The following is a 107,016-nucleotide window of genomic DNA, read 5'->3' as shown; positions in this document are numbered from 1 at the left end:
TTTTTCTCACCCTACCCGGATCAAGAATGAGAAGGCTACTTTGCAGAATATTCTACCATTCCCCTCTCCCCACACAAGGCACCAGATAATCAGGACATTGTACGGGATGCGAAATGGGGGCCACTGCTTCTGCTGTTGCTATTTGAGAGGTGGCAGTTACAAATAAAAACAACTTAGGGGGAAAGGAAGAAGCTGCCTCACTGCTTTTGGTGAACCCTGTCTGAGGGTTAGGGTTATAAGGTAGGGTCAGGGTCAGGGGTAGGGTTGGGGTTGGAGTTGGAGTTGGGGTTAGGGTCAGGGGTAGGGGTAGGGGTAGGGGTAGGGGTAGGGTCAGGGTTTGAGGTAGAGTTAAAGTCAAGTAGGGGTAGGATTTGGGTTGGGGTTGGGGTTAGGGTCAGGGTCGGTGTTGGGGTTGGAGGTAGGGTTAGTTATTTTTTATTTTATTTTTATTCTAAATTTTATTCTAGGTCACCCTTTAACCTTGTAGAATCGAGGGCAGCACATTCCCCTGATATTTTATGAGAAAGCAGTGCTTGCTTGCTTGGTTAAATAAATAAACAAACAAACAAATGAATAAATAAAGGTAAAGGGTACCACCACATAAAGACCCTCTCACTTCACCAACTGTTGTTTACTTAGAGGAGGGCCCCATTAGATCATGCATCTGTCAGGTGCTGCCAGATTCATTCCCAAGTGCAAGGAAACAACACCTCTCTTGCAACAGCTTCTAAAATACAGTCAAACCTTGGTTGTCAAATGTAATCCATTCTGGAAGCCCGTTCAGCTTACAAAACGTTCAGCAACCATGGCATGGCTTCCAACCGGCTTCAAGAGCTTCTTGCACTCAAGTGGAAGCCACGTCGGATGTTTGGCTTCCAAAAAATGTTTGAAAACTGGAACACTTACTTTCGGGTTTTCTGTGTTCGGGGAGCTGAAACGTACGATAACGGAGGCGTTTGGGAACCAAGGTTTGGCTGTACATCATCAGGCACCAATTCATTTTTCCTCAGAGAGTAAGGATCTAATGCTGTTGCCAAGATTACAGCACAGCAGCAAAGCCAACCTCATTGGGCGTTTCTCTTGGGATGTCATTTAATATAGGGTCATTTTCCTTTAATTTGCAGAGGTTGTCTTGGATGCTTGAGTTGAGATTCCTGAGTTACAGTGGGTTGGGCTAGATGCCCCTCAGGGTATAGAGCCCTGCCTGAGACTCTAGGGATGCTGTTGAGTTACCATCAACCCAACTGCTTTGATGTTGCCAGTGGGCAGCCAACAGGGAATGGTATTTTTGCCACTGCAGCAGCAGAGGGAGAGGGGAAGCAAGTCTGTGTGTTTGTGGCCATGGGGCAGGAGGTTTTGACAGCAACGTTCCCAGGGCCCCGGAATAAATCTGACACTTGTTTGTCCACACTCCACTCCCTGGACTGCAACTGCCGCCAAGTTCCCTCTTGGCCCCTTTCTGTTTAGTGCCATGGTCTGATTCGACACAGCTGACTCCTGGTGTGGTCAGAAAGCTCAACCCACTTGTGTTTGGCTAATGCAACTCTTTGAGATAAGCATGTAGTATTAGGGTGGCTTCCCTCCTGGACTTTTGATCCCTTTCTCTTTGCACAGTGCTCCATGCTCTATTTCGCTGGGAGGAAACTGGCTTATATACATGGTCAGTCCGTTGGTTCATCTAGGTCACCATTGTCTCCAGTCGGAAGAAGCAAAGGGGAGACCTCCGGACGACCTTGGACCACAACTTCTACCCTTCCTGACTTTGGGCCATGCAGCTGTGTTTGGACTTTCACTGTTGTTTCATATTTTCTTACGTTTCCTTCTTATAGGTTTGTCACGGCTACAAGAGGTATTCTGCAAGGGCTCTTTTCAAAATCAGCATGCAGCCAGTCCCCTTTACTTCCACACACTCTTTCTCGCACACAAATTTGCCAGTTTTCTTTCGTTAGGCCTTTTGGCTGTCCTTTTATTCACTATTTGCTCTGCAACAATTAGCAGCTGATCTCTCTCTTTTTCCCCCTGGCCGATAATCCTACCTACACACAGACACACACACTTGCATTTCCTTGCTCAGATTGAGAAATACTTCTACTACGAAGGTAAACAGGTGCTGTTATAGCCAAAATGAAATTGGTGGCTATAACCTAGCACCTAGGTTATAGGTTAAAAACCTAGTCTTGGTTGTTGTTGTTTAATTTGTTTAATCATTTTTTCAATACAAACATCAACCGCAAAAGACACATACAACAAAAACCACAATAATAACAATAATAACACAGTTACAGATAGGTAGCCGTGTTGGTCTGCCATAGTCAAAACAAAAAATTCCTTCCAGTAGCACCTTAAAGACCAACTACCGTATTTTTCCTTCTATAACACGCAGATTTTTTCTTCTAAAAAGGAAGGGGAAATGTCTGTGCGTGTTATAGAGCGAATGTGTGGTCCCTGGAGCCGAAAAAGCATGCAAAAATCAAATCGCGGCGCTGCACGCTGCACGCTGCACGCTGCACGGAGAAGCGAAACCTGAAAAGAGGAAGCGGCTGCTTTCCTGCATTCTGCCTCAGGGTCTTACTGCCCACCCTCCTCTGTTTCGTTGCTGTGTTTGCTGAAACGGAACAAAGAGCAGGGAAAGCCCCTCCCCTCCAGGCAAGCTCCGGTGCTGCTGGAGGGGAGGGAGAGAGAGGGGGGAAGGGAGAGAGAGAGGGGGGAGGGAGAGAGAGAGGGGGGAGGGAGAGAGAGAGAGAGAGAGAGAGAGAGAGAGAGAGAGAGAGAGAGATGGCTGGCTTGGGTGGGGGGAAACTTTTGCCTTTCTTTCCTCCCTCCCGTTAAATCCCTCTCCTGCATTCTTAGCCAGCTGCTTCTCTGCACACCCCTCTAATGTCCCTTCTTTGTTTTTCCTTCGCTCCCCACTTAAAATGTGGTTACAAAGCATGGATCCTCAGGATCTTTGCATTGGGTCACCCCAAATTCACCATCAGATCACATAGCATGCCCATGGCTACAGCCTGCCCCCCAAAAATCACGCACCCACTGTTGCCTGGGGCTGCAATGGTGCAAAAACGTGGTTACAAACCATGGATGCACAGGGATTCTCAGGATTTTTGCATTGGGTCAGCCCAAATTCACCATCAGATCACATGTCTGTAGCCACAGCATGAAGCACAAAAATTATACATCCACTGTTTCATTCAGAATGTTTTTTCCCTTGTTTTCCTCCTCTAAAAACGATGTGCGTGTTATGGTCAGGTGCGTGTTATAGAGCGAAAAATACGGTAAGTTAGTTCTAGGTATGAGCTTTCGTGTGCATGCACACTTCTTCAGATACCTGAAGAAGTGTGCATGCACACGAAAGCTCATACCTAGAACTAACTTAGTTGGTCTTTAAGGTGCTACTGGAAGGAAATTTTTGTTTTAATAATAACACAATTTGACGATTCAGATTTGAATACACTGATATACCTACGACTACACCTTTTTAAACAATATTTTCCCATCTCTCTCTCCTCCCCCTACTTCCCACCACTATCCGCCTTATCGCTTAAATATTCGTTCCAGATTTCTTGGATTCAGTCTTGGTTTTTAATCATCCAACAGATGTTTTCTATTTAAAAAAATCTAGAGTTGGGAGATCATATCACAGGTCCGAAAGGCCTTTCCTTGCTGACCTCTGCCAAGGGTTTGCGCTGGTAATTTCTGTGTGTCGGACTATTTTACATTTTTAGTACACAAAACCTGTTCTGTCTGATAACTAGTTCCTGATAGAAAACGCGGTCGAGAGAAATGGAGCATGAAGGGAAATTTGATGGACAATAACAACAAGCACTGCCGGGAACCTAAGAAGAGCCTACTGGATCAGGCCAATGGCCCATATAGTCCAGCATCCTGTTTTTGCCAACCAAATGTCTATGGGAACCCACCCCAACCCCAAGAAGGACCTGCGTGTGACAGCCACTCCACCCACGTGTGATTCCCAGCCACTGGTACACCAGAGACTCACAGCCTCAAGGAGGTAGAAATGCGCATCATGGCTCCTAGCCACAGATAGCCTTATCCCTTCCATGAATTTCTCTAATCCCCTTTTAAAGCCATCCAAGTTGATGTCCAATCACTGCTTCTTGTGTGAGAGAATTCCATAGCTTAACTAGTTATGTGCAGAGTGAAGACAGGCTTTGTTTTTTCTATCCTGAACCTTCCAACCATCAGCATCACTGTTGTTGTTTAGTCGTTTAGTCGTGTCTGACTCTTCGTGACCCCATGGACCAGAGCACGCCAGACACTCCTGTCTTCCACTGCCTCCCGCAGTTTGGTCAAACTCATGTTTGTAGCTTTGAGAACACTGTCCAACCATCTTGTCCTCTGTCGCCCCCTTCTCCTTGTGCCCTCCATCTTTCCCAACATCAGGGTCTTTTCCAGGGAGTCTTCTCTTCTCATGAGGTGGCCAAAGTATTGGAGCCTCAGCTTCACGATCTGTCCTTCCAGTGAGCACTCAGGGCTGATTTCCTTCAGAATGGAATCTTAAGAATGGAATCCAGTGATTCCTTAAGAATGGAATCCAGTGATCAGCATCTCTGGACGCCTATAAATTCTAGCTTTATGAGAGAGAGAGAAAACCTCTATCCAGCTTTCTTCAAGCTACCCATAATTCTACACATTTCTACCCTGTCTCCTCTCACTCACCTTTTCTCTACGCTAAAAAGCCCCAAATGATACAACTTTTCCTCACAGGAAAAGAGTTGCCGCATCCCTTGTAACCGGAACCAGGTATGAAATCTTAAATAACGTAAGCGTATTCTCTCCTCTCTCTTCAAATGGAAAAATCTGTTGTTCACAATGTGCTTTTCTTTCACCTGAAACCGGTTTTCTTCCTTCAAGCTGATTTCTTTCATCTTTCTTTTTTAATTGTTTTCATTAAAGATTTTTGGGTTGCAAAAGTACATGCATCACCTCTGTTTTCAGATCATAAAGTCCTTTCTACAGATCACAAATATTTGATGTGATACAATGATGTTGTAATCAGGTTGGGATATTTCAAAAAGTGAAAATCCGGACACAAAAGTTTTTTTGTCCAAGTTGTTGAGCTTCTGCTGCTGCTTCTTTTGCAAAATTACTACTACAACAACTAATAATAATAATAATAATAATAATAATAATAATAAAGTTTTAAAGCTATTTTAAAGGAATTTTTCCAAAATTGACACTTCCGACATGGGTTGCCATATGTCCAGATTTTCCTGGACATTTCGACAATTTCTGCCCCGCCCAGACTCTGTTTCCAACTGCTGAATCCCACCTATCTCTGGGAAATTCCAGATGTATGGCAACCTTAGGAGAGAAGAGAGGTGGGCAGGGAGAGGATGGAATAGAAAGAGAACCTACCCACGTGACGGTGACACAAAAACCTTGCACATACACTATGTAAGAAACTGAAAAAGATCTTTAATCTTTATTGAGACTCGGGCCCCGCCTTCCTCCGCTAAACTGCCCTTCCAGTAAATAGCTGTCCCTTCCAGGTGCTTTAGTCTCTATCGCTGCCATCTGCATAGTTTTAAGTCCTAGACTGGACCAACCACATTCCCCAGGACAGAAGGGGAGAGGCTCAGTCTCTGGCTGCATCAAGTGATAGAGTTCCCAAATGCCTGGAAAAGAAAATTCCAGCCTAGCCTCCTCCTGGCGTGGATCACCTGCTATTAAAGGTAAAGGGACCCCTGACCATTTGGTCCAGTCATGACCGACTCTGGGGTTGCGGCACTCATCTCACTTTATTGGGCGAGGGAGCTGGTGTACAGCTTCCGGGTCATGTGGCCAGCATGACTAAGCAGCTTCTGGCGAACCAGAGCAGTGCACGGAAATGCCATTTACCTTCCCCTCAGAGCAGTACCTATTTATCTACTTGCACTTTGACATGCTTTCGAACTGCTAGGTTGGCAGGAGCAGGGACTGAGCAACGGGAGCTCACCCCATCGCGGGGATTCAAACTGCCGACCTTCTGATCGGCAAGACCTAGGCTCTGTGGTTTAACCCACAGCGCCACCTGCATCAAAATCCTGAACGTTCAGGGAATGATTCAAAGGTTGTCAGCCTAATTCCCAAGCAGATGGCATTCTGTCATTGTTCCTTTCCTTGATGCCTGTCTCTTGGCCAGCCTGTTAGCTAAGCACCAGTATTGCAAATATTAGTGAATTATGTAAACCTTTTGATATTTTGAGATATCTTGAGCATGGCTTGTTATGGAAAGGTGGCATGTAAATGATGGCGGTGGTGATGGTGAAACTAGTTCAAGAGTGGGGGAGCCTTTGGCCCTTCAAGATGCTGCTGAACTACAACTCCCATCAGTTGCAGCAAGCATGGCCAATGGCCAGGGAAGATGGGAGTTGTAGTTCAACAGCACCTGGAGGGCCAAAGGTCCTCCCAGTCATGGGAAAGCATATTGGATCAGGTGTACAGTTGGTCAAGGAGGGACGAGGGTGGTGCTGTGGGTTAAACCACAGAGCCTAGGACTTGCCAATCAGAAGGTCAGCGGTTTGAATCCCCGCGATGGGTTGAGCTCCCGTTGCTCGGTCCCTGCTCCTGCCAACCTAGCAGTTCGAAAGCACACCAAAGTGCAAGTAGATAAATAGGTACCGCTGCAGCAGGAAGGTAAACGGCGTTTCCGTGCGCTGCTCTGGTTCGCCAGAAGCAGCTTAGTCATGCTGGCCACATGACCCAGAAGCTGTACGCTGGCTCCCTCGGCCAATAAAGCTAGATGAGCGTGCAACCCCAGAGTCGGCCACGACTGGACCTAATGGTCAGGGGGCCCTTTACCTTTACCCTTTACAGTTGGTCAAAGACAGACATATTCATCTTACATTTAGATAAACTTCCAAACATTCCTATAGACCACCAAGAAAATGCACATCATCTTTAGACATCACAACTCTGTGTGCTTTCTAGTTCCCAAATAGCTTCGCTTTCGGGGCATCATCGCCCAAAATGCCGCCTAAAATTGGATAAGCCAATGTAACATAGCTAATGGAGTGCTGCAGATTGATTGGAGAGCCTTGGGTTCAAATCCCTATCCAGCCACGAAAGTCACCATCTCTCTCACAAGGGGTTGATATGTTGGTAACACTGGCATGTACTATGCAAAACAACTCCAGGGCTGCTGATTTTTTTGGGTATCTTAGCTGTAAGTCCTGGAAGACCTCCTGGAAGACGCCTGCCCTGAAATACTCCATGCCATTCCTTATGTTGCAGGAATTTATGTATAGGTTGGGGGGGGGGTTTCCTCTCCAGCAGATATCATGCACATGCAGCCCACTACCAAACCCATAAAACACTTCATCACAGTTTCTTCTTATCTATTCAAAGGGCCTTTGCTGCACAATACCAAATGTAACAATTCACTGATAAATGTATCTATGTACTGGCTCACTGGAAAAACTTCAGAAATTCATATAGACATGTGAGCTCAGCTACTCAGCAGCACCTCTGCCTGAGTGATAATCCCTGGCATCCTGATCCCTGAGTGCTAGACAGGTAGCCATTCCAGAAATAACAAACCCAGATGAAGACAAAAGGGTGTGATTAACTTGGCTGGGAAACAGGGAAATGTAAATATCTCTTTTGTTACCCTTGATGGGTGTTTGTTTGGTGGAGGGCAAGGGGAACCATGGGGCAGGGTCCAGGATGCTCAGATTACTGCCACCAGACCTCCCCTTTCATGATGTAACCATGATGTATTAGTGTAGTTGGGGGGGGGCGTAACATGGAGATTAGCATCTAATAAAAGTTTGGGTGCTCTTTTGTTCGGGGCTTCCATCTTGTTCCACCTTGTGGCAGGTGGGAGTCCTGTTGTGACAGTCTTCAATAAAGACCAAGCCCACTGGCGGCTGTTTTGCTCTGGTATTCCTGACTGGGGTCCTTGTCTTTTGTCCAAGGGAGCCTTCAGATTTCTCCGTTAACAAAAGGAAAGCAGCATCCAGACTGTATTCCATCCATTAAATAAGCAGGTTCTCTCTCTCTCTCTCTCTCTCTCTCTCTCTCTCTCTCTCTCTCTCTGTGTGTGTGTGTGTGTGTGTATACACACTTGGCTGTTCAGCAAAGATTCCCTGCCCACTTAGGACCCCTCAATGCGGTATTTCTGGCTAAGAGCCTGCTAGGTATCTGTGCTCTGCTTATCCTGCAAAGTGAGAACTGCCCCTAAAGGCAGAATTAAAGGAGCCCGCTTCCAGTTGGTTAGAGAGAATGGCTCATATTTCTCACAGGAACTGCATCAAAGCGGAGTCCAGCCAGGGGGAAAAAACATTGTCTTTCGGTGTCTGAACAGAGCACTACAGACACCCAGTGGCCAGCTCAGTTAATTGCATGGTGCTTGTAGAAGAGACATCACAAGTTTGCTAGACACCGAAGAACAGCAATAGTCAGTGTGATACCCACCAGCTTCCTAGTGTTAGTAGTATCTTGCCATTTATATCTTCCCTTTAAAGAGCTAAATGTGGCGCACATTGTTTCTGCCCTCTCACTGCTATCTTCACAACCACCTTGTGAGGTTGTCTGGACAGAGAGACAGTGACTGGCCCGAGGTCACCTAAGGCAGCGTCACCCACGTGCTAATCCTACAATCAACAACTACATCACACTGGCATCTCTGACTATTAACCATGCTGTCTGGGGCACTGGAGTCCAACAACCTATGAAGGGCACGGCACTAGCTACCCTGTTTAGGGGATGCTGGTAATGTTCTTTCCAGCGCAGCACAGTGCTTTGTCTTTCAGAAATGTGGTAGCAGTGATTCTTCAACATCAACTTTGTTGGACTGGTCATGTTGTGCAGATGCCTGATTATCGTCTTCCAAAGCAACTACTCTATTCCGAACTTAAAAATGGAAAGCGTAATGCTGGTGGTCAACATAAGAGGTTTAAAGACTCTCTCAAGGCAAATCTTTAAAAATGTAGTATAAACATTGACAACTGGGAAACACTGGCCTGCGAGCGCTCCAGTTGGAGAACGGCCTTTACCAAAGGTGTCATGGGCTTTGAAGAAGCATGAACTCAGGATGCAAGGGAGAAACGTGCTAAGAGGAAGGCATGCTTGGCAAATCCACACTGTGATCAGCTCCCACATGGAAACCTATGTCCTCACTGTGGAAGGACGTGTGGATCCAGAACTGGCCTCCACAGTCACTTACAGACTCACTGTTAAGACCCTGTTTATGGATGACAATCTTAATCAGCTACGTCAAAGAAAGAAAGGCTAGCTATCCTAGCAGAAGAAGAAATGAGTTAGGCAGGCAGGCAGGCAGGCAGGCAGGCAGGCAGCAGCTGGGTCCCTTCTGAGACAGGCTTGCGCCAACTAGCCAGAAAAAGAAAATACTGCTTGCCTCTCAGGGCTCATCAACACTTCCATTTGCCCTGCCACTTTCCCCCAGGGAAACCCATAGTTCAGCTCTGAATTGGAACAAACGGCGATTGGGATTTCCACAGACTGCTGTAAATTCCAATTCACCACTAAGGCAGAAGGCAGTGCCATAGCTGGGGGGGGGGGGGGCTAGTTGGTTTTTTTGCCCTGGGTGAAGCCTCCAGAGGGCACCCTTGAGGCTCCCAGCCTGTGAGCAAATACGTGAGGGGTGGCAAACTGGGTCTTTGACACGGGTGATACAGGGCGAGTCCTTTAAAAGAGGCCCCATGGAACATGTGTGCTCTATATCCCCGTGGAACATGTGTGCTCTATATCCACGGGCCTCTTTTAAAAGACTCACCCTGTATAAAGCCACTGCACTCAAGGAGTAGGTTTTCCTGGGGAAAGAGGCAGGGCAAAGGCACTCTGACCCATGCCTCGAAAGCACAGGACAAGTAGAAACCCACTCAGATCCGTGATTTCTAGGAAGTGTGGACGAGGCCCAAGTACAGCAAATCAACAGGCAGCTCTTTTCATTGGCATGCAGCTTCCTCATGGACTGTGGTGCAAATGGGCCCAGAAGCAAAGGGCAATAGGAGAGTCAGTGGTTCAACTGCAAAGAGGCAGGGATATATTTTTTTGAGGGGAGAACTTATCTGAGTGTGGACCCTAATAGAGTGTCTGAGATAATACCAGGTGAGAATAATCCATTAGAACAAATGCAGGGGCACTGAATTTTAGCCTTGCACGGCATCCTGTATGAGGTGAAAATTCAGTGCCCCCTACCTCTTGTCTTCTATTCTGTGCATGTACTACATCATAGTTGTGATGCCCTGCAGCCCCCCCCCCTTAGCTTGGTGCCCGTTGCACTGCCTAAATCTGCCTCAGGCAAATGGGTCGGCCCTCAGCTCACCCTTCCTCTGCCTGCCTTCTTAAATTCAGCTAGTCTGGTGGGTGGCTCTGCATCTCTGCATCTCTGAGACTTCCTTTGTAGTCTCTGGGTTCATCCACACTTCTCTTTGGTCTAAGGCTTCCTCCATTTGTCCCGTGACTACTGTGCATGGATCCGAGTGATGTGGGTTCTTTGTTTTTTGCCATGTTGCTTTCCTCAAGGAAACAATGCTGTTTAGCGCTGAATCAGAAAAAAAATCAATCCACAGAAAACCTGATTGACGTTAATTCCGATTCAGCACTAAACCACGATTTTTCCTGGTGGAAGCAGCGAGGCAGAAAAACAACAGCACATCACTTAGACCCATGCCTAGACATCATGGCAGAAATGGAGGAAATCTCAGCCCCAAAAGAGTCCTCAGTGTGGCCCTTGCAGAATGCAACAGGGAGGCATATGGGGATAAAACTAGTTGTTTTGTCTGTTATTTGAGTGGAGTTCCGAGCACTGCCCATTTTTCTTCTCTGGAATGGATATTTTCTGATGCTCACAACAGTGGTTTGGATCTCCAGAGGTGGCCCCAGACCCAAAAAAGGTTGAGCACCCCTGCATGGATTGGAAGCACAGCTTAACCTCAGAGTTGGGTTGCTACAAAAAAGTTCCCTCGACTCGATTTGAAGCCCTCCTGGATCTCAGAAGCAGACGCGTAGAATTAACTCCCAAACTTCTGTGTGTTTTCATTGTTCTCCTTTATCGAGAAGCATGCTGATGATACTAGCAGATATGTGGAATGGACAGATATGTCAATTAGGTTTCTGTCAGTTTTTCATTTTTCAAAATCTTGAATTCAGTTCTTCACTTTTAAGCAGAATCCTCATAAATTCACCAGCATTTTAGTGTGACTTTCCCCTTTAAAAAAACAATTTTTGTATGTAGTTTTGACTAATATACACATTTTTGCAAGCGGGTTCCCCTAACATAATGTATTTGTGTGTGTTACTTTCACTAATATATGAAGTTTTATACACACTTTCCCCCTAATACATGCATTTCTGTACACATCTTCTGGTTGTGCGGCTGTATCGCAAAATTCAGAGAGGTGCCAATTCAGATGAATAGCTATGTTTTGGTTCTTGTATTTATTGAAGAGCTTGCAAATCAGGTAGTTTCTCATTAAAACACAAACAAAACTGAATTTCTTCCCCTTTTCTGGGAGTGACCCATGGCTTATAGTAGTTGTGTTTGGAAATATGTAATCGTCTAGATGGATCCTTAGAAAGCTGTGGCCCCCTAATGGACCCCACAAGCCTACAACCCTCACAGTTCTTCTGTGGCAGTTTAAACTTCATGGCAAAAACATGTCCTTAATTACACCTTCTGCATCTACATCTACATACATAGGAACGCAGATATAGTGGGAGGCAGATCTCCAGAGAGATTTATTTTACAGCAACAGCAAAAGAGACACACGTGAGCCAATCAGAGAGAACAGTCAGCCATATTATCCTAGCAAAAGATAGTTCACTAAAATAGCAATATAAAATGGAGAACAAAACTATTTTTTAAAAAAACCCACACAGATTTACCAATAAGTTACTTCATGTTTCCCCATAAAAACAAACATTCTCTGTAATAACAAAAGACAGAAAAACCTTTAGCATATATCAGCAGTACTGAAAGGGCAATTCACATATTGCTCTTTGACCCAGTAATATCATTGTGACAGGATGACAAGCCAGAATTTATATGTATTCATCCCCTGAAGTAAATACAATCTTTTGCTACTTGCAGGAACATTTTCAAAATATACGTCCCACATGCATTTGATGAGGTAAAAATACCACGTGACAATACTACAGCATCAGAAAGTAACACATGAATCTTTCGTAATGGTCATCTGGACAACGGTATTCGTTTGTTTGTGACAGTCACTGTCAGGCCAAACATGGTTTTATCCAAATGGCCTGAGGGAATAGTTTTCAAACTGTTCTTCGGGGAAGCTCTGGAATTGTCTGGAAGCTTCTCAAAGGAACCTAGTCAGAAAAATATGGTCATAGACAAGCCTCCCTGAAAGATAGTTTCCCTGCTGCCACCCATGTTTCCTGTGACACACAGAGGTGGGAGATTGTGAGACACATTTGAGAGCACATTTCTGAGTTTAAGCTGAGCAATGGTGGGGCTCCACAGACTTGGCCAGTGCCTCTTAGCCTCTGTGCTCACCGAGAAAATATCCCAGAATCCTCTGCAATATGCTAGGGTTTCAGAGCAGATATACCTGGCTTCATCAGCAGAGGAATTGGTTTGGAAATGGTACAAGTACTTTGAAGAAGAACCCCCCACAAACACACACTGATTTAGAAAAATGGGTGTATTATTTACACAGGTTTTCCAAGGCACAATTCTGGGGAACAGACCATGACTCTGGATAACTGTGATTATCAAGGCTTGGGTGGTAGTATTCACAACACAGCTTGAGTGAAATGGCAGGTTGAAATAAAACCCAATATTTCTGTCACCTAAAATGAGAAGGCGCCGTTAGGTGATGAATGGCCACAATTTCAACTGGGCTCTGTCCTTACGCAAATGTGAATTTGTTTTGGGACACGGATTCCATGGAGGGAAAATTAGGCCTTATGTTATATACGTTCCCGGCAGTTTTCACTGGTAGTAGTTGCTGAAGGCATGAAGAATATACAGCAGCGTGGTGATGAATGCAAAGAACTGAAAAAGAGAAAAAGGGAGGGAAAAGAGAGATGATTAGAGTATAATGCACATGGTTTTGCTCTCCCAGCTTCCCTGGGTCATTTTCTTCTGAGGAGAGGATATTGGAAGCTTTTGTTGCTTTTCTAATAGTTTATCCCTCTTATATAAAGTAGATGGAAAGGGAGTAGTCAGACAGGCTTTGCTAATCCAAAAGCATCACCTTTGACTCCCATGCACTGGGAGATGCTGGTGCAGCCTGACATGTGGGCTAGATTCACCTTATCTATTTAATTAATGAAATCTGGAACACACCACTTGATTGCCAAAACCTCTAACCGGTTTACATAAAGCATAAGATACACACTAAGATTATCTGTGAAAGACAGGAGCCAAGGGCAAGGTGACCTAAAAACGATTCAAAATATGAATAAAATCCGTAGTTTAAAAACGCACATTATGAAAAAAGGAAGAAAATTACCTCTTAAAAGGCACATCAGTTTTACGTATACGGGTCAGCTTACTTAAACAAAATGGATTTTAGCAAGTGCCTGAAATAATACAGCACCTGACTCATATCAGTGAGCAAGGAGTGCTAGAGTATAGGTGAAACCACAATGAAAGATCAGTTCCTCACTGGGGAAGAACAGACATTGTGTGGCACTTGTAAAAGTGCCACATCCGCAGATCGAAATGATTAAGGCCTCAAGTCAAGGACTGAAGAGTGCCCTGGGGTGGCATCATGGCTTCGCCATGATCAAACACACAAGTCCCCCAGCTCTAACTGGTCCTCCAAAAAACCCCACAGGGCATCTTGGACTCAGAAGGCAAGTCCTCATTGGCATGGCAACCAGGCCAGGTGAAATATACTCGGAGTCGAGAGTGGATTTCATGCTCTTTATTCAGCTCATAGTGGTGAGGAGGAATGGAAGTTCCCCCAGAATGTCTGCTTTATATGCATTATTTACACAATGGGCCCCAAGTGATTGGCTAATTCCGGGATTCTCCTGTAGGCCAATCAGGTTGCGGATTCACTTCCACCTGGAGCTGGATTGGGTGGCTCCTGTGGACCAATCAGACTGCTGCCTTCTGGAGCCTATTGTTCTAAGACCAATCCTATTCAACTCAGTACATAACACCAGGAATCCCTTCCCTTCTTATTTACAAACTGCATGCTCCCTGTTATGTACTGAAGTTCTCACCCTGAGCCAGCAGGGGGATACTGTAGATAGTTTTTACTCAGGTCCACATATGCAAATAAGGGATTGAAAGTGATGTTCAGTGATTGGATAGTTACAGAAAGTTGTTACAGTTACGTTGTACTGGAGCTCTATATAAGCAGGTTGGCTGAACCCTTCAGTTCAGTTCTGTCCTGGCCTGTGAATAAACAAGAGCTGTTTGAAGAATCGCTGTGTCGTCTGATATGTTCACCCACAACTTAACACTCCCCAAATTGCCTGCAGTTCTCCAGCCCTTGTCTCATCGGTAGCAAATCGGACTCTGCTGCCACATAGTTTGGGTAAGATTCCCACGTACACTCTGAAGGGCAAAGCAACTTGCAGCACTTCACCAAAACAAAACTTCAAGTTGTTTCTCTTTGTCTCACCACATTCAAATCTGCCTTCAGCTCACCGCATAAGAACTTAGCTGCCTTATATGGAGTTAGAACATTGGTCCATTTAGGTTAGTATTGCCTCCACTGACTGGCAGCAGCTCCCCAGGGTTTCAAAATACCTGGAGTCTTTCCCAGCTTTCCCCGGAGACGCTGAGGATTGAGCCCGGAAGCTTTTGCATGCAAAACACACACTCATATCTTGGAGCTACGGCCCTTTCCTACCTCAAATCCAAACGGTTACGGATGTCACATGCCAGGAAAATGAAAGAGACACCCACAGTCAGCCCTGATTGCTCCAAGGCAAATGCTTAGATGCCAGTGGCAATGAAGGGCTGTGACTCTGGAGCCACTTGTCACCATAATTTCATGGGAACAACTAAGTAGGTGCAGCTAACAAATGTTTACCCACCAAAGTGTGTCATGCACTACCTGATTAGAATTAGATTAGGAAATTATGACAATGAACAAAAACAACCTATCAGATGAACACTGCATTTTTATTAATTGAGCTAATCAGTGGGAAATGGGTGTAATCTATTCTAATGTGATGAGGAATAAACAGCAAGGCGCAAACAATTTGGCCTTTAAATCTTGAGTGGTATAAACTTCCCCCTGAATTCCTGTGTGTATCATCAAGACTCAGTGAAATTTATTGTACTAAAACAGCGAGCCCTTCCTACAAAGAAAATCAAAGAGTCTTTGGAGTATACAAACAGGCTGCATTTCCTCAATTTGCTAAACCCCTGTTTAACATTACAGATGAGCCTGTGAGAGGCTTGGGCTAGCACATTTCTCCCTTCCCTCCTCTAGTGCAGAAACACCAGGAGCTCCTGCCTCCATTTGTGACTAACAACAGTATAAACTGTGTTTAATCTCAACAATGGTTTAGTAAAACTACCACTTCATAAACCGTGGTTTGAAGATGCCTTGCTTTAGCCAATCATAGTTAAGACTAACCATAGTTTCCCTGGCTTTGGATGTCATGATAACCTGGGGTTAGTCTACAATGGAAGTGGAAGTTTCCAAACCCTTCCTCATGGGTGTGCAAGAGGGAGGAGTGCACAAGTTCAAGGCTTGCACGGGCTCATTCCCCTAGCACTAAACCATGGTTTAGTATTACATACGAATGTCATCACATTCTTCTGCCAAGTTTCAACTTAAAATTTACAGTTCTCCCCCACAAAAAGTGAATGAGGTACTGCCCTACCAAACTCAGTTCTGTTCCCAGCCAGCCCTGACCTTCTTACAGCCAGTCCAAGGGTGGCAGTTTCTGTCAGCTTCCTGCTCCTTAGACTCAATGTTGCCCCTGGCAGAACTCAGCAGGGAGGAGGATGGAGACAAAACCAGAATTAGTTGCCTCTGCTTGTCTTTGACTGGATCTATCTACTGTTTGGCCTCCCTACATTCTGCCCTACCAGCTCCAATGGACATCAGCCACTGCTGGTTGGAAGAACTTGCAGGACAGGATGAGGGGTGTGACCTGGGAGGTTATAGAGGACATACAGCAAAAATTGCACACACTGCTTCACTGAATCAGAAGTCCTTACGCACTTGGAAGCAGTCCTTTCCTTCATGGAAAGAACACTTAGGACACTTAGGTTCCAAGTTACTGCTAATAAAAGGCATGGATGAAGTCCACCTGCCACATGCCATATTCAGGATTAACCTGGCAGATAAATTGACTTCGTTCAGTGCAAAAAATCACAGGTTGCACACCAAAGCATATTTGGACAAAGAAGCAATTGGTGACGTCTCTGGCTTTGAAAGTGCCGAAATAAGGTAAAATATGGTGGTCATTATATTAACAAAATAGGAGATCAAAATCAAATGATTCACTGGGTATATAATCAACAGAAGCCCAATTGGACGGTGTTTATTGCTGGTTGAAAGATAAACCCTTTCAGTTGGCAAAATATTTTTCAGCCTGTCAATAAGCGTCGTGGTGATCCCACGAACTATTGCACCCATTTTACAGTTGGGTTTCATCAAGGCTAAGACAGGTGTGGGGAACCTTTGGCCCTCTGGATGTTACTGAGTTACAGGTTCCATCAGCCCCAACAATGCATGGCCACTGGCCAGGGATGGTGGAAGTTGTCGTTCAGCAACATCTGAAGGTTCCCCACACCTGGGCTAAGAGATATTAACGCACAGCAAGAAAGCTGATCACCGAAGAATTGATGCTTTTGAATTATGGTGCTGGAGGAGACACTTGAGAGTCCCATGGACTGCAAGAAGATCAAACCTATCCTGAGGGCTCACTGGAAGGACAGATCGTGAAGCTGAGGCTCCAAATCTTTGGCCATCTCATGAGAAGAGAAGACTCCCTGAAGAAGACCCTGATGTTGGGAAAGACTGAAGGCACAAGGAGAAGGGGACGACAGAGGACGAGATGGCTGGACAGTGTTCTTGAAGTTACCAACATGAGTCTGACCAAACTGCGGGAGGCAGTGGAAGACAGGAGTGCCTGGAGTGCTCTGGTCCATGGGGTCACGAAGAGTCAGACACGACTAAACGACTAAACAACAACAACATGGTGAGTCCGTAGCAGAAGCAGGGGAAACTGAACTTGGCCTCCCCCTCGACCCCAAACATACCAAACCAAATTCAGCTGGTGGAGCACATAAGAGTTATCTCACCGTAGCAGCAGCATTGAGCTGGTAGTAGAGGGGCGAAGACTCTGGGGGCACTTCTGTCTCCGAGCGGATGGTTGCATTGGCCTGAAGGACTGCAGCACTCATGTAGAGGATGCCAGTAGCTCCATGGTAAAGGCTATCCTAAAAAGCAGAAGAAGAGCAATAGGTTCGTGTCCAGATCAGGGCCTTTTAAAAAGTGAAAAGTTCAGTTCTGCAGTCTATGTTATGTACATTGTGCAGGTTTAGAAGATACGTTATTTGTCATGAGGAGAGGGTGCAGGAACCATCAGGGCCAGGCAGGGCTTTTTTTTCCAGCCAGAACTCTCTGGAATTCAGTTTGGGCACCTCTCAGGTGGGTGCCATTGCCATTCTAAGAGAATGAGGGAGGTGTTCATGGTGAGTTCCAGCACCTCTTTTTCCAGAAAAATACCATGAGGCAAGGTGAGGTGACTGCCTCAGATTAAAGGATCCACAGGGGCAGCAGATCCCGGTGTAGATCTTTATTCTGGCCTTGTTCTTGATGTAGATCTTCACCCACCCCCCTTCTTCCCTGTCAAGGAGGGGGCGCCATTTTGTGGTTCGCCTCAGCTGCCAAATTGACTTGGGTCAGCCCTGAGAGCTATGCTGGATGCTGATGGTTTGCCTAGGTCAGGGGTTCCAAACTCTGGTCCCTTGATCACCAGTGGCCCATGAGTTTCTTTCTGCTGGTTTAGGGCAGAGGTCGGCAACCTAAGGCCCATGGGCCGGAAGCGGCTCCAGAAATCATTTCTGCGCATGCCCAGACGCCAAAAATCGCTTCTTCACAGCCGTGATTTCCGGAGTCTGGACATGCACAGAAGTGATTTCCGGTGCTGCGGACATGCAAAGACGTGATTTCCGGCGTCACGCTGGGCCGGTCCAGCCCACGGAGGATCTCTGTGGGAGTGATCTGGCCCATGCCCAGTAAGCCTTGCCGACCCCTGGTTTAGGGCATGCCTGTGGGTTTGTGGTTGGAGATGGGAGACAGCATACCCGTCTCATTAAAGCATTCATATTGATTTCTAATTGTAGTTTTACTGTTGCTCTCATTTCTTTACCTTGTATTTCACTGCATTACTTATTTGCTAAATTGCAATGCCATGAAATACTATCTGTAAGAAATCAAAGAGGACATTATAAAAAATGTCATTAAAAATCACACAGTGCATTACAACAGCTAAAACAAGCTGCAAAATAATAACAGTGGCACCTCAGGTTAAGAACTTAATTCGTTCCGGAGGTCCGCTCTTAACCTGAAACTGTTCTTAACCTGAGGTACCACTTTAGCTAATGGGGCCTCCCACTGTCACCGTGCCACCACCACGCAATTTCTGTTCTCATCCTGAAGCAAAGTTCTTAACCTGAGGTACTATTTCTGGGTTAGCGGAGTCTGTAACCTGAAGCGTCTATAACCTGAAGCGTCTGTAACCCGAGGTACCACTGTAGCAAGTTCCGGAGGGTGGCAACACGAGAATAGGCTTCTCTGCAGTGGCTCCCCGTCTGTGGAATGCTCTCCCCAGGGAAGCTCGCCTTCATTATACACCTTTAGGCACCAGGCAAAAATGTTCCTTTTTAACCAGGCCTTTGGTTGATCTGATTTATATCCTTTGCCCTGTGGGGTTTGGGTGGGGCTATTGGGTTGTTGTTTTTATTTTTACTATGTATTTTGTGGTTTTATATCTTGATTTTATTCTGTGAACTGCCCTGAGACCCCTGGGTATAGGGCGGTGTATAAATTCAATAAATAAATAGCAATATGTTTTCTAAATTTGCACCCTCTGTGTGTGTCCCACCTCTTACCAGGATTCTCCAGGAGGCGAAGTTTTTGTGGAAGCCAAAGAGGTAGGACATTAGAAGCATCAGCGAGATGAGAAAGGAAGTGAGGGAGACATACATGACCCATCCCTGCAGCAAAGGGAAGTACACATTGGTAGCCGCTACGAGGATCCATACCCAGCAGCCAAAGATCTGCAAAGAAGGGGAAAGGAAAGCACAATTATAAGCCTTGCTGTACCCATTTAATGCCGCATCAGTCTGCTTCGGTTCTGTGTAGATTTGTTGGACTCCAACCCCCATCAGCCCAAGTGAACACGGCCCATCACTGGGGATTATGGGAGTTGTAGTTTAAAACTACAGTAAGTAATAAAGGTAAAGGGACCCCTGACCGTTAGGTCCAGTCGTGGCCGACTCTGGGGTTGCGGCGCTCATCTCATTTTATTGGCCAAGGGAGCCAGCGTACAGCTTACGGGTCATGTGGCCAGCATGACTGAGCCGCTTCTGGCAAACCAGAGCAGCGCACGGAAACGCCGTTTACCTTCCCGCCAGAGCGGTACCTATTTATCTACTTGCACTTTGACGTGCTTTCGAACTGCTAGGTTGGCAGGAGCAGGGACCGAGCAACGGGAGCTCACCCCGTCGTGGGGATTCGAACTGCCGTCCTTCTGATCGGCAAGTCCTAGGCTCTGTGGTTTAACCCACAGCGCCACCCGCATCCCTTCACAGTAAGTAATACTGGTGCATAAAATTATGCATAGTGCAGGGAAGGTGGGCATAGAGACATTTTCCTCATTCTCATTCTCTCATAGGATTAGGACCCAGAGCCATCCAAGGAAGTTGAATGTTGAAAGATTCAGGGCAGACAAAAGCCAGTGCTTCTTCATACAGCCCTTAGTGGAATTGGTTCCTACAACATGAAGTGGTGGTCACCAATTTGGATGGCTTTAAAGGAGAATTAGACAAATCTGTGGTCGATAAAGCTATCGATGGCTTCTAGCCACAGTGAGTATTGTTACAAAAGTTGGGTTGCCTTCCCTCTCTCTCTGCCAAGCAATGGGTTTCCAGGCACTCACTCAGGGTCTGTGTTCCTTTGGAGAATCGAAACATGGCGGAAACTGTCATAGCTTTAAGAAATATGTCTTATTCACCTATGTACACCTTCAGTCTGCATGAGGAGAGTCCAGATCTTACAGCATGGTCCTCTGTGGCTTGTCCCCCACAGCAGCGCAGCCTGGAATCTCCCAGCCAGCCTTCAGCCAGCCTGTCCAAGATGGATCCCAATCTATCTTCCTCCCCTCCTTCTTCCCAGCAACCCTTGCTCAGGACTCTCTTTCTATCGCTTCACACCCAATTACCCAGGCAACCTTCCAACCCTCCCCCAGTCTTTGTTCACACCTCAGGGCAAGGGGGAGAGCACATCTGGCATTGCCAATGGCCCTCAATGGCCCTGTATTGCTTCTTAATGGCCCTGGCTTGGCCAGGTCGTTTTTGCACAGGCTAGCCCAGGAATTCCTCTGCAGCTTGTATTTCTCCCTTCACATCCCAAATCAACACAATCCTACCATTTATTAATTTCTAGGGTTTAGGGGTTCCCCCTCCAAATCTATAAGAGTATGTTGTACTAACTCTCCTGGTTGGTGCCTCTGAAAACCAGTTGCTAGAAATGGCAAGAACAGCTCATGTTTCTGGGCTTTTCGTGAGCATCTGCTTGGTCACTGTGAGACTAGAATACAGGTGGTATTTAACACCCATCAGACTGACGAAAATGTCTAAATAAGAAAAAGGTTTGTGTTGAAAGTGTAAGGGATCATTTTTCCACATGTGGTGGTCCTATAAAGTAATTAAGGAATATTGGAAACTAAATATATATTTGGGAACAATATAATTTGGGAAACTAAATATAATTTGGCCACCTCATGAGAAGAGAAGACTCCCTGGAAAAGACCCTGATGTTGGGAAAGATGAAGGGCACAAGGAGAAGGGGACGACAGAGGATGAGATGGTTGGATAGTGTTCTTGAAGCTACCAGCATGAGTTGTGGATTACGCAGAGTAGTAGAAAAGCAAAGGAATCAGGAAAAGGGTGGAAGGGAAGTCATATGGTATATGTATATATGCTGTATTTGGTATGAAGTTGTAAGTGGGACGAGGGGGAGGGGAGAGGGATTAAGCAAGCTCTCTGTTCCTGTTTTTGAAAATGCAAATGAAAAAAAATAAATGGAAAAAAAAGATACTGAACCAAGTAGACTTTTGCTCTGATCCAGCCAGGTTCTTCTAATGTCGTCCAGCAACATCTGTCAGACAGTGGGTTGGCCACCCATATTCTAAAGCATTTTGACATCCAAATATAGATTGAATAGAGTGCAGGAAGTGAGACTGGAGTGCACACCTAGCACTTGCGAAACCCGCTCTCATTCTTCATAAGGTCAATGGCAGGTTAGTTTCTGCTTGATCACTTTGTAAGCAACCTTGAAATATTAGATTTTACCCATCTGCAAACAGTAGCAAACAGGGGGAAATGATTAAAAAATGAAATAAAGAAGAGCTTTGTGAGAAAAATTCCTCAAAATCACTGTATGCTTTGATTCAAAAGCTCATTACATATGCTTTACACCAGGGATAGGCAACCTAAGGCCCCTGGGCCACAAGTGGCCCACGGGGGTCATTTAACCGGCCCACGAGAGGCTCCCGAACCGAGCCACCTGCTTGGCGAGTCCCTGTGCGCTGCGCTAAACTGGCACAGCGTGGTGCAGGGACTCGCTTCCGCGGCGCCAGAAATCATGGGCACACACACAATCCAGCCCACAGAAGGATCTCTGCTAGAGTGAACCACCCCAGGCGAGGTAAACCTTGCCATCCCCTGCTTTACACATTACCTCTACAGTTATAAGTAAAAAATCCATTCCACAGTGTACAGGACAGAGCTGCCCACTCTGAATTAGCATTTTGAATTTAGCAGTGCAGCCCACCAGCCGAGTATTGTGTGCAAAAATGCACGTGCTAGGGTCATAAAATGCACACATCCGTGAAAAGGCATTATACTAGGGATATATTGCTTTGCAAAAAATGTGTTTTGGGCAAAACTGCATGCAAAAATGTGCAGATTGGGAGAATTTTTGCACCAAAATGTCGATGAATCTTCACAAGGACTTTTTAAAAAAATCACAAGCTGATATGGACAACTGAGGACTGAGAAGAAGAAGAAGAAGAAAGAAACAGAGGAAGCAAAATGGGCTGATTTGCCCAGTTTTGGTTGGAAGGGAAGAGAAAGATCTTCCAGTGGTTAAAAGTATTGTGCAAACTCTCTGGGTTGCAACTGGGCTGAAGAGTCCTTCAAGTCTGAGACAAGGTGTGGTGCACCCACCCAACTATTCAGATCAGAGCTGCCTGGATATATCCTTAGCAATTGCTTTTCAGGCAATTTTGCCAAGAGCAGAGCCTTGCACGGTTAAGCACTGCCAGGAGCGAGCCTGCAGTAAATCACACTGTGCAAGTTGGAGTTAACTCTTGATTAGCAAAAATATGATCTGTACAGACCTAATGAGCACAGCAGCTTATATCTGGCAAATCTTGCCTCCATGAAGCAGTTGCTGAGACTGAAAGTCCCCGCCTCCCCAGAGCTGCCTAAGTCCCTTCCTCACCAGGGTTTCCCCCCAAGCAATTGGAGACCATGCCTGTGTGAATCTAACCTCCCCTCTGTCCTTTTCATGCCTCCACTGGTTCTGGGAGACCAAGGGGGACAGGAGCTTGTCACAGCAGGAGTGGGACACCCATACCATCCAGACTCATCTCTGCCTCTTGGCCCCCCTCCTCTACTGCTTCAGTTTCTGCCTCTGATTCTAGACTTCGCTCTGCCACAGCATCTGCCTGCTCACTAAACCCTGTTACCTCCTCAGCTTCTGACACCTCCTCCTCCCAGTTTTCCCCATCTGCCCACTCATCATTGTCCCACCACCACTCCCCGGATTTGAGCCTTCTTCCCTTGGGGGGTTCCCAAGCTGGTTCCTCACACCATTCCTTTACATCCTGCCAGTCCATGAAAATTTCTTAGCAGATATCATTAATCTGAACCTACTGTCAACTCACAAAGGACAAGTGTGCCTTCTTCTTGAAAGACCTACATTGGCTCCCAGTACGTTTCCGAGCACAATTCAAAGTGTTGGTGTTGATCTTTAAAGCCCTAAACGGCCTTGGCCCAGTATACCTGAAGGAGCGTCTCCACCCCCATCGTTCTGCCCGGACGCTGAAGTCCAGCGCCGAGGGCCTTCTGGCGGTTCCCTCATTGCGAGAAGCAAAGCTACAGGGAACCAGGCAGAGGGCCTTCTCGGTAGTGGCACCCGCCCTGTGGAACGCCCTCCCATCAGATCTCAAAGCGATAAACAACTACCTGACATTCAGAAGACATCTTAAGGCAGCCCTGTTCAGGGAAGTTTTTAATATGTGACATTTTAGTGTATTTTTGGTCTCTGTGGAAGCCGCCCAGAGTGGCTAGGGAGACCCAGCCAGATGGGTGGGATACAAATAATAAATTATTATTATTATTATTATTATTATTATTATTATTATTATTATTATTATTCCCCACAAAACTGCCTTGGACTGACCAGTCGTCCATCTCTGTGCTGTGTGACTGCCTCACAACTACAAGCTCCCAGCAGTAGTGTTCTCTTCTCTCAGGCCTTGTTACTAAGGCAACACCTGCCCTCAAACTCTGTGAACCTGATTCTTTTCACCATGTCTTCACTCTGGGCTCCACACCCAGCCTCCCTTTCTGCCTCTCTCAGCTCTTTTCAAGGTCTCCACCCAGGAGTCATTGAACCTGATTCTTGGGAGTACATTGCAGCTATTTCTGCTGATGGACAAACAGAGGCTTGCAAACAAGTCATCGTGAAAACAACAACCACACATCTTTATTCTAAAGCAACATAGGGTCCTGCAGCACCTTAAAGACTAGCCAGTGTGCTTGCTTGTAGTTTGTTAAGTGGGAACTGTAGCTCTGTGAAGGGTAAACTACAGTTCTTGAGATTCTTTGGGGGAGGGGTGTATTTTAAATGAAAATAATGGAAATAGGTAACTTGGGTCTATTAATTTTAATGGGTCCGTTCTTAGCAAAAAAAAAAAAAAAATTGACGACAACCCACATTGTACATGTGACCTTGGTCGTTTTTGCCACACACAAAAAGAGTATGGCTTTTCCCCTGAAAACTTTTGTTCTTGGCTCTCTTAGCAACTTAATAAACACCCAGAAATAGTCATTGAAAAAAGTATTAGTACGTTAGGGCAGGCATAGGCAAAGTCGACTACAACTCCCAACATCCCTGACCTCTGGTCCTGTTAGCTAGGGATGATGGGAGTTGTAGTCCCAAAACATCTGGAGGGCTGAGTTTGCCTATGCCTGCATTAGGGGACTTCTCCGTGCAAATTGGCACAAACACGGCTTTGAGATAAGACGGTTTATTTATTTTGCTTTGTGAATAAAGCTACTGTTTACTTCTCTGTAGGTGAAGAAACATATAACATTTATAGAGCACTGGAGCTGCTCTGGAATGGGGCCTCCGTCTGGCCAGTTTAAAGCTGCAATCCTAGACACCTTTGCTTGGGAGTAAAGTCCCACCGAACACAACGCAACCAACTTCTGAGTGGACGTAGGATTGCACTGATGATGTACCTATTCCTCTCCAGAACTGACTTTGTGAGGGTGCTCTTTGTGATCTGTAGATCTGCAGCAGAAGACCTGTACAGCACTGATGAACTATGTTCCTATAATGTCACCAACAAACCATTCCACTTTCCACTATGGCTTTGCACTTCAAAAAGTTTCATTAGACAAATAAAGAAATAATGCAATGGACAGATGGATAAATTCTTTAACGTTCAGCCTTCTTTTAATAAAAATTCATTTTTTAAAAAATTATAATGGCGGACAGTCTTCCTGAAGCATGTGGAAGGGGCAAGACTGACCACCAAGCCAGGACCAAGATCTGTCTCATCTGTTTGAAAGTCAGGAAGAAGGTGGCTTCACCTCATGGCTGAAGGATGTGCTGTAAGCTAGCGCTCTCTCTCTCGCGCGCGCGCTCTCTCTCATGTCACATCTTTCTGCACCCATCCTAGATTCTCTTCAAAAGATTGATTGCTTTTCTCCTATCCCATATTCCCTACATTGGCACAAAGCTACCTGCGGCCCACCAGCCACTCTGTATAAGATGAGAACTGCTGATAAAAGGAGCAGGGTGCAAACCCGGTATTCTACTCATCCATTCGAATGGCTTAACGGCATAGACCATGACCGTGTTGTGCCATGCTTAATGCCGAATAGCAAAGATTCCATTCACTATTTGGGTTTGGACATCTTACACCACGGGTGACAAACACAAGGCCCGCGGGCCGAATCCGCCCCGCAAGACCTCGTCATGTGGCCCGTGTAGCCGCCGCCGGCCACCAGCCTTCATGTTTTATTCTCGCTTTTGGGGGGGTTTTTTTACACAAGAAAGCCGCCTCTTCAGCACATGCGCGGCAGCCTACAAGCCAGAGAACGTCTGCCCCCTAGCGGCGATGCTGATGCGGCCCCCGATGAATTTGAGTTTGACACCCCTGTCTTACACTGTAAATGAAAACAAAAAAACAAAAAAATTCCTTCCAGTAGCACCTTAAAGACCAACTAAGTAAATGAAAACAAAAAAGTAAATGAAAGTTTACTTTTCATAATGAAAGTAAGTAAATGAAAACAAGTGTGCATGCACACGAAAGCTCATACCTAGAACTAACTTAGTTGGTCTTTAAGGTGCTACTGGAAGGAATTTTTTTGTTTTGACTATGGCAGACCAACACGGCTACCTATCTGTAACTGTAAATGAAGTGAGTGGGAACATCTGCAAGCATAGGAGCTAAGTGTGTACTTCACAACATGCACAGAAACTCTGGACTGAAGTAGGGTGTTTATACACAGGATAGATCAGGCATTTTATACCCTCAGTTCCATAGGGAATGGGCTATGATTCTGTGAGTTAAATCTCTGACATTTCTAGAGTGGGGCAATAAAGATCCCTGTCCAAAACTTTGGAGAGCTACTGTAAATCAACATAGACAGTATGCTGAGCAAAATGGACCAATGACCTTAGTAAATTCCAGTGTTCTGACTGGGTTGGCAACAACCACCAAAATAGATCATGGTGCTGCAAATCCATAGATACGATCCCCTGCAGTTTTTAAAAACTAATAGCAGCCATGTGGTGGTATTGGGGTGTTGGATTGGGTCCACGGCAATGGAGAAGGATTATTTAATTCCCCATAAAAAAGAAAGAAAAAGATGCTATTTACTGTGTGGGGCAAAATGTACAGGTAAAATATGTACACCTGTGAAGCCTAATTCAGGGGACAGATATTGGCACAGAGAGAAAAGAAGAAGAAAAAACACCTGTGTTTATATATAGGACATAACTTCATATGATTTGTGCAAACATTTCATTATGAACAGGCAATGAGTTTTCTGGATCATTAATTCTTCAAGAAGAACCTAGCCTCACAATTCTCTTAGGATGTCAGTTCCTGCATACCTGCTTGAGCAGCCGCTATAAATATGCACATATTTCACAAAGGTGTTCCCAGAGACCTACCCTGAGCCAGAGCTACCATTTCAGTGACAACAAGGGGCGGGGTTGGGGGGAATCTGGCATTGAGCTTTTCATATCCACTAACAGGTATCTCTCAGCTTCTGCTTACTCAGACCTACACTCCCCACTGAGGGCTGATGAGGAAGGATCGCTTTCAAGAGAGGCACAGAACCACCCTTGTTGAGAAGCAACCAGACAGGTTCTCAAGGGTGGGTCGCGCAGAGGTGAAATCAGGCCTTCCGTTTCAAAATACAGTGGGACCTCAGGTTACATACGCTTCAGGTTACATACGCTTCAGGTTACAGACTCCGCTAACCCAGAAATATTACCTCAGGTTAAGAACTTTACTTCAGGATAAGAACAGAAATTGGGCGGCGGCAATGCAGCGGCAGCAGGAGGCCCCATTAGCTAAAGTGGTGCTTCAGGTTAATAACAGTTTCAGGTTAAGAACATACCTCCGGAACAAATTAAGTACTTAACCCGAGGTACCACTGTACTGCTCAGGACAGTCCCCAAAACCTCCCAAGCACATTTTAATGGGGAAGGATCAATAGGCTACGGAGGAAAGGGGGAATTGGTGGACTTTGCCTCTACTGGTGTGAGCATCCAGCAGGTAACATTCCGCTCAGAGGATGTTTCTACTGGCAGAATCCTAATTATTATCTAAGCCCATGGGATTAAAGTCAGAAGCTCTCTGCTTCGATCCTGTAGCAGGGTTGTGTACAATTTTTTAAAGCATCTTTACCTAGTACATTATTTTGTTTACAAAATTTAGGATCCTTCTTTGAGGAAAGTCCTGTAAGCCCACTGTGGTCTGCATGAAATGAAAAATGCAGAGAGATACTACAGTGGTACCTCAGGTTAAGTACTTAATTCGTTCCGGAGGTCCGTTCTTAACCTGAAACTGTTCTTAACCTGAAGCACCACTTTAGCTAATAGGGCCTCCTGCTGCTGCCACGCCGCTGGAGCCCAATTTCTGTTCTTATCCTGAAGCAAAGTTCTTAACCTGAAGCACTATTTCTGGGTTAGCGGAGTGTGTAACCTGAAGCGTATGTAACCCGAGGTACCACTGTAAAGGCATAAGCTAGCGCACATCCTCCTTGTACAAGCTCCACTTATGTTTACAAGAAGCTGCACAAGAGGAATGCTTTTCAGTGGGACTCGGTTGGACTTAACTTTCTCAGTTGCGCCCACCACATTCTATTACGGTTCATAAGAACATAACAGAGAGGCCAAAGGCCCGTCTAATCCAACCTATTTCCTTAAAAAGGCAAAGAGATGCCTCTGAGAAGCTCTCAAGCAAGGCATGAAAGCTCCCAAAGCCTGTGGAACACTCTCCCTGCAACTCTGAACTCTCTCCCCAGGAGAATGCAATAGTGGGTGGGGTTGCCAACATTTGTTTCCCTGGACGCTTGTCCCCTGTTTATTTTTTTAGGCTGAATTTGTGCAAGTTAAATGTGTGTGCATTGCAAGTCAACTGTACCACAGGTGTTCCTGAGGTGGTTTGTTTTGTCCTGCTTTTATTGCACTATATTGCAAGAGCACTGGGGAGGCACTGCAGAACATCTAATAAAGCAAAATGATGTGTGGACAAGTCCCGTAGATATCCACCACTAATGCATGGCCATTTCATTACCAGTTGCACTGGCTCCCAGTGGAGTATCGGGTCAGGTTTAAGGTGCTGGTTTTGACCTTTAAAGCCCTTTGTGGCTTAGGGCCCTCGTATTTACGGGACCGCCTGTCCTGGTATGTCCCGCAGAGGACCTTAAGGTCCATGAATAACCATAGTTTAGAGGTCCCGAGCCCTAAGGAAGTCAGACTATCCATCAGGGCCAGGGTCTTTTCAGTGATGGCTCCAACCTGGTGGAATGCTCTGTCCCATGAGACTAGGGCCCTGCAGGATTTAACTTCCTTCCGCAGGGCCTGTAAGACAGAGCTATTCAGACTGGCTTTCAATTTGAACTTAGCCTGATCTTTTATTCCCCTTCCTTCCCTCCCCCCTCCCCTTTTTATGAAGATTACCCGCTCTGGGATCCCGCAGCTAATTCTCCCCCGGTCTCCTCGCTGGCCCAAATAGGACTAATTTAGCCAGCTAGCCCTGGTGATCATCTAATGGATTTTCCCCCATAATTGATTTTTGAATGCTGAATTTATTATTATTCACGTTTTATACTGTATTTTATGCTGTTTTTTGTTGCATCAATTAAGTGTTTTAAATTTGTTGTTAGCCGCCCTGAGCCCAGTTTTCTGAACTGGGAAGGGCGGAGTATAAATAAAAATTTATGTATATATTTATTATATCAATAGCATGTTTCAGTAGGTCAAGTAGACACCTGCAACAAAACCCCGGTCTGAAGGGCCCCACAGTAGGTCAGCTTTCTGTGTTCCTCATCTGATAGACCTTTGCCATTTGGATCCATTAGTCTGCACGATCTTCCAAATAAAGAAGTCAAAACTTTTTGTGGAGCGCAGAATTTTCCCGACAGTTCTGATATGAACACTGCCCATTTCGCAGAGTATAAAAAGGTTTGTGGAGGAAAACAAAGCTCCAAGGCTTTGCCACTTCCCCCCATGCCTGTTAGAATATGGTTACCAGATATTTTTCAATGAATCCGGGGACACTTTTTTCTTTTTTCTTTTTTTGAAGCTGAGTAGCAACAGGGAGTCAGTAGTGGGGATGGTGAGGCAAAAGACCCTGGGCCCAAACATACATGATTATTCTATAAAGGTGCAAAGCCCTTCTTTCACACCCTGTGAAACATAAATGCACAGTTTTTTAAAAAACTGGGCAATAGCAGCCCGCCTGCGACTCCCAAGCCTCCCCGATCAGTCAAAACAAAGAGGGAAGGGGGCAGGAGATTGCACAAGACACATCCTATGCGCACAAGACACATCATATGGGGACTTCCGGCGAGGAAAAATGGCAGGTGCCACGGCAGCAAGCAGCTCCTGAAGCCAGCCAGAGCCAACTGCACTACCAGGCTGGCTCTGGGCTCTGGGCTGCTGAGGCTGCCGTTGCCATGTTTCCCGGGGACAGATTGCAAATTTGGGGACATTCCGGGGACAGAATTTGTCTGGGGACAGATTTGCAAATCCGGGGACTGTCCCCAGAAACCAGGGATGTCTGGTAACCCTATGTTAGCAGCCGCTGTTCCTCTGATCTGCCCCCACCTCGATGCCATCCTTTTAATTAAAATGCATTGCCTGCCACACTCCTTAATGGGCATTCCAAAACCATTAGGTAAGTAAGGTGTGTCAGTCATATCACAGGAGCGCTGGCTTTCCATTTCACAGCGCAGAGATTTCTTCTTGCAAAGTCTTTGTCATCAGCACCATTGGGGCATTTATTGTAATTTGCTGGATTTGTGACGAAGGCAACCTTCGCTCAAGAGGTCCTTCACTTATCAGAGGCAAAGTCCGACAGCATTAAAGTCCACACGTCATAAAGCTCACGGGGAATGCAAATGGGCTGCAGCTCTTGAGTTCCTCTGCCACGTTTTCCGTATCATGGGCTCATACCCAAAGTATGCAGACTTGAAAGGAAACTCTTGGAATCAATAGATTAACCTTCAGATAAATGTGCATAAGAATATGTTCAGGATGGTTAGTGCAGCTGATTTTGGACCTCTCTGCTTTGTATGTCAGCTAACAGAACTCTGCTCCCAAAGTTCCAGTCACTTAAATCTGCCTGCTCCTTTCACCTATATAAATCAACAGCTTCATTACCGTGTGACCCCAAAATTCTGGATCCCCCTGCAGCCTGATGCCAAAGTTTAGCACTAGTTTTGTGCCATTTTGTGCCACGAACCCCCGCATTTCATGCCAGACTTCAAACCGAGTGATTGACACAGGGTCACAATTTTAATGCCAAAAAAACCAACCTTTTCCAATGGACTCCAGACAGGTGCCAAAGTTTTGTGCTAGTTTTGTGCCATTTGGTGCTGCAAACCCCATGTTTTCTGCCTCCTGCCTCCCAAACTGAGTATTTGACACTCAAACCAAGGTCCCAGGTAAAACCCCAACCTTGTCCGATTAACTGCAAACCACATTAGTTAAGCTTAAATAATTGCTGGTGTCTAACTTGTGAACACTCCTGGTTCAACCCCTTGGTACCATATGCAGCTCAGCCAAAACTAAAATGTATCTAATCATTATGCTATTCACTCCAAGTTTCTTTGTAAGATAACTGGTCAGAGAGAACCTTTCATGAGCAGAACACGACCTCACAACAATCAGCCACAAGGAGATGACTAGGGACTAGAGAGGACTGGTTCGCTTCCGAGTCCCTGAGAGTCAAACTGAGCATCAAACAGCATTGTGGATGGCTGCTCAATTAGCTTTGCTTTCTGAGGTTGATTGCTTCTTTTAAGAGCATGGTCAGTTGGTGTTTCATAAACATGGTCAATCAACTGGGAATCTCTTTGCATTTTTTGAACTATGGAGAGTTGAAAGTGATGCCCTCCAACCCCTGGGTTTGCCACTTAAAGGGGCCGTGTTGTAGGGGATAACAAATGCCTCTTCTCAAGGCCCACAAGAGCTGCTGCCTGGCACAGAATGCAGTACTGAGCTCAAAGGACTGATGGTCTGAGTTAAAGCTGTCTCACACTTTCAAAACACCTTGTTCTCTTCTCCTGCACAAAATGACCCAGTCCTGTTGCTCTCTGCCTCACACAAGCAAGTGAGCAATACTACCAAACTAATCCTGGTTCCATTTTCTGTACTGATGTACCTCTTGAGCTTCTTTCTGACAAAGAGGACAAGAGACATACAGGCAAAGTGCTATGTTCGCAGTTGGTGGGAGATCACTGATCTAAACTGACTCTCTCCAGCCTCACGTCGTCCACTGCACCTGACCTGCATACTTTCCAGGGAGTTGTGAGTTTCCTGCATCCTCCCTTAGGGGTCCCCTCTTTTGAGTCCCCATCCTTTTCAAAAGCCCCAATTCTTGGGATCTTTGCCATCCAGGTTTTATCCCAACAGATTGAAACATCAATATCCTTGGAATAATCGGAATAGGTGCTCCAAAAATATTTTTAAGGCTTAAAATAATTTCAGGGCCCACTGAAAGCAACAGTGATACAGATGGCTAGCAATCAGAATAGCATGCTGGTGCAAATTCAGATGCACAACAGCTTTAAGCTTGCATCCATGATCCAGAAAGTGAGATGTATGTGGAGACTTTTTGATGTGCAATGAATTTCATTTTGTGGATTATCTATGTGCACATGTGTGTGTGTGTGTGTGTGTGTGTGTCTCAACCTGCATATTTCATGCCCATGCCAGAAGCCAAGACTCCCGGCCATGCATAAATGCTACGAGGAGCATACATGAACTGTATTATACTATATGGAATCAAATAACTATAATTAAAGGAAGTCGTTTGACTTACCAGCTCTGGCAGAATCAAGGCATACGGTATGGTCCTGAAAACATCTACTCCTGAAGGAATATTTTCAGGCGCTGTGCCGACAGGAGCTGGTCCTGAAGCTTTGGTATCCATTTCTGTACAGGCTGAATAGCTGTAGTTAGTACAGCTCCGCTACTCTCAGTTATCTCTGAGACGCTGTTAGCAAGCAAAGCTTAAAATAGTATCCACAGACACACCCAACTGGACGTCAAAGGTGAAGCCTGTTCCAGCTTGGCAGGTAGCTCCACTCATCACTGCAGAAGAATCATCAACTATTCTAAAGTTAATAAAGCCAATCAGGAAGGGCTTGGCAACCATATGCCCTGCTGGAAAAGAGAGAGAGGAAGCGGCAACACACAAACACACCTGTTTCTGTTGCAAGGCTCAATGGCTTCTGTATTCCAGGGCTTCCCAATAAGGCCATCATTCCTGGCTGGGGCTCCCTTGCAAGCAAGCTCAGCTTCTAGGCATTGAGAGAAATCTTTACAAGCTGTTTGCTGTTTATTCCGAAAGACTGCAAACTTTAGAAAACTCTTTTTAAAACAAAAAAAGTTAAACAATAAAACAAACTCATTAACAGTATTTTAAAGTTAGGAATAGGGACGCGGGTGGCGCTGTGGGTTAAACCACAGAGCCTAGGACTTGCTGATCAGAAGGTCGGCGGTTCGAATCCCCGCGACGGGGTGAGCTCCCGTTGCTCGGTCCCTGCTCCTGCCCACCTAGCAGTTCGAAAGCACGTCAAAGTGCAAATAGGTACTGCTCCAGTGGGAAGGTAAACGGCATTTCCGTGCACTGCTCTGGTTCGCCAGAAGCGGCTTAGTCATGCTGGCCACATGACCCGGAAGCTGTAGGCCAGATCCTTCGGCCAGTAAAGCGAGATGAGTGCCGCAACCCCAGAGTCGGCCACGACTGGACCTAATGGTCAGGGGTCCCTTTACCTTTACCTAAAGTTAAGAATGCTGGAATCTGAATTTTGCACCGTTGTGAGGCTGGTTAAAAAAAAGGAAAAAAGGCTTCTTGGCCAACAGAAAGGATCAGCTGGCATGTTCCTTTGGCCTGCAAAGGTGCTAAACAAGAACTTATCTGCAGATCAGCACTCATGTAGCAGCCCCTCAAAGGCATAAGCGTCTAAGTCAATGCTCCCTAGAGGGTGTGGGAGGGAAGAAGACAAGCAGAGGTGAGCAGAAGAAGAAGACAGAAAGAACTGTTTCCACATCAAGTTCAGTGTTGCTGTTCTGAGATTCGTTCAAGCGCATTCGGGCTGATATGACGGCTACGGCAACTGGCTTCGGTCTGCCTTTGGATCCGTTCATCCACTGCGTAAGGAAAGCACTCAGCCTGCCTACATAGCCCTTCCCTACACTTTGGAGCAAAAGTCAACAGGGGAAGTGATTTGTACTGCATTTCAGCACAGCATTTCCGACTGTTGCCAGAAAGAATGGGAATGGGAGGGGGACTGATTCAGATAAATGGGGAAGCGTTCTGTCCAATAAGCATGGCACACACAAGTGTGCTTCTTCCATCCTTCCTGGAGGGTGGGGCACACCAGCCCAACGGAGGGTTTCCTGAAGAACGGAATAATTGATCTGGCCCTCTGTCTCCTTGCCTCTGCTCCTAGAGCAAACCAACACAAGCAAATGAACAAACAAACACAAGCAAAACGTCCAACTACTGTAGAAGGCATCAGAATACTAGGAGCCCTGCTGGAGTACCCCCTGAATCTATCCAGCTGGGTATTCTGCCCCCTCCCCCATGCTAGCCACCCAAATGCCACAAATCAGACAGAAAGGTACCAGCCACCCTCCCAGCTAGACTGGTGACTGGGAGCAGCCGCCGAGACCACGTAACACCAGTCTTGAAAGACCTACATTGGCTCCCAGTACGTTTCCGAGCACAATTCAAAGTGTTGGTGCTGACCTTTAAAGCCCTAAACGGCCTTGGTCCAGTATATCTGAAGGAGCGTCTCCACCCCCATCATTCTGCCCGGACGCTGAGGTCCAGCACTGAGCCAAGTTACAGGGAACCAGGCAAAGGGCCTTCTTGGTGGTGGCACCTGCCCTGTGGAACGCCCTCCCATCAGATGTCAAAGAAATAAACAACCATCTGCTGTTTAGAAGACATGTGAAGGCAGCGCAGCCCTGTTTAGGGAAGTTTTTAATATTTAATGCTGTATTGTTTTTAACATTTGATTGGGAGCCGCCCAGAGTGGCTGGGGAAACTCAGCCAGATTGGTGGGGTATAAATATATTATTATTATTATTATTATTATTATTATTATTATTATTATTATTGGCTTGGGCCGGTTCACGGTCCCACAGACGCCGCGGTGGGCCGGATTGTGTACGCACGCATGAGCAAACACTATTTCCGGCGCAGAGGCGTGTGCAGCTTCCTATTGGCTGCAGGAGCTTCCTGCAGCCAATGGGAAGCTGGCTGGAATAGTGGTAGGCGGTTCCCGCTCTGCTCCGCGCCGGTTTAGCACAGCGCATGGGAGCCGACCGAGCGGGCGGCAGGGGTCCCGAGTGGGCAGTGGGGGTCCATGGGCCGGTTAAACTACCCCCACGGGCCACTTGTGGCCCATGGGCCTTAGGTTGCTGAATCCTGGTTTACACTGCTCATCCTCTCCCCAACAACTGATGTGCGGAGAAATTCAGCAGCTGCTTTCGCATGCGTCCTCCAGCCTCCTGCCAACCGCAGAACTTCAGTTCTAGTTGTGGATATTTTTGGATCAGCCCTGAGTGCTCACTGGAAAGACAGATCGTGAAGCTGAAGCTCCAATACTTTGGCCACTTCATGAGAAGAGAAGACTCCCTGGAAAAGACCCTGATGCTGGGAAAGATGGAGGGCACAAGGAGAAGGAGACGACAGAGGACGAGATGGTTGGACAGTGTTCTCGAAGTTACCAGCATAAGTTTGACCAAACTGCGGAAGGCAGTGGAAGACAGGAGTGCCTAGCGTGCTCTGGTCCATGGGGTCACGAAGAGTCAGACACAACTAAACGACAACAATTTTTGGTGTGGGTTGAAGAGAGCGCGGCAGAGAAGGTGTTTAAAGGGTTCTTAGAGAGTTCTCCCCACTTTATGCAATTTCACTTATGCGCACAGGGGTGCAGAACAGTGGGGTTTGTGTGTGCCTGTACCTTACAATGTGAGCTGCCTTAGAAAGAGCTCCCCGGATATTGTTGGCATCAATCACATTGAAATGAGTGAGGCTTGAGCCTTCCAAGGGGCATGGAGATTGGGCTGATAATTCACAATGCAATTATTTTTAGATGCTTCCTTAATGAGCCCAAAACAGGAATCTGACCATGGCACCTAAGCGGAGACGAAACTAGTTCAGCAAGGCCAACCAGCAATAAGTCTTTTTGTTGGATGTGTTCCCAGTCAATTAACAACAGGACAATGGAGTTCTTCAGAAAGGCACGTCAGTGTTGCCCTTAAATTGTTTAGAAAATGCGCTGCTGTTATGTTAATGAAAGGCTTGACTCATCCCCAAACGTTAAATATATGTCTTCCTCTTTCCACACCAGGGTGTGTAAAGCTTGTGCGGATAGGATTACAATCCTCAAGGCTATAAATTTCCCTATTAGTTTGGGGGCGCTTCACACATATTTTCCCCACAGGGTGCTGTGGGGGGTGGAGAGTGGGCTCACTGAATATTCTGGGTGTGCATTTGGCTCTACAACAGGCATAGGCAAACTCCGGCCCTCCAAATGTTTGGGACTACAATTCCCATCACCCCTGACCACTGGTCCTGTTAGCTAGGGATGATGGGAATTGTAGTCCCAAACATCTGGAAGGCCGGAGTTTGCCTATGCCTGATCTACAAGAAGAGCTTTTAGTCTCTGGTACACAAAGCAAAATGGATACTCGTTCAGTGCTCATGCCTGATGGGTGTAATAAAAGAAAACCATGCGTTCTCTGCCTTAGAAAAAGGATACCCAAAGTGATGGGCCACAGCATGTTTAAAACAACAAAACTTCATGAGAAAAATATAATTGTTTAAAGGACAGGTGCAGCCAAATTTTAAATACCTGTGTTGTTATTGCTGTCTGGCCATGGGCTGTCACCACTCATTGCAGTAGTAAATAAGGAGCTGAACCTGTTGGCCTGGAAAGGAGACAATCAGAGGAGGTGCTGACACTCCATTCTCCTTATTTTTTTAAATCAAAAATATATACCATATATCCTAAGGGACACGGGTGGCGCTGTGGTCTAAACCACTGAGCCTAGGGCCTGCCGATAGGAAGGTCAGCGGTTCGAATCCCCACAATGGGGTGAGCTCTTGTTGCTTAGTTCCAGCTCTTGCCAACCTAGCAGTTTGAAAGCACGTCAAACTGCAAATAGATAAATAGGTACTGCTCCGGGGGGAAGGTAAACGGCGTTTCCGTGCACTGCTCTGGTTCGCCAGAAGCGGCTTAGTCATGCTGGCCACATGACCCGGAAGCTGTACGCCGGCTCCCTTGGCCAGTAAAGCGAGATGAGCACTGCAACCCCAGAGTCAGTAACGGAAATAAACCACACATTTGATTTTTATTGTTATTAAGGACTGTAGCCAATGTCAGTCCTACTCAGAGTAGACCTACTGCACACAAGTAACTTAGGTTCATTAATTTCAGTGGGTCTCCTCTGAATATAGCATAGTTGGATACAACTCTTAAGGACTATAAACCCCTTCACTGTAGTCTTTGCTGTTTTTGTCACTGCTTGGAATAATGCTTGCTGAGTGGTAATTGCCATGGGTGGTAGTAGTAATAGTAGTAGTAGTAGTAATTCCTTATTTATACCCCACCCATATGGCTGGGTTTCCTCAGCCACTCTGGGCGGCCTCCAACAAAAGATTAAAAATACATTAAAACATCAGTCAAGGACTCTCCAGCTCTCTCCCCCACCATTTCTGGGTTTGAAATGAATTATTTCCTGGTGCCACATGTAAACACAAGTCAATTGCACATAAATAAGGGGACACACACACACCTGCACAGTGGTGCCTCGCAAGACGAAATTAATTCGTTCCGCAAGTTTTTTCTTCTTGCGAGTTTTTCGTCTTGCGAAGCACGGTTTCCCATAGGAATGCATTGAAAATCAATCAATGTGTTCCTATGGAGACCGTCTGGGGACAGAGGGGAAGCGCCGCGCGCCTTCCCCTCTGTCCCCGGACCTGTTTTAAAGCAAGGGAAGGGGCAGCGGGGAGAATCGCTTCTCCCCGTTGCCGCGCCTTGGTTGACGCGCACCTTCCCCTCTGTCCCCAGAGATTGCGGGGCTGGCAACCGGGAGAAGCGATCTTCTCCCCGTTGCCGCCCCTTGCTTCAAAAGAGGTCCGGGGACAGCGGGGAAGACGCACTGCGCTTCCCCGCTATCCCCGGAGCTTGCGGGGCAAGCATCGTTTTGCGAAGCAAGCCCATAGGGAAATGCATCTTGCGAAGCGGCTAAGAAAACGAAAAACTCCTTCGTCTAGCGAGTTTTTCGTCTTCCGAGGCGTTTGTCTTGCGGGGTACCACTGTATAAATCTCTCTCTCCAGTCTGAAAAGCTGCCTCAGCATTTCTGTTCACATTGGTGAAGTTGTATGTTTGATGACACCAAAAACAGGATCACATGATCATAGAATTGGAAGGGATCCTGAGGGTCATCTCATCCAACCCCCTGCAAGGCAGGAATCTTTTGCCCAACATGGGGCTCAAACCCACAACCCTGAGATTAAAAGTCTCATGCTCTTACCGATGAAGCTATCCCAGAACTGATCAAGTTAGTACACCCAAGATAGAGAACTCATGTGCAGCAACAGTATTTCTTAGCCATGTTTGTTCCTAGCAGGATAAACCAACAACAGCAGGAATATCGGTTGTGGGATACTGGAGCATGGCAGGATTCCACACTGTGCTCCCATTCACATACACTCCCTTGTAGCATCAGTGTTAGAAATCAACTGGTCCATTATCTTCCGTCCGATACTCAACTCAGAGCCACAGTAAAGATCCCATAAGGTGACTGCATATTGAAAACTTGGTAAATGCTGACATTTGCCAGTAACTCTTACCCAATTTTGAAGGGCAGTGGGAAATTTCAGTAGATTTCAAGAATAACCATGAGGCCTTGGCAGGTGGCCAAATATCATATTCAGTTCCACCAGTTACTAGTAAATGCTGGCATGACGTTCACCCAGCTGTGTTGGTATACGTTCAAAGCAAAACTCACGATAGAATCGATGCTTACATTTACATCAAGATGAAATGGGACTGGGTTTTTTCAGATTTACAAGTTAGAATTTTATGACATTTTCTGCTTTTCTTGTAAAATATCAAAGATTAGTAGTAACATTCCGCAAGTAAGTACAATACAGCAACATTTGCTGTTACACAAACTCCAGAACGAACAATAGGATTCATTGTCCTGAGGAAACCCAGTAAAAAACGATACAGAAAAGTTTTATCAAAGTTAAAAAAATATATGTTTACAGACTTTATTTTTTCTTTTAAAAAAACACCAAAGTAGCCAAAGCCAACATATCTGAATAAAAAAAGGTAGAATACTAATACAATGTATTTATAAAAATGATATACAAATATAAAAAAATGACTTTTTTGGCCAGAACATCAACTATGTTTAATTGATTTGCCTTGGCATGGAGATTGGAAGAGGTCCATTCATACTAAAGGATTATTCTTCCTAGCCTCTCCAAGGAAATCATATGCTATTTCTGCGACATCAAAGGCTTTGTGAAGGCCTTCTGACGACAGCAGAGACGACAGAGCGCCATCCCTTTCTCGGTTTTTCTTCAAGAAGTCGGCAATCATCCGCCAGCGAGTGCCTTCAGATTCTTCTTCTGCCCACTTGTACTCTGGGAGGAGCACAGACTGAAGAAGGGGGAAGACAGAATCGTGGTACACCAGGACGAATACAGACTTCAAAAATTCCCGATCTCTCTAAAGAGGAGGAGGAAATAAATGAAACGTGTTACTATTTGACGGCTTCCTTAAATCAGATTCATTTTCTTGCGCTGGAATTGCCACAAGTCACCTCACGTTGATGCAGCCTTGTCTGTCCCCCTCTCCCACCAATCACGTTGTAACTGTTGAAAGACAGATAGATTTATAAAAGCCATCAGTAAAATGGAAAACCAATTCTTTAAAGCACCAGCAAAGCCAACTAAAAACAGCTAAACAGAGAAAGATAAATGAGTGCTCCTTAAACCTAGCCTTCAGATAAGCTGTTGTGATGTCAAAGTGCTTCACCTTGAACCCTCACTGCGCCGCAACAGTTGACAGCCGCTGCATGCAAATTTGCTCCTTCAATTTTAAACTGAGGCTCTAGGGTTGATAGATGCATCAGATTTGAATGGCCAGCTTGATCTCACCTTGTGAGCCACTAAGAAACAAACTCAGGCTCGGGCCACAGCTACTGCCTTATCCTGTGCACAGCAGACAGAGTTGGGGCGCAACACTTTGCTTGGCACAAAATCCAATGAGAAAGATCGTTGTTGTTGTTGTTGTTGTTGTTGTTGTTGTTGTTGTTGTTAGTCGTTGTCATGCCTGACTCTTTGTGACCCATGGACCAGAGTACGCCAAGCACTCCTGTCTTCCACTGCCTCCCGCAGTTTGGTCATACTCATGCTGGTAGCTTCGAGAACACTGTCCAAACATCTCGTCCTCTACTGTCCCCTTCTCCTTGTGCCCTCCATCTTTCCCAACATCAGGGTCTTTTCCAGGGAGTCTTCTCTTCTCGTGAGGTGGCCAAAGTATTGGAGCCTCAGCTTCAGGAGCTGTCCTTCCAGTGAGAACTCAGGGCTGATTTCCTTCAGAATGGATATGTTTGATCTTCTTGCAGTCCATGGGACTATCAAGAGTCTCCTCCAGCACCATAATTCAAAAGCATCAATTCTTTGGCGATCAGCCTTCTTTATGGTCCAGCTCTCACTTCCATACATCACTACTGAGAAAACCATAGCTTTAACTATACAGACCTTTGCTGGCAAGGTGATTTCTCTGTTTTTTAGGATGCTGTCTAGGTTCAATATATAATTATGCATAAAACCTATTTTGTGTGCAGAAGAAAGTGATTTTATTTCCTTACCTTCTCAGATCTCTTCAGCGTGCTTTCCTTCTCTGCCCAGGCACTCTAAATGAATGAATGAATGAATGAATAACTCTGAGGCTCTGCACAAAGTTTTGAGACACTTCGTATGCAAGCAAAGAGTGGCAGAATAAAAGGATTGTGGAGAGAGATGCACATGAAAAAATCATTATGAATCACAACCGCTCAGAGATGGAAGCTATGCCTTGGAGCTGCCTTTGCGACTTTCCTTTGAAAATCTCCAAGGAAGGAGGAGAATGAGTGGTTTCTGTCCAACTGAACACTTCTTAAAGTGGAGGGGGGTGTTGAGGGTGAGTTTCAATGTATAACCCAAGTCAAAGTTGGGGGCAGGTTAAACCCAATTGGTTGGATTCAAACTCAATTATCCTTCAAGCAAACCCAGTGAAATGCATGGGATTTGCATTAGACATGACAAAGTTATGTCCCACTGATTCCAGTGGTTCTTCTGCTCTAAGGATAATAGAGTCTGAACCAAACCTTTGGCATCATATAGAAAGCCTCCTTCTATCAATAGTAGAGGGTTGATCCAGTAGCGGCTTCTCAGTAGCAGAAGAAGCCATTTTTGTTGACTTCCCCTCCCTCTGTAGCCCCACCATCTTTCTAGAAGATTTTCCAGTCCTCTAAAGCAGATTTTGGGAGAGTGCTGGAAGCTGTAGGGGGAAGAAGGGAATCAGCAGAAGTGACCTCCCTTTCGTCCAGCAGCAGCAAAGTCTGGATCTAAGCCATTTATCCTTTTCTTTTTGGTTATTCTAATGCGGGGACCAGGCTGGAGACCCCTTTTCTAACACATTTTTTAAAATATATATCTGAATACCACTAAATCTGTTCCCTTAATCTGTTTCCCGCCCCCACGAAGCTAAACAGGATCTGGCCTTCTAGCTTTTCCCCAGAGGATTCGTAATCATGTTAGATGACCAGAGATGTTGGCAGAAATCACTCCTTCCATTATGACTGTAGGAAAGTCAAACTTCTCTGAATTTTTCTTTCAACACACCACCACACCCTTCTGCTGCATTCCAGCCCTTCCTCAGCCACCTCTTTCCAAAGACTTTGGGCATTTCACTTCTATTTCTGTTTGCTTTGCTTTCAGCACATTATTGACCTAAGCTTAGCATCATCAGAGCAGCTGTTTAAAACAACAGTGGGATCGAGGAGTGCAAAAGCGTTCAATCCTCCCATGCCGGAAAGAAAGAGGCTTTCAAAGCTGTCCTTTTGGATTAGTGATGCAATACGTTTCACGCACCCTGAGCGCGTCCATGAGATCAGGCTGCTCCATGAGTTTGGGGAAAGTTGCCAAAACTGGATTGCCAATCAAATCTGCAAAGGAGATTGAAAAGGTGTTTGTTATTTGGGAAAGCTTTAGCAGCATTTTATGCGAGGAAGAAACAATTCACGGGAGAATGTGAACGGCAGCTTTGGCCTTTCATGATTCTGAACATCCACTGAAGACAGTTTTTAGAACACAAACACACACACACACACACACACAAATGCTGGCTAGAATGTGGAGAAACAGGGAGAATGTGGTTGAGCTGCCCACAAAAATAATATCCTGGGGTGGGGAATAGCCAAAGCAGTATTTTAAATCACAAAGACTGGATTACCTGTAGCCAGTGGAAAAAAAGACAGTCACAGAACCAAGAAATTACACAAAACAAAAGAAATTGCCATGAAAATCCCTGAAATGAGAAGTAATTGACTATAGAATTAAATTAAATAACAAAAATTAAAAAAATTAAGGAAAAATTAACCTAGAATTAAACAAAGACTTAACGAGATGCCGGCTACAAAACTCGTTTCACTGAACTAATCAGTTTCCTCAGAAGGAAATAAAGAAATTATAGACCTAAATTATTTTGAAGTGATATCAAACAAACACAATGACAAGTTTTAAACACAGCCCTATTTAAGAGAACAAAGCAGTAGTAATAAGAAATTGAGGACTCGGTTGTAAAAACTCTAGTATTGCTTTTACAAAAAGGTTTTAAGAAGAACTTAAAAAGGAATATGAGATAAGCTGTTTAGGTTTCAAACAAACTCAAAAACAGGGCAGAAACTCAAAAACAGGGCTGAAGCGCTCCTGACTGCTGATGTTAAAGACTGATATAGGGTGTTTCCAATTGCAGGTTTTTATACTGTAAGGTGAATTTTTTTTAAAGGGACAGACCATCTAGTTCAAAAAAAAGGGCGGGATTGCTAAGGTTTGTAAGGAATAAAAAGAATAATATTAAATAGAGTTGTAAGAAATTATAAGAAGGAACTAAAGTCAATATAAGAATTGAGACCTGATGGAATTTTGTGGATTACCTGTAGCGGCAGAACGCACTTCTACAATATTTAATTTAGATTATAAGCTTCTGCAAAGAGCCATGTTTTATTTATGGCAGCCTGTAAGTTCTATGGTCATGAGTAGAGCTCATTGTTTGTATGTATGTATGTATGTATGTATGTATGTATGTATGTATGAAAGTTTATTTAGGTTGCTTGCTTCTAAAAATCCCCTAAGTATGATATGAGGACAACAGCCATGCGCTCTTGTATCACTCCTGTGTCTGGTAGAAACAATTGGGATGGGTTACCATTTCTGAATGTTGGGGGGGGGGGGTTAAGAGTGTCATGTATCAATTCTATGTGCATCTCCCCTTCCTGAGATACAAAAGAGTCTTTTATTCAAAAACTTATACTCCTGTACAAAATGTAAAGCTGTGAACTGGCTGGCCCCCATATTGTGAACTGGCCCTCCAACACTGGCAGTTGAAAGGTTAAAGTGGGTCAGAATCATTGCAAATAACAGCCATGTAAAAGCATTCCGTTCATTTTGAAATGCTGGTTTCCACTTGTATGTGCGTCATAATTTTTTTTAAGTTGAGGTAGCTTTAATCTGTTTTAGTATTTTAACTTTTGTGTGTATTAAAGCAAGCTTGAGATTTTTTTCTAGCTTTTATTGTTTTATTACTTTGTAAACCACTTGGAGGGTTGTTGTTTTTTAACAATCCATCAGTATATAAGTTATATGAAATAAATAAATACACTTCCGAGTTCGGCGTGATGTGTGTGTGCACGGTCACGCAAATATCAGATGCTCCTAAAACGGTTGTTGCCTATACCAGATGCTGTGAGCTACACAATATGTGGTATAAACTGGGAAAGAGTGCAAATATTGTCAAGAGCTTTTAAGCAGGCATTTTAAGTTGCTGGTTTTCTACGCAAAGGTTCCAACCGCAGGAAATTTACACTTAAGAACTGCAACCAATTAGGTATTTTACACTTCCAAGCACTGACAAAGAACCAGACAGGATGGGACCAATCTCTGCTCATCCATGAATTTGATGGATTTTCTAAAACCAGTTTTCAGAAAGCATTTTCTCAGAGCCTTGTTTCCCCACCAGACACTGATCCACCACTTCCTTTCGTTCAGGGAAGACACCCTCTCCACCAAAACCTGGCTGTCACTGTGTGAGGAGTTCAGTGCGCATTCCAGAAGCCACCAAATCCTGTCATAAACCCGGACTGATTTCCACCCCAACACCTAGCACTCCTTTGTCACAACATAGGTGACACTGGCACAGCAAGTAGTATGCATGTTACAATAGGAAGAATGGAGTCGTAAGATGCAAAAGTGCAAAAACACAACTCTGGAGGAAGCCTGTTCTCCCTGAGCAGAAACAAACATGTTTCTTTGACAAACAGGAGGTAGGTTAAGGAGGGAAAATAAATGTTTTTGAGGTAGGCCATGCATTCCCTTGTCTCAGGACTTTTAACTACACCTTTCTTAATGGGTTGAATTATAAAAAGCAAAAAAAATAATAAGTTCCACATTATTCTTTAAATGAGGACTCCTGTTAAGATTTAAAACATGAAGTTTACACAATACCTTTTTAAAAAAAAACAGGGAAAGATCAAGGCACAATCAGAAATCCATACCATAATCACATGATTCCATGGAAGATGCACTGCTAATTTCCAGTAGAAACATTTGTTATAGCTGCATCCTTAATTCACTTCACTAGAAATGTATTTGTAAGACAGTGGCTCAGTTGTGGATGTGATGCTAAGCCAAACCGTGGCTAAGTGTGCAGGTACTTGTCATAAAAACTGCAGTCACTTTGCTCCTCTGGTTAACACGCTACTCTGGGCTGGGCCCTGGTTTGGCTTAGTGTTATGTCACACATGGTTTGGCTTGTGGTTTGTCACACTCCAGGCAATCTGAACGGTAAGCCAAGAACAAACCTTGCCTAAATCTTGTGGTTTTCTGGTGTGTGACAAACCACAAGCCTAGGTTCAGACATAGCACTAAACCAAACCAGGAAATGTGGCAGCGGCTGGGCTAGGAGAACAAAGAGCCATAATTCTTCGTGTGAATACCTGTATCCTCGTGTGTTCATGCTTGGCCATGGTTTCGCTGAGTATCATGCATGAACCTGGCCAGTGTTTCTCAGCCAGTCTGGGTATATTTAAACAGCATGGGAATGGCATTGTTCTGTCAGCAGCAGTTAAAGCACATCCCTGCACATTAAGTCAACATGTCCCTGACAATGCATTCATTTACATGAACTGCTGGACCAGGGGGTTTTTGGAGGGGGGTGGCACTGGTGGAGCAGACTATGCCAAACTGAAGTTGGCCCTCTCCTGCTTTACGGAAGAAGAAATTACTTGACAGCTCTCTCACACACATGGCAAGCACAGAAAGCAGCTGCTGCTTTTTCGACCCAAACATTACCAGACTTCCTTACCTGCATTTTGCATGTTTGGTCTGTCCCGGAGGAGCACATCACCAAGAATCTGACGATAAAATAATAAAAGGTGTATATAGCTCATGCTGCCAATTAATACTTCTGGTAGCAGACTGTTGTTGTTTTTTAAAAAAGTAAATAAAAACAAGGTTGTCAGTAAAAATTACTCCTGAAATATTTTAGCACATCTTAACATGCAAGATTTCTGAAGGCAGTAGTATTAAGATGGACTTTATTCTGACCAACTGTGAACTACCGCTTTAATCTTCTTGGATATTAAGCAATTCACACATTAAATTGCAGTTTTGTGACTCAAGCCCTAACCACCATATTCTCTGTTTCTAGGGTATATTACACAACATACTAAAAGGTCCAACACTTTAAGGGGCATTAATTTTACCTTCTATACTTTTTTCTTTTGTGTAAAATTAATTTGGGTCAACTATGTTCCTAGGCAGGCACCATTAAGTAAAAAAAATCAGATTTCTATTTTCAAATTTTCTTTGAAGAGGCTTTTCCTATGCTCTCCCATCGGGACAGGGTGGAGGGAAGAAATCCTTGCATTTTCTAAAGAAACATTAAAATCTGCAAACCGGGGGCACTTTTCATTTGATTGAAATGTTTCCATATTGCACTATGTTACTTCAAACTACAATTTACTATCTCCTCTTTTATTTCACCATTTGGGATACACTGTTCTTTCTCCTCCGGTGCCTTGCATTAGATAGTTGACATGCAATAGTATTTAGAAAGGCTGGCAGCTGACATGCATTAGTCTTTAATATTTGATAGATGATAGAAGCCTGTCACATTCATAACAGAGCTTTACTGCAAGTTTGGACCTAATTTTTTTTTAATTATACAGCAAAAACACTTGTTTCATGTATGAGAGAAAGTTACACCTCAACGAAAGCTACACAACAATGTAAGCATCATAAGAAAACTGCCAACTTTGCTCACTTACTTCAATATTGCTCTGGAGTTGGTGCTTAATGACCTCAGTTTCACTAGAAGTTGAGGCTGCTTCCTCAGTGTTATCATGTTATGGAAAACACTGCCACTGGCTTTAGTAAAAAGATATAAAGCAGAGAATCAAACATTATCAGTACTTGGGTTACTTTTAAATGTTCTCAAATACGTAATTCATTCATTCTGCTTCCAGCACTTTTTCCATCTGTTTATCTCTACCTGTTCTCATTCTGATCTCTGTGGCTCACTTTAATGAGTAGGACCAAATCAGAAACATTAAGTCATACTTTTCACCCTCCCCTTTGCAGTTAAGATTCTAATTATTCCAACACCCATCACACTTCTTCCTTTAAAAAAAAATATGTCTTAAAACCCTCCTTTTCCTCTTTGGCTTAGACAGCCATGTTTCCATCTGGCAATCAGAGTTTCCACAGGCACACAATGGCACTTTTAACACTGCTTATTTATAATTCCTTTCCTTAGATTGGCATGGACGTGCCTGTTTCGTTTGTGTTTCAAACTTGTGCAGTGCTTATGCAACATCATGCGTTTCATAAATAAATAATAAAATAACGGAGGATTTCTGGCAACAGGGCATACAAAATAGTTTTCAGTTTCAGATAAGGGACAAGATAAGCTCTACCTCTTCTCAAAATCGACGGGTCTACTTCAACGCCCTTTTCGTAGGGAGTCCCACCATTCAAAAGCAGCTCATACGTTCTGAAAAATACACAAAACACAGACACCTGCATTCTTTTCTGACATGGGTGAAAAATGAAAGTAAAGAAATATGTGCCTTTTCCTGAAGCTACAAAAGGTATTTTGTGCAAATCACCCGTTTTCGTATTTTGCCTTTTCTGAACGAAGGCAACAACAAAATACCTAGTGCAAAAAAAAAAATCTTAACAGCTCGATTTGATATGCATCCATTGAAGGTTCCATAAAAATATGTCTTCCCTAAATAGCGCAGAGTTCTCTTTTTATAAGCCTTTAGAAATTCTTCACCTTGCGAATCTGTACTTTGTAAAGCAGTATGGCCACCAGTGGCATGACCCTCCTGTCAGTTGTAAAAATGGGTCAGATAGAGAGACAGATAGAGATATATATCACCTTTTGTACCAAAAGTGTGCACAAACCCACTCAAAATAGGCATTGTGAACTTTCTGATAATATATGGAAACTAATTACTGGATGCTGTCCTATGAAAGATGACCCAATAAAAGACCATCAAACCAGGCAATCCCAGAGGTTGATAGGTATATTAACCTATAAAAACAGCATCCAATACATCATTTTCACATGTTATTTGGCAGTTTATGAATCCCACCTGTGTGAGTAAAGGTAAAGGTAAAGGTACCCCTGCCCATATGGGCCAGTCGTGTCTGACTCTGGGGTTGCGCGCCCATCTCACTCAAGAGGCCAGGGGCCAGCGCTGTCCGAAGACACGTCCGGGTCATGTGGCAAGCGTGACGAAGCTGCATCTGGCGAGCCAGCGCAGCACACGGAAACGCCATTTACCTTCCCGCTAGTAAGCAGTCCCTATTTATCTACTTGCACCCGGGGGTGCTTTCAAACTGCTAGGTTGGCAGGCAAATCCTAATAATTTGGGGTGAATTCCTTCCCCTTTTAAAACAAAATATTTTTACTATCCATACCACTGCAAGGTTGCAATGATTGAGAATGCTGCTTAAGACCCACTCACCACAACTTGCTTTTGCTCAACAGAACGCTTTGCTTTTATACATTACAATTGCTCGCTCCGGGTGTATCACAAGCCACTCTGGAAATATTCATATATTTCAAAAGTAGTTCATGAAGGGTTATCATTTGGGAAACCAGAGTGGATAAAAATCAATGGTTAAAAAAAAAAAATACAATAAATCGGATTTTTAAAATTTAAATTGGATTTTTTTTATTTAAATTGGATTTTTAAAATAAAATGCTTTTGGAGGAAAAATCTTTCTAAAGATAGTTTTCTATTTAAGTTACATTATAGTCCAAAAGCTATTCCATCAGGAAATAAGGATTTGTTTTAAGTTTTTCATGTGTGCTAAAACTCAGTCTAAGTTTTTGATTTTTTAAAAAACTGTTTAACCACATCGGTTAACAAGCATGGATACATGTGCTATAATGTTATTGTTTTAGTTAAATAAATTGTTTAAATTGTTTTTAAGAAAAGTACAACAGAAAAGTTGTCCAAATATAAACAGTTAACATATTAAACCTCACAATAATGTCATGTATCTGTTCATGTATTTCTAATAGTATAACCAAATCAGTCATTTTTGATATAACTGAAAAAAACTACTCTAAATATTTATCATTCCAAAAATGAAACCTTCATCTGGTTGTAAATATTAAGATTATACCAGCAAGAATGAGTGTTTCTGTTAAAAGAAATGATTTAAATCAAGTCTTACTGACTAGTGATTTAAATCGTGATTTAAATCGATTTAATTTAAATCAAATCCACCCTGTGGGAAACTAAAAGTTTTGGGCATGCAGACACTTGTACAATTCTCTGGGTTGTGGCTCTCAAGTTATCATCGGGTAAATTACCTGAAAAGCTTCTCTGGGGTCAAAGATACACACTGGGCGCATTCACAAATGTCATTTAAGGCAGGAACCACTGGTGCTAAATTTACTGTTTTGAATTCCGTCCTGACCTGTTCACCTCTGGTGCTGTTGTACAATTCACTTCTCCACGCGGAAGTGACTCATGTGCTCCCTCCTCTTGGTTTTTCATCCAAACTGCACAGAATGCCCAGAATCGACCCTGTGCCGATTTTGTATCTTTCCGGTGATCACATAATTACAGATAAAAGGCAGTCAAATTATGACAAAGGAATCCTTTAGCTTTGAGTTTCTAGATATGGATGAACAGAACATCCTAAAGACACACTGGGCTGGCTTCCAAGTTCAGAAGCATCGTATGGACACTCAGCCAAGGCCCCTCCAATTTAGAATAGTTTGAGATGTTGCTCTCAAAGTCAGAAATTAATTCTAACACTCTTTTAGTACTGGAGACTGGTTCCTGTAATGTTAATACCAAGTCGTCTGCAAATGCTTTCAATTTATATTGTTTCACTCCGACCTCGATTCCTTGGACCAACCGGTCCTTTCTAATCATGTTTAGCAACACCTCCAGAACTGAGATGAACAATAGGGGGGATAGGGGGCACCCCTGACGTGTCCCTTTTTCAATTTTAAACTCCTCTGTCACCACATTGTTTACTATCAATTTAGCTTTTTGTTCTGTATAGATTGCTTCTATACCATTTTCAAACCCCCGCCCCACTCCCATCCCTTCCAAATTTTTCTTCATGAACATCCAAGAAATATTATCAAAGGCCTTCTCTGCATCAATAAAAATTAAGGCCGCTCTAGTGTTAAGATTTGTTTGTAGAAGTTCCAAAATGTCAATAATGTTTCTTGTGTTGTCAAACAAATGCCTACCAGGGAGAAAGCCAGCCTGGTCCTTATGGATCACTTCATTTAATACTTTTTAAAATCTACTTGCCAGAATATCTGCAAAAATTTTGTAATCCACGTTTAGGAGTGAGATGGGGCGGTAATTCTTAAGTTGAGTCTTTTCAGTTTCTAGTTTAGGTATCAATGTGATGAAAGCTTCTTTCCACGTTTCCGGTGCCTTCCTTCCCTCCATAATCTGGTTGCAAACCTCCATCAAGGGTTGTATCAAATAATCCTTTAAAACTTTATAATATTTGGAGGTTAGACCATCAGGGCCTGGAGACTTGCCCAATTGAAGATTCTGAATGGCACTTTCAATTTCTTGCTGTGTGATGTTACAATTCAGGTTTGTTCTCATTTCCAGGGGTATTTTTTGTAGTCCATTAGTTTTAAGAAATTGATCCACCTCGGAAGCTTTTTGCGGCCCTTGTGAGTAGAGTTCTTTGAAATATCTCTGGAAACACTTTCTAATTTCCTCGGGTTTCTGAACCATTCTCCCTTCAATCTCTAGATTTGTAACTGTGTTAAGCTTTTGTCTCTTTTTCAACTGCCAGGCTAGCAGTTTCCCACACTTATTCGCTGATTCAAAGGATCTTTGTTTCATTTGTTTAATTTTCCATTCCACCTCTTGATTTATCAATTTCGAGTATTGCGCCTGGAAAAATTTCACTTCTCTTAGCACATCCTTCGACTTAGGCCTAGATCTTAATTTTTTCTCTCCTTCTCTTATTTTCTCCAATATCTTCTCCTTCTTTTCATTCCAGAGCCTTTTCTTAATCGTGTTTTGTTGTATTAGAAACCCTCTCATAACTGCCTTGCTTGCGTCCCAGATTATTCTTTTTTCCACGGTGGTATTCAAATTTATCTCAAAATAGTCCTTTAAAGTTTTTTGGGCCTTCTTAACAATCTCCTGATCTCTTAATATAGTGTCATTCATTTTCCATCTGAAGGATCCGGTTGTATTTAGTCTCAGTTCCACTTTCAAAGCATTATGGTCGGAGCAGGTTTTTGGGCAGATTTCCACTTTTCTAGTCTTAGGTGCCAGTCCTCTAGTTGTCCATATTTGGTCGATTCGTGTCCATGTCAGATGAGCTTCAGAAAAGAAAGTCCCTTCTTTCCCTAAAGGGTTCTTAACCCTCCATATGTTGATTAAGTCCATATTGTCAGTCATTTCAAAAAAGGTTTTAGGTAGTCTGCCATCTTTCGATATGTTGGCACTTTGTGACTTATCCATGTTTACAGACACAACCCCATTCATATCACCCAACATAATGATGTTATTATAGTCCAAGTAATCCAGCATAGTCTCATGCAGCTTCCTGAAAAATTCCGATTTTCCCTCATTTGGAGCATATATTCCTAATATCAAAAATTTTTCTCCTTGTGTCTGTATTTCAATCGCCAAAGTTCGGCCATGTTCATCTTTAAATAAGAATTTCGGTGACAGGCTCTCCTTTGCATATATCACCACTCCTCTTTTCTTAACTTTATCCGAAGAAATAAATTCTTGGCCTAGTCTTTTATTAATTAGCACTTTTCTGTGGAGCCTTGTCACATGTGTTTCTTGTAGGCAGATGACATCCAATTGTTCCTTTTTCAAAATGTGAAAAACTTTCCTTCTTTTTTCCGGGGAATTTCCGCCATTTATGTTCCAACTGAGAAGCTGCAGAGACATCCTGATTCAATTGACGGGTCCTACAATGGGGTGTCTAAGTTTCCCTCCGATCCCGGAGGAGGTAGTGCTGGTCCAGATCCAGGTGGTATGACTCTTGAGGGTGGTCCCGGTGGTGGTGGAGGCCAAGAAGCTGCAGCTCCTTTTTGCAGGTCCTCCTCGTGGTCGTGTAGGAACTTCTGCTGGTCTTCAGGTGATTTAATTTTTATTTTCCTTCCTTTGTAAGTAAATGAAAGTCCTTGTGGAAACTCCCACCTATAAGGAATTCCGTTGTGTCTCAACAGTTTAGTCAGGTCTATATAGGTAGTCCTAAGTTCCAAGAGATATTTGGGTATATCTCTGTAAATTTCAGCCCTTTTGCCTTCTATCTCCAAAGATTTCTTGAAATGTAGGCCTAATATCTTATCCCTCTCTTCTCTTGATCTCAGAATAACTAAGCAGTCTCCGGACTTGTCTTTCTTTACAGATTTTCCCAGTCTAAAGGCTGTCACAATTTTAAAGTCCTTTTCTTCCTCAATTCCCCAGAATTTGGAGAACAAAAGTGTCAAAAATCCCTCTAGGTTGTCTTTCTCCAGTTCCGGGATAGCCCTTATCCTGAGGTTGCTTTCTTTACTTTTCAATTCAACCAATGACAGGTAGGCTTGTTGTTCCCCTACCTGTCTTTTCAGAGGCCTTACTTCCCCTTTAACTTCATCAACCTTTATATTCGCCTGTTCTGCTTTTTGGTTGGCTTCCACAGCTAATTTGTAGTTTTCAGCCGTAGCTCCTTGCAGTTTTTCAATCGCCTGGGTGTGCTGCGAAACCTGTTCAGTTAATCTGCCAATAGAGGATGTAGCTTGGTCAATTTTTGATGTTTGATTGTCCACTTTTTGATTTAAAACTGCCAGTTGTTCCAAAATTTGTTTCAAAACTGTTTCCGATCCTCCAGTTGCCATATCTTCTGTAGCAGGCTGTACAAATTCCACCTCCTGTGCTGTCAGCACAGTTGGGACGGATGATCTACGATGATGAGTTAAAGTTGTTTGCGTAAGTTGCCCAGATTTTTTCTCTTTTTCTTTGTCTTTAGCTTTAGCTGCTCTTGTTCTCCCTGAGCCGCTCATTCCACACCTGCCTCTGTTCAAGGTCAAATGATCTTTTGTCCCATGAGAAAGACGAGTCCAAAGTATAAACAATTAAACCACAAAGAATTTCAATAAAGTTCAATTCCCAGGCCACTATACTTCCACAATCCTCTAGGGGGAGTATTTCAAAATTTCAAAGAAGGAAGGAACTATTTTCTGCCATTGAAGTTCCTATATTCCCCATGTTAAATTTTTGTAATTCCAATGCACAAAAGGAAGGTTTCCAAAGCTTCCAGTTTCTTAAACTCCAGCCACAAGGTGTCAAAGGAGGTCTCAGCAACAATGTTAAACGTTAATATCTCAGTCCATGCAACAGTTTAAGTCTCTGCTACAATGTCGTCAGTTTGACAGCAGTTTGACAGTTCTCTTCTATACACTGGCAGCCCGATGACGGGGTTACCCCTTTTAATTCCGTTTAGCTCAAAAATAGGGGAACAGTTCCAAAAGGCAAAAGTCCATAAATTTCACAATTCTTTCCCTTTTCTCCTCAAAGATACACAGTCTATCAATGCACTCTTTCTTCCACTTTTACAGTCCCTTTTAAATACTTCAGCTCGCTTCAGAGCCCTTGCTTTGGTCTAATTAGCAGAGTCGGGAGGCGGACTTCCTGTTACTCGCCTCCCGTTTTCAGCCGAATTTCTCCAATTTGGTTAAAGATTTAAACCCTTTACTCACAGGTATGTTGCTCCAATTTTCGATGTTTTCAAGAAGAAAGGTCGGCGCTCAGCAGCAGCAGCAGCGCGGCTTTGCATCCACGAAAAGAGCGATAAACTCACAGCGCCGCTCCCCCTTTCACGTTCCGGAGCCTCTTACGAGGCTCCTTCTCCGCTTCTGGGGGGGCTCAAGGCGCCCGCCGAGTCCCACGGCCGCAGGCTCGCTCTGCCTGCGGTTTTTCTTGATGGGTCCCCGCTTTGCCGTAGCGGACGACCCTTTTTCGCGGAGCCCCTCTTCACAGCGCGAAGAGGACCGCCATTGCTGTTTCGCGCCGCCTCCGGAAGCCATACATCCCTTTATTTCTCATCGCTCAATGACTTGCAGTTGAATGTGTGAACAGACTGTACTGAAGAGTGTCGGGTTTGAGGCAACAGGAAAGTTCTGAATGTGACATTAGATCTGTGATGGCTCATTCACACATGCAAATCATTACTTGTCTCTGTATAAATCAGATGATGAACATGCATGCTTGAATTTGCAAATCAGAGATATTTCACCCGTTTGCACCACTTATTTGCCTGTATTTACAAATGCAATAGTGATGTATGGAAGTGAGAGCTGGACCATAAAGAAGGCTGATCACTGAAGAATTGATGCTTTTGAATTATGGTGTTGGAGGAGACTCTTGAGAGTCCCATCGAATGCAAGAAGATCAAACCTATCCATTCTGAAGGAAATCAGCCCTGAGTGCTCACTGGAAGGACAGCTCCTGAAGCTGAGGCTCCAATACTTTGGCCACCTCACGAGAAGAGAAGACTCCCTGGAAAAGACCCTGATGTTGGGAAAGATGGAGGGCACAAGGAGAAGGAGATGACAGAGGACGAGATGGTTGGATAGTGTTCTCAAAGCTACCAGCATGAGTTTGACCAAACTGCGGGAGGCAGTGGAAGACAGGAGGGCCTGGCGTGCTCTGGTCCATAGGGTCACGAAGAGTCGGACATGACTAAATGACTAAACAATAACAACAACAAATGCAAAAATGAGCCCGATGCCTGCCAAAACATTATTTAACTTGGTCCTTAAAACAGAGTATGTACCACTTTTCTGGGCTTTGTCGTGTATCCTACAGTAGATACTGGGCTATAAAGTGGAGGTCTCCTTCAAATTAAGCTGCCAGCACAAAATGGTCCTTGCTTAACTTTTAGCCTTTGCCCCTACAGGATGGTTGATTTGGGCTTGTTTTTCTCCCTGACTTCCTGATGTTTTTGTATTATCTGCTGCTTCCTGTTTCTATTTTAATATTTTACTTGCGGCTTTTATTGAATTGTTGACATAAGCTGCCTTGGATGCTTCTATGACTCTTAGAAGACATCTGAAGGCAGCCCTGTATATGGAAGTTTTTAATGTTTGATGTTTTACTGTGTTTTTATATTTTGCTGGAAGCCTCCCAGAGTGGCTGGGGCAACCCAGTGAGATGGGCTGCATATTATTAATACAAGGGGAAAGGGACAGGGAGGGAAGAAGAAATAAAAATCAAAGCTCAGGGACATGTTTCTAAACAGTTGTTCTATAATGACCAGATGGTGCACAGTTCAAGGGCAGGAGGAATAGGCTGGTATAGTAGCTATAAAACTGAACTTTTGTTTGTTGTTTAGTCGTTTAGTCGTGTCCAACTCTTCGTGACCCCATGGACTAGAGAAGAAGAAGAAGAGTTTGGATTTGATATCCCGCCTTTCACTCCCTTTAAGGAGTCTCAAAGCGGCTCACATTCTCCTTTCCCTTCCTCCCCCACAACAAACACTCTGTGAGGTGAGTGGGGCTGAGAGACTTCAAAGAAGTGTGACTGGCCCAGGGTCACTCAGCAGCTGCATGTGGAGGAGCGGAGACACGAACCCGGTTCCCCAGATTACGAGACTACCGCTCTTAACCACTACACCATACTGGCACTCCTGTCTTCCACTGCCTCCCGCAGTTTGGTCAAACACATGCTGGTAGCTTCGAGAACACTATCCAACCATCTCGTCCTCTGTCGTCCCCTTCTCTTTGTGCCCTCCATCTTTCCCAACATCAGGGTCTTTTCCAGGGAGTCTTCTCTTCTCGTGAGGTGGCCAAAGTATTGGAGCCTCAGCTTCAGGATCTGTCCTTCCAGTGAGCACTCAGGGCTGATGTCCTTAAGAATGGAGAGGTTTGATCTTCTTGCAGTCCATGGGACTCTCAAGAGTCTCCTCCAGCACCATAATTCAAAAGCATCAATTCTTCAGTGATCAGCCTTCTTTATGGTCCAGCTCTCACTTCCAACCATCACTACTGGGAAAACCATAGCTTTAACTATATGGACCTTTGTTGGCAAGGTGATGTCTCTGCTCTTTAAGATGCTGTCTAGGTTTGTCATCGCCTTTCTCCCAAGTAGCAGGCGTCTTTTAATTTCGCAGCTGCTGTCACCATCTGCAGTGATCATGGAGCCCAAGAAAGTAAAATCTCTCACTGTCTCCATTTCTTCCCCTTCTGTTTGCCAGGAGGTGATGGGACCAGTGGCCATGATCTTCGTTTTTTTGATGTTGAGCTTCAAACCATATTTTGTCCTCTCCTCTTTCACCCTCATTAAATGTTCTTTAATTCCTCCTCACTTTCTGCCATCAATGTTGTGTCATCTGCGTATCTGAGGTTGTTGATATTTCTTCCTGCAATCTTAATTCCGGCTAGGGATTCATCCAATTTAGGACAATAATATAAGTGCTCAAATCTCTGTTCAGTTGCAAAGCATGGTGAGTGAACTTGAACCACTCACTATTTATCAGGCTGTCCTACTTCACGGGGTTGTTGTGAGGACATTGCCCTCATGTCCTTGGAGGAAGGGTGGAAATAAAAATATAAACGACAACAGCTCAATATCAATTAATCTCCCTCTGGATAGAATGAGATATTTTTAAAACTTTTCATCATTTGGCCAGGCAGCACCTTATAATTTGCGTTGTTTCAATTTGGCTACTGTTCTCGTCAGAAGAATTCATTGATTCAACTTGATTTCCTGTCTGGAAGTGACTGACATGAATTACATGCTTTGTGGAAATTCCTGTACTGGTATACTGGTTCCCTAAGCCTTAGTGATGAATGCAAATGAAACATCTTGCCCATCCTCTCTGTTCCTGCCAACTTTCAACAGGGGATTTGAGAGAAGCCACAATGTGAAAATGGGTGTTCACCTCTCTGTGTGCCAGTCATCACACACAGTAGCTGCAACTTGGTAATCTGGCCGCAAGTGTAGCTTCATAAGCACATCATATCATTTCAGCGGAAACGATAACAAACTTGGAATTCAGAGAAAGAGGAGTTCAGCAATACAAAAATGTTTTATATTCCAGTTCTGCCCTCTCCTCTAAAGGGCTATTGATTCTGGCTGCAGGTTTCTTATTGTTGTAGCAGAAATTACCCAAGATACACAAAGAGCAATAATACGACTAACACATTTGCAAAGCTAAGCTGGGTCCAGTAGGGTTTCAAACTGGATGAGGGACTGCATGTTGAGATTCCTGAATTGCCAGGGGTTGGACCAGATTCTATAAGTAACGATGATGCCACTGGTGAATTATAAGAGATATGTATCCAATATTCTAAAAACAAGACTTTTTTTCTACCATATATTGGGTTCTTTCCCCATTATTGTGCAGCCCTACATTTCATTTTGTAGGTAACAATGCTGCCTACTGAAGACTGAGATTGTGGGTTTTTTGATACAGTACATATTGTTTTGCATGTGACTCAAAAAGTGGGATTTCATTGCAGCACAGAGCTGGGACTTCAGTTGCAAGCCTCATTTGTCATGGGTCCAATGTGGGCAAGGCCTAACCTCAGCTCCCCACCTGTGGTAAAGGTCTCCACACACCATGAAAAATAGACACACACCCCATTTATATTACATAGATTATTGCTTATTAAGTGCCATTAGGTAAGGTAAAGGTAAAGGGACCCCTGACCAGTCGTCCAGTCATAACCAACTCTGAGATTGCAGCGCTCATCTCGCTTTATTGGCCGAGGAAGCCGTCGTACAGCTTCCGGGTCATGTGGCCAGCATGACTAAGCCGCTTCTGGCGAACCAGAGAAGCACACGGAAACGCCATTTACCTTCCTGCCAGAGTGGTACCTATTTATCTACTTGCACTTTAACGTGCTTTCGAACTGCTAGGTTGGCAGGAGCTGGGACTGAGCAACAGGAGCTCACCCCATCGCGGGGATTCAAACCGCCGACCTTCTGATCGGCAAGTCCTAGGCTCTGTGATTTAACCCACAGTGCCACCCGCGCCCCTTGCTTACTAAGTACCAGGTGACTATATGTACTCCCGTCCTGTACCACTAGTGGAATTTCCACACAATGGATATGGGTAGTCTTGCTTTGTGGGGCAATCTTGTTTTGGGAGACAAGTGCATTGAATTATGATTCTTAAGTGCTGCACAAACACTCCAGCTCTTGGGAGGAAAACCGGAAGAAAATGACGATGCTATGAAGGGGAGGTGTGGGGAGGGATGTGTCGCCCACTCCTCACAATTCAAGGCACAGATAGTGTCCAGTTATATGAGCCCAAGACAGCTGCAGAGCACAATGCCATCACAACAGCCTTCTACTGTTGTGCTTGCTAGGATAAGAATCACATTCTGCCCCCCTCCCCCTCATTACACAACACAGTGCAACCAGCTTGGGGGAAAGGCAATCTCTGCCATAGGATTATGATCCTCAGGGAAAATGTCCAAACTGTAAAATGCGTAAAGCTGCACATAAAAAACCGTGTAGAAAGGACTCTCAGGAACAGCCTTCCTTGCAGGGAAGGGGTGGTCTTCCAGGGCAAGAGGCTGGGGGAAGAATGGGAAACTCCCAGGTGAGAGCTGGGAGCGCTAACCTTTTTCTGTCGGGGACAAAAGTTAAGATATACCTGGAGGAAGGACTTTGCATTCTTCTATCTCTTTCTTTTTGTTGTTGCTGTTTTGTTTTTGTTTAGATTGGTTTGTTTTCTATTGTGTTATGAAAAGTCTTAATAAAATTTCATAGATGGCTCAATGGCTTGGTATAAGGCAGCTTCCAAAAAAAAAAAAAAGGAGCAGCCTTCCTTGTGAAGCTGGAAAACGGTAAATATTTTAAAGCAATTAAATAATTATAATAACTGTATTAAGCATAAAATACAGGGGGGGGCACGCCATCAGATTATTTTAGTCCCTTTGCCAAAGCTAAAGAAAGCTTTATTCAGGACTGTGGAAATGATACTAGAAAGGACGGCTAAAACAGTCATAAAGGAAGTCCACAAGCAAGTTGTTGTTTTTTTAAAGAAAAGAAAATCTGGGCCCACTTCAAGTTTTGAAAATAAACCAAGCACATTTTAAAATCATTTAGGGGGTGAGACTTGTTTAACAAGCTTAGCAGTCTTGGGGCAAGTTAACAGGCTGCATACACATCACATGACATCGAGTTTCAGTATTCACCCAGGCTATGAGACACCCAGGCTATGTAGTACAAGCCTAGCAATGAGTCAGCCTTGGGACAGTATCCAAACCCAGCTCAAGGATCTGTGGTATGATCAGAAATGTTCCTCTCAAGGACAGCCTCTGTGAGCCGAGCCCCTGGAATGCAGAAATGGCAAGAATGCTTGGGTGGCAAAAGACGTTAATTAGCATTAGTCAGTTTTGGTCCTGCCTTGCCTTGCATAGAAAAGGGTTTTCTTTTCTAGGTGGCATATGTAATGGTATATTAAGTAAACATCACTAAAGCTGGCCTTAATGAACTTTGGAGGAAGAAAGAGATGAATGTGTAAATTTGTAACTTTCAAGCCTGTGCTCCTATCACACTTACTTAGGAGTCCCATTGAACCCAGTGGGAGATTTGAGTACAGGTTTCAGCAAGGGATGGGGAATCTGCAGCCAGTGTTCGAAACTCCCATTGTTCTAGGCGCATTTTGCAAGCAGGGAATTTCATTAGCATGAGCAGTTTCTGATCTCTGGGCACAGAACTGCGCCTAAGATTTCAGATTAAAACTGCAGAGTGGAAGGAAAGGAGAACCTTTTTCTGCCTCCCCACTTCCAGCTACTCTGAAGACTGGAGAAGAAACTCTTTTAAGAATATTAGAGAGGTGGGCAGGGGAAGGACTGGACCCTGTGAAAAATGAACATAATATTTTAGTTACAGATAGGTAGCCGTGTTGGTCTGCCATAGTCAAAACAAAAAAAATTCCTTCCAGTAGCACCTTAAAGACCAACTAAGTCAGTTCTTGGTATGAGCTTTCGTGTGCATGCACACTTCTTCAGATACACTGAAACAGAAGTTTCCAGACCCTTCTATATAGTGAGAAGGTGGGGAGGGGTATTACTCAGAAGGCTGGTGGGAATGGGTGATTGGCAGATAGCTGTGATGAGCCTGTTGACGACTCTTAACGACTGCAATGGGTCTTACAGGAAGAAGCGCTTCTTCCTGTAAGACCCATTGCAGTCGTTAAGAGTCGTCAACAGGCTCATCACAGCTATCTGCCAATCACCCATTCCCACCAGCCTTCTGAGTAATACCCCTCCCCACCTTCTCACTATATAGAAGGGTCTGGAAACTTCTGTTTCAGTGTATCTGAAGAAGTGTGCATGCACACAAAAGCTCATACCAAGAACTGACTTAGTTGGTCTTTAAGGTGCTACTGGAAGGAATTTTTTTTATAATATTTTAGGTGCAGTTCACTCATTTTCAGCTTTGTATTCTTGTTATAAAAAGTGCACCGAGACATTCCATTGTTGTGCCCACAACCTAGGTTTAAGGGGCCATTTAACTCCTAGCTTTATCTGTTTCTAACACTGTCTTGTAGTCTTCTAACTGTTAAGACTACAATTCCCATCATCTCCAACCATTGGCCACACTTTCTTGGACTGATAGGAGCTGAATGACATCTGGAGGGCCACAGGTTCCCCCTCCTTAGTTGAAGATGCAACAGATAGTCAGTTGAGAGCATTAGCCAAGGCGTTGAGTAAATTTCACTGATATTGTGATCCTGATGTAGAGCCAAGTTGCCTGTTGCAATTCAGATTTCCTCTTGCTAGAATTCCCACCCCCCCCATGGCAAAAAAAAATTGTTTCTGTTGGCAAAGAATGTGAAATCTGGAAAATGTTGCAGATGCATTTGCAATTATGTGCTTCTGATATAAAGCAATGTAGTATTATTGTGAAATGAATACTGTTAAACTGAATCGTTATCTGCTATACTTAGTTCCTTTAAGCTTTAGCTTTATGGGGAAGTATTGGCAGGCACTAGGGAAATAGCAGCAGGATAGGAGTGAGAGCCAGGAGATACGTCACCATGGCCAGCATCCAGAGAGCCCCAATGTGGGAGCAGAAAACACTTCCAATTGTGTGTTTGGGAGTTGACCATCCTCCAGTTTCATCTGTTCCACCAATACATCATTTACAGCTCTCCCTGGAGTGGCTCAGGACAGGGGGAGGGGGGAGAGAAAGGGGAATGGTGGCCTGCGGTGGGAAAAGGGCTGTTTTGGAAAAGCATTTCTCTCATCCTCAGTTCCCTGTATGTTAAACAGGAGCAACTGCAAACTAGCATTCAGGATTGGTGTGTGGACCGCCATAATAAAGAATATGAATTCGAAATGCTTAGGAGGTGAAGCAGCTGCCATACAACTTTGAGGGGGGGAAACCTGGCAATGCAACTTAATATTTTAAATGCTCCCCCAAAAGTCAAGGTAGGTAGCAAAGTTCTAAATGCCAACACAGGAAGCAAATGCATCCTCAGGTAGAACTGGATATGTCTCTTGTCTGAAACCCTGGAAAGCTGCTCCCAATCTGTATAGGCAACACTGGTCTAGATAGAAAAATTGCCTAACTTGCTACAGGACAACTTCCTAAACTGAAAAAGGCTGCCATATTTTAACAGCAATCGTTTGGTGGCACAGCCATCTTCAGTATTTGGGGGCCCTTGAGTAATAGACAAGCAGCGACCCACCAAAGCATGAAAACTAAGAGCACACTCAAAAAGTCTTCTCTGCCAGGTGACCCATATGAAGCAAGCCACATGCCAATCTCTGTTTTTAAAAAACCTCTCCTACCAACTCTCAGCAGTTTAACTAATGGGCAACTTCATTATTCCCCTGCTGCATCTTAGTTACACAGGGCTAGTTAAGATGAAATGACCACAAGCCTTTGTCTGACGGTTACAGCAATCTTCCAAATAGCTCCTCAGCCTACCTTGTGGCAGCATCACCTCTGGCAGATAATGGTTAGAGTGTCAGGCTAGGGCCTGGGTTCAAATCCCAACTCAGCCATGAAGCTCACTGGGTGACCTTGAGCCAGTCACTCTCTCTCAGCATAACTCAACTGACAGGGTTGTTGTGAGGATCAAATATGTGAGAAGGGGGAAGACCTATGTATGCCACATTGAGCTCTTTGGAGGAAGGAGGGATATAAATGCAATAAACACATAATAAACCAACCCTGTGGATTTGATGTATCTTTATATATCTCACCTCCCCAAATCACAAAGGAAACTTACTTGGAGGAAACTGGAAGTCCGCTTGAGTCAAAAAGTTTTAGAAATGCCCAGCCACAGCTTAGTTCTCCTCTCTCACCTGTTGACTAGAAAATAAGGTGGATGAAACTAATTATCCAGGTTGCTAAAATGTAAAAGTGTTGGACATAATCAGCCCTTGGGTCCATCTGCTCCACCCTTCCCACGTCATCAGTGTTAGGTGTGCAGCTGAAGCAGCAATGGCAGGCTCTCCTTCCTTCCCCCTGCCATCACCCTAGGAATAATCAATGCCTGCCACTCAAAGCTAGGTGGGTTTGATTGTACCAATAAATGCAGCTAAAGGAATGGAATTGGTTTAGTAGTTGCAGCTATCGGCAAGGCAATCAAGCTTGCATACACAGATAGCCCTGTTTTGTATTTTCTTCATGCAATCCTCAGGGACTGGTCATCTCTACAATAATAGAGCACTGGGTTCAGTGCATAGCTGTCAACTTTTCCCCTTTCTTGTGAGGAATCCTATTCGGAATAAGCGAATTCCCCTAAAAAAAAGGGAAACGTTGACAGCTATGGTTCAGTGGCTAACCAGAGAGAAACAAGGCCATCCAATAAAAGCAAATGTTGGGGAAATTCAGGACAGACAAAACAAAGTGCTACTTCACACAGTACACAGTTAAAATATGTTGCAATGGCCATCAAGGTGGATGGTTTTTAAAGAGGACTAGACAAATTCATGGAGGATGAGGCTATCAATGGATACCGGTTATGATGACAATAGGACAGTTGGAGGCAGTCTGCCTCAGGATACCAGTTTGTGGGAACAGCAAATGCAGAGAGCACTACTGCACTCCAGTCCTGCTTGTGGGCAGAGGTGAAGGAAGGGGGTGCGGTGGGGGTGGTTCACCCTGGGTGTCACCCCTGAAGGGTGTGACAAAATGCCGGGCGGTACTCACCACGGAGCCTGCAGCATGCCCGAGCCACACATCTGCTTGCTGCCTCCCCACCCCACCCCCCAGCTGTAGGGCAGCTGAATGGGAGAAGGCAGGCAGACTCCAGAGGCCCCACGGTGTGCCCCATCCTTATGGGTGGCTTGCATCACCCCAGGCACCTGAGCGGCTTCCTCTGTCACTGCTTGTGGGCTTCCCACAGGTACCTAGTGAGCTACTTTAAGAACAAGATGCTGGACTCAATGTGCATTTGGCCCAGTGCAGCAGGGCTGCTCTTATGTTCTTAATGTGCGTGCCCTTCAATATTTCATGAGCAACCCCAAAAAGGAAGGTAAAGAAATATAGGCTGGTAGTCTGCACATCACTTTCACTTTTGTCTTATCAAATAAATTTGATTTATTAACCTTAACCTCAAGTATACACAGCTTAACAATCAGCCAGCCCAATCACCAAGCAGGAGAATGGCAATTCATACTAATAAATTATGTGCCAGTCCTAAGGGGAGGTTGGAATTCTTGTGATACTGAAACCGACTTCTACTTCATTCCTGTGGTTTGATGCCAAGCTCTTTGTATATAAAAGAAATACCAACAGACAGCCTGTCTTCTAATAGTTTCATGCACTGAATCACCTGTGAGAACTTACATTCCGAATGTAAGTGATCCCAAGTTCAAATAATATGCCTATGTCCGGAGATGGGGAATTGGATCTAATAAAACAATCACCGTCAAGCAGGCACGGTAAGATGCCAGTCACCTAAAAATGTAAAAAAGAAGCAGCAGCAAATATTTCTAAGCATTTTATTTCAAGATTCTCTTGAAACACCAATAGAATTCTTCCATTTCCTTTCAGAAATATACTATTAAATCAAATCACAAGCATCACCAACAATCTCTATCTTTTCATGCCACCTAGTTTTGTATGAAATTGTTGCACACAACTAAGTGATACAACCAGGGAATACACACAAAATCCTATAGTGGTCAGCAAGCTACACAACAACCAGGAGGGCATTGTGTTTTATTTTCCACAAAGATATAAGCACCAGCTTCCAAAGAAGATCCATTTTGCAGTGTCCTCCTTATCTGAAGGCAGCTCCTCTTGAAGCCTTCTTCCCTTGTTCATACTCTAAACTGGTGATCCAAGCAAGCAAAGCTCAACTTGATGACAGAGGTTTCAGCACCTCTTCAATGCCTTCCTTTCACTCAACAAATTCCCCCTGTACATGAACTGTGACAAGCTAAGGACAAAATTAGATATGATGAAGAATGGATGGGTGCTGTCAAAAATGGCAAGCCTGTGAGTTCTCTTCACCACTAATGTGTGGCAATGGAAATGCACCATGCACTTTTCCTCACTGGCTGCTGTTGGGGCAGGGAGGGTACTCACAATGTCATAACATCATGGCTTTCCACTGCTATATGTGGATCAAAAAGAAACAAGCAAATATACCCAGAGATAAACAATTAAACCATGCCACAGGGGTATCCAGTAGACTTGTTAATACTGAGATGCAATATAATTTCAAAACAGGGACAAATTCATATTTGAAGCATTTGCCTGCAGACAGCTGCTTCTGGAGCCCCAGGAGCTCCCACTTGCTGTGTGACTTCAACACTGATTCTGAAGAAACACTGCCACCTGCTGAACAATCCATGGCACTTCCTTCAGCACATAGAAGTAACTTGTGATTAAAGGAAAAGGTAAAGGTACCCCTGCCTTGTGATTATTTAACTTGTGATTAAATAACTTGTGATTATTTAGTGCCAAATGCAAAGCAAGTGAGTGGAATTCAATTTGAGAGGCAGTGATGAGCATGGGTAGGCAAACTAAGGCCTGGGGGCCGGGGCTGGCCCATTCACCTTCTCAATCCGGCCCACGGACGGTCCAGGAATCAGCATGTTTTTACATGAGTAGAATGTGTGCTTTTATTTAAAATGCATCTCTGGGTTATTTGTGGGGCATAGGAATTCTTTCATTATTTTTCTTCAAAATATAGTCCGGCCCCCCACATGGTCTGAGGGACGATGGACCGGCCCCCTGCTGAAAAAGTTTGCTGACCCCTGGTGAAGGTGGGGGATTAATGCCCTGAGCAGCTTTCCTGTTCCAAATTATTCCCAGGTGCTATTTGCTCATCTTATTCTTAGCACAGCAAATAGGAGATGGGAAGAGAATTTAGATGAGTAAAACCTTTTGCCCTTCCTTCTCCAACGCTCTGACCCTCTACCCAAGCTGCTTTTTTATTTTTGTAAAAGAAAGAAACAGCAAATGAATTTCCCGTGTCTTATCTAGTTTGATCCTCAAGTCAGCAGGATTTTATCAATACAGTTCCAAGATGTGGTTGCCAGAGATCAAACCTCATAGCACTTAAATTCATTCTGCTTGGCAACTGAGAACTTGGCATGTGTTTCTATGGCTCAGTTCCCCTCCTCTAAATCACAAGTAATGCTTAACTAGCATTTTGGTTAATTATTATTATTAAAAAAAAATGGCAGGGAGGAAGATTATTACAGTGGTACCTCGCAAGATGAATGCCTCGTAAGACGAAAAACTCGCAAGACAAAAGAGTTTTTCGTTTTTTGAGTTGCTTCGCAAGACGAATTTCCCTATGGGCTTGCTTCGCAAGACGAAAACGTCTTGCAAGTTTGTTTCCTTTGTCTTGCAAGTTTGTTTCCTTTTTCTTAAAACCGTGCATTCAGGGGGTGCAGTTGCAACTTGACTTCGAGGAGCAACTCATAGCACGCAGTGTGGTAGCCTTTTTTGAGGTTTTTGAAGACTTTGGTGATTTTTGAAGCTTTTCCAAAGTCCGTGCTTCACAAGACGAAAAAATCGCAAAACGAAAAAACTCGTAGAACGAATTAATTTCGTCTTGCGAGGTACCACTGTATCAGATTGCGCTAGAATTAATTGTACATACTACAGATCACAATCCTACAAAGTTATGCGAAATTTACCAGGTCAAATCTATCAATAATCTCCTCAGTATTCTTACCCGTGGAGAAAAGGTCCATGTTTTGGGATTTTTAGGTTGCCACGTAGCTCTAACTGTATGAATATTACTCAGTATCTAAAACAAGAAAATAATTAACATTTGAATATAGCAGTGTAGATTAACGCAATGAAGAATGGGGAACTATTTCATTACAAGATCAGCTTATGTTTGAATGACCAACCTTCACCTTTTTTAGCTCATGAAATTTAGAAATATGATCACTGAATCCAGCCTATCACAAACTGATGCTTTCACTCTGCAATGGAGAACAATGCAAATCCTGCCTTTGAGAATTACTAAGTACATTTTGTAAAGAAACCAGAAGCATTTTTACTTGGTATAGTAGGGAATGATGTTGGAAAGAAAGATGTGAAGTTATTTAGATATGCAGTAACAGCAGCCAGAATTTTGTTGGCCCAAAGGTGGAAACAGGAAGAAATGCCAACGAGGGAAGAATGGAGAATGAAACTGATGGAGTACGCAGAAATGGACAAATTAACTGGGAAAATTCGAAACCAACGCGATCAGAGATTCACCGAGGACTGGAACAAATTTACAGAGTATATGAAAACTGTGTGTGATCAGGAAATAATGCTTGTTGGATTTCAAGAAGCTCTGTGAAAAAATAAACTGGAATGTCGCTTAAAAGAGATGATAAAATAGGGATTGTCAAAGTGCAACATAAATGTATGAAATGTGAGAAGTTGTGATAAATATGAAAATTGTCAGATAGGCTAATGGAAGTCAAAAAGAATGTATAAGTTAAATTGGATGTTAAATTATAAATGGATTGGTTATTGGAAATTTGAATAAAAATTAATTTCAAAAAAAGAGAGAATTACTAAGTACATGTTTAAGGGTGTTGTAAAAATCAGGTCCATTATCCATCAGCTCTCTGATAAGGAGGGATGGCAGACTAATCAACTTATTTGGCACTGAGGATGGTGTGCAACATTTTACTCAGAACACATCTACTGAAATTAATGAACCTAGCTTAGCAACGTCCATTAATTTCAGTGAGTCAATTTTGAGTTAAATTTCATGGACCCTAAATATGTCAATGCTGCACATGGGTCGTGCACAGATAAATATCATGCAATGCGGCAGATATAAGACAGGATAGCCAGAAAGGAAAAGTCTGGAATACTTTCTCAGGTACAAATTAACTGAAATCTGATAAGCTTTTAAAATGCAGAACAAAGAACTGTATGCAAATAAGTTATAGGCAGCAACTGTTTAAATCCTCCACAAAATAGCTGTTGACAACGAGTAGACACATGCTTCCTGTTTCATAAATGTGATCAAGATATTGGAAGAAGTTCAAATTTTAACCACTCAGGTTAAGTGATTTGTAGAACTCACTCTGTTACCGTCAAAAAGGCAGAGTCGGACATGTCTACTCAGGACTTGTATGCTCATTCCAGGAAAAGGAATCCCTTTACAGTTCCATAGGGTCACAATCAGTGACAGCCGAGTTGGCCTTGACTGAATCTGAAAGAAAGGAAGCAGGGACCAGAGTTTTACATCTTACAGCTACATTTACTTCGTAATATGTTATTGCATAACACGTTTTCTCCAATTTCCCCATTTTCTGCTACCCTAAAGAGAGTTTATCTGGCCTTTATTGAGAGCAAATACTTACAGTGCCTTTTTCCGGGTTCCACACTAGATCTCGGAAAGAAAGATTGGAAGGTGTGAGCTCAGGTTGTAAGAAGTAAGAAGCCCGAAACTGAACTCCTGGAAGAACAATGCTTATTTTTAGTGTGTTTATTTTCCCATCTCCCTTTATCTTGGTTATCTTCAATGGAATTTGCAAGTAAGTAACTTTATGACTTCAGCAGTAGCACAATTACAGACTGACATCCTAATCTTAAACATACTGACATCTTGCTCTTCTTGCTCTGTCTCGCTCTTCTTGCCAGAAGATTAGTGGTTTGCCAGAAGATTAGTGTGCATATATCATTCTGATATATGTCACTGAGCACACTGGAGGAGAGGGGAAATGCCTTTTCCAGGGCTGCGCATACTGGAGGATGCTCGGAGTTTCGGGGGTGTTTTTCCAATAGAAAAGAGGCATTTTTTAAACTCTGTTAAAAGATTTCTGTCACCACTGTATCATGGACTGACTGGATGCAGAGGAGTGGTGGGAGATGCCAGCTGGGGAACCCCCAAGGAAACCCCAAGGAAAGAAGGCTCAGAGCCAGGGGATTGGTGGTGGGACAATAATGAGTGGACAGAGGGAAACGAGGGAGCAGAAACTGAAGCAGTAACAGGGTTTAGTGAGCAGGAAGAGGCTGTGGCAGAGAGCAGTCCGGACTCAGAGGCAGAAGCAGAGGCTGGGAGGGGGGCAAGAAACAGAGATGAGCCAGGCTGCTGAAGACGCCGGGGGTCTCCCCCTCCTGCTCCAACCAGCTCCCTCCCCTCTGGTTTCCCAGAATCTGAAGTGGTATAGGAAAGGCGGAGAAAAGACAGGCAAGATGAAGGAACCTCAGATTGCATGGGAAGGAATTGGGGGAATAGGAGTAGGAGACAGACCTTCAGTCCTGGCAAAGCTTCATTGGGGCAAGATCTAGTTGCTGTGCTCACTAGGCCTGGGCTGTTTGCTTCTTTGACTAAATAGTTAATTTCACTGACACCTTGTGAGCTATTGCTGACCTGCTCCAATACCCACCCTGACACACTGCTATCCAGAACTTAAAGAAATGAAAAATGCAATAAAAATATTTATTTCATAAAAATACCCCACTTGGCTAAAAAAAACACCCTCACAAATACAATTACAACATTCTGCCATCAGAACTTTGGTCACCTCCCAATAAATGTTCACACCTCCTAAGATAAACTTGCTTCATACCTTGGGAGCTCTGGATTTAACAGAGTAGTTTTACAAAACTCCTACCTTCTTCCAAGAGCTGTGCAAGTGTTGAAGGTCGGAATCCTGCAGGAACTGCTCCCATAGTTGTCAGTGCATCTAAGGTATTATTCTATTAAGAAGAGAGATAATTCAACCTTGATATTGCTTCCATTTATCAGTTTGCTTCTGGCTCCATATTAGTCTTTAAGTAGCAAGTCACTGAACATCAAGTATTTTGAAGAGCCACTGGATGAACAAGTAGAAACACTCTGCAGCTGCAATTCTTTACATTATAGTACCTAGAAGTAAGCCCCACTAAACACAGTGGAACTTCCTCGTGTGTAAACATGAATAGAACTGCACTGTTCCTGCCCTTTTCAAGCAAACTGATACTCAGTTTGCTAACTTTGCTGTCCAGAGTTGGACTGTTTGAAAGAGGGAGTACCATATGAAATAAGAGTACCAGTTTGGCTGTCTGGTTTTGTAAGAAAAACAAAGCAAAATATCAATAATCATGAATGGTATGCAAATGATAAAACACAGGCTTACCTCTGTGATGGCCTTTTTAACAGCACTCCAGTGTGAATCTGTTCTGTAGGTAGCATAAAAATAAGAACATAAAACAAAGCTGATCCACAAATCAATTAACTGCAAATATACAGATGGGCAAATTGACACTCAATATGTGATTATGGTGATGGGTTGTAAAATGACACACTGAGTGATGGTCCCACTGGGAAAAACCATTTAATCTATATTCTGACCATGTGGTAACTGAGACTGGAATCTTTTTTAATTCAGTTTTGTGGCTAAGGCAGCCTTAGTTTTCGCACTATTCGCCTGCCTTTCACTACCATGTGAAAGTGGTCTGATCACTGTTGTACCTATTTTGTCAGCTTGTTTGTTTGATTTCTACACTGCCCTTCCACCCAAACAGGAACCATGGGTAGTGTACAGCACAATTAAAACGCCATTACAAAATGTTCCACAAGAGCAGTAACAAATTGAAGGCACAAGTGTTCTTAAAAGAAACAGTACCAGATTTACGGCTGCTCTACTGTAATAATGTAGAAATGAAGTTCCTTAAATTACATTAAATAAATCATTCACTTTTCGCAGGATTCTTCAGGAGTCTTATAAATTCCAGTTCAGGAATGCCTTCCCAAACTATCACTACTGCAAACCTCGGCCCAGTATACCTAAAGGAACATCTCCACACCCATTGTCCAGCCCAGCCACTGAGGTCCAGCTCCGAGGGCCTTCGGGCGGTTCCCTCACTGCGAGAAGTGAGGTTACAGGGAACCAGGCAGAGGGACTTCTCAGTAGTAGCGCCCGCCCTGTGGAACACCCGTCAGATGTCAAGGAAATAAACAACTATCTGACTTTTCCCATTATTTTCCCATTATGCAGAGCCCTGGTTTAAAAGGCTTTACCATCTCCCACTGTGTTTGCTCTTGTAGTAGATACAAATCAGGACTGAAATCAGTCAAATTCAAATCAGAGATACACAAATGACGCAAGGAAGCTTCTGTAGTGAAGAAGCCCCCATCACAACAGCAGCATGATGATGCATTTCCACTCACAGCTCTGGTCCCTTTACCTTTTCAGAATGTTGGCCCCTCCTTCCGTTTCATCTGCCACCTCTATATCTTCCTCGGTTTCCTCTTCACTTGGTTCTTGGCCCTCTTCCTCATCTTTCACCTACAAAGTTGATCCATTGCAACAGTCAATAACATTCTATATCTTTTTTTTTATTTTAAAAAGGAAGTTGTGTGATCTTACGTTATAGTAGATGTGGAAATTCTTGCTTCAAATTCTTGCTCCTTTGTGAATACACCCTGGGTTGGATACTGGGTTGCTACTGAGTATTTATTCTGATTTGTTTGGAGGGAAGTTAGCTGACATTGTGTCAAAGTAAGTGTTGTTTCCAGTGCATTTTCCTGTCACTTTCTTTTATCCCAAAAAGTCTGTTTGATTTTTTTTTTAAGGGTGTGTTGCACAAGACCTCTCTATCATCTATAATTGCACAATCTGAATTTGCCATGATGTAATTGAATCTTACCTGAAAATAGCAACAGTCTGGAACCGCCCTAAGATGTTATGTTTGGCTGGGTGTCTCAAGAAAGCAGTCTGAAGTATTTGGGGAATGACAGAAAATATCTACCAGTTGGCATGCTACTGGGTTTTATTTCTATAGCACTAAAAAATGCCATCCCCACATTCCACCACACCACAATCTTGGGAAAGATGAAAGCTTGGTAGTTATTTTCCATATCGCTGTCTAAACAGCTGAATCAGCCCATGAAAATTATTTCACCCCTGCTTTCACCTAGAGAAACACTGCAAGCCCACTAAGGTGGAAAGATGCCAACAATAACATTAAACATGGAACTGACTAGAAAGAGAAAAGTAGAAGCATACCAACCATAAGGTAGGTTTTAGGCACAAGGCCCCTCTCCCCTCTGGAGTTTTTAGCCAGCCACCAACCGTCAGGCTTTTTCTCAAGGATAAGCAGAACTTCGCCTTTCTTCAGTATTGAAAACAAAGAGAGGGGAAGAAACTAAATTAATACACAAGGGTTTAAAGATATTCTGTGCTGAACATATGATGAAAGCAGAGGCCTAGTGGTCTACGTTTGTTGCTTCTACCCAAAGTGACTGCTATTCTTATATTTCTACCAATTGATGAATAATATTACTGTGGAAGATCCTAGAGTTGGGCATGTAAATATTGAATGGTTTACAGATGCTCTTAAGACTGAGCTAGCTGTTATATTGGGCTTCCAACATCACACATATAAAAGCTTGATCTTGAATCCTGCCTCGTTGCTACAATCTAGAGAGACACACTCTGGGAAGACCAAGGAACTGAACCCAGGATAGGCCTATGCAGGTGGTGGGCTAACCTTGATTCTCAATGTTCACATTAAATGGTAGGGGACAAAAGAAAAAAGCTACAACTAGGAAGGAAGAGGTGAGGGATGGACAGCAGGGAAAAGCCTCCTCCCACCCTAGAATATGGACTCACCAGTCATATATTTAGTACCTATAGCAATCTTCTCATGTGAGAGTAGTACACTTGGAGAAAAAGTGTAATAGGGATAAAGTCTTATCCTCATGTATAAGGAGGCTGCAGGGATGGAGGTGCACTGCTGCTCCCCTCTCCTATACAGTGCACATCTCTCTCCAGCTATAACAATTATAATGGCCACCTGTTCCTATTAGGCTACCTGGCATCACGAGCCAACTTGGTACCTATCACATGCATGGCAGCATTGATTGACTTTGTTACCCTAGGGAAAAAGCATCACTGCTAGACTCGTGTAGCATAATCAAATAGAGATTTGGACACTGCAAGAAGGCATCAGAGTGGGATTGGTGATGATTGACTTATGCAATGTCTACACCAAATGAACAAACAAATCCTACACAGCTATAGTACTTAGTGAGCCCACATAAACTAATAATATTATATTTTACTTACTTTAAAGGTCAGGTCGCCTTCCTGCTGTGCAGAAAAATCACCAAGAGTGATAAAATTTTTAATAGCTGAATCATCTCCGAGTTTGTCTTCATCTTCACCATCCTCTTCATCATCACCATCGTCCTGTGTACTTTCTTCTTCTTCTTCATCATCATCTTCCTCCTCATCATCATCATCTTCCTCTTCACTTTCTTCGTTTTCTTGTAGTGTTTTTGGGCTGCCCTTCCTTTTTGTATTGCTAACCCAAAAAGAAACAGAGTCCATCACAGTCTTTTGACAACTGCTTATTCTAATCAACCACTGATGCAGACAATATTGTAAAAAACTTCCCCTTTCTTGTTCTAGGGGTATAAGGACCAGGGGTTTCAATAATTCCCCAATTTCATATTTTGAATACATTAATATTTCTAAGCAGTCTCATCCCTTAACTTTGGGGTAGGTAGTAATTAACAATTGTCCAATTATGTCAGATAAAGCTAAAATTATGTAGCAGACAAAGCATCAATGACTATACATCTGGAACTCTTATTAAGGGTGCTGTGATCTAAACCACTGAGCCTCTTGGGCTTGCCAATCAGAAGATGGGGTGAGCTCCCGTTGCTCTGTCCCAGCTCCTGCCAACCTAGCAGTTTAAAAGCATGCCAGTGCAAGTAGATAAGCAGGTAGCGCTGCAGCGGGAAGGTAAACGGCATTTTCGTGCGCTCTGGCTTCCGTCATGGTGTTCCGTTGCACCAGAAGCGGTTTAGTCATGCTGACCACATGACCCAGAAAGCTGGCTGTGGACAAATGCCGGCTCCCTTGTCCTGAAAGTAAGATGAGTGCCACAACCCCATAGTCGCCTTTGAGTGGACTTAACCATTCAGGGGTCCTTTACCTTATAATAAAGTTTTATGTTGATAAAGATGCCCATGCTCAGACTTGAGCAGGCATGGAATAATCCAGCTTGATTAATAAAAACCTGTTTTAGAGTGCAATCCTGTACACACTTATCTGGGAGTAAATCCCACTGAACTCAATGGGACTGAAGCTGCAAACCTAACCATAAATACACAGAAGTAAGTCTCCTGAATTCAGTGGGGCTTCTTTACAGATATGTAGGGTTAGGATTGCAGCCTTACCTCTAAGCAGACATCCACAGGTTTGTACTGTTAACCTACTTACATGCTGGAGTCCTTGGTCACATCTTCCCGGCTAAAGATTGCTGTAAGTTTATCCAGCTGCTCAGAAAGCATTAACAATTTTTCTCCTTCTTCTTCTTTTCTCTGATTATAATTTCCCACAGGGGCAGGCTCATCTGACTGCAAGATAACAATACACCAGATTTTTCATAACATTCTTGTGTACATTAGGATTTGAACTAAAATATCAATCTAGCGTAAAGGTAAAGGTAAAGGGACCCCTGACCATTAGGTCCAGTTGTGACCGACTCTGGGGTTGCGGCGCTCATCTCGCTTTATTGGCCGAGGGAGCCAGCGTACAGCTTCCGGGTCATGTGGCCAGCATGACTAAGCCGCTTCTGGCGAACCAGAGCTGCACATGGAAACAGTGTTTCCATCTAGCATAGCCTGGCATTAATCACATTTACGGAAAATATGTTAATTACAGGTAAACATTCACACGGTGCTTTATACTTTAAAAAAAATAGTGACTCCTTTGACTTTGGGATACATTTACCAATAGTATTATATATACAGCTCTCTAAGGAAGTTGTATACATTACAACAAATTTAGGTTAGCCACTGAAGGATGGACATGGTAAATGCAGTAATCTCAGGTCCTACCCTGACAGAGTATTTTTCTGAACCTCCTCTCCGATTTATTATTGTGGAAACAAGAAACGCTGTACCTTAAACACTTACTTTCTTCAAGTTCTGTAGAGCAGAGATATTTTCATCAACAGACTTCTTCAGCTCCAAACATCTACAACAAAAACAGTACTTGCATTGTATATACTGCCTACACGGCCACAAATACAGGTGTTGAGCCCCCAAATCTGCAAATGCTCAGTTCTAATAGATCAGTCACATAATTTCCCATTCACCTCAAGGTTAGCATTAATGCCAACATAGCACTACAAATTACTTCTCTGAATATGGAAAGACAGTGGACATATTCTCTTCTGGTGCAGAGGGAGAAAGTGTGTGCACACTGAGACTGGACATCATCAAGTTGCTCTATCTCTCTTGCTGAGAAAACACAGCAGACTATCTCAACTGTTCATTCTCCTGGAAGATCTGAACCAAGTGCTTGGCCAGGGATGAGGGAAAGTAGATTGTAGTTCTCTAGTGGGCCACTTAGTACCTCCTAGTACTTAGTATCTCCTGGTACTAAGTCTGCCCAAACAAGACAATTCCATTCCTAGGCAGGGCCACATGCTCAGGGTCACATCTTAAAGGTATGATTCAACTGTCAAGAGATCCTAAGCATTTCTTAACAGCTAAAATAGACGGGAAACCTGTTGCCCTCCATATATTGTTGTATACTAACTCCCACAAGCTCCAGCCAGCATTACCAGTAGTCAAGGATGATGGGAATGGTAGTCCAGCAACATCTTAAGGGCTATAGGTTCCTCATCCCTGAGATAAAGCTTACATAATCACCATTCAGTGATCGTGAGTATGCACTCTCGGTTTTCACAGATAGCACACACTGGTAGGCAATGGACATTCTAATCAAAAAAATAAACAGCCAACATGAGACTGAAATCAGGTCACCATTATTTGTCTTATAGATAACCCACTGGAGAGGGGCCAGATCCATACTGCATGAAATACCACACGATAAATTCCTCACTTATAGTGCAAAACCATGCGACATGCCACTGGGAAATGCAACAGAACCTACATGATGTTTGAAAGGTCTTCTTTGTTTCCTTACCCATGTCAACAGTGCATTACGTGCACTTGCACTGATAGCCATGTACAGGCAGTGATCATCTCCCCCACCCCCTTCACATTGTTTTCTTCACCTGCCACATTTCAAAAAATCATTCGTTGTTCTGTTTGCTGAACCTAGGCTTGCAGGCCAGCTCTATAACAATGGAGAGGAGGGCTATCTTTACCTTATTTAATGACACTATTCATCCTCTAGCCCCAGCAGTCCCTGAGGAGACCAATAATTCCAGTGCACATGAACACCGCACAGAATTATCATGATGATGATGATAATAATTTTATTACATATACCCCACCCATCTGGCTGGGTTTCCCCAGCCACTCTTACATCAAACATTAAAAACTTCCTGAAACATGGCTGCCTTCGGATGTCTTCTAAAAAATTATGTAGTTCTTTATCTCCTTGACATCTGAAGGGAGGGCGCCACTACCGAATGCAACTGAATGGAACAATAATGGAACTGAAATGGCCACAACAGTGTTAGGGGGCTGGCATGTATGAGTGTGAGGGTGGTAAAAGAAGAGGCAGCCAGCTGTCAGAGGCTTTCAGGTAGCCCTTCACAAGTACTATATTCACTTTTCCCAGAGTTTTGAAAATAAATCTCAGCACATCAATCACCACTGTCTAGATTCATGAACATCCTTGCATAAATACAAATTTATGACAAACCTCTAATGCAATATAGTTATACATCAGCAAATAAGTCCCACTGATCTCCATTAAAGTCATCGTTTTTAGGATTGGATCTGAAAATATTTTTAGACCTGCAATCAAATTTGTTTACATCCAAGGAACCAACTAACAAGCATCAATAAATGTTGCTGGTTGCACCTTTGACCTCAAATACATTTGCATTATGCTTACCAGAAGGAGTTTTTTGAATATATATATATAAACACATTACCTCTGACTAAGGCTTTGCTTCTTTCCAGAGTCCAGAGCCCCCGCTTCCTTGCTTTCTTGGAGCAAAGCATTCACCTAAAATATTGAACAACTAAGATTCACTTTGTCAAATGATAACGAAAGAATTAGCGCACTACTTTTCGGCGTGCGATTTGTGGCTTTCCAAAGACGGCTGGACTCCCAACGCCCGTCAACAGAGCCAACGGTCAGGGCCAGCCCAAGACATTTCGGCACCTGAGACAGACCCCAAAAGGGTGTCGTCGTCCCCCCCCCCTCTCTACCTGGGAAGAAGCAGGTGAGGCCATATCTACATCAGGAACAAGGGAGGAGGGAAGAAAGATCGGCATTGGGATATGATGTCCCGCTGGATCATGCCACCTGAGGCATCCACCTTCACCTTGCCTCATGGGTGGGCCGGCCCTGCCAACGGTCAGGGCGAATGAAATTTCGAGTCTGAGGAGGGCCGCAAGCTCCCCCACCTCTGGCTTACGCCTTTCCCTCCTACTAGCCCCATGCCTCTCGTTCCCTGCAATTAACGGTAGCGCCAGGCAGGATCCGCTTCCCGCCGCGCCTTTCCTCTCTCTGCATCCCGTTTCTCCAGCTCACCTGCTCCCGCAGCTCTCTACCCCGGCGCAGCGCGCTCTGCAGCGGGCCCGTCCGGCCCCGGCGCCCGGTCATACCGCCAGCCGGGCGAAAGCTCTACGAGGCGCCTGCCTTGCGCGGAGGAAGAAGGCCGCAGCCGGTCGCCAAGGAGACGGAACGCTGCGGCGCGGGATTCATAGCGTCATCCTTAGGCGCTACGAGGAGACGGACAGCGACGCTTCTCCGGCGTCCAACCGAACTACATGTCCCAGCATGCAAGGCACCCGATAAATTAAAAAAGGGCAGCACACCCCCGAGCTGCCCATGCAAACGGTCCCATTGATGATTTTATCGGCATTTGTCCCCCAAACCTTTTAAAGTGTGCCTTCCTCTCCCAAGGATCTAGAATTCCATGGGTCAGACACTTTGCTTAGGTTGCTTAGGTGGAAACCAGAATGCTGAAGTGCTATAAAGCCGATATAATACGTTTGCAATGTCGTGCTAGGAGGTAAAGCACTGCTGTATTGGGGTAACACGCAATACATAAACTACTCGGTTTTTTGTTTTTTTACATGACATCTATGTATGACTAACCAAAAGGCCTCGGTGCTGTAAACCTGAAGGAGCGTCTCCACCCGCACCGTTCAGCCCGGACACTGAGATCCAGCACCTAGGGCCTTCTGGCGGTTCCCGCGTTGCGAGAAGTGAGGTTACAGGGAACCAGACAGAGGGCCTTCTCGGTAGTGGCGCCCACTCTGTGGAACGCGTTCCCTTCAGATGTGAAGGAAATAAGCAGTTATCATCTTTTTAAAAGACATCTGAAGGCAGCCCTGTTTAGGGAAGTTTTTAATATTTAATGCTGTATTGTTTTTAACACTTGATTGGAAGCCACCCAGAGTGGCTGGGAAACTCAGCCTGATGGGCAGGGTATAAATATTATTATTATTATTATTATTATTATTATTATTATTATTATTATTACTAAAGGTGCGAAAGATCTCCAAGTGAAACACTCACCATATTCCCAATGCAAAGTCTCTGAAGGTTACATTATCTTACATAACAGCCTCTCATGTAACTTTGGAAACCTTATCTTCTTCACCACAACCATTTTTCTGTAGCGAAAGAAGTGTTTCCCTCTTCTAAAATGCCATCAGGGGACTTCTCATCACAGGTTTTAAGCACAATCCAAAGTATCTCTAGTCATAAGTAAGTCCTATTAAGCTCAAGGGAGGTTACAAACAGATGATTGGGTAAAACAATGGTTTCTAATTGATGGTCCACAGACCCCAGGGGGTCCTCGTAACCCACCCAGGGGGTCTGTGGCACCATCCCCATAACAAAAACTACCACAGAGATATCAAAAATTTCAAAAGTAGAGGGTCCATGGCTTCACTTTTGAAAAATAGGTTTTAAAGTACTTAGCTAATTAGGAACCACTGGGGTATAAGATTACAGCACTATTACGGTATACCCAGCATCATCAGATGTGTAAATGAAATTATATATTGTGGATATAAAATGTGTATATTGGTTGAGATATATACACACACACACACATACCAAGTGATGTAAGATATATATATAACATAGTTATCTCACCTAGCTGATCTGCAATAAATTTAGGATTTGCTTTATACCAAGTCAGACCACTGGAACATCTAGCTCAGTACTGTTGACACAGAACAGAAGCAGTACAGTAGTACCTCGGGTTACATACGCTTCAGGTTACATACGCTTCAGGTTACAAACTCCCCTAACCCAGAAATAGCGCTTCAGGTTAAGAACTTTGCTTCAGGATGAGAACAGAAATCATGCTCTGGCAGTGCGACAGCAGCAGGAGGCCCCATTAGCTAAAGTGGTGCTTCAGGTTAAGAACAGTTTCAGGTTAAGTACAGACCTCCAGAACGAATTAAGTACTTAACCCGAAGTACCACTGTACTCCAGTTTCAGACAGGAGTCTTTGCCCAAGCCCTGTCTAGATATGCTGGCAACTGAACTTGGAACCACTGAGCTACAATCTTTCCTCATTAGCTGCTGCACTTCACACATAGCTCAATTACCTTTTCATAGGCTTTGCTTTAACTTTAGTCGGTTGGCTGTATCTTATTTGTACTGACTCTGGTACTTTAAAGTGTATTTTTTGTTTATTTGTTTTAATGCTGTGAAGTGCTTCAAGAGCTCGCCTCTTTTTGATAAGTGGTATGTTACATGGGACGCGGGTGGCACTGTGGGTAAAGCCTCAGTGCCTAGGACTTGCCGATCGTATGGTCGGTGGTTCGAATCCCCGCGGCGGGGTGAGCTCCCGTCTTTCAGTCCCAGCTTCTGCCCACCTAGCAGTTCGAAAGCACCCCTAAGTGCAAGTAGATAAATAGGTACCGCTTTATAGCGGGAAGGTAAACGGCATTTCCGTGTGCTTTGCTGGTCCTGGCTCGCCAGAGCAGCTTCGTCATGCTGGCCATGTGAAGTGTCTGCAGACAGCGCTGGCTCCCGGCCTCTTAAGTGAGATGAGCGCACAACCCTAGAGTCGGACACGACTGGCCCGTACGGGCAGGGGTACCTTTACCTTTATGTTTCCTGTAAGAAATAAATTTATAATTTGGTCTATCACCCAGTCCTTTTATGTAGTTAATGAACAAACCATAACCTCCAGGAGATCATGCCACAGTAAAACAGTTCAGCTCTTTGGGTTGGTTAGGGAAATGCGACCAAACTTTACCACCAAGCAGGAGGGTTAGGTTTTCACAACCAAAGGGCCTTCTAAATAAAGCATGCCTTCATTCTCTGAGACAACACAATTTAACTAGAATAACTTGTTAAAATAAAGTTTATTTAGTCACATGCAGACACTTGTTATCAAGATTCAGTCATCATAGTTCAATTGTCAGACAATGAAACAAATCTTCCAAACATGGCACAAGAAGTTGACCCCATCAATGCAGACCACAAAATTTCAGTGTTTATATTGATGATGTTCTTCCATACATGTTGAGCTTTTTCAGGTATCGGTCTTATTGAGTGAAATAACAGAAGCATTGTTCTTGTACGTGTGTGTTTTCTCAAAGTCTGTTAAATGTCAGATTTGATCCAAAGGCTTCCTCTTGCTTCCATTTGCTCCTGGCTGTTGATAGGAAGAGAAACATAATAATAATAATATAAATGATGCTATCTATTCAGGTTTCTTCAAAATCAAAAGTGGATAGGTTAAGGTAAAGGGACCCCTGACTATTAGGTCCAGTTGTGACCGACTCTGGGCTTGCGGCGCTCATCTCGCTTTACGTGGCCAGCATGACTAAGCCTCTTCTGGCGAACCAGAGCAGCGCATGGAAACGCCGTTTACCTTCCTGCTGGAGCGGTACCTATTTATCTACTTGCACTTTGACGTGCTTTCGAACTGCTAGGTTGGCAGGAGCAGGGACTGAGCAATGGGAGCTCACCCTGTCGCAGGGATTCGAACCGCTGACCTCCTGATCAGGAAGTCCTAGGCTCTGTGGTTTAACCCACAGCGCCACCCGCGTCTATCCATTCAGGTTTCTTTAAAATCAAAAGTGGATACATTTAAGCAATAAAAGTTGGGTAGCCAACAGCAAGTTTGGCGTTCAAAAGCCAGCAGTCCTCTTTTTAGAAAGCCATGGAAGGGGGCATGACCCTTCCCGGCCACCATCCCACTCCCTTTCCCTCAAAAAGCCACGGAAAGGGCATGACCCTTCCCGGCCACCACTCCCTCGAGAAGCCATACAGAGGGGCATGGCCCTTCCCGGCCACCATTCCCTCAAGAAGCCATACAGAGGGGCATGAGCCTTCCCGGCCACCATCCTGCGACGTCCTCACCTGCCTTACGCCAGGTCCAGCTTCTTCTGCGTGGCCGCCAGCTGGTCCTGCAGCCGCTTCTTCCGCCAGTCGAGGTAGCGCCTGCGCGCCCTGTTCGCTTGCCAGCCCACCAGCACCCCCGAAGCGAAGGCCAGCAGCACCGCCAGCTTCACGGAGCGCTCCGAGAGCGGCTCCGAGCTCAGCGCCATGTTTCCCACCGTCCGCCTCCTACGGTGCCCGCGGAGGGCCAAACTGCTTCCCCTTGCGCCGGGACCAAAGGAAAAGGAAAAAAGTTTTTTTTCCGGCGCAGCGGCCACTAGCGGTCAAGCGTAGGCAGGCACACTGGGGCTGTGATGCGGTGCGATGAGCGCTTTTCCTCGACAGCGGATCCGGCTGGAATTCCGTAGGCTTCCTTCGGAGTTAAGCCGAGGCTCGCGCCATCGAAAGAGCTTTTCGATTTTCTGCCCTAAGGTGCCATTACGCTGAAGAAGAAAGTACTAGATAGAAGTAGTCATGATTGTTTGTTTTTGTATATTTTTGTTTGTTTTCAAGAATAATACTTAAGTACAGATTAATAAAAATGTGTTCTGCAGTACAGATATTTGCCATTTTTCAGTCATTACTTGCTAGTGCAAAGGTTGATGAATGAATGCAATACATCATATAACCATAAAACATAACTATATACTGCCACAATTCGCCCACAATAAAAAGCTTAGTAGTAGTAATGTTTTTAATTTTAAATACATTTGCTTTTTTACTTGCCTTTAACCTTTTATGATTTTATTGCTTAGTTTTATGTTTTTTTTATATATTATAAAGTGCTGTAATATATCTAGTTAAGGCCATGCCGATCTTCCCCTTGAATGCTGTTTTCTCATTCTTTTATAAATACAGTTTTATTGATTTCCAGTATATAACAACAATTACAAAAAAGGGGTGGATGTAAAAGCAAAATGCCAATTTACACTCCTCCAGGACAGATCGGTCTACTCGAGTTTGCCAAAGTCCGATCTGTGATTTCAGTGGTTGCTGTTCTTCAGGGTTATCAGCAAAGTATTTTATAGATGCCATATTTCATCAAATTTGTCTACATCATTTGTATTATTCAATGCATGTAATCTCTTCGTTAATTATTCAGTAATAACATGGCAAAGAAGCAATTTTCAGGATATACACACATACATACATACATACACACACACACACACACACACACACACACTGCACAAACACAGAAATAACAGGGACATTTTCTCTTCCACAAAGGGCAAATAATAATAATAATAATAATAATAATAATAATAATAATAATAATAATTTTTATTTATACCCCGCCCTCCCCAGCCAAGGCTTACAAGCAATAATAAAAACAAGATGAATGATTACAACTTAAAAACAAAAATAAAATACAACATTAAAATGGAACATTAAAATATTAAAATGTAGCCTCATCGCAGGAGGAGAAGGAAAAGAAAAAAGAAAGAGAGGGAGGGAGGGAATCAAATTGGCTCCAAGCCAAAGGCCAGGCAGAACAACTCTGTCTTACAGGCCCTGTGGAAAGAAATCAGATCCTGCAGGGCCCTGGTCTCATGAGGCAGAGCGTTCCACCAGGCCCTGGCTCTGCTTGAGGCTAATCTGACTTCCTTAGGGCCCGTGACCACTAGGGTGTTGCTATTTATGGACCTTGAGGCTCTCCGTGGGGCATACCAGGAGAGGCGGTCCCGGAGGTACGAGGGATAAGACACCATCTTCTTAAAGCAACAGGTGCCTGTTTGTTTTTCCAAATGGTGTTTTCCCTACTCTATGGTATTCACATGGAGACAAGTATTATACAGTTTCTCAATCATTGTCGTCGTTCTCATCTTCCTCCTCGTCATCTTCTTCGTCATCCTCCTCCTCTTCTACCTTTTTCCAAGCTGCAACAGCATCTTTACCTATGGAACTCATTGCACCATCAAACTTGTAGTCAGCTACATCCTTCTCATACTTCTCCTTCAGTTTTGCAGCCTTGTTGTTGTAAGGCTGTTTTCCCCCATCACTGAGGTTATTCCACATTTCACCCAATTTCTTTGCCAAGTCTCCAATGGAGATGCCAGATTAGTGGATTTTATATTGGGATGGAATTCTGAACAGAACAGGAAGAATCCAAATGGTGGCCATTTGGAGACATTGGGGTCCTCCTTCTTCTTATCCACCCTTTGCTGGTCCGTAATCCTTCATTTCTCTATCATACCACACTTTAACAGCTTTAGCCATCTCATCAAATTCCCCCTTCTCTTTGCTTGACACTGTCTTCTGCCTCTCTGAGCACTTCTTGGAGAACTCTGCAAAGCTGATGGGAACTTCTGGGTTCCTCTTCTTGTGTTCTTCACAGCAGGTCTAAACAAAGAAGGCATAAGTAGGCATCTTCCCCTTCAGCTTTTTTGGGTCACCTTTAGCCATCTTTACTCCCTATATTGTTCACTTTAACCTAGATGATAAGCAGGGGAAGAGAGCGAGACACACACATGACATGCCAAGACTCAATGCTAGTAGCTGGGGCTCAGCTTCAAGTTGGCTGCCTACGAGATAGGCCTGTTGTCTGGGGCTTTATATGCCAATAGCAATACCTCAAAACCAACTTGGGGGCTGCTAGGCAACTGGTGTCGATCCCTTAGCACTGGTAAGAGGCACTATTCACTACCTGGGTCACCAGCTCAAGCCTCTGGACCAGCTGTAAGGGAAGCCCCACGTAGAGCACATTACATAAGATTACAAACATAAGGTTACCATCCCATGAGCCCCAGGGGCCAAGCTGTGCCTGTCCAAGAAAGGGCACAGATGACACACCCATCAAAGCTGGCGGCAGCTGCTCTTCACAATGGAGAAGACCCTGGGCTGATGTCCTCCCTGGATTCCATTGCTGCACTCCTTTTCCTGAGAGATGTCCTGCTTCCCTGGCCAGGGCACCCATATCCTGGGACGGGAGAATACTCACCTCCTTCAGTCTCTATTCTCCAGTCTCAGTCCCTGCCGGTTATCCTCCTGTTGTCCCCCCCCCCCCATGTTCACCTGTCTCAGCCTGCCCCTCCACACCTGGGCAAGTCATGCGATTCATGACAACTGAAAGATGCAGCAGATGCAACAAGATCCCACTGTCCCCAACAATGTACAGTGGTACCTCGGGTTAAGAAGTTAATTTGTTCTGGAGGTCCGTTCTTAACCTGAAACTGTTCTTAACCTGAAGCACCACTTTAGCTAATGGGGCCTCCCACTGCTGCCGCGCCGCCGGAGCACGATTTCTGTTCTCATCCTGAAGCAAAGTTCTTAACCCGAGGTACTGTTTCTGGGTTAGCAGAGACTGAACCTGAAGCGTCTGTAACCCAAGGTACCACTGTATTCACAAACTGACAAAACTCCGCACTCCACTGCAGATCCACAGCCAGTTTATATTCCCACTCCTTAGGTGTTAACGTTCCCCTGGGGTCCTCAACAAGACACTCTCAAACACCTCTATTCTGGGTGCCCATAAAGACTGCTTGCCCCTCCAAAAATTTTGAATTGTGGGTTTTTTAAAGATCTACCCCCACCCCACCATGAGTGACCCTGGGCAGAATCAAAAGCAAAGTGCAGGTATCCAGCCACTTTACACTCTTAACCTTCCTTTCCCAGAATTCCTCTGGGCTCCGCATACATTCTCTGTGTTTATGTTTGTTAGTGTGTGTTTTGCCTGCTTTGGTTTGGGGTGTTTTGCCTGTGGTTTTGTTTGGGTTGTTTAGTTGGCAAGGACCGTTTTCCCTTTTGGGAGGAGTGTTCTCCTTCTTCTCCTCCTCCTCCTCCTCCTCCTCTTCATTGGGGGGTGGTATAGCTATTTTGCCTGTAGGTGGGATTCCGGGCATCATTTATTTCTTCCCCTTCTGTGAATTTGCACCTACAAATGGGATAGATTTCCAAACATGCTTCGCAGGCCCCAAAATGTTGGGGACCACGATACACGCTGTTCAGAAACCTGCTTTGCCACTTCATTACCTCCCACCCTAGCAGACCTTTTACCACTTGAACTGGACTGTATTTTTTTTTTAAGATATTTATTGAAATTTTAAAGGTTATACAGAAAAAGAAAAAAAAAGCAATAGCAAAAACAAAACACAAACAGAAAAAATAACAGATATAAAAAAGACAAAATACAAAACTAAAAACTATTTAAAAACAAATAAAATTTTGTTCCCTTATTTTCTTATAACTTACTTCCCCGACCTCCTCATAACTCCCCTTTCTGTATTCCAATTTCTAATTGTTAATTCAGCAAATCCTCTCCCTTACTTTTCATTTAATTTTTAACCTTTCTTTTCTTTTTACTTAATCAATACAGCTGAAAACCACTTAATTTCTAAACCAACATCATTCTAACATTCATTAATTTTGCAATATTTCCTAAGATAGTCCTTAAATTTCTTCCAATCTTCTTCCGCCATCTCTCTTTCCTGGTCTCGGATTCTGCCAGTCATTTCTGCCAGTCCCATGTAGTCTGGACTGTATTTTCATTTGACTCTGCATAGTAGCAGGGCTTGTCTAAGCCTGCAATCCTATATACACTTTCTTCCAAATAGACATGCATAGGATTGCACCTTATGTCTTGTAGTGCCGGCCACCAAGCTTTGCTTTGTCATTTCCTCTCCTTCTATCCACATGTGTATTTGTGTGTCTTTGTGTCTGCGTGTAGAAATCTGTCAACTGAGAATAAGACCTCATGCATTTGACAGAATGGACTCTAGCCCACAAAAGCCTGGGCTGTAATTAATTTTTAACCTTGAAGTTGCCCCAGAACTCTTTGTTCGGCTGAAAGCTAATAAGAACAGGAGTGTGCCTGTAGTAATCTAATAGTTAAATACAGTTGAATGAACTTGATTGTGCTCTTTGTATGCAAACCCCTCCTCTGTTCTTCCCTGGATAGATAAATGCTTCCTCAGCATTTCTGGGGCACTGCTTAGAGAAACAATATTAAGCTGACTTTAATGCCAAACTTCCTTTTCCTGCATGCCAGATTTCACCGCTGGCAGACGAACAAACCAGCGAGCTGCAGCCACAGCCCATGAAAGCAGCGAACTTTTCAACCCTCCGCTGTAGCCGCTCCTTTCAGAAGGGCCAGATGGGCAGCCATTTAGTCAATGGAACCATCCAGCCCACAAGAAAAGAGCATTATGCACATTGCATATGTAAAGTAGGAAGGAAACTCTAAATAAAATACTTCTGGGCAGCCACCTTGGCTGAAAACATCCCAGTCCTGGCATATCGCCTGCCTCCCGTAATTTTCCAGTCCTTTACCGTAAAGTTAACCAGCCCTCAGAACACACAGGAGACTGCCTATTCCAGATCGGACCATCTGTGCATCTGGCTCAGAACTGTCTACAATAGGGATGGTGAACCCGCTGGGGAAAAGCCACAGGGTAGCCGTAGCGCATCTGCTTTGCATGCACAAAGTCCCAGATTCAGTCCCTGGCATCTTCTGGCCAAGCTGTGAGAGACTCCTGCCTGAAATTCTGGATAGTTGCTGCTCAGCGGCATAGAAAACTATAAGTGGAAGGCAGTTTCCTGTTTCCGGGTCCCAGTGCATTCAGCACGCTATCCAAGAAGAGTCGCTCTCGCTTGATCAGTTAGTGGATCTAGTTTAACTTAGTTGAATCTAGTTAGAGGTAGCTAGCCGTGTTGATCTGCCGTAGTTGAAACAAAATAAAATAATAATAATAATAATAATCCTTCCAGAAGCACCTTAGAGACCAACTAAGTTAGTTATTGGTATGAGCTTTTTGTGTGTGTCTGAAGAAGTGTGCATGCACACAAAAGCTCATAGCAATAACTTGGTTGGTCTCTAAGGTGCTACTGGAAGGATTTTTTTTTATTTTTTTTATTTTATTTTATTTATTTTATTTGGTTGAATCTAGTTCTCAATGAGATCAATGGGCATTAAGTAAAAGTCTTCTTCCACAGATTCCACTGGCATTTTACTTCAATTAGTTGGTTGGCAGCTGTTGTAAACAAAAATCTGCCCTTTTCCCTTATGGGGTACCCAAGAGCCCATATAGAGTCCTTACTCTATATTGGTTCCCCATTGGTAGGAGAAAATAACAGAGGCCAGCCAGAGAATATTGAGAAGCAAAGCAGCTAGTAAGCCTGATCTTTATTGATCTGTTGCAACAGGGTTCTAACTCACTACACGCAGGAGGGAGGAGGAACCCAGAACAATGGCGCGCAAGGCCTTATATACACATTTTAAATTCCCTGCCATGGGGCCCAAGACCACCCCCAGAAACATCATACATAGCAGCCGCCTGTCTCAGGAGACAATAGAGGACTGCTCCTTTGGGGGTGAAATCAAAACACTGGAGATTCACAGCTCCTGCTGTGGCTGTAGAGACAGATATGGGAGAGACATGTTTTGTTGCAGTTGGGGCAGATGCATCATGGTGTTTCTTCTCTCTGTGTTCCCCCCAGAGGTCATTCCTCCTCTGATCACTGCTAAGGATACATGACTTAACTGTCTCAAGGCACTATGGTCATCTGCAAGGGATTCCCACATGGCTGGGTTCATGTTAAAGTTGCAGACATCTTTGTAACACAGAGTTGCTCTGCCAATGGACCTGGTGTCTTAATAATTGGCTCTCATGCATTTGAGAACTCCATCAGGGTTCCAGGGAACATGAAACATCTGTAGGCGCACACCTGTGCCTGCATAGGCTCTGTTCCAGGCATAGGCAAACTCAGCCCTCCAGATGTTTTGGAACTACAATTCCCATCATCCCTGACCACTGGTCCTGCTAGCTAGGGATCATGGGAGTTGTAGTCCCAAAACATCTGGAGGGCCGAGTTTGCCTATGCCTGCTCTGTTCTGAAGTCATTTGTACAAACATACACATGAAAGGCAAAAGGGGAACACATCTTTTAGGATGATGATTGTCATCTGCACGTTTTATGAGTATTAAAAGTTTTTTAAATATATATATATATCTGTCTAATATACTGGAACAACTTTTTACTTGACCAAAAATGTCTCTGCAGTGTAATCCTAACTGTATCTACTAATATTTAAGTCCCACTGAGTTTAATGTGACTTACTATCAGGTAAGTGGGGTAAAGATTATAATCAAATAAACTCAGGGATGGTCCTCCAGATGTTGCTGAAGTACAACTCTGAAATTATTATGGGTTCCTCAGGTCCCATCAATGGGTTAGTTTCACTGCTCTATGACATTTTTGTCAAATGCTACTTTTACTGCAAATCAAAAACATAAGACCTGGTGGGAACACAACTGGGGAGTTCATACAGAAGATGAAGATTGGGGGGGGGGATCTGGTCCAAGGTCCCATAGACATCTGTTTTGGCTCAAAGAAGGAACTCTTCCTGAAAATGGTGCATAGTTGGTACTTAACACAATGATTCATTCCTTTTGTACATTGGGGTGCTTCACACTTAGGCTGGAGGGGCTGCCAGGATGCTGGGACCTACCAGCATAAGTGATGGCACTGCCCAAGGTAAACTGGTTCAGGACAAAAGTATTTTCTGGCATCTCAATCCATCCCTCCCCTTGTCTGAATCTTGGATTTGTTTGCAGATTCGGATCAAGATGAGAAAAAAACAAGGAATTGATTTTGCATCTTTTGATAGCAGTCCAGGACACAATTGTAGGTTTTGGAAAAGCTTATCTTCTTTTTAAAATAAAAAATTGCAGTGGTTTTGATTTAGATCATGGAACCCTTTGTAATTATAGACCACAGATCCTTTTCCTCCTGGTATGTTTTATTGTTGATTTAGTAAATCACTTAGCTGTATTCTATAGCTCTTTATTTGCAATTGTGACAATTTACCTTTAAAAAACTATTTTTTCATTATTTCTTTTTTTCAGAAAAAATGGGAGGGGAAACCTTAGAACTCCCATCAGTCACAGCCAGCATGGGGATGATGTGAGCCAGACCAGTCGCTGGGGATGATGGGAATTGTAGTTCTGCAACATATTAGGGGCTAAAGGTTCTCCACCCCAAGATTAAGCCAACCTCATTAAATGCTGCAACCCTGGTTTTGTCATTTCTGTTTCCAGTTGTTTTGTTGTTTTTAAATCTATATGTTATTCGTAAATTGCGGTGAGACCCTTTGGGGTTAGTTGGTGGGAAATTCAGTGTTATAAAGGAATTGCCCATTCCTTATTTGAATCCTTAACATTTCTTTTAGCTTTATAGCACTTGTAGCTGTGACGGGGGAGGGAAGGAACAGAGAAGTGTGGCTGCAATCATACATGTCATAAAAATGGAAACATGCCTATATTGTGGGATGCCAGAGTCTTGTGGCATCTTGAAAACAAATGGATTTATTGTGGCATTAAACTTCCATGGATTACAGCCTCTTCATCTAATGCATTTAGTGTTATCCCGATTTGTAAGTCCACATATCTTCTTTTTCTTCTTGGGTGAGGCTTGTCAAAAGTGTTGCCGGAGAGAAATGAAATGCAGAAAAGTGCACACCTTGATAATTGCATACTGAAAACGGTGATTTACAAAACTGCTCTCCGTCTAATCTGCAAACGATAGCATTGACACTCCTGATGCATTTAAAGCACATGGCTGCCAATCCGCTACTAAGCTCAGTCCAAGGTACACAAATGGTGGGAGATGGAGTCCAGCAATGCCATACCTCCCTGACAGAGCATCTGCCCTGCAAACAGACGGTCGCCAGTTCAGTCCCCGCTGGCATCTCCAGGTGGGGTTGGGAGAGGCTCCTACCTGAAACCCTGGGGAGCGGCTGCCAGTCAGTGTAGACAACACTCAGCTAGATAGACCAATGGGCTGACTTGGGTACTAAGGCAGCTTCTTATGTGTTCCTTGAAAACAGGGACTTGCTTTCCCACAAAGATGTAGCTGGGTGGCGCTGCAAGGTGGCCACCCCGTGCGTTTTCACGAACCTCGAGTTAAACGTGCAACAGATGGGGGCGCCTTTGAAATCCTACAACGCCCCTTTGTTGTTGTTTAGTCGTTTAGTCGTGTCCGACTCTTCGTGACCCCATGGACCAGAGCACGCCAGGCACTCCTGTCTTCCACTGCCTCCCCCAGTTTGGTCAAACTCATGTTGGCAGCCTCGAGAACACTGTCCAACCATCTCGTCCTCTGTCGTCCCCTTCTCCTTGTGCCCTCACTCTTTCCCAACATCAGGGTCTTTTCCAGGGAGTCGTCTCTTCTCATGAGGTGGCCAAACTACTGGAGCCTCAGCTTCACGATCTGTCCTTCCAGTGAGCACTCAGGGCTATTTTCCTTCAGGTTTGATCTTCTTGCAGTCCACGGGACTCTCAAGAGTCTCCTCCAGCACCAGAATTCAAAAGCATCAATTCTTCGGCGATCAGCTTTCTTTATGGGGACGCCCCTTTACAAACCCCAATAAACTCAGCCGGGCTTCCTTTCCGAGGCAACCCACAGGGCGGATCCAGATTCTCGCCGGCCTCCTTTGCAGCGGGGGCGGGGAGCTGGAGGCACCCCAAAGTTTTGTTGCTCCACGGCGAGCGCGGAATCAAGGCGCTTCGCGCAGCGCCTGCTCGCTCATCCATCCTTCTCCGGGGCTAGGAGTCGTTTCCGCTGCCCGGAGTCACGTGCAGCTGGGGATTAAAGCCTCCTCGGCGGCGCTGCAGCTTCGGGGATGGAGTCTGCGGGCGGGAGTCGAGTCGGGATCCCGCAACCGCCGGCAGTGCAGGAGCAAGCAGACTCCGCAGCCGCGCAGCCGCCGCGCAGCTTAGCCGGAGCCGCGCCCGACGCCGCGATGGGAGACTCGGCGCAGGAGGAGGTGACCCGCCTAAGACTGGTTCTTGCGCGACCGTGGCGAGGGGAGGAGAGGGGAGGTCTCCGCTTGGAGGGGCTGCATCGTCCACGTTGCTCTGCTGGTCCCCCTGCAGGCCCAGCCCAAGCCTGCGCAACTCTCTCTTCCCCTTTCCCCCATGGCTGCTTTGCTGCTGCAAATGTTTCCACGGGCCCCCACTTTTTGGAAACGAGAGATCCCTTTGCAGCGCGCCTGCTTGCACCGAGCACCAGCTGCTCTAGCAAGTCGTTATTTTTCTTGGGGTGTCCCGTGAGTTAGGGGGAAGAGTTTGCCCACTTCTGCAGCTGCGCCTCTGGACAGCTAGTTGTGTGGCATCTTCAGCAACTTTTCCTTCAGCTCCATGGCGCACTAAAGCTTCTCCTGCGTAAAGGGGCGTTTGGGTGGGCAGGAATGCACGCGTGCAAACTTAAAAGGTTGGCAGAGACTGCTGCTCTGCTGGCCTGGCTGTCGCTTCTCGGCCAATGTGCCGAGAACCTTTAAAAAAAAAAGCTGAGCGAGGCGTTTTTGTCGAATTCCTTGGCAAAGTCGAGATCCGTTATACAGGCAGAGACACAGCAGCTGCTGCTGCTGCCTGGGGTGGAATAATTCAAGGGGTACCTGCGGCATCCTGCAAGCAAAGGTGTGTCTTGCAGGGATGACTGGCGCCTTGTCGACACCCATCTAGAGTCCAGCCCATCAGACTCCATAAGGCTATTGCAGGCAATCTGGCCTCTGCTTTTCCCATCACAGTCCAACTTAGGATGGCAGTTCTGCTTCAGAGGCTGTGTACAGTACATATTATGGGCTGGAAATGCAGTTTGTTGTTGTTGTTGTTGTTTAGTCATTTAGCCGTGTCCGACTCTTCGTGACCCTATGGACCAGAGCACGCCAGGCACTCCTGTCTTCCACTGTCTCCCGAAGTTTGGTCAAACTCATGCTGGTAGCTTTGAGAACACTGTCCAACCATCTCATCCTCTGTCGTCTCCTTCTCCTTGTGCCCTCCATCTTTCCCAACATCAGGGTCTTTTCCAGGGAGTCTTCTCTTCTCATGAGGTGGCCAAAGTCTTGGAGCCTCAGCTTCAGGATCTGTCCTTCCAGTGAGCACTCAGGGCTGATTTCCTTCAGAATGGAAAGGTTTGATCTTCTTGCAGTCCATGGGACTCTCAAGAGTCTCCTCCAGCACCAGAATTCAAAAGCATCAATTCTTCGGCGATCAGCTTTCTTTATGGTCTGGCTCTCACTTCCAAACATCGCTACTGGAAACGCAGTTAGGTTGTTCATTTTTCTCAATTTGGATCATAACTGGGTCTTTTAAGTGGGGCGGGAATGCAAAAGTTCATAAGAAACAACCGGATGGATTTGGATTGCGGCTAACGTCGTGCATACACTGCTTCCCAAATCAGTATGGATGCAGAGTAAATGGGCTTGTGTGCACAGCCATAATAGCTTCATTATAGAGAGTCAGACCATTGGCCCATCTGTTCATCCAGTTCAATATTGTCTGCACTGGATGGGGGGGGGGGCTGCTATCTGGGGTTTCATATAGAGGAACATTCTCAGCCCTAGCTGGAGATGTCTGGGGTTGAACTTCTACCTGCCAAAACTGCCACTGAGCCACAGCCATTCCCAACAGCCGATGGAAAGACTTGATTCATAAAGGCAATAGGTGTTCCTCTTCTCACATTATTTAATGGTGATCAGTGCATTAGATTTCCAACCCCCTGTTTTGCTTGACATACAGTAGTACTTCAGGTTACATATGCTTCAGGTTACAGAGTCCACTAACCCAGAAATAGTAGTTCGGGTTAAGAACTTTGCTTCAGGATGAGAACAGAAATCGTGTTCCAGCGGCGTGGCAGCAGCAGGAGGCCCCATTAGCTAAAGTGGTGCTTCAGGTTAAGAACAGTTTCAGGTTAAGAACGGACCTCTGGAATGAATTAAGTACTTAACCCGAGGTACCACTGTACTTGGGCTGTGCCCAAGTTCTGCTCGAAAGAGGAAACTCTATGAATTTAGATCAACTAGAATGTTCTTGGTCATTTCCTTACTGTTAACATAATGAACATAAGAGCATCCCTGCTGGTTCAGGTCAGCATCCTGTCCTCTCTGTAGTCAGCCAGATTCCCATGGGAAACCTGAAAGCAGGAACTGAACACAGGTGCATCTCCCTTCCTGCAGTTTCCAGCAACAGGCATCCTTAGTATGAATACTCTCACACAGAAGAGGACTCTGGCAAAGCAGTTTCTCCTGTGACTTGAGCTCTCCCTCCTGATGGAGAAAGCAAGGTTGTTTTCCGCAAACCCTTGCAAGGAGAGTCTACTTGGGGCTTCCCTTACCAAGTTTCAAAGGTGCTTGTTAGATGCACCCAATCTTTAATAAAATCTTAGGTGGAAGCTGTAACTTCAGTCCAGGCAGGATCCTGCCAGCTTGATCAAGGGGCTGGAGCAGCTCCACTATGGAGAAAGGCTGTAGCCCGTGCAGCTTTTTAGTTTAAATAAATGTCTTTAAAGTCTACCTGCTTTTTAGTTTAGAGCAGATGCACCAGGTTTCACCCAACGTTGTGGGAGCCATTGTGCTTGTTTGACTTCAAGCACACAGTGATGTCCCCAAGTGTTGGGAAGAAGCCGAGAGGATAGCTTTAAAGAAGGATTAGACAGATTCATGGAGCAGAAGCCTCTCATGGGCTATTTCCATGGTATGTGTGTGTGGGGGGCGGGGAGAGATTCCCACAGTGGTGTTGCATGTCTGAGGTGCTTATAGGTGGTGGGTGTGGTCTAAACCACTGAGCCTCTTGGGTGTGCTAATCGGAAGGTCGGCAGTTCGAAACGGGGTGAGCTCCCGTTGCTCTGTCCCAGCTCCTGCCAACCTAGCAGTCCGAAAACATGCCAGTGCAAGTAGATAAGTAGGTACCGCTGCAGCGGGAAGGTAAAAGGCATTTCTTTGTGCTCTGGTTTCCGTCACAGTGTCCCATTGCACCAGAAGTGGTTAAGTCATGCTGGCCACATGACCTGGAAAAGCTGTCTGTGGACAGACGCTGGCTCCCTCAGCCTGAAAGCGAGATGAGCGCCACAACCCCTTTGACTGGATTTAACCATCCGGGTCCTTTACCTTTACCTTTTACCCTTTTTTAAAAGGAAGATAGGGGACAGTCTTATATGGAGTCAGACCATTGGCCCATCTAGCTTAGAACTCTCTACCCTGTCTGGCCACAAGTCTCTATGGTTCCTGGCAGTGGTCTCTCACAGACCTTCTTGAAGATGCTGGAGATCAAACTTGGGGCGTTTTGCTTGCAAAACAGATGCTCTACTATTCAACTATGGCTCTTCTCCAAGAAACTTTTCACAAGAAGCCCAGAAGGGCAGTGCAACGGCTGGGATGATCCCAGAGCCCTGCCCACTCGTCCTCTGCAAACTTCAGAGGGTGGCTGGGGCATCTGGGTGTCTCACGTTGCGTCAGAGGCATGACACACCTGTGAGGAGGATACCACCAGCTCCAAGTTTAGGAGAAAGGATGACGTTCTTTATTCCTGCCAGAGAGGTGCACTCATTGCAATGACGAATGTTGCAGTGGACCCCTGACTTTGACATTTGCCACACTGGAGATCAAAACAAGCTTTCTGTAAAGGGGAGGGCGGGGCTTCACGGTTTGGCTTTAAAGGAGTGTTTTAAAAAATTATCTGTGCAAGAATGGGCAGCTTTGTAACTTAAGTAGGGACACTGTGGGACTTGTTTTAGTACAGCCCGCCAACATTCGGGGTCACATTGGGACATACGAAATGTCACTTTTGTTGCAACAATGCTGAAGTCTCTATCTGACTTGACTGTGGCTTGTCTCAGAGCAAGTATTTTGGAGTGCTTGGCCTTCACAATGTTGCAAGCCCAGAGCAACCTCATTGTCTGGCTTGACATGTAGCCAAAGCTCTTCTCTGTGGAAGTTTTGCTCAAATTATAAGTGTCATTGCCAAAGGATATGGGGAGACCAGTGAGAGGGGTGTGGAGGAAGCAGATTGTTGTCTGGTATTATGGAAAGCAAAAGGACTCCTTTCCTTGGCAGTTGCCCATCTTCTTTTAAGGTGTACAACGTACTAGATTTCTTTTAAGGTGTACAACATACTGGATTCCCCCTGCCCCCTTTGATCTTAGTCAGAAGAGCCGTAATCAAGTAATCTGTTATGCTTGGAACAAGCTGTTTCTTGTGAGATGACTACTACTTAAAATTTTTAAACAGTTAACCATTGCATTTTAATAGCCAAACAGTCCACTTGAACTAAACCTTTGACAGCGTTCTGAATTGCATAGCTCTTGCTGACAGATGGACGTACATTCTGCCACTTGATGTCTTACTCTGCAGTGGTCTGCAGGCCGTGATCCGAGTGTCGTGGCAAACAATGGCAGGCTGTGTGTGCGCACACATTGTGGACTACTAAAAGGCTGGAGATCTTTTCTCTTGTCCTATAGCCCTGCAGCCAGACCCTGTGTATACTGGCTTGCAAATTAGTCTTTAAGTAGTGGGAGTACTGAGCATGTTAGCAAAATCCTTTCTATGCACTGTTGTATAAGGACATACAATTTCTATGCGCTGTTGTATAAGGACTTACAATTGGCTACATTCCAGCCAGGGATGCGGGTGGCGCTGTGGGACTTGCCGATCAGAAGGTCGGCGGTTTGAATCCTCGTGACAGGGTGAGTTCTTGCTGTTCGGTCCCAGCTTCTGCCAACATAGCAGTTCGAAAGCACGTCCAAGTGCAAGTAGATAAATAGGTACCGCTCCAGCGGGAAGGTAAATGGCGTTTCTGTGCGCTGCTCTGGTTCGCCAGAAACAGCTTAGTCATGCTGGCCACATGGCCTGGAAGCTGTACGCCAGCTCCCTCGGCCAATAAAGCGAGATGAGCGCCACAACCCCAGAGTTGTCCATGACTGGACCTAATGGTCAGGGGTCCCTTTACATTCCAGCCACGTGAAAGCTATAGGTTTCTGTTCCACATGGAACATGTGCGTGCATCTCTTTGAAAATACTCCATGCAGGCAAGCAGGAGGCATTATTCCAGTTGAAGAAAACAGACAGACATAAGTGGCTGGTCAGAGACGGGCATGCGCAGGTGCCGTGCTAACTTCCCAGAAGGTGGGATGCTGTTGCTTACTACGGAATGGTGAGTTCAGCACAACACTAACACCAGATCAGTTCTGCTGGTAAGAACATAAGGAGAGCCTGCATAATCAGGCCATTGGGTCATCTAGTCACAAGAGAGCTCTCCCTGTTTTTATGCAACTGACATTCAGGACAGGGCTGCCCCCGACAGTGGAACCCAAGCATAGCCACAATGACTAGTAGCTACTTATAACCTTTGGTTATGGGTAGGAGAGAATATATTAATTGCAGTTTATTCCTCCAGATGCTCATGCATGTGGGATAAACAGAGGTTCAAAATCCCATCCTTGGCAGCGAAATTAGAAGCATAGGATTTAGGCTGTCAAATCTTGTTTTGAGCAAGTCCATCTATGAAGTCATCTGGCTTTCCCCTTCTTAACCAGCTCAACAAAGAGTTGGGCAGCAGCTTGTGAATTAAGTCTGAGTGTAGAGCAGTCAAAGTGCAGCTGTGTTGAAAATGTATTCCCTCTTTACAGCAGAGTCTTCTCCTGGCAGCAGCGTATGTGTATGATGCCCAGTACAATAGGAACATCCCCTTTGATACCTCTCCACGGGCAGTCAGGTAAGTACATGGTTTGGGGGCGTCATGTTGAATGAACACTCTGATGCACACTGCAAAAAGTGTGTAAGGTTGCTGAAATGTGGGAGTGCCTTGGCTTCATTAATTTTTCAGGCTGGGTGTATGTTTGTGTTGTGTTTGATATTAAATAATAATAATAATAATAATTTATTATTTATACCCCACCCATCTGGCTGGGTTTCCCCAGCCACTCTGGGTGGCTTCTAACAAAATATTAAAATACAATAGTCTATTAAACATTAAAAGCTGCCTTCAGATGTCTTCTAAAAGTCTGGTAGTTGTTTTTCTCTTTGACATCTGGTGGGAGGGCGTTCCACAGGGCGGGTGCCACTACCAAGAAGGCCCTCTCCCTGGTTCCCTGTAACTTGGCTTCTCGCAGTGAGGGAACTGCCAGAAGGCCCTCGGCGCTGGACCTCAGTGTCCGGGCAGAACGATGGGGGTGGAGATGCTCCTTCAGGTATACTGGACCGAGGCTGTTTAGGGCTTTGAAGGTCAGCACCAACACTTTGAACTGTGCTCGGAAACGTAATATTAAACCTTGTGCAGTAGCGTAGGTAGCCAGGGACCGGGGGTGGTCTGCACCGGATTGGGGGGCAGTCTGTAGGGCCGCATGGGAGTCTTAAATGTGGAACGGTGTCTGCTACGCAGGGGTTGGGATTCTGGGCAGCAGGTGAGCTTGTGGGTGGCACGTCAGTTCCTTGGCTTTCGGGGGCTTCAGTTGGGCGGAGCCACTTCCTGCCCCAAAATGGCCGTTGCCCTAAAAAAGCCAGGTCATGGTGGTACAGTGGTACCTCGGGTTACATACGCTTCAGGTTACAGACACTTCAGGTTACAGACTCCGCTAACCCAGAAATATTACCTCGGGTTAAGAACTTTGCTTCAGGATGAGAACAGAAATCGTGCGCCAGCGGTGTGGCGGCAGCAGGAGGCCCCTTTAGCTGAAGTGGTACCTCAGGTTAAGAACAGTTTCAGGTTAAGAACGAACCTCCAGAACAAATTAAGTTCTTAACCTAAGGTACCACTGTAGAAGCTATGTGGAATGAAGATGAGGCCTCTGGTGCTATGGTTGTCTCAAAAAGTGTAATATGGCTTGATGCTGTTTTTGTGCAAGGTTGATACTGAAGATTCGTCTTGTTGGTTTTCTCCAGAATGAGGCTTTATGATTCCTCTAGCAGCCTTGTTACCAGCACTGCTCAAGAATTTTCAGAAACAAACAAAAGTGCCGTGTTGACATTGGTTGGATAAAAATCAGTGTACTTTTGAAAGGTTAGGCCCGTCGTCCCGATTCAAAACGGCATTCGATTGTATCCAAGCATAGAAGGAAAGTGGCTCTTTGAGCTCAGAAACCATCATGCAAAATTTGGATACAGTATCTTATGTCTTGTCCAATGGCATAGCAAGCAAACAGATAACTTCCTTTATTTCTCCATAGATTTTTATTAAAGTTCGAAAAAAGATATCAAAGGTGGATGTCAGATACCCAAGAAATGAATCTAAATAAAAACACAAACTCAAAAGAGGAAAAGAAAAAAAGGGGAAAGAAATAAAAGGGGGGGGGGGAGAGAGAAAAGAATATAACTTCTGGTTCTTCTTCTGTCAGCTATATATAGAACATTATTCCCAACATCCACTCCAGGATAATACCCAATAATTCCACTTTCTGTAAACCAATATTTTCTTCAATCCTCAAATCCAGATATCACAAGTTCATTTTCTTTTCCACACGAAAAGTCTATAAGGAGTTTCCAGTCAACAATGATAATTACTTTCCAAAATATAGCAGAAAATACCCAGCATTGCTCAGGAATGCTGGGAAACCAAAAAATAATAATACTGAGATTTATAAATGGGTAGTGTAATGTGTTGGTTTCTAGGGCTGCGTTTTAAAGTTCGCCAGCAACATTTTGATCCTTGTATATTTTAAACCCCCACCTTGTTTTCAGTGACTGCAAGTTTTATTCAATCGTTTCAAATATTGTGTTTTGATGCGGTAACCTGCCCTGGGACCCTCAGGAGAGGAGCTTAGAAATAAATGAATAATAAAATCTTCGAGGGAGGTCCTGGTGGTTTAGAGCAGGCTTTAAATATTCTCCGTGCTGCTGTTGCCGCCACAACAACTGTGCTTGCTGGAGCTAGAGATCATTTTCCTACCAAGGTTCTCAGTTGCTTTTCCGACTTCTCTTCCCAGACTTTACTATCTGTATAACCACTGGACTATGCAAGCAGCTACCTACTTCTTTATATTTGTAGACCTCGCCCTTGCGCTGTTTGAAGAGCCAGCTGTGTACCTGCTGCCTTTCTTGGTAAGCTTTCATAATAATAATAATAATTTATTATTTGTACCCCGCCCATCTGGCTGGGCTTCCCCAGCCACTCTGGGCGGCTTCCAAAAAAATATTAAAATACTATAATACATTAAACATTAAAAACTTCCCTAAACAGGGCTGCCTTCAGATGTCTCCTAAAAGTCTGGTAGTTCTTGTTCTCTTTGACATCTGGTGGGAGGGCGTACCACAGGGTGGGTGCCACTACCGAGAAGACCCTCTGCCTGGTTCCCTGTAACTTGGCTTCTCGCAGTGAGGGAACTGCCAGAAGGCCCTCGGCGCTGGACCTCAGTGTCCAGGTAGAACGATGGGGGTGAAGACGCTCCTTTCAGACAAATTGGGATGGCTAATAATTCCATCCTGATCTTGGAGGCTCAATAAAGTGTGTGTGTGTGCGTGTGTTTGTGTGTGTGTGTGTGCGCGTGTGTGTGTGTGTTTGTGTAGGTGTGTGTGTGCCTTAATCTAGAATGATTAACTTTGGCACAATTCTGCATATAAGAAACTTCTCTCTCTCTCTCTCTCTCTCTCTCTCTCTCTCTCTCTCATAATAATAATAATAAATTTTATTTATACCCTGACCTCCCCGGCCAGAGCTGGGCTCAGGGCGGCTAACACCAGTAAAATTACAGTAAAAACATAATGGGGGGGGACCAATTTAAAATGCAGCCTCATTTTAAAAGTAGCCCATAGATCAAGACCATAAGGGGAGGGAAACATAATGGTCAGACTGAGTCCAAACCAAAGGCCAGGCAGAACAGCTCTGTTTTGCAGGCCCTGAGGAAAGATGTCAAGTCCCGCAGGTCCCGCAGGTCTCTTGTGACAGAGCGTTCCACCAAGTCAGGGCCAGTACTGAAAAGGCCCTGCATTAAGAAATACTTTTTAATGTGTCCCGAATCTTCTGACATTTCAGCTTTACTGATTGCCCATGAGTTTTAGTGTTATGAGAGAGGAAGGAGAACTTTTTCCACTTTTTCCATTTCATGCCCAATTTTATAAATGTCTTATCATGTCACCTCTCACTCCCTTTTTCTCCACTAGGGTTTCCCAAACTTGGGTCTCCAGTGGTTTTTTTGGACTACAACTCCCATCATCCCTAGCTAGCAAGATTAGTGGACAGGGATGATGGGAGTTGTAGTCCTAAAACAGCTGGAGACCCAAGTTTGGGAAACCTTGCTCTAAACTAAAAAGTCCCAAAGGCCACCACCTTTCTTCCTAAAGGAGTTGATCCACCCCCTTGGTGGGTGGCTCTTTTCAAAACCTTTTTTCCACTGTCCTAGGCAAGCCTTCTACCATTTGAGTTAATCCCTCCTGTCTGGAAACAGTCTGCAAAATATGCAAGCAAAATATCCAGACTTCTGCATTGGGTTAATTAATTCTCAAAATACTTCATCATGCATGTGAACTTTCATAGCTTCCCACCTAATTAAAATGTCCTGCTTTTGCATTGAAGTCTGCATATATTGTGTTACCCCCAGAAGTTTATAAAACACCAACAGTGTGTAAAAATGCAGCACTCGATCTGCATAATTGCATATTAATTTGTATTAACGTGATCTATTTTAGGAAAGAATCTTGCTCAATATTTATTTAAGGAACAAGGTGACAATATCTTGCCAAATGGGAATTGTGTTAATTCTGTCCTCTGACCTGCTTCCATATGTACAGCCTCTGTTCTCCCTGACAACAAAATGTTGCTGTTTTTATTCTCTGTCCTCAAAAAAGAAAAAGAAAAAAAGAATCTCAAAACAAATTACCAAAATGTACATTTTAAAAAAGGATTTTTAAAACCCCCCTAAAACACTCTTATCTATCTATGTATCCATCTATCTATCTATCTATCTATCTATCTATCTATCTATCTCTCAATAAACTACACACACACACACACACACACACACACACACCAGATCCCGCTCCACCCCACTAAAAGTTAAAAAGATGACTAGGATCCAAAGGCCTGGGTGAAAAAAAGAAAAAGAAAAAATTATTATGATTATTCCAAATACGTATTCAGTTTATTAGCTGCTGTTTTCCTGCTGCAGCAACTCAACATGATTCATTGATTTGGGTAAAGGGGATATGTGTTGGCATTTACCAGCCAAAATGTTGGCTGTAATGCTTTTTGCCTGTTGACATATATGGGTTTTTATAAAGAATTAGCTAGACATGTCCTACTGCAACTGCCAGTGGCAGTGGCGTAGCGTGGGTTGTCAGCACCCGGGGCAAGGCAAGTAATTTGTGCCCCCTAACCCATGGATTTGCACCCCCTAACCTGTGGCTTTGCGCCCCTAACCCTAACCCCCAGATGTGCGGCCGAACCCCCCTGCACCCCCCACGCTACGCCACTGGCCAGTGGTTAGCAATAACAGTAAAAGGAACCTGCATGCTTTTGACAGTGGGCTTGTGGAGACAACCACTGGGCCGGTCCCCATCTTTCCCTGTTTGCCACTTTCCCAAGGGGAAACTGTTGAGTCAAACCTCTCTCAGACCCAGCATGTCTGTTCCAGCCTAGTTGTTTTGTTTGTTAAAAGCCCATCTCCTTTTAAGCTGCTGCTTTTTCCATTCCAACAGGTTACCTCGCTGACCGAAGTCTTATGCCTTCTGGTTTTCTTCGGAAGGCTCTTTCATTTTGCGCAAGTCACTCCTCGCGACGTGTTCTGGAAGGATACAAAGAACATCTGCATCATGATAACCATCCTGGTCAGTTGTAGCTCATGGCTCCTTCTGCGAGTCATGGAAGGAGCAGTAGCTTAGCAGACTGTTCTTCTGAATGGCACCGCCTTCTGCTGCTCCCAATGTAGCAATGCGATGCTCAGTCTAGCCTGCAGTGTCGCTAGATGCCGTTCAACTTGCGCTATTCTGCTTGTACAATTTCATACTCCTCCAGATTATAGCGTAGCCATGATGCCTGCACCAAAACCACATTTCAGTGCAGAAACCTGGGCCCAGGGTACCTTAAGAATCTCCTGAACCTTCATATTCCAGCTGAGAGCATCTGCAGGAGCGCCTGGGGTCGTTCCCTGAGTTAGTGAGGCTTGTTTGACAACAACAAGAAACTGAGCTTCTAGTGTCGTTGGCCCAGTCCTGTGGAACTCCCTGCCAATAGAGATTCAGTAGGCGCCATCTGTGCCAACTTTTAAATGGCTGCTGAACACTTTCCTATTCCATCAGGTCTGTGCAGGCAATTAAAAATACATCCCCCACAATGGTCAAATGATGTTCTGTTTTTAATTTCTTTTGCTTTTAACTTGATTTTATTGTCCATTGCTGTAAACATCTGCAATATGTTTTTATGATAAATATTTTTTATAAACACAGTCGTACCTTGGAAGTTGAACGGAATCCGTTCCAGAAGTCTGTTTGACTTCCAAAATGTTGGAAAACCAAAGCGTGGCTTCTGATTGGCTGCAGGAAGTTCCTGCAGCCAATGGGAAGCCGCGGAAGCCCTGTTGGACATTCAGCTTGCAAAAGAACGTTCGAAAACCGGAACAGTCACTTCCAGACTCCGATCATCTGGGAGCCAAAACGTTCGAGAACTAGGCTGTTCGAAAACCAAGGTACAACTGTAAATAAATAAGCCTAGCATCTTTTGTTCTGTATAAGTGGAGCCAATCCACATCTCCTCTGGCTGTTTATTTGTACCAAACAGAAGTATGAATTGGCTTCTAGAGTCCTTCATTCCTCCCATGGGCTCCTCTAATTACAACGTTGTTTGGTTGGTTTGGACCACTGCTCCTTGAATTTCAGAGGTTCCTTCTCTCCTCACTTCCCCCCTTACCCAGATGACTTTGGTTGACCTGATTGTCTTCGGAGCTCTTAGAATCTCAAGCATACGTGGCGTCCGGTGGTCAAGGCCTTTGAGACCCATCTTCTTAATAAATTTTGCAGAAAGTCGCCAGGTAAGATTTTGGCGCCAGTGTTTCCATTGCCAGCAGTTCAAACCCAAAGAGATCCCCAAGTTAAATTAGCCAGCAACTCTAAACTGTATGGTGTGCATATATATCGAAGAGAAGGGGCTTCAATTTTGTCTCGTCCGCCTGCTCCAGAGATCCAGCTGTAGAGTGCTTTCTGTTCTGAAACCATCTTCTGCTTTTTCTTTTCTCTATGCAAACAGGCAGGCTTAAGCCTGGCCTAGCTTTGGGGAAGTGGAAACATGAGGTAAGGCATGGCTGCGTCTCTGAAAGTTGGGGAATGGGGGTGGGGGTGGGAATCCAATGCCACTTCAAACTATTGCAATGCCACTTCAAACTAGATGGTGGATTCTGAACCTCATTCTGATGGCAACGCCAGGGGGTGGAAAGAACAGTTCTGCGTTAATTACATTTTTTGCATCTCCTCTGCTTGGGATATGAATTGAGAATTTGTATTTCTTCTAGTCAGGGAAGCTGAGATACCAGGGAACAGGAAGGCATGCTTTGGAAAAGCTCTGCTTTCAGAGCAAATTCCTACTGTTTCAGTTTAATGCAAAAGTGGGAGCTGAAGAAATTGACAATGCTAATTGTTGGCTGTTATAAGCCAAGTCTAAGGTAAAGGTAAAGGGACCCCTGACCATTAAGTACAGTCATGGCCGACTCTGGGGTTGCGGCACTCAACAGCTTCCGGGTCATGTGGCCAGCATGACTAAGCCGCTTCTGGCGAACCAGAGCAGCGCATGGAAACGCCATTTACCTTCCCGCCGGAGTGGTACCTATTTATCTACTTGCAGTTTGACGTGCTTTTGAACTGCTAGGTTGGCAGGAGCAGGGACCGAGCAACGGGAGCTCACCCCATCGTGGGGATTCAAACTGCCGACCTTCTGATCGGCAAGTCCTTGGCTCTGTGGTTTAACCCACAGCACCACCCGCATCCCTAAGCCAAGTCTAGTGCACTGAAATTGGTTGAAGCATGTACTGTTGTGGCTTCTTGCAAAAAAGGAAGTGCAATTCTACTGAGGTTTTCAGCACTCCTGCAGTATGCAGATCTCCTGGGTGGAAGTGATTGGTTTGAGTTATGTGGCATAGATGCACAAAGGGCTCACATGTGTTCTCACTACCAGAATCCAGTGCTGGGCCCTCTCTGGTCAGGGATGGCAATGTTAACAGAGCCTAGGTACATTTGGATCCTTCAACCTGATTTGTACCTCAATCCTGTGATTGATTGGTTTGTGATAAACAAGGCAGGTCCGTTGCCACATGAAGACTGCATTGCCTCAACTTTGGGTTTTGTGCTGTTTAGATGGAGAGCTGTTTGGTTTGAAAGCCTGGTTCACGCTCAGCCCAAACCATCACAGAATCACAGCAGAGAACCGGCAAGAGGTGTCAGTAATCCAACTGGGTGCTTAAAGGATAAGCGGTCTGGGAGTGGCACAAAAACTCTCAGGGGATGCATACGGCCATCTCTGCTTAAGACAATGGGAGCTGGGAGTCCCAGCAACCGTAAGCCGTGATGACTTGGGCTAACGAGAGTCAGGAGTCCAACACCTGAGGCAGCCCAGGCTAGAGAAAGAGGATGTGATGTGCCGTTTACATATCACACCTGTTGTGCTATACTTGAAGCAAATGGCAGGTGCCCTCTGTGCATCCCACAATGATCCTGAGTCCATGTTTAGGAAAGCTTTTAATGTTTAACAGACCACTGTATTTTAATACTGTATTTTAATACTTTGTTGGAAGCTGCCCAGGATGGCTGGGGAGACCCAGCCAGATGGGCGGGGTATAAATAATTAATAATAATAATAATAATAATAATAATAATGTGGACAAGTTGGGGGGGCAGGGATATGTCCCTTGTAGCCTGCAGTGCCTTATCTGCATGTACCGCAGAGATTCAGTTTGTGCTGGAGGAGGGGTATGTTCATGTTGTCTAAACAAGCATGCCTAAAACTGGGTCTTGACCAGCTGTATGGTGCTCTGATGTTTGCTGTCTTTGTGATTAATGGCTCTTTTGAGCATTCATCTGATAAACTTTGGAGCTTTGGAACCAGGGGAGGGGTGCCTGGCTCTCTCACCCAGACCAATAATGGGGCATTCAGGTCTGCTTACTGTTGGGTCCATCTCTATAGGTTGGTGTTGGGTGAGGAAAGAATATAGGCGTTGCTGCTTCTCCTCCTAATGAAGGCCTCCCACTTCTTGACAGATCCGAAGAGCATTCCGTAGCATCCGGAACACTCTCCCGGAGATCACCTACGTCTTCCTGCTGTTTATGTTCAGTGTCCTGATGTTTTCTCTCATGGCTTTGAAGCTGTTTGGGGACAGGTAAGGGGATCGTCCTCCTCCCTCTCTTACTCTGAACCCAGAGGCTGCCTCACCTGCAAGGGAATATCAGGAAATATCTCTTTCACCAACCCCGAGAATATTCAGCAAAATGGTACCCTCAGTTTTGCTGCCTGGAAGCAAGGTGGTTTGGGGTTTTTTTAGGAAGGTGTATTTTGTCTAGCTTCCTTTGCTCCACAGTCAAAGCAACTACTCTATTCCGAACTTAAAAATGGAAAGCGTAATGCTGGTGGTCAACAAAAGAGGTTTAAAGACTCTCTCAAGGCAAATCTAAAAAAATGTAGTATAAACACCGACAACTGGGAAACACTGGACTGCGAGCGCTCCAGTTGGAGAACAGCCTTTACCAAAGGTGTCATGGGCTTTGAAGAAGCATGAACTCAGAACACAAGGGAGAAACGTGCTAAGAGGAAGGCACGCTTGGCAAACCCTCACCATGATCAACTCCTGCCCAGAAACCTATGTCCCCACTGTGGAAGGATGTGCGGATCCAGAATTGGCCTCCACAGTCACTTACGGACTCACTGTTAAGACCGTGTTTATGGAAGACAATCTTACTCAGCTATGAGTGATTGCCAAAGAAGAAGATATCTCTATATGGCACACCAGTGGAAAAAGAGTCAAAAATGGATCTGAAAAACCACCCTTGAGCCATGTTATTTAGCTTACAGCCTCTTAAGCACATTGCTTGAAGTTCATGTTGGCATCTACTGTGACTCTGTTTCCCTCTCCTCTTTTCTTTAAGGAATCTGAAGACTGTGGAAGGCTTGCCGTATTTTTCAAATTACCTTGAAATCGTCTTTGACATGTATGTGCTGGTCACCACAGCAAATAGCCCCGATGTCATGTAAGTATCTGCCTTGCCCCTCTGCATGCTTTTAATTTTTCTTGTTGAGTTGTAGTAATGGGATGTTTTCCTGGTGTAAGAGGGATGTCAGCACCACCTTGGTGACATGACAATCTACCGTAATTTTCTGTCTATAAGATGCCCCCATGCATAAGACGCCCCCTGTTGAGCTTTTTGGGGGAGGGGTATGCCCATGATTGTTGAGAATTTTGTTTGGGGGGGGGGATGCCAAACCAAATATCACTCACCCAACTGGCAAACACTAACAATTGCAAGCAACAAAGCCAAATTGCCGAAGCAGCAGCCAAGCCAAAGCAGTCCTTTAAGCATCCACAAATAACCCACCCACCTGACAAAGCAGCAGCCAATCCAAAGCAGTCCTTTAGGCATCCACAAATAACCCGCCCACCTGACAAAGCAGCAGCCAATCCAAAGCAGCCCTTGCAGCCGACACCATTCACCCACCCAATCACTAGATCCTGCTCAGGGACGCAACCAATCACCTATCCCCCCTCTGCACTACCCATGTATAAGATGACGACCCCCACATTTTTTACTTTATTTTGGAGTAAAAACCCTTGTCTAATAAATGGGAAAGTACGTGTCAGAGCCACCCGAGGTCCCAGCTCACAAGAGACCAAAATCCAGTCCAAGTTATATACAAAAGGTTTTATTGAAGAACATTGTTGTCGTTACATCCAAGCTCCGTGGCCCAGCATCTTTTACCCTTAGATGTTTGAAGTCCCCTCTGAGTCAGTCCCGCCCCTGCACCAGCTTAAGAGGCTTGTACTGCTCCACCTTTTCCTCTCCTTCCTTTTCCGCAGGGTCTTCCTGCCCCCCTGTGCTCCCTCCCTTCGGGACTCCTCCGAGGCTGAGTCTTCTGACGCCTGCTCCCCCCTCCTTCGTGCTTTGGGACCAGGCTCCTCCTCAGGGCTCTCCTCATTTCCGCGCGCCTCCACATTTGAACTTGGCGCGCGTACGTTGCTTCTGACCTTCCTTTCGACCGTTACGCTACTCTCGGTACTACACTCCTCCCCTTCCGGCAGGATGTTCTGCTCCGAACTCCTTCCCCTCTCTGCTCCCTGTTCTGCTCTTTCTGACACACTGGTAACTCCACCCCCTTCACTCCGTTCCGACGGAGAGGCCGGTCCCGATCTCCAACCCCCACTGGGGATTCCCTCTTCGTTCCCCTGCTTCTGACTGCTTCCCTCTCTACTGCCCCTTGGCCTGACCAGGGGGGCTCCCTTTTGGGAATCCTCGGATTCACTTGACGGACTCACTGACAACCTCGGGTCATCGTCGTCCTCTTCCTCGTCACCCTGGGACCCCTCCCCCTCGCTCTCTGTCCCTGAAACTCTGACAGTACGGTATTTTTCTGAAATGCAGAATCCATTGTTCAATGGCCAATCAGCAATCCCAGGAAAGCTTAAAAAGTTTGGTGGTTTATATGAATCCAAATATCGCAAAACTGCTAAATATTATATACACAGCAGACAAGTATAGGCTTTTCTTACTTTCTCGGTGGTGATGCTGCTCCTTTCTTGTAGGATGCCGGCTTATGACTTCAGCTGGTGGTACTGCCTGTTTTTCATAGTCTATGTTATTATCAACACCTACATCTTCATGTCAGTCTTCCTGGCTGTTGTGTACAACAATTACAGAAAACACTTAAAGGTAAGCCCCGCCAAGGGAGGGATAAGAGATAAGTTGCAATTTTAGCTGAATCTGGGGGGAACAGCTTGAAGCATATCTGTTGTGTTGAGCTATTTCAACTGCTTCTCTTCGGTTTTCTCATTGCAAACAGCTGGAAGTCTGTAAATTTTGATAATAAACCAAATTTGCAATGGGGGTTGAATAGGTAAGACTGGGGCAAAGGCCCCTCTGCCTGACACCCCGGTCAGGGCAGACAGTACTAAGCCGGGTGTTCCTCTTAAGTATATATTTATATATATATATATATATATATATTCCCACAGAATGAGATCCGCAAACTTGCTTACATGAAACGCCGCAAGATGATAGAAGCCTTCAACCTCCTGAAGGTGAAGGAGGAAGCAGAGTTTGTCGTCAAAGAAGACCGCTGGAAGCGGCTTGTGAAACTGGTGGCCCCCGACATCAGCACATCTCACCGAGAGCTCTTGCTGCGAATATGTGACGAAGAGCAGAAGGGCTTTGTGGGTGGGTAACAGCAGACTTTGGCAATATGGCACCCTGAGCAAGGACAAAATTTGGCGTCTCCTCCAACAGTATTCCTTATTTTCATGCCCTCCTCCCTCTTAACTTCCATTCTGCCCATGCTTTCAAGTGCACCATGCCCTAGTTGCAGCAGCTCAATCGCCCATCTGACCAGGGCCTAACTTT

At 44.6% G+C, this 107,016-nt stretch overlaps 4 protein-coding genes, 1 long non-coding RNA gene and 1 pseudogene across 8 annotated transcripts in view; 1 reads left to right on the top strand and 5 right to left on the bottom strand.

Annotated features, from left to right (window-relative positions):
* Window positions 1-11,676: 11,676 nt before the first annotated feature.
* Window positions 11,677-32,356, bottom strand: MALL (mal, T cell differentiation protein like). Its single transcript, XM_083733887.1, has 4 exons — window positions 32,005-32,356; window positions 19,031-19,198; window positions 17,216-17,353; window positions 11,677-12,985 (listed from the first exon to the last, which is right to left on the bottom strand). Exons 1-4 carry the CDS (start codon window positions 32,113-32,115, stop codon window positions 12,923-12,925), a joined length of 480 nt encoding a protein of 159 aa, XP_083590013.1. The 5' UTR covers window positions 32,116-32,356; the 3' UTR covers window positions 11,677-12,922.
* Window positions 32,357-38,446: 6,090 nt separating this feature from the next.
* On the bottom strand, window positions 38,447-76,065 carry NPHP1 (nephrocystin 1). 3 transcript variants are annotated; one of them, XM_083733337.1, is made up of 20 exons: window positions 75,906-76,065; window positions 75,301-75,374; window positions 73,361-73,421; window positions 72,663-72,799; window positions 71,502-71,739; window positions 70,444-70,545; window positions 69,619-69,719; window positions 68,568-68,610; window positions 68,064-68,148; window positions 66,807-66,901; window positions 66,527-66,655; window positions 65,165-65,239; window positions 62,818-62,928; window positions 61,253-61,335; window positions 46,459-46,535; window positions 45,811-45,910; window positions 44,847-44,959; window positions 41,357-41,430; window positions 40,093-40,137; window positions 38,447-38,945 (listed from the first exon to the last, which is right to left on the bottom strand). In XM_083733337.1, the coding sequence occupies exons 1-20, from the start codon at window positions 75,975-75,977 to the stop codon at window positions 38,667-38,669; spliced, it is 2,094 nt and encodes a 697-aa protein (XP_083589463.1). In that variant the 5' UTR covers window positions 75,978-76,065; the 3' UTR covers window positions 38,447-38,666. The 3 variants fall into 3 exon arrangements, with proteins under 3 accessions (XP_083589463.1, XP_083589464.1, XP_083589465.1); XM_083733338.1 differs by having other exon boundaries at window positions 69,619-69,712; window positions 70,440-70,545; window positions 75,906-76,059; XM_083733339.1 differs by having other exon boundaries at window positions 73,348-73,421; window positions 75,906-76,035.
* Window positions 76,066-78,690: 2,625 nt separating this feature from the next.
* MTLN (mitoregulin) lies at window positions 78,691-79,966 on the bottom strand. The gene is made up of 2 exons (XM_083733923.1): window positions 79,713-79,966; window positions 78,691-79,002 (listed from the first exon to the last, which is right to left on the bottom strand). Exon 1 carries the CDS (start codon window positions 79,898-79,900, stop codon window positions 79,718-79,720), a length of 183 nt encoding a protein of 60 aa, XP_083590049.1. The 5' UTR covers window positions 79,901-79,966; the 3' UTR covers window positions 78,691-79,002; window positions 79,713-79,717.
* A 1,529-nt stretch (window positions 79,967-81,495) lies between these two features.
* On the bottom strand, window positions 81,496-82,252 carry LOC310842014 (high mobility group protein B3 pseudogene; annotated as a pseudogene). Its single transcript has one exon. The product of its transcript is annotated as a high mobility group protein B3 pseudogene (transcript).
* A 6,804-nt stretch (window positions 82,253-89,056) lies between these two features.
* Window positions 89,057-107,016, top strand: part of LOC310841797 (two pore channel protein 2-like) — a 30,196-nt gene continuing 12,236 nt past the window's right edge. The window contains 9 exon segments of the mRNA XM_083733278.1: window positions 89,057-89,493; window positions 95,130-95,215; window positions 97,422-97,536; window positions 100,129-100,257; window positions 101,340-101,456; window positions 103,672-103,790; window positions 104,554-104,655; window positions 106,203-106,329; window positions 106,632-106,833. Coding sequence (XP_083589404.1) covers window positions 89,350-89,493; window positions 95,130-95,215; window positions 97,422-97,536; window positions 100,129-100,257; window positions 101,340-101,456; window positions 103,672-103,790; window positions 104,554-104,655; window positions 106,203-106,329; window positions 106,632-106,833 — 1,141 coding nt within the window. The 5' untranslated portion in view covers window positions 89,057-89,349.
* On the bottom strand, window positions 100,128-104,961 carry LOC310842246. Its single transcript, XR_014563035.1, has 2 exons — window positions 104,904-104,961; window positions 100,128-100,214 (listed from the first exon to the last, which is right to left on the bottom strand). It is a non-coding gene; the product is annotated as an uncharacterized lncRNA (long non-coding RNA).

This window comes from Podarcis gaigeae (genome assembly GCF_964106915.1).
Source record: "Podarcis gaigeae genome assembly, chromosome: 3".
Lineage (NCBI taxonomy): Eukaryota > Metazoa > Chordata > Lepidosauria > Squamata > Lacertidae > Podarcis > Podarcis gaigeae.
Note: the sequence above shows the minus strand (reverse complement) of the source record. Positions and strands in the feature narration are given on the sequence as shown.

Excerpts from the sequence above, each read along its gene's own strand:
- MTLN (XM_083733923.1), bottom strand. The coding sequence starts at position 79,900 with ATGGCGCTGAGCTCGGAGCCGCTCTCGGAGCGCTCCGTGAAGCTGGCG.
- NPHP1 (XM_083733337.1), bottom strand. The coding sequence starts at position 75,977 with ATGACCGGGCGCCGGGGCCGGACGGGCCCGCTGCAGAGCGCGCTGCGC. Across the intron at positions 73,422-75,300 it reads AAGCAAAGCCTTAGTCAGAG|ATGTTTGGAGCTGAAGAAGT; the intron begins GTAATGTGTTTA and ends TTTTTGTTGTAG. Across the intron at positions 72,800-73,360 it reads CTCTACAGAACTTGAAGAAA|TCAGATGAGCCTGCCCCTGT; the intron begins GTAAGTGTTTAA and ends GTTATCTTGCAG.
- MALL (XM_083733887.1), bottom strand. The coding sequence starts at position 32,115 with ATGGATACCAAAGCTTCAGGACCAGCTCCTGTCGGCACAGCGCCTGAA. Across the intron at positions 19,199-32,004 it reads CCTTGATTCTGCCAGAGCTG|ATCTTTGGCTGCTGGGTATG; the intron begins GTAAGTCAAACG and ends CCTTCTTTGCAG. Across the intron at positions 12,986-17,215 it reads AGCTCAATGCTGCTGCTACG|TTCTTTGCATTCATCACCAC; the intron begins GTGAGATAACTC and ends TCTCTTTTTCAG.